Source organism: Dendrobium catenatum, unplaced genomic scaffold, assembly GCF_001605985.2.
Source record: "Dendrobium catenatum unplaced genomic scaffold, ASM160598v2 fragScaff_scaffold_1242, whole genome shotgun sequence".
In the NCBI taxonomy this organism is placed as follows: domain Eukaryota; kingdom Viridiplantae; phylum Streptophyta; class Magnoliopsida; order Asparagales; family Orchidaceae; genus Dendrobium; species Dendrobium catenatum.
The window spans coordinates 151,241-295,419 of record NW_021319704.1 but is presented as its reverse complement, the minus strand read 5'-3'; the positions used below and the strand labels follow the sequence as shown (position 1 = coordinate 295,419).

Genomic DNA, 144,179 nt, shown 5'->3' with positions numbered 1-144,179 from the left:
ATTATCAAATAATACTTAGTAATACCGAGCAAATAAGTTTTTGGCGGGATTTTGCCTCCGACCAGACGTTCCTCTACGTCCTTACACCGGACCTAATAAAAGTTCGACTAGGGGCATAAGCTCAATGTTGTCGATGGCGTTAATCATTATCATTTAATTAAACCCAACTTACAATCTCAATGAATGATCAGCAAGTGAGTTAGTACATTTAATTAATGATTTTAATTGTATGAAAAGACTATCATTTATTTAATATAATATCATTTAAATTTTATAAATTTAAATTATATAGTATTAATAATATTTAAATTTTATTTTATATTTTTCAAAAAGATTACTAAAATGAATTGATTAATCTATTTGCCTTTGGTGTATATTTAATATATAGCATAAATAGCTGCTTAAAACCCATCTATTGCTCTCAGATAACTCAGTTCCATTGGACAAATAATGCAAGCAATTGATAGTTTTTAGAGTTCAAGGGATGAGTTCGAATGGATTGCGCTGCTTGAGTTTTGCATTCAAAGATGATCTGGGAGAGTTATCAGATTAGTTTATAGATGGTCATCTCTTGATAGGAAGCAGCTTGATCCAAACAACTACTCTGAAATTGAAAGAAATTTAATCTTTCTTAGTGTTGCCATCCCCTACTAAAAAAAATTTTTTTGCCCACCCTAAAAAAAGATGCTGGATCCGCCCCTGCGAGTCAGTTCCATTGGACAAATAATGCAAGCAATTGATAGTTTTTAGAGTTCAAGGGATGAGTTCGAATGGATTGCGCTGCTTGAGTTTTGCATTCAAAGATGATCTGGGAGAGTTATCAGATTAGTTTATAGATGGTCATCTCTTGATAGGAAGCAGCTTGATCCAAACAACTACTCTGAAATTGAAAGAAATTTAATCTTTCTTAGTGTTGTTGGTCTTGGAGATCATCCTCGTGCGGAAATTTATGTAGTTGAAGATTGAAGAGGAGAAATCATAAATGTAATGGTTGGAACAGAGTTTACAAAGGAGTCTTCTGATATGCTGTTAAGCTAAGAGATGATATTGAGAAGAAAAAATTGGAGACAATTTCCCTAGGGGGATGCGCACAGCTAGAAGCGATTACCGGCTTGGTGGAATTCTTGGCTCTTTGTCCTGCTGCAAGGTACATAACTGGGCAGTGATGCTCAGTCATGATCCTTATTGTTTAAATATTTATTCATACTCATTTGAGTTTGAAACTTTTGTAATCAAAATAAGCTCCTAATTTTTGTTAATATATAGTTAATTTTTTTGACGGAACTTTTTATCAAATTAAATGTTACAATTTGAATCTTTAATAGTATATTGATCGTTTTTTTTTAAATAAATTAAAACTATATGCTTAACAATTTTCACTTAATATTTAAGGGGAAAAAAATCTGTTGCTAACTCGACGGATTTTTTGTTTTTATTTACATGCATACACCAACCTGAGATCATAGCAGTCCACGACACCACGTCCCGATGCTCCGCGGGGATAATTTCGTCGAAAACAGCTCTGGCGCCGTCGGGATCACCCGCGCGTAGGTGGGCATTGAGAAGACCGGACCAGGAGACGGCATCCGGCCTAACAGGCATTTCAGCAAGCATCTGGAGGGCGGCATCTGGGAGCGCCAGGGACGCATAAAGGTGGATAAGGGCGTTGTGGACGTGGAGATGTGTTCCCTGAGATCCCAAGCAGCCGAACTTAAAGACTTGCGCGTGGATGGAAGCGTCATCATTAGAAGAAAGGGAGGAGGCGCGGGTCTGAGCTTTCAGGAGGAAGGTGAAGGTGAAGTGGTCAGGAGGAACAGAGTGACGGCGCATGGAGATAAAGAGGGAGAGAGAAAGGGATGGGGAAGTGGTGTTGGCGTAGCCTCGCATGAGGGTATTGTAGAAGAAGGCCGTTGTGCTGCTGCAGCGGGAGAGTGAGATGTCTTGGTGGTGGTGTTGGTGGTGGGAGAAGAGGAGAGTAGCGTAGCGGAGGTTGCCGTGGGGAGAAACGGCGGCGAAGAGGAGGAGTTTGGAGAGGATGAGGGGGGCAGAGATGTGGTGGCGGAGGAGACGGGCATGAATGCGCTTGAGCTGGAGCATGGATTGGCATTCTTCGGAGAGGTTAAGGAGGAGCCTCCACAGTTCCTTCCTTTGATCGGCAGCAGCCATCCGGAAGGTTGTAGCTGATTACTAAGAGAATATTAAGGAAATCTGATAAGACAAGAGAGCGAGTTGAAGATAAACTTGAATTATGGAGGTCAATTTTAGGGGCGGTTTGGTATGCGGATTTAGGCCGGATTTGGGCGAAATCCAGCCAAACGGCCTAAAATGCAAATCCAAATCTCACCGCAAATGACAGCTGCGGTTGACGGAAAAATACCACTTTTTTGGGTAAATCTCCGATTTCGCAAATCCATCGATTTGGCGGATTTAACTTATCATTCGCGCTAGAGGAGGAAGTCCGAACGAAGTCCGAACGTTTCCAGCTGTTTTTCTTTCAACTGCCTTAAATTCTGCCTTGCATAGCCAAACAGTCCCACGGAATTTAACTTGATTTATCATGAATGTTACCAAACCTCAGGATTTAACCCTTCCAGGATTTTGCAAATCCAGATTTGAAGGATTTATGAAATCCTACTTAAATGAAATCATAGATTCTACCAAACAGCCCCTTAGAGTCTAAAGGTTTTCGCTTGAGTTGATCTAAAATTGAATATATGGAGTATAGCTTTAGTAGCAATAGACCTATTGAGCGGATTGTGACTTTGGGCGATCATGTCATTAATAAGAGTAAACGTTTTAGATATCTTGGTTCTATTGTTCAGAGTGATGGTGAAATTGATGGGGTTATTATCAGCACAATTCAAGTTGGATGGTTGAAGTGGAGGAATGCATCAGACTTATTGTGCAATAGAAAAGTCCTCAAACTTAAGGGAAAATTCTATAAGATGGTGGTGAGACCTGCAATGTTTATGATGCCGAATGTTGGCCATTAAAAGAGAAGCATAATACTATGTTAAGTGTTGCAGAGATGAGGATGCTTAGGTGGATGAGTGGCTTAACCCTTAGAGATAGGATACGAAATAAGCATATACGTGAAAAGGTTGGAGTAGCTCCACTGGAAGATAAGATTAGAGAGAGTCGCCTTAGATGGTTTGGTCATGTTAAATAGAGGTTTTTCGATTACCCGGTTAGGAAAGTTGAGGTATTAGATTTGACTTATGTTAAGAAAGATAGTGGTAGTCCTAAAAAATTTTGTTAGAAAATATTAGAAATGATTTTTCTTTATTAGATTTAAATGAGACATTGACTTTTAACCGGACACAATGGCGAAAAAGGTTTCATGTAGTCGACCCCAAGTAGTGTGACAAAGGCTTGATGATGATGTTGTTGTTGTTTTGAAAATTAGCTGATATTTGAGTTCTTTAATTGATTATTAGTATAGTTAAATACTAAATTCTATTTATGTATTGGTGGATAAATTTGTAGATGTTATTTAGTTTAGATGCGCCAATAATTTTATTGATGGACAATGATCCTTGTAATCATATATTTTTCAGAGGAATTTGCATACATATCACTTTATATCATCATATTTATATATCTACACTTAAAATTTTAATATTACATACATATCACTCTATATTATTTTATTATCAAATATGTCACTCATATTTCCTTCCCACCGCTTATATATTTCATTTCTACCACTCAAATTTAACATGAAAGTGAACTATGAGTGATATGCTTGTAATATTAATGTTTTAGATGTTGAATATGTAAATAGAATATTATAGAATGATATGTATGTAAATCCCCCAATTTTCAATTATTGAAATAAATTTTAATTTTTTTTTTCTCACACCCTCTCGTTAGATTTTTATGATTTTCTTTATGACAAAGTTGACATGTATAAATACAATTTGCATGTAACTACAATAATTTTTATAAAATGATTTTTATAATTGAAATTCTTGTCTTGCACGCTATGAATATTTAGTTTGGTATAATATTCATTTTTATTCTTGTCTATTTCTTTGCTCCTATTTATATCTTATATCTAACCTTTTATACTTGGTGGAAATCAACTACTACATTTGTTTACTGAAAACTCATCCCTATTGTTAATAATTTTTAAATTATTAGTTATACGTTATCAAGTGGAGAGTTTCTAGAGTGCTCATGTGTCCTATATATCCTTGGTATGTGATTAATGTTTGAGTTATTTAATCTCCACTTAATTGCTTGCATTATTCGTCCAATAAAATTTTAACAAAAGTGTTTAGTTATGTTTTTTTTGTCGAAGCCTACCCATAACATTGAACAAGCTGTTGTTGCAATCTTCTTTTCTCCTTTAGACTCCATCATCGATCCTTAGAGGCCTTTCTTGACAAGTTCCTTAGAACAAGGTTAGTTTTGTGATGCATTTCCAAGCGAGCTCCGCCTGTGACTCATCTTTCTCACACACTGCTAATGTCGTTGAAGCCTGGCTAATGAGATCTCGTTGTAAACTCTTCTTCTCCTTTCATGCGCCCACTACCCTAGAATGTTCAAGCCCAAGTTAAACATTAATGTTTGAAAAAATGTTATAATTCAAATCAATTAAAAACATTTTTGCTGGAGGCGGATATCAATATAGAAAATATTATTTTTAATTAAGGAACTGCTACACGGTGGTAGAGAGATAAAAAAGTTTAATGTTTTAGCTGGCTGATGACAGAGGTTGGAGGGACAATAGTTAGCGAGCCATGGGGGTCGGAGGGACCGTATATAGTCGGCTGGTGACGGAGATCGGAGGGACCATAGTTGGCGGGTATCGGAGGTCGGAGGGATAGTAGTCGGCAAGAGACGGTAGTTGGAGGGACCTAAGTCGACGTGCGACACTGGTTGGAGTGACCGTAGTTTACGAGCGACGGTGGTCGGAGGGACCGTAGTCGGCGAGTGGCGTTGGTCGGATGAACCAATGATGGTTGTCGGAGGGTCGACAGACAACAGTGGTCGGAGGGACCGTAGTCGGCAAGCGACAGTGTTCAGAGGGATAGTAGTCGACGGGCGACGGAGATCGGAGGGACCGTAGTCGGCGGACGACGGAGGTCAAAGGGATCATATTTAGCGAGCGAAGGAAGTCGGAGGGTGATGGTGGTCAGAGGGATCGTAGTCAGCAGGCAACGTAGGTGGATGGATCATCATAGGGACAATAGATTGTGGTCGGAGGGTCCATAGTCAGCAGATGATGTTGGTCAGAGAGACCGTGGTCGGTGGGAGGGACTGTGGTCGGAGGGAGATTGAGATCGGAGGGACAATAGTATGTGGGAGATAGAGATTAGAGGGACCATAGTCGACAAAAGATGGAGGTCAGAGGGACCACAGTCGGTGAGCGACAGAAGTCATAGGGACTATAGTTAGCAGATGATGGTGGTCAGATGGACTATAGTTGGTGAGCTACGGTGGTTGGAGGGGCCGTAGTCGACGAGTGAAGAAAGTCAAAGGGACCATAGTCGATGGGATACTGTGGTTGGATATACCGTAGTCGGCGGGTGACGGTGGTCGAAGGGATAGTAATTTGCTGGCGACGAAAGTCGGAGGGACCATATTCGGTGGGCGATGGTGGTCGAATGTTCCATGGTCTGTGGGTGACGATGGTCGGAGGGACTATAGTCGACAAACGAAGGTGGTCAAAATGATTATAATCGGCGGGCGATAAAGATCGGAGGTTTGTCGGCGATGATACGGGAGCTCTTGAAGCCTTAGCGTTCTCTCCAATCTCCAACCAAAGGTCCAAACCCCAAGCCCCCCTTAATGAGCGAAGAGGGGGTCAACTTATGGATTTTTGACAGTGATATGCCCTTTAAATATGGAGAGGGTTTGTGACAGATTTGGAGTGATCCATCGGATGACTCATATTGATCCCTTCGATCATAAAGTATTTTTCAAGCATTTAAGTGCCTAGATGATGTCATAATTAAGCGATCTTAAGCTCGTTGGATTTGTCTTGTCGAGCCGGTCGATTCGACTATAAGCATATCATATTTGAATGTCCTTTGGCCATACAATTTTGGTTGTGAACCTTCCAAATAAGGTTCGATCCCCGATTTGGATCCATTTGGGGTGAGATTGGACCGATTTTGGTGCAGTTGGGATTATCTCTTCGATACATTCAGTTTGACTATAAGTTTACTGAAATTGAGGTTCATATGATCACAAATTTAATTTTGAAAGTTCATGTGGTGCATCTTAGCCAAGGGGGTGCACTTTACACTTATATTAGTTATTATAGTATTTCCCTATTTTATGCTTTCTGTTACCGTTGCAAGTCCACTAGTTTAGTTTCCTTTTTAAATGTCTGTTAGCGCCTGGCTTCTTTTTAGTTGTTGGAGCCATTTTCTGCAAGAGGCAGCGTCTCTCTTGTTAGTTTTACTGTATATCTTCCCTAAAGAAGATGACTTCCACAGTTGATCAAATACACATTTTGGCTTCAAGCCTTTACCATTTCTTTGCCTCTCAGTTTGTTCTTTGTGTGAACCTGCTTCTCCCGTGTATACCACATCATCTTGGTATCAGAGCCAGAGGTTCGGGCAGATGGCAGAGTCCAGCAAGCGTGTGACGAGCGGGGATGACCGAAGTTTGGAGGCACTTTGGGCTGCACATGCTGGTGTCGAAAAACGGATCGACGAAATCGCGGCTGCAGTGGACCAACTCACGGCGGCCTTACGCCGGGAGCCACCAGTGAACCGCACAGGTGAGTTCAATCTCCGGACAGGAAGACCAGCACCATTCACCGGTACGCCTGTGGACGGAATCGGCGGAATCGGCGGATTTCGTAACAGGGGGCGTAGACGAGCTCCATTATTGCCGGAGTTATCTGATTCGGAGGACGAGCATGAAAGCTACCATCCAGAAGGGTTGTCGGATTCTGACGCTGATTTGGGTGATCGTCGCCAGCGACGTCATTGGGGCCGTGACCGACACCAGGGAGAGTTCCGAGTGAAGCTTGACATCCCTTTCTTTGATGGCAGATTACATATAGAGGATTACTTAGACTGGGAACGATCTGTAGAGAACTTCTTTGATTACATGGAAATTCAACCTGATAAGCAGGTCAAATATGTTGCTTGCCGACTTAAGGGAGGGGCGAGCGCGTGGTGGTCGCAGCTATTACAATCACGACGGAGGGAAGGACGCGGACCAGTTCGCAGTTGGATGCGGATGAAGCAATTACTTCGAGGACATTTTCTCCCCACTGATTATGAGCAAATGTTGTATTTAAAGTATCAACATTGTGTGCAAGGGAATCGTTCCGTCAGCGAGTACACGGAGGAGTTCTATCGGTTATCAGCGCGGAATGATTTGAATGAGACGAACAATCAGCTTGTAGCCCGTTACATTGGGGGTTTAAAAGACCACATTCATGATAAGTTGGAGTTAAACTCTGTCTGGTCACTATCTCAAGCAGTAAATTTCGCACTTAAAGCAGAGCTTCAATTGGCACGACATTCTCGAAGTAGCGCGTACCGTGGGCCAGCTGTTGAGGGAGGAACTGAGGTTCTCAAACAGTCTGGAACTGCTACCCAGCCTGCAACCGCTTACCGCAAGCACACTCCAATGGTTGATCATAGCGCCTTTGGCGTTCCACCCAAGCCAGGTTCGGAAGCAAAGCTGCCTGTGAAATCAAAATTCCCTGTGACTGAGAATCCTTATCCTCGGCCGCAAGGGATCAAGTGCTTCCGGTGTTTCCAACAGGGTCATAAATCCAACGAATGTCCTAATAGACAGCAGTTGCAACTGTTGGATGGAGAAGGAGAAATCAGCCCCGAGCAGTTAGAGAAAGATGAGGCCACTGATGTGGAGGACGTTGTGGGAGATGAAGGTGAACCTGTCATATGCATTTTGGAGAAACTGTTACTAGCCCCAAAGAAACAAGGCAACTCTCAACGGCATTCAATTTTCAGGACAAAATGTACCATCGGAGGAAAGGTTTGTGATTTACTTATCGACAGCGGGTGCACCGAGAATGTGGTTTCCCATGCCCTGGTGCAGGCCCTACAGTTAAAGACCACTAAAAATCCGCAACCATACAAGATAAGCTGGGTAAAGAAGGGCATGGAGATCATGGTAACTGATATGTGCCGGATTCAATTTTCAATTGGAAAACACTACAATTGCGAAGTATTATGTGATGTGGTAGAGATGGATGTGAGCCATATAATTTTAGGCCGACCATGGCAATTTGATGTTGGTGCGGTCCATGACGGGAGGGCAAACACATACTCATTAGATTGGAAAGGGCGCAAGCTACGGCTACTACCGCAGGCAACAGACCAAGGAGCTATGGGAAATCGACCTGCTCTGCATTTTGTTACAGGGAATGGCCTACTTTCCTCCTGGAAGGACAATGCCATGCTGTTTGCATTGGTCTTCAAAGAAAAAGCTCCGCTTAGAGCTCATCCTGATACAACACCTGAAGTGGCGGGGGTACTGGAACAATTTCAGGATGTCTTGGTCGAACCTGTATCGGGCTCTCTGCCACCTCTCCAGGCTTTACAACATCAGATAGACTTTGTGCCAGGATCGACTCTTCCAAACCTGCCGCACCATCGACTCAGTCCTAAAGAACACCAAATTCTGCAACAGCTAGTCGATGAGCTTCTAGAGAAGAATCTGATTCAGCCAAGCCTTAGTCCTTGTGCTGTGCTAGCACTTCTAGTCCCCAAGAAAGATGGTACGTGGCAGATGTGCATGGACAGCCGTGCAATCAACAAAATCACAATCAAATTCCAGTTCCCTGTCCCCAGAATTGAAGAGCTGCTAGAGCGACTATCGGGAGCTACGGTGTTCTCAAAGCTTGATCTCCGAAGTGGTTATCATCAAATCCGGATTCGGCCCGGCAACGAGTGGAAGACGACTTTCAAAACGCGGCAAGGGTTGTTCGAATGGAAGGTCATGTCATTTGGGTTGTGCAACGCTCCGTCGACCTTCATGCGCTTGATGACCGAGGTTCTTAAGCCATTTCTCAACAAATCTTGCGTTGCTTACTTTGATGATATACTAGTTTATAGTATGTCATTGGCTGAACACATCACTCATTTGGCGGACATTCTCCCGACTCTCAGACAAAATCAACTCTACCTAAATCCAAGTAAGTGTGAATTTGCCGCGTCATCCGTCTACTTTCTCGGTTTTGTGCTATCCGCTGCAGGTTTACAAGTAGATCAGCGGAAAGTGGACGCCATCACTAGCTGGCCAACTCCATCCTCATTTGCGGATGTACGTAGCTTCCACGGGCTCGCCAATTTTTATCGCCGATTTATCAAAGATTTTAGTACCATGATGGCGCCAATTACAAATTGTTTGAAGCTGAAGCAATTTCAGTGGGGAGGGGAGCAAGAAGCCAGCTTTCAAGCCATAAAATGTGCACTATCCACGACACCTGTACTAGCCTTGCCTAATTTTGAGAAACCGTTTCTGGTCGATACTGACACGTCCGCCATTGGCATTGGAGCAGTTCTAAGTCAAGATAACAAACCGGTTGAATTCTTCAGCGAAACGTTATGTGAATCCCGACAGAAATGGAGTGTCTATGAGCAAGAGCTGTATGCGGTTGTGCGAGCGCTCAAGATGTGGGAGCCATATCTCTTGCATCAGGAATTTGTATTATGCAGTGATCACCGGGCGTTGCAGTACATTAACAGCCAGAAACACATTAATTGGATGCATGCTAGATGGATCTTATTCCTACGACGATTCACCTTTGTCCTGAAACACAAATTAGGAGTTCAAAACAAAGTAGCCGATGCACTCAGCCGGCGGCATAATCTACTGACTGAACTGCGGACAGAAATCACCGGACTTGAATGCTTGAAGGAGCTGTATACTTCAAATGAAGATTTTGCAAAAACTTGGAAGGAATGTTTATCCAGCAACCCACCTCGGGAGTTCTCCATAAGGCATGGTTTCCTATTCCGGCATAATCAGTTATGTATACCTGACTCCTCTTGGCGACCTCAACTCATCAAGGAAATCCACTGTGGGGGATTAGCAGCCCATGTGGGTAGAAGCAATACATATGCACAACTGCAGTCCAGGTTTTATTAGCCGCATATGCATCGTGATGTGCAACGATTTGTGGAAAGGTGTCCAGTGTGTCAAAGCTATAAGACCGGTGGGCAGCTTGCTGGACTATACCTTCCGTTACCAACGCCGGAGACTATATGGGAAGATCTAAGCCTCGATTTTGTAATGGGTTTACCACGAACTCGGCGTGGTCATGATTCAATAATGGTCGTCGTAGACAGATTTTCGAAGATGGCACACTTCGTGCCTTGTAAGAAAACATTTGATGCTTTGAATGTAGCCCGCATTTTCTTTGAGGAGGTCGTGCGACTCCATGGATTGCCACGAAGTTTAACATCTGATCGTGATGTTAAGTTCATAAGTCATTTTTGGAAGGAATTATGGAGGCGATTGCAGACAGACATCAAGCTCAGTTCGGCATACCACCCACAAACGGATGGGCAAACCGAGGTTGTAAATCGAACCCTTGGCAACATGCTTCGTTGTCTAGTTCAGGAGCACCCAAAATTGTGGGATGAACTGCTCGGACAAGCAGAATTTGCCTATAATAGCATGCCAAACCGATCCACAGGAAGAAGCCCATTCAGCGTGGTATACACCAAGCACCCGAACCACACTGTAGACATTGCGGTGTTGCCCAAATGTGCTAACAAGTCCGCCTCTGATTTTGCCAATCAATTTGCTACTATGCTAGAAGAAGTCCGACAGAAGCTCCATGAGTCGAATTCCAAGTATAAAGAGAAAGCTGATATGCGTCGCCGTGAGCGTATCTTCAAACCCGGTGATTTAGTCATGGTTCGCCTGAGAAAAGAAAGATTTGCACAGGGTACATATTCAAAACTAAGCCCAAGAAGGATCGGACCATTCGCCATCCTCAAACAAATTAATGCAAATGCTTATGTTGTGGATTTGCCAAGCCACTACAACACGTCGTCCACATTCAATGTCACCGATCTTATGGCGTATCATCCCCCGGACGAGGCCCTGACAACTGTTTCATCATTAGAGACTGATTCTTCCGTTGGTGGGGGAGAATGATGCGGTGCATCTTAGCCAAGGGGGTGCACTTTACACTTATATTAGTTTTTATAGTATTTCCCTATTTTATGCTTTCTGTTACTGTTGCAAGTCCACTAGTTTAGTTTCCTTTTTAAATGTCTGTTAGCGCCTGGCTTTTTTTTAGTTGTTGGAGCCATTTTCTACAAGAGGCAGCGACTCTCTTGTTAGTTTTACTGTATATCTTCCCTAAAGAAGATGACTTCCACAGTTGATCAAATACACATTTTGGCTTCAAGCCTTTACCGTTTCTTTGCCTCTCAGTTTGTTCTTTGTGTGAACCTGCTTCTTCCGTGTATACCACATCAAAAGTTTTCAACTTGAATATGTCTCGAGATTCGTACACGATCAAGATGATTTTTCATGACATAAGAAGAGTAATTTCAGCTGAAAAAAAATTCAGCCTTATTTATTCAATAAAATAGAAAAAACAAACATATTTGATCAATTATATATATTATGAGATATTTAAAGTCAAAATTTTCATTCAATTTGACACTTGTTCAAAAATTTAAATTTTTTGTTGGTTCATTCAGTTTGACATTTTTTCAAAAGGCTCATTCAATTTGACACTTTTAATTTTTACCATTTCACTGTGCGATTTCTATCTCTTTTTACAGCAAAGTTCCAAAGTCTCTACTTTTCATCAATTGAAAGTTTGAATGGAAAAAAAATTGGGTGAGAATATTTGATCCGATTTTCTTAGAATGATCTTAAAAATTGAGATCAGTTAATTTGTTCAACTTTTTTATTATGTTAATTAAACGAAAGCATTTAATATTTTATTATTTCTCATTACATTTTAGGTAAATTTTTTTCACTATTTTGAATTTTTATATTAAGAAAATTTATATTACTTTATTAATACTAATAATACTACGTACGACATGTTAAGAAGATATTTAAACCATACATGATAAATAATAATGTTATAGAATAAAAAGAATTACACAAAAAATATAAAAAAGAAAGATTATCAACATAGGAAAGATATCGTGTATATAAATTAATATATCACCTTAGAATATTCCAAGATTTTTGAAGAAACCATGGTAAGAATCTTCACTATGGGTCTTGCTTTCCATGAAACTCCAATAAATGACCAACAAATTTAAGCAGAGTAATAAACCTCAAAGATTAATTATGAAACTCTCCAACTTGATTTCAATCAATCCACATCCTTACTATTCATACATGATACATCACCAAGGGTTCATTTAGGCTTCATTTGAGACGAAATTTTTATTGCATGTTAAAACAGAGTTTTAGTACAAAAATTTTAATTTTTTTATTAAAACTCTATTTCAAAAAGCAATGAAAAAGTCATCTCAAACGATGCCTTAATCTAGAGTCCATCCTTGTCTCCACTCTCTATTGTCACATCCATGGAAGCATCCATTTATCATATATTGAAATTTAGGCCGCCGCTATTGACCAAACAACAATGGAAAACATTTTAGATGTACTCAAATCAAAACTTTTACTCTAAAATTGGTCTCCATAATTCAACTTTTTTTATCAACTCCCTCTCTAGTCTTATCAACAAGAAAAATATCTTCAACAAAAAATATATACCAAAATACATCTTCTTGCAAATGTCTAGTAAAAACATCCACAACCAAAACAAATATATAAGGCAGCAACATGCAAAGTGGGGGAAAAAACTAAGCTCCCTAGAAACATTGCAACAACACTAGAAGAGATTAATTTATGACTAAGATAAAGTTGCAGAGTAATAAACATCTGATTCTAAATCCTTATTTTCTGCAAGTTCTTTAAGTGATCCTGGAACAGGAGGAACATTCACCTCAGCAATATTCTCCAAGATCAGAACAATCTGCCCCATTGATGGCCTATGAGACTCACTGTCCTGAATACACCACGAAGCTATTCGAGATACAATAACCAATTCTTCTATTGCAACATCACCCTTCAATCTTTCATCCAATAGAACAAGGACTTCACCTTGTGATATTTTAGAAGCAGCCCATGCTGGAAAAAATGTAAAGTCAAATTCAGGAATTCTGTTTCTTCTACCTGATATAATTTCAAAAAGCATCATTCCAAAACTGTAGACATCAGCCTTAGGCGTGATTGGCAGGCCAGAGATCCATTCTGGTGCAAGGTAGCCTATTGTTCCTCTCATGGTTGTCAAGACACGACTGAAATCCTTTCCTATGAGTTTTGCCATACCAAAATCCGCCAATTTAGGACAGTTCTTCTCATCTAGAAGTATGTTTTCTGGTTTTATATCACAATGTACAATGCATTCCCTGCAATTCTCATGGAGATAAGCTAATCCTCTTGCTATTCCTTGTATGATTTCATATCTTGTTCTCCAGCTTAAAACCTCGCAGTTTTCGTTGAAGAGACGGGAATCTAAGGAGCCATTTTGCATGAAGTCGTAGACCAATAATTTGTTGTTACCTTCTGAGCAGAAACCTCGAAGGTTAATCAGATTGATGTGCTGAATAAAACCAAGCGTGCTCACTTCTGTTCGGAATTGCTTCTCTCCTTGTTGAACACCTTCGAGTCTCTTCACTGCTATAGCATTTGAATCAGGCACTGCCCCTTTGAAAACAGAGCCAAATCCCCCAACACCCAATTTTTCTGAGAAATTCTTCGTCATATACTGTAATTCAGCATAGGTGAATCGAATCAACGGTCCTTCTCCTTCCTTCTTAATGCTAATGAACATTTTTCTTCGGCATCTCAATGCAAGACAGAGTAAAGCACACAAGACAGCTCCAACTCCAGATACTACAGCTATACATATTATGATGATAGACCTCTTGTTATCATCACTCGAACTTGGAAGATCAGAAGCTGCAAGGCGAACATATATTGTTTGAGCTCTGTCATCACCATCATAGAGCTGTTGAAGATTTCGAAGCTCTTCATTCCAAGTTAAGCAGCCACTGCCGTTATATGTATAAGCACTACACGAGCAGTTGCTTAAGCAGGCTGACCTGCAATCTTCTAAGCTATAGACACTCAAATGCACATAATTTGAAGGAAGCAACATGTTGGGCATTTTAAGAAATCCAACTTTCTCATCAGAAATGTTGCCGCTGCAATGGAGCTTCGTCTTCCTTTCGCAACCACTGCTCCAATCATTCAATTGCCAGTCTCTCAAAGACGCCGGTTGGAAACCATGAGCACAGCCACAGACAAGAGAGCTTTTTTCATCACAGACTCCGAAAGGACCGCAGAGGAAATAGATATCACATTTTAGTGATGGTCTAGAAAAGAACAGAGCCCAATCTTTGAGGTCATCCATCCATACAAATTGCTTGATTTGCCCAGCAACATCCATCACTTGCCTTGTAATCTTAGAACTAGATGGATCACGATAAAAGCATGTGGTGTATCTTCTCTCCTTGTTGTCAACATAAGTAACGGTGACAATAGTATGCGGCTTCATTTCAGGAAGTATTGGAACAGCAGCGAAGTAATGTCCAGTCCAAAGCCCACTGCGCCAATATTTTATAGTTTTGTTCCATTCAAGGAAGAACTCGCTTGTTCCACTGGGATCTATTGTTTCAGAAAAATATCCAGGTGAAGGATCTTCCGAATTTTTCCATGAAGTTAGTGTTTGATATTCTCCTGTTATTTTATTCATGCCAATCCAACTTCCAGGTACAAAAGTGTCAGTTGGGTGATCAAAGCTCTGCCAAGTTACAGTACTGTTATTTGAAAGGTCTCTTAATATCAAATTTCCATTGTCGAGGAGAACGGCAGATGTATAATTTGATGTTTGACGGGTTGAATTGGATGACCAGATGAAGTTTTTGAAGTTGTCAAGTAGGACAAGATGGCCATCATCAGATAATTTGAGTTCAGCGGAAGAAGTATTGAGCACTGGCTTTTCTCTATTTGCTACCCAAATCACAGTTTGCTTTGAGATCTTTTTGTACCAGATGCCAATATAGAAGTTAGACGACTTACCAGGAGAGAAGAAGCCAAGCTCAAAGTTTCCTTCTTTGGAGATAATGGTTTGGCTCCCAGTTAGAGATTGCCCAGGGTAAATGGTATCAGTTGGGGCTGAAAGAGGGGCATTTGCAGAAACAAAAACCATGAAGAAAACCATGCGAAGTAAAGAGAAGAGATTACAGCTAAGAGGAAGTGCAAGTAGAAAAGCCATTAAGGAGGATCTCTCAGTAACAAGTAGCAGAGGAAAGTTGGAAGTCGAAGAAGAAAAAATATTTTTTTGATTGATATCTAGTGATTTTATTCTTCCTAGCCTCCTAGGAAGAAGACCGGAGACTGACAACATATGAATCTTGTACTGTGAAAATACAAGGTCCACTTATGTTGCATTTCCTCCACGGCAGCATTAATTGTGTTCGATAAATACCTGACTTCTGTTCCTTCAAATATTGGAAAAAAGTTTGTGGTGTACCTTAATCTAGAGGCATTACCTTGTTGACGTCTTGGAGGGTCTGTTGAATAAAACTGAAGGAAAATTGTTAGAAGATTAGATAAAATTGAAAATTTTTATGTAATTAAAAGATCAATACTTCAATGTAATCGGTCATTCGGTCGTATGGATTTCACTACATAATTTCATTTATAACGATAGAATTCACGATCATTATTTTTAAAAACAATTTTTTAATATAAAAATTAAAATTTTTTAGTATAAATTTAGTTTAAAAAATAATAAAAAATCATCTAAACAAAATCTCAACCGTATGATCTTCCCATTGAATTTAGTATCATATGTTGTATCCATAATTTAATACTGGCCTCTTGATGTTGGGAGTAGATCATTGGATCGTTAGAAGAAGATGATGCTTGAAGTATTTCCAAGAACAAGATAACAAATCAAACTCAGAGGCTTCAATTCATATAATATTCATCAATGTGTTCCATTCCTCTTATACATACCATATATAATATTTAATTAGCGAAAACCTAGAGAATCCAAGAAGATTCTAGAAAACTTGTAACAAATTAAATAAAATAACCTAAGGAGCATTTTAAGCTAAAATACTTTGCATCACCTCTCATCATTGCCCTTTACGAGAAATTTTGTAGTAAAAGTGAGAAATGCTTGTTGACAGTTATGCCTACCCATAGTTATTTTATGTGTACCTGATAATGTAATTTGCTTGTTTTAATATGATTTTAATCGAACTCACATAAAATTAGGAGATTTTTTTTGGGACGTTAGGGGATTCGATGGCGGGGTGAGAGGGGAGGAAAAGCTTCCGTCGATCATCTGGCCACTTACCCGATCTCAAAATTAGGAGCATCAGTCCTTCCAAGATTATTCTTATTGTCACACAACGTCAAGCTTATATATTGTCTTAGCATAGGCATAGTTCTGATACATATTATTCTTTTTTCATACACATTGAATTTTTTTTTTGTGATTTATTAAACTTTAGGCTTGTTCTTTTGTATGTATATGCCGGCTGTTTGTTTGAGGTTAGTGGAAAAGCTTATAGGAAGAATGATCTGTGTTGAATTTGAATTTATTCGTAGAGAATCCTCGAAGGCGATCTCTAGGTGAAAGCTGAGAAGCCCAAGCTGATTTGAGTCAGTATTGATAGCAGGGTTCTCTGTATGTTATAAATAGGCAATGCAAAATCTAGAGAGAACTAGAAATGTCAATGAATTTAAAAGTATCAACAAATATCCAAAATATTCCTTTACACCTTTTATTCGTAGGATTTGAAAGGCTACATGAACTACTTTATCTTAGAAAATAAAAAAATTATTATAATAAACAACATATAGGCAAGTATTTGGATAAGTCATTTGTATTCTGGCTATATTACATTTTTGAGAAGGCGAATCCTCTGGTCATGATGGTAAATCCATTAGCAAAAAGAAAAAGGGGGTTTTACATACATACCACTTTATTTTATGCTATTTACATATCTAACACTTAAAACATTAATATTACATGACTACCACCCATAGAATAAATTTGAGTGCATGGAATGAAATATTAAAGTTTATAAGATTGTATGAATGATATAAATGAATTATATGAGTGGTATATTTGATATTAAAATTGTATATGGGTGGTAGACATGTAATATTAATGTTTTGAGTGTTAGATATGTAAATAGCATAAAATAAGATGGTATGCATGTAAATTTCCCAAAGAAAAATCATTTTACGTGATCGTGGGCTGAGAATTGCTAGAACATAGGAAATCGTAGCTATGTCCTTGAAGGTGCGTGCATGTCTTGTAGCTTGATTGAGAATATCGGCGGTGGCCAAGTGACATCGATCATGAAAAACGACCATGGATACGTGGCTCTTGCTATAATTGAGAGACATCTATGGCTCGGGTATATTTGAATGAGTCATTCTATTACCAGCTTTTCTCCTATATTTTCTTAGGGTTTTGATATTGTGAACGGTGCATGTGAGTAGAGAAGCAAGGAGAGACTGAGAGAGAATAGAGATATGTACTTATTTCTTATAATTTTCATAGTGGATTTCTTGGTATGATATGACTCAGTGATTTTTTCCCTAATTTGAATTTTTTCACGCTAAATTATGGTGGCTTTCATTTTCCGCTGCTTTTACTTTATTGTTTGTGTTTCATCGTGGTGCTTTACTCTCTCTCATAATCCGTAAATCACCCCAATAGAAAGTTTGCAAGATTTGATTTGAAATTCAAAAAAAGTTTTCCGTACACTCTGAAGAATCAGGGATGAACCGATGTCTTGTTCTTGAGCAAGAACAAGACCAGAAGGAGAAAGCCGAGAGAGACATGAAAGAATAGTGAAAGAAAAATAATCTTATTAACTCACTTCATACGGAATACATACAGGTCTATATATATATATAGACGTGTACCAAGACGTTACCAATACAGAACCAGTGATTTACAACCACGTTGCAATATAGAAATAATAACATATATAATATAATTACATATCAGTATGCTCTAATACACTCATACATGTGTTGCAGATCCAGTGGAGTGTGTAATGCTTCAATTTTAAAGTTTAAAAACTACACCTTCTATCCTCTTGTATCTATGTTGCGAATCTGATGATGCAAGCACTGAGCACTATACACTAATTAATCATATTGTTCAAACAATGAAATTCCAAAATAACTTTAGTTGGAATGCCCTTAACCATTTCAAGGAATTTAAAGTTGTCATAACCATTGAGAGTAATAGCCTCCACAATTATAATATGGTAGTTCTCAGTCTTCTTTAAAACAACTTCTACTGCATCTTCTTCTTTGCAATATGAATATACCTTGTAGTCCATGGCTTCAAGTTTTATTTTAGTATCAGCTGCAGATTCTCTATCTTGATCATATAGGAGGATCCTAATATCTTTAAGAAAATCCTTCAACAAAGCCAAATCATCAGCAGAGCAAGGAATAGTTGAATTTGCATCTTTCTCACAATCAAAATTATAAAGATATGAACTATCCATTTTAAAATTGAATTGGTTTCTTATATTCACTTGTTCTCTTCACTAATTCATTCAAGCAAAACTTAGAATTAAACCTGTTTTCACTTGTATGATTTAAGTCATGCTTCTCTTCTTCTAAGGTATTTCTTTTGTGGAATAGGAAGAAACCAAAAAATAGGTCCACATGAGGTGAGGGCATTCTTATGCAGGGGCGTAGGCCCCTTTATCAAATAACTTGCGTGAAGGATGTGATAACATGCTCAATATATAAATTTCATCTTGTTCAAATCTATCTGTATTAGCATTTTTTTTTTTTTGGAATGAGTACATGCCAAAAAAGAGCTTGGATACTTTTCTATTTGGTAAGATTCTAAATATTACTTCTGATTAGTTTTTATCCAATAATTTGCAAAAAATTGGGCCCTAAATATTGCTTCTAATTAATTTTTTCCAATTTTTTTTTTATTTGGGGTCAATTTGATTAAAAAAAAAAAGCTTGCATTAGGCCTCACAAAATACAGGTTAGACATATTTTGCAAATATTTTAATCTATTGGCAAACTTACACTTAAGTACTACTCCATGAGCAAATAAGGAAAATATGATGTTGCTAAATTGGAAAGAGCATTATAACATAATAGTTGGAATAGCTTGAGGATTCTTCTATCTTCATCAAGATTCAACAATTCGAGTTATTCATAGATATTTGAAAGCTTGTAACATTCTTCTTAACCCAGTGATGGAGCCTAAGATCTCCGGTTTTGGCTAAGCAAGAATATTTGAAGAAGATCAGGCAAAATATGAGACCGAAAAAGAGCTATTTGCTTATGATGTATATATAATAATGGATCCTTGAGATATTATTTTCATATAGCTTGGATATATATTAATTATGCAAACAAAATCATTTCATGCAGCAACTACATGTCTCCAGAGTATGTGATAGAAGACATCTTTTCTGCTAAATATGATGTATTTAGTTTTGGTGTTATAGTTCTTGAGCTTATAACCAGTCAAAGGAATAGAGGTTCTTCTACTTCTCAATCCAATAATCATCTGGTAGAAATGGTAAGTTCTATTATATTTTATTCTTTACATAAATTAATTTGAAACAACATTTATATAAAAATATATATTCTCTAACACAGGCATGGCGCTTATGGAATAAAGGAAAGGTTTTAGAATTAGTTGATGAATCAATAAGCAAATCCTTCTTTATTGCTGAAGTATTAAGATGCATAAAAGTTGGGCTTTTGTGCGTTCAGGAACACCCTAATGACATACCATTGATGCCTTCTATTATTCTAATGTTAATCAGTGATAAAGATGTATTACTAGAGCCTAAGGATTTGTTCAGAGTGATTTTTTATTGCTTCTAAAAACAGAATTTCTACTAAAACTCTATTTTAAAAAGTAATAAAAAAGTCGTCCTAACGAAACCTAAGTGTCCTGATTTTGTTGTAAGGATGCATTCATTTGAAGTGAGCCATTCAAGTTTAATTTAGCAAAACTCTGATTCTATAAATGAGGTAGCATTGGCAATGCTTGTTAGGAGATAACATAGATTTGATTAATGAATGCATGTAGCTTTTAGCCATATAAACTACAAATTAAAATTGTCGCATTTCATTGGGATATTCTTTTTTTTTTTTCTAGGAAATTTAAAATTTCATATAATATTATATTAAATTTTAGACAATCATACCCGCATGATTCCTTCACCCCATGTGGGCTCTTAATTGGGATGTTCTTTTTAGTATGTTGTAATGTTTATATATAATTTATAAAAATGCAGCTATATTCAAGCAAAAATTTCATATGCGCTTATCTAAATATCATAACTACATTTGAACATAACTTATTATTTGAGATTCATTGTGGCGTTCGCTCCATCCACACCTTCGATACTAACATCTAACATGCCGGCTTCCACCGATGTCTTAATCCCTACTACCCTCAAATTTCTTCTCTCTAATATCAATAACATTATTAATGTTCAACTCCTCCCCAACAATTACCCCACATGGCATTATGCAATTCAAAAGCTCTTCGCAACGAACAACTTCTCCGACTACCTTGATGGTAGCCAACCTTGCCCACCCAAACATCTACTTATTGCCACCGGCCAACTCACGCTTAATCCTCAATTTTCTTCTTGGACTCTTGTGGATCAAATTCTCTCAGTGGCTCTCTTATCCACAATTTAAATTTATATTAGAATATAGGGGAGAACCTATATTCTAAATCTTGACACCTCTGCGTCGATTTGGAAAACTCTCAAACACTGTTTCTTCTCTACCAATCGTTCTCATGTTATTCTATTGAATAATGAGCTCCATTCATTATCCATGCATAAACAAATCTATGACTGATTATCTTACTTACGTTAGGACCTTGGTGGACGACATAAATGTTGCCGACAGTCCCGTCGACAATGAAGACATCCTCCTTTATATCTTAAATGGATTTCCCCCCTCTTATTAGCTATTTAAAACAACAATTAGAACCTCTCTACATCCAATTAGCTTGGACGATTTATACTATCTTATGTCATAAACCTACGCCATATTCTGGCAAGGATTAAGTGTTTGTTGGCAACAAAGCTCCTCTACCTATACAACACTATAGTAACAGTTTTCTACCCACACCTACCCGTAAGCTTTCTCTTACTCCATTACTTCATGTTCCTAAGCTCTCCCACTGACTCCTTTCTATCTCTAAACTTATCAATGATAACCACTACTCCATTATATTAATTTGACAATTCTGATTTTCATGTTAGGAATCGGACGACCAATTGAACACTTCTCAAAGGTTCGTGCATGCCATAATGACCTCTATTCGGTTTCGGTCTACCCATCTACACCTACCATTCTCGTCGCTGCAGCTATAATGGACGCTCCCTCCCCAGCTCACACATGGTATCGACGTTTGGGTCATCCAAATTCAAACGTTCTTGCTATTTTATCTAAGTCATTTCCTACTTTATGTATCCCTCCTCTCATCCTTTATGTAATTCCTACGAATTAGCTGAAACTCATATGCTTTCTTTCTCTCGTTCTCAATATGTATCTCAGTCTCCATTAAAATTAATCCATGCCAATGTTTGGGTGTGTTCCCCTGTTTTATATTATGATGGTTTTTATTATTACTGACTATTAGTAGATGATTACACACACAACTCTTGGCTCTATGCTCTCAAATAAAAATCTGATTTCCCTCAAACCATTATTCAGTTTAAGAATCTTTTTGAAAAATACTTAAATTTACCCATTCAAACCATTAGAACTAACAGCGGAGGCAAATTCCTTAACAATGTCTTACACTCCTTCCTAACTTACAATGGCATAACTCATCAGTATACTTGCCCTCACACTTCCCAGAAAAATTGAACTACTGAATGAAAACATCGCCACATCTTAGATACGGCTCGAACACTGTTCATCTTTGCCCATCTCCCACCACAGTTCTGGATCGAATCCTCACATACCCCAACTTTCCTCATCAACCACCTCCTCTAAATCTCCCTACGAGCTTCTCTACAATTCCACATTTATACAACTAGCTTCGCACGTTTGGCTGCCGATGTTTCCCTTGGCTTTGACCTTATGCTCTTCACAAATTAGCATTGAGATCTACTCCTTGTATTTTCCTCGGCTACACTCTTCAACAAAAAGGTTACAAATGATATAACCCCATCTCTAGCGAAATACATGTCTCTTGTTTCGTTACCTTCGATGAATCAACCTTTTCTTCCATCTCCACTCCCACCACTGAAGAAGTCACCCCTCCAATCTCAGCTGTTGCACCACTTTTCCCTCCCATTACCAATCTCCCTATCCCCATAACACCCTCTACTACCCATTCTTCTCTACAACAAAACTCTAACAATCCCACTAAATCCTCCAATAATTCATTCGCCTCTTCTACATTCTCCATTTCTCCTAGCCTGTCTCCAACATCCTCCAACAATTTCTCTCCAATCCCTCCTCCTCCACCTATCATACAACCTCATCACCCCATGGTTACTAGACTTCACACAGGATCTCTTAAACCACACATCATTCTTGATCTTCATCACACTATTCAATCCACTCCTACCTACTTTACCACTGCCAACAAACTACCAGAATGGCGTAAAGCCATGCTTGCCGAATTCCATGCCCTTCGAGCCAAGGCACCAGGTCCCTTGTGCCTCCTCCATCCAACCAACAAATCATCAGTTCCAAATGGATTTACAAAATAAAACGCCTCGTCGATGGCTCCATTGCCCTTCTTATTGCACAAGGCTGCAAGCAGAAATATGGTGTCGACTGCCATGAAACCTTCAGCCCCGTAGTTAAATTCCATACAATTCGGCTCTTTCTCACAGTTGCTCTCCATAACAATTGGCCAATACTTTAACTCGATGTCATCAACGCCTTTCTTCATGGCAAACTTGACAAAACTATCTACATGACCCAACCTCAAGGATTTCAAGACTCTCAATGCCACATCATGTTTGACTTCCACGCAAAGCTATTTATGGTTCAAAACATGCCCCTCGCTTATGGTTTGCAACGTTATCCTCCTACCTCACTGCTTAAGCCTTATAGTGAGTTCACAATTGAGAGATCGTCAATGGAAGCTGAGTACCACTCTCTTGCCGTAGTTGTAGCTAATTTGATTTGGATTTGCTGCCTCTGCTAGGATTTTCACATTCCCCTCAATACAACTCCCATCTTCTGTGATAATGTTTCAGCTGTCCATAGCCTCCAATCCGATCTTCCATGCACGCACCAAGCGCATCGAGATTGATCATCACTTCGTTCGTGATTGCATTCAAGTTAAGCATCTTGTTGTTCATCACATATTTACATTAGATCAAGTTGCAAATATCTTTACAAAGTCACTCCCCTCAACCATACTACATATTCTTCATAGCAAGTTAATGGTCATTCTGCCCATCAACTTGAGGGACGATGACAAAAATATTTTGGCTACTTTAGCTCCACTCTCCAACTAACAATTCACACCTGGCCTTCTTCTGACTCTGCAGCCACCTTCTTTGCTCAGCAGCACATCTTCACTTTATGTAACTATTTAGTCTTTTCTCCATTCTACTCACATCTATTCATATAAATTAGTTTCTGCTCCAGTAAATATATGAGTGAAATTCTTTACATTCTCGTCTTCATGGTCACTGTTTTCTCTATTTAAGCACTTCGCTAATATGCTTGTCGGTGATCTATCCGTTGGTTTGAACACAACAAATTAGGATTGATCCTAGGGAAGCTTAGCTGGTCAAGCTAGCCAATTAAGATGCATGAATAGATTTACTAAGTTTCCTTAGCTCAAATAGATTGACTTAATCCAATTAATTGGATAAACTTGACTCCCAAGACTTGAGTGGCTAGCACTGGGTTTAACAAACTTGGAAGACCATGATAGACTATTAAATTTAGCTGCATATACCAATAAAAAATATATATTTAAAAATGATATTTATTTTCCACTCATTTCGAATTAGAATTTTAAATATTTATATGAAAACAAAATTAAGATAATTGATAAAATTAGACTAAAAATTAGCTTTTGGCGCGAAAAAAAGAAAAAAAAATCAAACATTTTTTTAAAAAACAAATATCCAAAAAATTTCGTTCAAATTAAGTCGACCTGGCTCAAGCTAATTCAAAAAGTATCAAGCAAATATCTACTTAGCCTCATACCTGCTAGCCTACTAGAGATCTCATCTTAAGAAAGCGACTATGACAAAAAAATAAACATCTTGATAGGCGAGTAAAGCCTAATGGTTGGCCCTAGCCACTCCTATTTATGGAGTCAATCCTGACGACTATTCGAGGAAGGGCTGATTCCCAAGGAAAATTATTAATCGACTATCTGGCTATCAATATATCCCAAGCCAATAACTTCATTAGAGCTTTATTAGCTATAGTATTTGATGTACAACAGGGAGTTTACTCCAAGCCAAACCAAATAAAAAGAAAAGTATTTTTCGATCTGCATGAGAAATATTTTTTGATCTACAATAGGGGGTTGACTACAAACCAAATCAAACTCAACTTTATTAAGATACCTACACATATCAAAGACCAAAGAGCAATATAAAGCAACTGTAGCACTTATGTTGCCTATAAGCCATAAAAGCAAAACTAATAACAAACACATCAAGTAGTCGCACTATTGAGTGACGAAGAAGACTTTTGAGAAGTAGCACACAATTTCCTGCCTATCATATTCTTGAAATATATAACGGCTATGCAAAAATAGCCCATACATCGACAAAATCTTTATTAATTAGTTAGGTGTCAGCCACATTATCACTATCATTTATACCACCCTGGCCATTAATAGGTTCTGGTTCAACTTCTCTATCTACCATGGATCATTGTAAGAGTGATATCATTTCTAGTACAACCGACATGATCCGGTGTTAAGAAATTTGGTACTTTAGAATCATCTTTGAGATAAAAGCCAGGCCTCTTAGGTTGAGGCAGTGTCATGGCTTCACTGCCCAACATCAAAATCACTGAAGCCATTGTAGGCCTATCTTCACTCCCTTCTTGCACACAAAGGAGGCCGACCTGCATACATCGCAGAACTTCTTGCTCATGGTAGTCATACTTCAGCGCATCTTCAATCAACTCCAGGGATTTATTTTCTAACCATAGTGTCCAGGCCTGCATAAGCATTCTTAAATTTGTAATGGTGTAAAACAAAAGTTAACATGTAAATTGATTTCCCTTCTATAATAATACTTACATGACCTACCAGGCTCACATGACTTTCATTTGGATCAAACACTCTATTCTTCTTACCAGTAAGGACTTCAAGTACAATAACTCCAAAGCTAAAGACATCAGATTTTACTGAAAATATGCCCTGCATTGCATACTCAGGCGACATGTATCCACTGTCATATAAATGTGTGAGCTATAAGATATGCTGCAGGTTCACATTATAGCTAGTGAAATAGAGAATGATAGAAAACTTACAATGTACCAACCACTTTCTGTGTGCTTTCTTGCATTTGATCTCCTCCCACAATCCTTGCCATGCCAAAATCTGAAATTTTGGGATTCAACTCCTTATCGAGAAGAATATTGCTAACCTTGAGATCTCTGTGAATAATTTTTAATCTAGAATCTTGATGAAGATAGAGAAGTCCTCGTGCGATTCCAAGAATTATATCAAATCGTTTTTGCCAACCCAACTGAGAGCTGACTGCTTTGTCTGCTTTAATATTTTATTTTAGTTTAACATTAAAAGGGAAAATAAATAGTTGATAAAACCATAAAAATTTATATGACAAAAACATAATTCTCAAATATAGAAAAGGCACACAATTTGCACAACATAAACATATAATATTTATGGCTATGATACTACATAATACCGTGATTGATTTTCTAAAAAGTTCTTCTCGTGGAAATTAGAACCTTAAAAAAAGACTAATAGAAGGTGGATGACTAAGGTCTAAGGAGTTTGAATATATAAAGTCCACGTAGTTTCAAATAGAGCTATGAATAAATAAGATTATAGTTGGAATCTAGTGATTGAATAAGACCAGTGTTATTTATGTAAGAAAAAAAAAAAAAAAAAAAACGGAACAAAAGGAAAAAAAACCCTTGCTTTATTCTAAACTTCTTAAATTAAGGTCAAGAAGCCCGAGGTAAGTTGAAAAATAAGTTCTCTCTTTTATTGTTACTTGTTGTAAATTGGTCCGGTTTTAAGTTAGGTTGATCTGCATTGACATCTTATCAATGTAAAATATAAATAGGATGTGTAGGCTGACGTAAAAATACTCCCCTTGTAAGACAAATTAATCATTCCTGTTATCCCTCTCTACCTCTCCTCCCCCTCTCTTCTTCTCTCTTGCAAGAAAGCTCAAGAAGAGCCTCTTCCTCCAGCAAGAATCTTAGTAGTATCTAGAAATGAAAAGAAGGTATATCTTCTTACTCGTTGGCCTTCTTTAAGGAATCAAGTATGTTTAAATGCTCATAAACTATTTAACCACTTTGTGATTGAAAATATGTCTACATCTACTGACAAGTACAACATTTATTAACATTTATTTATCAATTCATAGAAGAAATGCATTATTATTTCAACCTCTTAGGCCTGCTTTATAAATTGCTTGGTCACAATGAACCATCCAACACATTGAAATAAATGTTTCAGTTCATTCGTTTCTCATCTATCAGAAAATATTCAAGTAAATACTAGCCAACTTTTAGCCACTTGCTACTGGACAAAGGTCTTACAACCTTATGCACATATCTTTTCAACTAGATACTTGGGCTAGTAAATGCAAATGTGTGGGCTCCGAAAATTCAGCCCCAGCCTCCCCGCTGCACATTTGTTTGTTTTTGCGTTTTATTCGGCGAGGGAGTTTTAACGGACTAAGTTCCGGGGTAAATTTTGGAAAGCAGATGTGTTTGTAGATAAGACACTACTCAGAGATTTCGCCCTCATTTTGCGAGGACTTTATGATCTGAGTTCTGGTTTCTTATAGGCACAAGCCCCTATATTTAATTACCAATCCCGATGACGAGAGAGAACTTCCTATTAAGGCTAGTCGTCAATCAGATACGTAAAGATATGTGCATCTGGCATATAGTAGCAGCATGGGTTTTTGGAATAGTTGGAGAATTTGAAGAATTTGAAGATTTGATATTTAAAATAAAAATTTCACCATCTTGCACTTAAAGCGGATGGTGGGGGAATGGATGATGGATCCGATCAAGATCCCATGGTTCCGTCGTCCCGGGCCATCATGGTCCCTAGTCTACTTAGTTAGAGGAGGTAGTCGACCCAACCTGACAATAGGATCCTTGTCGGCAGCCATTGGTTGCTTCGTCCAAGGGGACCTTGTAGACTTAGGGTGAGTGTTAATCTAAGGGGATAAATTTGAATCGACCTTAGCTAACAGAGGGTTATGTGCCCTATCGATTATATCCTATTGATTCATATCTCAAATATTTGATGCCACTAAGGAGCATATTGACTATAGCCATAACCGGTATTTCATGGTGCCATTTGACTGCAAAATCACTCGGTTCAGAGGGCCCTGGGTCATAACCGTTTATCATGCAGTGCCATTTGGCGGCAAAATTGCCGATTAGAGGACACGTACCACGTCCTTATTGAAGAGATTGTTTGAGAATAGATCCTAGTGATATTTTCGACTAGGCATTTAGCTCTTTTGTGAGCTGAAGTAAATTTTAATTTGTCCACCCCGGCAAACTATTGCGGAGGGTGGATGCATTTTGCTTTAAGTTATTGATGGATTTATTTCGAATTTAAATATCTTGGTATTTGAGATTTTTGAATTTTTGTGGGTATTTAGGATAGCATTTAAAAATATTTTTCAAATGGACCCCTCCGGTCGAGATTTATATTCAACACGGCCATCATCGGGGTGTTTGGGGCCACTTCAATTTGTTGATTGAACCTTGTCAACTCGACCAAGCTGTTGATCGAGGATCGGGTTTCTCATAAGCTTCGTGCCATTGTTTGGTGAATTCTCCTGATTGTAGGCCTTGACGGCCTAATATGAATGTATTAAAATAAATACACCAGTCGCTACAACTGCGTATTTGTTTGAGAGTTCGAACCCTGTTAGCTTCTATTGATCCGTATAGAAGGATCGGGTTCGAACTTGAATTCACTTATTGACCCGCGCAGCATCCCTAGACGTCACATGTGTACCAATAACATGCTCGCAGGGACCATGCGGGTCGAGATTGCATTTTTCCCTTTAGTGTATCTATGTGCATACAAATTATAGTGCAAGTGCAGGGGTACTTTGAAATATTTTAGTTGTGCGGGTAATCATCATTTGAGTGCACACAACTTTTCATTTGAGATCTTATACATGCCTTCTGTCCGCTAGTACGAGTGTTGCAGATCCGATGGCGAAAGGTCTTGATGTTATGAGGCATCTCTTCATCTTGATGTTCACTCCCCCTTTTCTCATTCACCGGGGAAGTCTTTTTAGGCTTTAAAATTAATGATTTCTGCTTTGAAAAGAACTTCTTTAAAGCTCTTTAATGTCGTAGGCTTGTTACTTCCGGTGTTTGTGGATACCAAAATAATTTTCTTCTTAAGTATAGGACTAAGAAGAAACTTTAGAACACCAGAAAGTTTAGTTCTAATTTGTTCAAACTTCCCTTCCATTCTACCAAGGCTGTCCTTCTCCGTACATCGAGTTGCCCTCGTACTCGGCATATTGAATATCTTGATCACCATTGTCATGGGTGATATCCGTACTTATGTCCACAGTGGTTCGTTGTACCTATAATGTATCCACTGTTGTTATCCACAAGTGGTTTATGTTTATTTGCAGCGAACTCATTGTATCTATTACGACTTCTTAGAAGTGTTTGTAGGAGAGCCATTGTTTTCTGCATCATATCCACCTGTCACCAATCTCAGGTGGGTTTTGCTAATTGTACTTGTTTACAGGGGACGGTCCTCTTTCATACACCGGGTTGCCCTTGTACCCGACGTACTTGAAGATCTTGATCACCACTGTCGTAGGTGATATCCGTACTTGTGTCCACAGTGATTCATTGTACTTATAATATACTGTTGTTATTCACAAATATCCATTTGCAGGGGACCGCTGAATCTACTACGACCTCCTGAAAATGTTTGCAGAAGACCCATTATTTCAGCATCATATCTACCCTTTCACCAATCTTGGGTGGGTTTGTTGATTGCATTTGTTTGTGAGGACAGATCTTCTACTATCAGTTGATAGTATTTCCTTCTTCAATCAACAGGCATTTGTAGAGATTATCGTAGCTTACTTGCATTGAGGTCTTGTAGTTTGAGTTCGAGTTAGGTTTCATCTAGACTAGGGTTCATCGAGTCTACAACCCCCACTTAATGTTGTATAACACGAGTTTAAGTGCGAGTTCAAGTTCTTTGTCCGGGTTCAAAGTCTTCTGAGGTCTTTGCAAGTGCATTGCATATTCAATTTCATTTGGATTTGATCTTTTATTAATCATTTGAGTTCAGGTTCTGATCCATAACTCATTGTTCATTAAAGTCCATCTTTTGTTCTTTTTGAGTTCAAATGAGGTCCCGAGCGTAGTAATATTTTACATGAAATTTTGGCAGCCTCCCGGCGTCTCCTCTGTTTAAGGGAAAATTCGAGAGACTAGGCCATCCCACCACGCTACTCGAGCATGTATGGTAGGTATCTGGGGACACCGGGCCATACATTTTTCATCCCACCATGCTACTAGAGCGTGTATGGGGCCTTCAACAGTATCCGTAGGCGAGCACAAGTAGATCTCCCCACCAAGCTACAAGAGCGTGTATAGGGTTTACCCACTTCGTCGTATGCGTCGCACCGGGCTCCCTCCTACCGTGCTACGAGAGAGCATATAGGTGGTTCCCCGGTCAGCAACAAACACCGAAAATGAGATTTTAGGCGATTACCCTCCTCGTCTAGGCATCGCACTGGGTTTCCTCCCACCGTGCTACGAGAGCGCGTATAGGGGGTTTGCGGTCCGTTGCACACGACAAGAATGAGAATATAAATTTTAGGTGATTACCCGCCTCGTTGCAGGCATCACACTGGGTTTCCTCCCCCCGTGCTATGAGAGCGCGTATAGGGGGTTTGTCGGTCCGCCGCAAACGACGAGAATGAGAAATCTGAGTTTTAAAAATTATACCTTGCATAGCAGTCATCGGCGATGTCGATGTCGAGGTCGAGGATTGTCCCTACCACGCTATAAGAGCGTGTATAGGGCTTACCCGCCTCGTCGCACCTATCACACTGGATTCTCCCCCACCGTGCTACAAGAGCGCGTATAGGGCTTACCCGCCTCGTCGCACCTATCGCACTAGATTCTCCCCCACTATGCTACAAGAGCGCGTATAGGGGATCGACCGGCGCGTCGAGGGCGGGGTTTAATTTAGAAACTTATACCTTGAAGACCGGCGGGGAGGAGTCGTCGGCCACTATTGGCTCGTGGATCGAGGAGGGAGAAGGCGTATTTCATTCATTATAATTAATTAAATAATTATTTTTATTAATCATTTTTCATTAATTATAATTAATTAAAATTATTAAATTAATTAAGACAATAAGTTATAATTAATTTTAAATTAATTATAACTTAATTAATATTAATTAATTCTAATAAAATATAATTAATCACAATAATTAATAATAATTAACTTATAGATTATGATTAACTAAAAATAATAATTTTAATTAATTATATTTAATTAACATAATTACAATTAATAAAATAAAAATTATATAAAAACAAAGATAATCCCTCGGTTCGGCGGATTAACGGGGTTTGGCTGTGGAAGCGCACGAAAGGGTTCAACTTACCTTCACGGACGACGAGCTCTGTTGTTGCCTCCGATCGGAGAGAGGGGAGAGCCGTCGAAGGGAGCTAAACCGCACAGCTACGAAGAGCCGAAGACACGTGTGATAGGGAGAAAGTTAACTTCACACGATGAGCTCCCGTTCGTGCTAGCGACCAGAATGTCGTGACTTTCGGTCGGACAGGAAGGAATGACGTCGAAGGAGCGACGTTGACTAGCCTCGAGGGAGCCGGAGAAGAAGTGAGAGGGCTCCGGTCGTGATTCCGATCCAGATTGATGTCGTAACTTCCGGACTGACAGGAAGGGAAAGTCGTCGAGCAAACGAAGTCGATCAACGAGAGAGGGAGAGGAAGAGAGAACGGGCTCGGGAGAGGAGGAAAAGAGCTCGGGAGGGTGAAGAAGGCCGAAGGTCTCCTTTTTCGTGGCCATTTGACGACGCGAGCTTGTCGTGGGGAGAAAAGACGGGTCGTGCAAAGAAGCGACGCTCGATCTTGCGACGACGTGGGGATGACAGAGGGCAGGTAAGGGATTTGATTTTGATTTTTGATTTTTTGATTTTTTTTTTTTTTTTTGTTTCTTTGCACAGGTCAACAAAATGCACAAGCACAAATACTATAATTTGATAGTCTTTGTGCTAGCAAATAAACAAATTAAAAACCTTACTTATGTCCATTAACTAGGTTAGTAATCAAAATTTTTTATAAACACAATGAAAACAAGTACTTAGTACTATATATATGTCCTCGTAGCCCCATCAAATAAATCATAAAGTGACATATTCTAATGGTAATAAAGGTTTTGATCCAAACAACAAATTCAGAACATAAATTATGTAGATCCTACATGGAGCATAACTGGTTTGCACCTACATCATTTCACTACTATGAACATGTCCATTCAATTAAATTGTTCAGCGCTATGTATATGATTATAATTCATCAAAGAAACAAAATATGACATTTTAAGTAGTGTTTGGCACTAACCGAATATGAAAGAATCCAAACTTTTGTTGGGCATGTACTCATAAATCAATAACCTTTCCTCTCCTTGGATGCAGCAGCCAAGAAGACGAACTAGATTCCTGTGCTGAAGTTTTGCAATTAACATAACCTCATTCATGAACTCGTCCAACCCTTGAACTGAATTTCTAGATAATCTCTTGACAGCAATCTCTTGTCCATCTTCGAAATGACCCTGCTAATTTCAACATTCAAGCATCTTCAAACATTGCATATTTACATCTTCCAACTTTTGCATCTAGATGGAGGATAGAATAGAATATTAGATATTGGATGAACAATAGCTAAATGATACAAGCATTTCATATCAAACATGAAAATGGAATGGAGATGGGAGTAGAAATGAGGGAGAGAACTAAAATTGACAAAGTTTCTTTATCATAGCGAAATTTCATGTTGATTCGAAATGTTGTTAGTAGATTAAATGGTTTAATGATGAGTGGCAAAGTTACCTTATAAACAGGGCCAAATCCACCCTGTCCAAGCTTATTTTCATCAGAAAAGTTATTTGTAGCAATCTCAATTGCAGACATATCAAATACGGGAAGTTCCATCTCTTTTCTTATGCTCCCCTTGGCATATCCATGTCCTACACCCGGCCAGCAAGTTGTAAACAGTCAAAAGTAAATAAAACTTAAAACGAAATGACATTCATTGTGCTTATCGCAAACTTGATGTAAATAAAATACAAATTTTGAAGGTACATGTTGATAGATAGCTTACCCTGCTTTCTTTTCTTTCTTATTGTGTATATCCCACAGCAAGAGAATATGATAAAAGCTAGCCCCACTGGGATGACTACTGCAACTATATGCTTCCTCTTGCTTGACGCACTTTCTGCTGAAACTACATAAGAAATTCTCACATCAAAGGCGGCGTAGCAAATAGGATATTTTTTGGAAAGTGTATTTAATTAACAATGGCTAATAAGTCCGTACTATTTAAATAAAGCCTTAAAGAGCATACCCAAATCAGCGGCAGCTAGTCGGAGATAGAGATCCACACCTCCCTGAGTTCCTTGAGGAAACTTCTTGGTGTCCACTAGCTGATCCACCCACCACAAACAATTCCCACCAAGCACAACATAAGCTACGCATGAACATTTCCCCAAACACAAAGAACCACAGTCCTCCACTCCCAGGCCAGCGACCACCGTCACGTTCTCCGTGTCCGGCGGCTTCACCGCACTCACCTTAACAAAGCCATCCCTTCCAGAGCAAGCCAAAGCCGTTCCCCTCTTACACCCTCCTGAATAATCCCTCAACGTCCAGTCAATTACCGTCCTCGGCTCAAACCCCTGTAAGCACTTACAAACCCCTTCAGGGTAATACATGCTGCATATCCCGAACGCCCCGCACGTGCCGTACCCGTCACATTTGTCCTCCGGTAGCCGCCAGTACTGCCTCCACTGGCCGCCGAGCCACATCAACCGTTGCAAACCACCGCTGGGATCGAGGGTTGTTAAAGTCATTTCAGATTTATTATCCGTAACCGTATCGGTGTAGAAAATTTTGTCGGGTTGAACCACGAAGATGAAGTTGAAGTGGACATCCGAATTCATTTGGGGAATGCCGCTCCATGAAACTCCAGTCCATGGCCCGGTTCGATACTCGATGTTTGAACCGTTCTTGAGTATGAGCTCCGGTGAACCAGTTTGGCGAAGGCCAAAGGTGTACAAGCCCGGGGAGGGGTCGTTAGGAGATTTCCAGGACATGAGCTGCTTTTCAAGGTGACGTTTTAAGTCTAATCCGAGTTCCATATTGGGGAGTAAAGTGTCGGAAGGGTAGTCAAAGCTCGCCCAAATAATGGCATTTGATCCACCGTCGGTCAGCACGAGGTTGCCGGAATCGAGGAGTTTCAAAGATGGAATTTTTACGCCAGAGGTGTTCGTAGACCAAACAGTTCTGATGCCGCCGTTGTTGACGTCGCCGGCTGTGATGAGAATATTGCCGTCACTAGTTAGAGAAAAGGTGGCATTTTGGGCGGTGATCGGAGATTTGCGGTTAGCTACCCAGACCATTTTGCGAATGGGAATTTTGTGATACCATATGCCTAAGAAAGAGCTAGAAGGTGTGGTGGCGTTGAAGAATCCTAGTTCGAAAGTGCCTCCGGTGGAGATGATGGTTTGTTCTGCGGCGAGAGTTTGGGACGGAGTGATGGTGTCGGTGGGGGCGGAGTGGAGGATGAGGGTCGAGGAGAGGAGGAGGATGAGGAGGAGGATCATTGGCTTGCCTCCGAATTTGAATTGTAGGCTGATAAGGAATGATTCATGAAAGGCGTTGAATACTTGGTTATACAATTAATAGGAGAGGAATAAGTTTTTATTATTATTGTTATAATTTATTAGCCATTCTCGGTATCATTGTGACGTGGTAGTCCTGTAGATTAGGCTTTTTTTGGGACGAAAGTCGTCCCAAACGAAGCTCAGAGCAACCAGAAGCAATACACCAGAACCAAGTTTATGATCTCACTTAAATAATTGAAGGGCATAATGCTGAGAAATTGTGGCTCTGAATTGGCATAATGTGACAGCTAAGGGTTGTCACACTCAATGACTCAATGTATAATGCACCGCATCAGATTACCATTAAAGTGGAAGACTAGTAAACGCCTATTAAAGCAGTGGGGAAAAGTTCTTTTCATGGATTATGACATTAGTCCTTTTAAGTTGAAGTGGTAAAAAATTGTCCACTTGCTGGATTAATTAGCATTCGGTCTGATCATCCTATTAAAATGGCTAATACGTCTGTAGTATTTAATTACAGCTTAAAGAGCATACTCAAATCAGCAAAAGGTAGCCGGAGATAGAGATCTGCATCTCTTTGAGTCCATGAAGCAAACTCCTTAATGTCTATTAGCTAAACAATCCACCACAAACAATTCCTATCATGCACAACATAAGCCACGCACGAGCATTCCCCCAAACAAAAAGCAACACAATCCTCCATTCTCAAACCGGTGGCCACCGTCGTGTTCTCCGTGTCCGGCGGCTTCACCCTACTACCCTTAACAAAGCCATCCTCTCCTCCTAAGCAAGCCAACACCATTCTCCTATTACACCCTCCTAAATAATTTACTTATTCGGTATGTGGCATGGTTCTTTTCAATGATGATATTTGATATTGGATATTCATCTTTGTCAATGTTCGATATTTTTCTTATTCATGGATTATACTAAATGTTTGGCATTAATTATTTTTTTATGAGTCAATTATTTACTCAAGTTATTATCAAAGTTTTACTTGAATTTTGATACTCAAATTTTACTCTTGAAATTCACTATTCATTAACTTCATTAAAAAAAATAAAAATTTTAAATCATAAAAACTCATTTTGATCGAGCACAGATTTTGGAGCATATTTGAATTGTAGACTTTCAAAATTAAATTCAAAATCATCCAAACCCTGATTTCAATAAATTTATAATCGAACTACCTACTGCTTCTTCTCGTCTTCATAAACGAGGACCAAGCTCACTATCTTCTTGATGACCCCGAGGCATAAGAGTTAAGTCCTCCCCTAGCCACTGTCTTCATAAGAGATAATGTACAGGAGCAACTTTAATTATTGAAAGACGAGTTCACATTCTCCATTCTAAGAAAAGTGCTTGGCACTTCTCTTAACTTCGAAGAATGATGAGCACTTGTTGCTTGACTTTGAGATAAACTAACTTAGAACAATAACTCACTATGTCAACCTCTATAGTTCCTTTGTGTTTTTGGGTGATTTTGATTTGAGAATTTCTTTGAGTTTTTTTAATTCATTTTGATACGTTAAAGTAAGAAGAAAGACTGAAATTTCTCAATCCAGCTCTAAAGGCGCACTTCAGAGGGTTGCTTTGTGTTGTACTTTTAATAGTAAAAAAAACTATTTGAGATCTTAAATGTTTTATTCTAGAGTTTGCATTTTATGAAGAGATCATCAACACAGACGTTGACATTCAACCCCTTCTAATCTCGAAAAATATAATCTATCATCCTTTGGTATGTGGCACCTACAATTCCAAACTAATGGGCATTGCATTTTGTAATGTAGTCCATTACCTATGATTAACATCATCTTCTCGTAGTTGATTGAGTTTATTTTGATTTGATGATATCCATAGAAGACGTCTAAGAAGCTCATCATAGGGTAGCTGACAGCAGAGTCAACCAAAGCATCAACCCATGATAGTCCCTAGTGCACAAAATTTTTACTTTATTGGCCTCGCTTTCTCATCAATATTCAACCTATGATAAATGACATTAATAGCAAAACTTGGTATTTTATTGGACGACCATGTGAATACAGCTACATTATCCTTGAAAGTTATGATCAAGTCAGCTTTTGTTGCTCACCAAAGATGGTACTAATTCTAAAGGTTCAATTTGTATTTTCTTTAAAGATCGACACTTCTTCAATTAGTTTAGTAGATTCTATCGTGGGCTATCTTTTCACATCAAGTTGAAGGATTTCTTCATGGACATCTCCCATTGCTTTGAGGTAGAAAGCCCTACATTATACCAACTATCCCCTTACTATCACTACTTGACCATTTGTTAGGAACTTCATGATAAATTGACGATTGCTCAAAAAGTCTTCAGTAGTGGTTGGCCAAAGATTTCATTGTACATTATTAATGTGCCAATTATGATAAAGTTGGCTATGGCGATGAACTAGCTTTCTTCTTTTATCCATATAATCGACAAGGTGATTACCCCCTCTTTCTATTTATTCCCCCCATAAAGTCGAAGAGAGGATCTGAGATTGGCATCAGGCGATAATCTCTAAAGTTCATTCTCTTATATACATTCTTGAACATGATATTCGCTAAAAACCTGATGCATGTGGCGATATTGTTGATCGGGCAATTTGTAATAAGTATTGTAACGATTAGTGCTTTGTTATATCAATTAGCATTTGTAGGTTGATTGACTTCAATGAAGATGATTGGAGGCACCTTAGCAATAGGTTTCATCAATAAACTCATTGGAGTTTACCTCTCTTGACCTGAGTCATTTTGAGGCTTACGTAAAGCCTCCTCACTAGCTCCTCAATGGTGGATGGGAACCACCCTAATGGTGTGGATTGCCTACAGTGGGACTAGTTCATTGCGAGTCTCTTCCATTAACACATTCCCTAGTCTCTATCCTAAATTAGTAAGAAAAAACTATAATAACTCAAATTTTGACCCAATTAAATAATTTTTTTTAGAAATAATTATAAGTCTAAATTACAAACCATATTGTCAACGTATAAACAATATAGTGCTTTAATTAAATTAATTTTTACATAATTTTTGGGCATTGGTTTGAATCCTTAAGAGATTAACACTTATTGGTATAAGTGGTGGGTTTTGGGACTGTCAAGAGTTTCTTTTATAAATCGATTCAACAAAATTTTTTTAAATAAAATAAGCTATTTTGTAGATATTTTTTTCTATAATTTTTGAAACCCTAGGCCCAAAAAAAAATGTATGAATTTTATGCTAAAAATTGAATACATTATATAATTATATTATTATTTTATTATAATATATAAATCCACTATAGAATTCCTTAAATGAACATTTGATTTGACCAAGAACCAAAAATGAAATTTTGAGAGAAAGTGAGAAGAGAGAAAATGAAACCTTGGTTTTGCAAGCCGTAGAGTGATTTTCGTTAGTCTACTCTGATAGGCAATTTACTCATCTCATTGTAAAAATTATTATCCTATTTTTTATTTCAATAATTTGATGTTTTGAAAATTTTTATATGAAATTTGTATTTCCATTCTAAAAAATGAGGATACTTTTGTATTCGTAAAACTTTTAATGTGTAACTTTTTATATTTTATAGAGATTGATATTATGATGATTTTGAATATCTATTTCAGATTTTTAATTGGTGATTTTGAAAAGCAATAATTTTTATCAATTCAAATATTTATTTTGACATCTAAACATAATGATTTAATTTAATTAAAGCTTTATAATATTGTTATATACGTTCATTAATAATTTATTTTATTTTTTAAAATGAGAATTTATGCTCAGTAGGGTGTTTTGTTGCCTACCATTAAGGCATTTTGACACTTTCTGAATTAAGTCAATTACATTTTATTTACTACTATGCATTGAAAATGATTGTGGGCATATGATTGAGAAATATTTGATCATTGTTTTTGTTATAATACTATGATAATAATTTATGTGTGGAAAAAAATAAGTAAAGACTGATTATTCATTGACGTTGGCTGGAGATTGATTGATCTATACATGATGGTGGGCCGACGAACTTTCCTTCAAATACCATAGTTTGACGTTATATATTCTCTACTGATTCACATGAAATTGACTGAGAGTTATAAGGAGTCAATTACTATGCCGACGAACAAAGAGTAACAACTCAATTTACTGATTTTGATATGATACTAAAGAAATATAGATTAAGTCATGACTTTTTACTTGTTTAGTATGACAACTAAAATTTATGTTATTCAGACATTATTCTCATTACTATACATATTTATTATTATTACACAAATATATTATTACTATATTATTTATTGCTACTATCACTATTTTTACTGATATCCATACGAACATCTATACTATTATTGATTTACTGTTACTGTTATTAATTCTCTGTTTTGATTACTGAAATTAAGCACATTATATACATAGATGATTTCGATAGTTCTTACTGATGTTTTGATTTTACTATTTTATATGGCTTCTTTACTGATTAATAGTATTGATAGGAGGTCTTCGTTAGTGATGTGACATCCATATTAGTTTTTTATATTGTACCACTTTACTGGCTTCCGTTCCATATTACTTTACTGGTTATAAACTTTAATATTGTTGCAAGTATGTTTTACCATTTTCGCATTGATTCATGATCATAAGAATGTTACTACTATGATTTGACTATTAACATTCATATTGTTCATTCAGTTATAAAATTTGATTATTTGCTAGACTCTTGAGCTCATTATATATTATTAAATCATTTCAGATCAAGGTAAGGGAGCATGAATGAGATATTGACCAGGATCCTTCAAGTTCAGGTTCTTATTATTTTAACTATACATTTGTACTCATGACAGAGTATTTGTGATATGATTATATAGATCCTGAATAGTGAACATGATTTTTGGGGAAATGAATACATATATGTATATTGATGTTTTGATCGATAGTTTTATTTCCACTGGTATTTATATTAATAAAAGAAATTAATTAGTTATTGTTGTTTTATATTAAAAGATAAAAGAATAATTTTTTCAATTTAGATTTTAGGCATCACAAAAACTCCTTTTATGTCTTTTCTAATTGTTGTCATTTTTAAAACTCTAATTGTTGCCATTTTTATAATTTGAGAAAAAAATTAGTGTAGTCCAATCAGTTCTTTTAGTGAAAACCTTTTACTATAAGTCATTCCTTGTAGTAGCACTTGCAGCCATCATATTCTTCTTTTAGTTTGTAAACCAATTTTTTATACATTATACATTGTTTTCTTGTAATTTGATAGTTCAATCAACACCAAGTTTGAGTCAACATAAGTGATTACATTTTATCACTTTTTAAAATCATCAACTTGTATGGCTTCCTCATATCACTTTGATTCACTACCATCTACTAGAAATAAATAATATAATGAAGGAGAATACATTTGTGAATGTTGTGAGATTATACCGAAAATTCTGACTTTAGTTGTACCTATATGATGAACCTTGTGTGCTTTATCAACTTAAACTCATTCTTAATTTTGTCTTCGTGACACCAATATCCGTCATCTCAACATATTTTGAAAAATTTTCACGAGTTTGGTCATTTCAATTCTTGTACATTTTTTTTTTCATTAAAATTGGCATCCATTCTCATAATGAGTTTTAAATCTAGGAATAGTCCTCAAATTTATAATCAAATTCGTCTGTGTCATAACCTATAAATATATATTTGATAGACTTTGGATCAAACTTACTCCTAGATCCTGTCTCAATATGAATATAAGAGGTACAACAAAAGACTTTAAATTTAGATAAACTTATCTCCTTGTTACTCCAAGCTTCCTTAGGTAACCCTTCATTCAGAGGCATTGGTGGACCACGATTAATCAAATAAAAAAGAATATTCATTGTTCTGCTCAGAATTGTTTGGGTATACTAATATGCAATTTCATGCACGGTCAATGATAGTTTTATTCATACGCTCTGCAATACCATTATATTATTAGTGTTATTGGGAAAATGAATTCATGCTTGATCCCATTCAAAGAAAAAAAAAATTCTATTTAACTTCTTCTCACAATACTCACAACCATTATCGTATCTAAGACAATTGGTTTAGAATTTGTTGACCTCATTTTTGTATGAGATTAATTTCCCCTTATTCATTGTTAGTGCCTAGGTTTTTGAAGCTTAACATAGAGATAGCCTATAGGATCCCTCTAGATGGCAATCTAATAACTTAGTTTTTACTAACCTTTCCCTTTGGTGGTCACACTCTCAAAGGACCTCTCGTAAGCGAGTTGCACGAATGTGGTCGAGTGCATTAAGATTAAACAACAAAATGAAATATATAAATTAACTAAATAAATTTTAAAACTCTTTTAACTAATAAAATAACTAAAAAATCTTTAACTTAATAAATTAATTAAATAAACTTTAATGAAATAAATTAACTAAACAAATGGACTAAATAAAATTTAACTAAATTAATTAAATAAACTTTACAGAAATAAATTAACTAAATAATTAAATGAACTAAGTAAATTTTAAATTAACTGAACTAACTAATTAATAAAGACAGTGATGCTCTCCTTCATCCAACCCTCGAGCGAGCAGCTTTGACTCCCTTCCAACTTGACTATATTTGAAGTGAAGAGTTTTAGGCGTAACTATAGATAAGCCATTCACGCCTCTTCCAAAAGCCGTGCGTAGAATTGTCTATCGCATTTTTTGACGTATTATCTGTATGGGTTCGAAAATAACTGATGCTCTTATTCTCATTTATTTTTTTGTTTGTGCTTCGATTGGAGGAATTTAGCGGAAATAAATACTATTTACCTTCTAAATTTAACTCGATTGTTTGGTTTAGTGTTAAAATTGAAGTGTGTTAGGTGCTGTTCATTTTTTAAATTTTTTTTTGGATATTCCTTGAAGAAAACTTAATCTTATCTTACAGTCTACCTTTATCTTACCTGTTCATAGTAGGAGATTTTTTGTTCTTTTTCCTCTAAACAATGACCAGTTGACCACTAAGGATTTCAACAAGCCTAGCTCTTGCTGCATGCAATTTCAATATCTTCAGGAGATAAAAGATTAATGATATATTAGAGATCCCACAAAATAGTAATTGACTGTCACTCTATGAAGAAAAAATATACAGAAAAGGCAGCTAAAAGAACATTCAAAGATTCTTTCTTTCTTCAACTGACAATGAGGCAATTCATCATTATAATAGAAAAAAATATATCATGATCGTAGTAAATCTACGAGAGAGGAAATTATATGAATGAATCTGATTGATTTGTTGCAATAGAAAAATATAGAACACATTAGTTGTAAATATGTTGAAAGTGGTATATTCTCTTTTATGTCCACTCCAGAAACCCTAGATAATGCACAATACATCTATTATTCCCTCCCTTAACTACTATCTTCTTCAAATAATTTATTTAATTCACCACCGATCGAAATTATATGCATAGAAGTCAAAGGGATTATTCATCCTGACTGTGATGCCTCATAATCTAAAATTTTTTTTTTTTTTTAAAAATTCTTTTAATATTTTAATAAAGAACAATCAAAGCTAGCTAATTTTTTTATCAATCAAAATAGTAGCAAAATAAAACTATCAATCAAAATATCAATATGTAAATCTATATTTATTTCTCTAAAAATTATGTACACTACTTAATTAGGATCATATCATAACTATTCTGTCTTGAGTACAAAATAATAATTAAAATAAAAAAATTTGAACCTGAAGGAAACCTATTAAGTCTCACTCTCATGCTCCATTTCTCTGATCTGAAATCATTTAATCACATATAATGAGTTAAAAAGTCCAGCATGTCACCAAAATTTATAAATAAATTCAAAGCACGGTAAATGAGCAACATGCATGTCAGGAATCAAATTATAATAGTAGCATTCATATGATCATTAAATCAATGCATAAACAATAAAACACACGTGCAGTCGTAGTAAAATTTATAAATGATAAATAGTCCAGTATGAAAGCCATTAAATTAGTATAGGTGTAAAATTTATTAAGCAATCTTTGTATCTCTACTATTAATCAATAGAAAGATCATATAAAACAATAAACAAGATCATCAACGAGGACTGTCAAAATCATATCAACGTAGTAAAATTATATAGGAGTGCAACATACCATCCAATATTATTTTATATCAGTATCAAATCGGTATATTACGTCTTTAGTATATCACATGCTAATTATACGTGAATCAGTATAATACCAAATAGTATCAATGATTATATCAGTAGCAATAAAAATAACAGTCCAGTGGTATGACTAGTAAAATAAAGCAATAATAATAAATTCATGTAGTAACCAGAACAATACCTAAATAACAATTAATTAAGTAGTCACATTAAACAATAAGAAGTCATGACTATCACGGTATTTTTCAATATCATATCAATATCAGTAAATCATTAGTTCAGTAAACAGTCGTCACTCTTTGCTCGTAAGCACAATAATTATCTTCTTATAACTCTAAATCAGTGTATCACAAGAATCATTTGAGGATAAGACCAACTCACATATTTAAAGGAAAATTCATTGGCCCACCATAATGTACATGCCAATAGTCTCTAACCAACGAGTCAATCAGTATTTAATTATCTTTTACACACACATTATTATCAAAATACTATAAAAAGAATCTCAATTATATATCTATATTCATTTCAAATATATTACAACAAATAAAGTATAATTGAACTTAAATTAGAAAGTGTCAACACGTCCTAATGATAAGCAACAAAAAATCATACTAAGCAAAAATTTATCAAATTATCAAATATCATATAAAATAACATTTTGATTTTTTTTGAACAAAAACACTATTTTTAGATTTTAAAATAAATTTCAGAGTACACAGAAATTACTGCATTTTCAAAAAAAAATTGACAAAAATATCAAATAAATGCTCAAAATATTAATAATCTCAATATCTATAACATATAAAAAGTTAAAAGTTAAAAATTTTACCAATACAAAATTATTCACATTTTTTTGTAACAAAAATATAAATTTGATCGAAAAAATACCAAAAACACAAAAATATTAAAATCATGAATATGATAAATGTTTCTTACAACAAGACGAACAAATCTCCTTACTGACTTGATGACAAAAATTGCTCTACGGTCTACAAACCTAAGCTTTTTTTTCTCTCATCTTTTTTCTCTCTATTTTTTCTCACTAGGTTTGTGTTACCCGAAATTAACTAAGGTGCAAAGGATTTAATAAGATATGTTAATGGTTTAAGATATTTGTAATAAAATAATATATAATGTTAATATAATTATTTAATTTATTCAATTTTTTTGATAGAAAATTCGTATAAATCTATTTGAGACTTTAAAATTTATAAATATATATATATTTATAAAATAACACATTTTATTTAAAAGACTGATGAAATTAATTTTCAAAACGAACACTTAATGGCTCTAAAATCCTCACTTGTACCGATAAGTATCAATTTCTTAAGGATTTTCACCGGTGCTAAAAAAAAAATGAAATTTTTTGTGTAATTAAAGCACTACAATGTCAATGCTATGAAGAATATGGTTTGTGATTTGGATTAATATTGACTCTAGAAAAAAATTTGTAGGAAACTCAAAATAAGGGCTATAACACCGACGAAGTGATCGCAAAAGCTCTAGGAGAACACATGGAAGACATGGTCGTGTGGATTCATCTGAAAGTGATACTGTGTCTAATTTTGGATCAGGTGATGATCACCAAAAAAAAAGGGGAAAAAATTAAGGGAAATCATAGAGGAATCAATCCTAGATTATATCGCCAAGAAAGCACAATGAGAGGTATTTATTTTTGTTTTTGGTTATTCTATATATCTTATGTTTACGTCCTCCTTCCTTATACTTCTTTCAGCTATTCAAAACTAGACTTTTTCATTTATTTTGAAGGCTATAAAAGTGGCCAAAGAAGCTAAAGTCTAAAGAAGCTTAAGCCTCAAGTGGTCTCTTGTTGCTCAAATGATTCAAATCCATTTGAGGATTCAAATATTAATGAAAATTAAGTTGAACTTGAATTTATATGTAACCGTTTTTTTTTTTTTTTTTGGAAAATTAGGGCAAATCCGTATATTGATAAATCAAAAACCTCAAAGGCATACAAAAAGAGCCTAACATAAACAGCCAAAAAAAAAACAAAGAAAGCACCAGCCCAAAAAAAAAAAAGAAAAAAAAAACCAAAAAAAAAAAAAAAACATAAACAGGGCTATGGGACTCAGTGAAACGAAAGCCGCTCACAGACAAAAACATCAGAGCAAGAAAGCTCAGCTGTCTAGAAACGATCGATTACAGAAAACAGCCACCTTGGTTGCCAAAAGCTCAGACTCGAGCGGATGAAAAGGGTGCAAAACCATGCCAAACCAGATAATTTACCACCAACGAGCAGAGAACATTGGCCCTCCAAAGGGAGCCAAGACGGGATCCATTCATCATCGTCCCAATTGCCCAAACTGATAGCGTCCCGAAAAACCAAAACCTCAGTTGAAACATGTCGGAAAGATACTCTTGAGCATATCCACATTCTTCCACTTTGAAACTTCGGAAGAAATAGCAAAAATCATTTTGCTGCAAAGAACATTTTGGGAGGAGTTTAAACCAGCGAATCTTCTCTCATTCCGCTCCCTCCAAATGTGATAAATAGCACAACAAATCACCAAAAAAAAAAGAAATTCTTCTCAGTTTTGTTATAATCATCCAAATCCTTCAGAAATTGAAAAACTTGAAGCAAAGAAGGTCTAAACAGAAAACAGTTCAAAACCAGCAGCAGATGGCTAATAACCGCGAATGAGTAATCACAAATAAAAAACATATGAGAGCAACTCTCTTCTTCCATGTGGCAAAGAGGGCAAGCTGAGGGAATGATAATATTTCTTTTGGTAAAAACATCAGCCATTTTGAGCCCATCCCGAACCAGTAGCCAAGCATAAAATGAAAATCTAAGAGCAGCCTTTTTGTGGCAAATAAAATTAGGCCAGTCCACTTTTGGTAACCCATCAAAGTAATGAAGCCTGAAATGCTTGAAACAAGGATTGTCACACCCTTTCCATTCAACAACAGCACCAGTCGAGTCAGCTATGGGAATATTAAGAATCAATTGACGTGCCAACCCCTGAAAACTGTCAGGAAAGCACCACTTCCCTCCCACAATGTAATCTTTTAAGAATTCAGAATGCCCAGGAAAATGCAAAAGCAAATCAGACAAGGATTTCCCGCCCAGCCAAGGGTCCCAATTTAAAGATAAGTGGCAGTTCTCAGCTATAACGTTAAAGGAATTACATTCCCTTTAATGTTATTAGAAACCCCTTGAACAAACTTCCAAAACTTGGAGGGGAGGAAGATTGTTTAAACAGTGACTGAATAAACTGTTTTGCGCTACATTGTATATTTTTTTTTTGGGACATTTAGGCCATTTAAGTCAAACTCACACACACAACGCATACACATAGACTCGAACCCTGAACCTCTTAGTTGGAAGTCTAAGCTTCCAACCAATAGGCCAACAAGAGTTGTGTGCTACAGTATATTTCTTTCTGAAATCAATTCTCAAATAATCATTATCAGAATTTTTGTTCAACAATGAATTTTCTGACATTGCCTTAATGGCTTAATTAAACTCTATTTAGTTCAAAATCAAGTATTTTTTTAATGTTGGTTCTTATTATAGTTGGTTAAACTTATTTTTGAAATTTGGTGCTTTCTTTGTTCTTAGATTTCATATTAATACCTAAATTAAATGTTGCCTAGCATGTGCAATATAGGCCCTTAAGTGTTTTGTCTCTAAATAGCTTGTTGAACTTTTTTTTTTTAAAATGTGGTGCTATGCTTGTATTTGTGTGTTGCTAATATACGCGGGAATTTGACCACAATTTCTTTGGTTTCACTCGCTTCACCTTAAGAACGGTTTTGAAAGAGTCACTAAAAAAGCTTCTTCGTCTTCTTATTGATCTTTTTTTGAAGTCACGACGGCAATTAATAATTTATTCTTTGTAATTTTTCCTTTTTCTATCGTTATTTATCTTTTCTTAAATTTCTTCTCCATCTTAAAAGTACATAATACTAAATCTTTTCTTGTGAGATTTATGCTATGCAGATTGCATGATCTTAGTTATAACTTTTATAGAAGAGGGGGAAGCTTTTCTATTTAATTACTTGTGGCCTTTCTATAGATATCATGTATTTAATCTCTTCCAATTAAATTAGTTGGCAGCCAATGACTGTCTAATTTATTTTTCCGCTTTAATTAGTTATAAGTCCATATGTGATGACTATTGATCATATTCATTAATGCATTTTTGGCAGCTATTATAATAATAATCTAATTTATTTTTCTTATGCATCATTTCAGTTGGCCGAAGAATTTGTTGTCATTTTATAGACTAAGGCTTTGTTTGGTATGGCTTTCTTCTTGCCTTATAAAACAGGTTTCGAGTACAAAAAATTTCTTGAATTTGAAATTTTTGTACTAGAAAGCCGTTTTAAAAAGTAGTATGTCCCAAATGAAGCATGGAAAAGATTTGTTTGAGATGACTTTTTTAATGTTTCTTAAAGCAGCTTTTTAGTACAAAAAAAATAATTTTATTTTTTGTACTAAAAAGCTATTTTAAGAAGTAGTAAAAAGCCAGTCCCAAACAAAACCTAAATCTTCTAAACATTTTCTGATTGTATGTATATTTCAAGAAGAGTATTGCAAATAGAACTTATTGAATTGTGCAAGTTATTGTTTTTATTGTAATATAATTAATTTAAATTTTTAATGATCGTGGAGTCGGTGTTATTTATAATGCATCTTAACTCCAAATTAAAATTGTCGCATTTTATTGGGATATTCTTTTTAGTATGTTGTAATGTTTATATTTAATTTATAAAAATGCAGGTATATTCAAGCAAAAATTTCATATACGCTTATCTAAATATCATAACTAAATTTGAACATTACTTATTATTTGAATATTTACTCACTAAAACAGTGATAAAGTTGCATCATAGTTTTATCAAGCTAAGTGCTCGCCAAAATGCTCATTGGCTTATCTTATTTGAAAAAAAAAAAGGGAATTTTTTATTTTCAATTTATATTAGATTATGTATGCTTTGCATCCAACTAAAAAGACCCAAAGCTCTATATCAACAGAGAGAACTAAACTTCTTAATAGGTTCAGCTAATTAGGATTGGTCCTAGGGAAGCTTAGCTGGTCAAGCAAGCCAATTAGAATGCATGAACAGATTTACTGATTTTCCTTATCTCAAATAGATTGACTTAATCCAATTAATGGGATAAACTTGACTCCCAAGGCTTTGAGTAGATAGCATTGGTTCTAAGGAACTTGGAAGACTAGGCTAGACTACTAAATTTAGCTGCATACTAATAAAAAAAATATATTTAAAAATGATATTTATTTTCCACTCACTTTGAATTAGAATTTTAAATCTTTATATGAAAACAAAATTAAGATAATTAATAAAATTAAACTCAAAATTAGCTTCTGGCAATGTATATATATTTTCAAACATCTTTTCGAAAACGAATATCCAAAAAAATTTCATTCAAATTAAGTTGATATGGTTCAAGCTAATTCAAGTCGTTTCAAGTAATGATCTACTTAGTCTCATACTTACTAGCCTACTACAGAACTCGCCTTAAACAAACGTGATGTGGAACTTCTCTACCTATCTCATTACATGCCTTGCTTATAGTGTGCCGCACAACCACTATACCCTTAGACTGCTTTTTCTGTTATTTAGCATAATTTCCCACTACTTTTATAACTAACTAAAGGACTGTAGTACTTTTTCCTTTTTCACAGTTGCTGCACTTTTTGTAGTATGCTGAAGCTTTTCTTATACCGGGAGATGAGCTAGGCAGTCTTTTGATACCTTTGATTATCCACAGTAGTGTTACTGTTTTATTGAGAATTCCTTTGCATTGTCTTATGCGTTTTTCCTGTTCTATTGCTTCCACAGCAGCTTGGTATCAGAGCTCGGTAGTAAAACAATGGCGGAAAGCAGTTGACAGCCCGCCTTCGACGGAGATCAAGGCGTAGGTGCCCTGTGGGAGATTCAATCCAAGATCATGAAACAACTGGAGGAGCTCAAGACTGTGTTTCGTCGATTCTCTACAGAGGTACGTTTGGAGTTTCAAAACATCAAAACGGGTGGCGGTAATGCCCAACTACCGGCACCAGCAACTTCCCCAACTCGACGCCTACTGAGACAACGTGGTTGAGGAGGACGACGGTATCCCGTCGATATGGCCGCGCCGTCGGACTCAGACGTTGAAGCGGAAATCAATCTGCACGGGGATGCATCGGATTCAACAGAGGAGGAGAATCCACAGTTTGCCCCGCTACATCGACGACGACCGGATTTTGTCCTGCGGGGCTTAGGTGAGTTTAAAGTTAAAATGGATATCCCTTTTTTTGATGGTAAATTACATATCGAAGATTTTCTCGATTGGGAACGATCCGTTGAGACGTTCTTTGAGTATATGAAAATTCCACCGGAGAAGCAAGTGAAGTACGTGGCGTGCCGGTTACGGGGCGGCGCCAGCGCTTGGTGGCAGCAATTACTGCAGGCTAAGCAGAGAGAACGTAGGGGTAACGTCCGGAGTTGGGAGCGGATGAAGCAGCTTTTGAGAAGCCATTACCTGCCTACGGATTTTGAACAAATCCTGTACATGAAATTTCAGCATTGCCAACAAGGACCGCGGAGTGTGAGCAATTATACAGAAGAATTCTACCGCCTTAGCGCTCGCAACAATCTGAACGAGACTGCAAATCAGATAGTAGCCCGTTACATTGGCGGCTTGAAGGATACGATCCTGGATAAGCTTGAGCTAAATTCGGTTTGGTCGATGTCGCAAGCCGTTAATTTCGCCTTAAAGGCAGAAATGCAGTTATCTCGACCTTATAGACCCTTCAATCAACGCCGTCAGTTCACAGAAGCTACAGCTCCAGAGAATAAGGGTCAAGGCTCGAACACAACTAATGCTTAGAAGTTCACTGCGAAGCCGCAGACCGCTGCAGCTTCACCTCCAATGACAGCAGAAAAACAGGGCTCAAATAAAATGAAAGCAGCAATAAAGGAAAATCCTTATGGGCGACCGTCAACCTTAAAGTGTTTCCGATGCTTTCAGCCGGGACACAAGTCCAACGAGTGTCCGAATCGACAACAATTGCAACTCATGGAAGGGGAGGTGGAGCCGTTCAACACTGCAGCCGAAGCCGAAGCTGAGGAGGATGAGTACGAAGAAGTCCTAGGTGATGAAGGGGAGCCCGTAATTTGCGTCCTGCAGAAACTGCTGCTCGTGCCAAGTCAGCAATCCAATTCCCAGCGAAATGCAATCTTTAAATCCAAGTGCACTATTAAGGGGGAAGATTTGCGATCTTTTGATTGATAACAGGTACTGTACATAAAACATCATATTTAGAGGTGTCGTTCAGGCTCTACAACTTAAAACGACCAAAAATCCTAACCCTTACAGAATCAGCTGGGTTAAGAAGGGATTAGATATTCCAATGTCTGAAATGTGCCAGGTGAATTTTTCCATCGGACGGCATTATGCTAGGGAGATACTTTGTGACGTCCTCGATATGGACGTTTGCCATTTGATACTGGGCCGACCTTGGCAATTAGACCACGGAGCTGTTTATGATGGTCCAGCTAATTCATATTCATTTGAATGGAAGGGCCGCAAACTACGCTTACTACCTACACCTCAACGCCAGCCAGTTATCAGTGGAGAAGAGAGGAATGCTCTCTGTATAGTCTCGGGAAATTCATTATTACAAGCTGGACATGAAGCAAAGGCATTCCTTGCCTTAATAGTGACGGAGGGCAACCAAGACACTGAGTTGAAGCAAATTCCTGGTGGCCTGACTGCATTGCTGGAGCAATTCGCAGACGTTATCCCGGCTGAACTTCCTAACGAACTTCCTCCTGTACGTTCTATACAGCATCAAATTGATTTTACACCCGGTGCATCATTGCCTAATCTACCGCATTACAAAATGAGCCCCATGGAACATCAGCAACTACAGGAAATTATAGACGAATTGTTGGAGAAGCAGCTTATTCAACCCAGCCTCAGCCCGTGTGCGGTACCGACATTATTAATTCCGAAGAAAGACGGATCGTGGCGCATGTGTATTGATAGCCGAGCTATCAATAAAATCACAGTTAAATATCACTTCCCCGTGCCCAGTTTCGAAGATATGTTGGATTATCTAGCGGGAGCACAGATTTTCTCTAAGTTCGATTTGTGCAGCGGCTATCATCAAATAAGGATCCGTCCCGGCGATGAGTGGAAAACGACATTTAAAACACGCCAAGGGTTGTTCAAATGGAGGGTGATGCCTTTTGGCTTGTGTAATGCGCCGGCTACTTTACTGCGACTAATGTCTGAAATTCTAAAACCGTTGTTGGGCAAGTGTTGCGTCGTTTACTTCGACGACATTTTGGTGTTCAGTGCGTCACCGGAAGATCATTGGGAACACTTGAGAAGTGTTTTTGAGCTGCTTCAAAGTCATAAATTATACTTAAATAAGTCCAAGTGTGAATTCGCTACATCAGCCGTGCACTTCCTTGGGTTCATTGTTTCTGCAAACGGCATCAGCATGGATCCAAATAAAGTTTCAGCAATTCAACAGTGGCCACAACCCCGGACAATAACTGAAATCAGAAGCTTCCATGGTTTAGCTAATTTCTATAGGAGATTTATTCGCGGATTTAGCGTAATCATGGCCTCTATAACTGATTGTTTGCGGTCAAGCCATTTCCGTTGGGGGGATGATCAGCAGCGAAGCTTCGACACCATCAAGACGGCCCTTAGCTCCGCCCCTGTTCTTACAGCACCGGACTTCAACAAAGCATTCCACGTAGACACCGATGCCTCGGCCGTGGGGATTGGAGCTGTACTGTCCCAAGACGGCAAGCCCGTCGAGTTCTTTAGTGAAAAATTGAGCCCAACTAGACAGAAATGGTCTGTCTATGAGCAGGAGTTATACGCGGTCGTCCGGGCCTTGAAGCAGTGGGAGCATTACCTATTACACCATGATTTCGTCTTGTGCAGCGACCACCAAGCATTACAGTTTTTAAGCACACAGAAGAGTATCAACCGGATGCACGCAAGATGGGTTATTTTTCTACAAAAATTCAGTTTCATACTTAAACACAAGTCCGGTCAACAAAACCGTGTCGCTGACGCTTTGAGCCGACGGTCAGCATTATTAACCAAGTTGCAAACGGAAATCACGGGCATGGAGAGCTAGAAAGAGATTTATTGTACAGATAAAGACTTTGCTATTCCTTGGCAAAGTTGCTCGGCTGGGCAACAAACAGGTGATTACACCTTGAGGCACGGCTACTTATTTAAAGGCAATTCCCTGTGCATCCCAGATTCCTCTGTTCGGCTTCAGTTGATCACCGAAATGCATGCGGGTGGATTGGCAGCTCACTTGGGCAGAGAAAAAATTATTGAGCAAATGAAAACATGGTTTTTTTGGTCCCATTTACGCAAAGATTTTACCATATATGTGCAGCGATACCCAGTCTGTCAGTTGTACAAGGGAAGTAGTCAAAACACCGGACTCTATTGTCCGTTACCTGTACCGGTGTCTATTTGGGAGGATCTCAGCATGGATTTCATACTGGGCTTGCCGCGGACGAAGAGGGGGGTTGATTCCATCATGGTGGTGGTGGATAGGTTTTCGAAGATGGCTCACTTCATAGCCTGTAAAAAGACATCAGATGCCCTCGGCATTGCTCGTCTCTTTTTTAGGGAGATCATACGACTACACGGGCTTCCCCGAAGCATTACCTCCGACCGGGATGTGAAGTTCGTTAGCCACTTCTGGAGGGAGTTATGGAAACAAATACAAACTGAGATCAAGCTGAGCTCCGCATACCATCCACAGACTGATGGACAGACGGAGGTAGTAAATCGCACTCTTGGCAACATGCTCCGATGTTTGGTGCAGGATCATCCGAAAAAGTGGGACGACATTCTCAGCCAAGCCGAGTTTGCTTATAATTCCATTACAAATCAATCTACGGGTATGTGTCCTTTTAATATTGTATACACTAAGCCACCTAACCATGTTGTAGACATTGCTGTCATCCCAAAATGTCACAACTCGGCGGCTGCCAAGCTTACGGGGGACTTCAAAGCCATGCTAGACAACGTCCGCAGCACACTCCAAGCTTCGAACGACGCCTACAAACAGACAGCGGATGCACACCGCCGCACCAAAGTCTTTCAAACAGGAGAATTGGTGATGGCACTGTTCAGGAAAGAGCGTTGGCCCACGGGAACTTACTCCAAGCTTAATCCCAGAAAGCTTGGACCATTCGCTATCAAGCACAAGATCAGCGACAATGCCTATGTGCTGGACCTACCACCGGATATCCTCACTTCTGCCACGTTCAATGTGGCTGATCTCAGCCCTTATTATCCGGCCGACACCGCCGCCATCGAGGTCAAATCGTCAGACACGAATTCTTCCGAAGTGGAGGAGATTGATGTGGAACTTCTCTACCTATCTCATTACATGCCTTGCTTATAGTGTGCCGCACAACCACTATACCCTTAGACTGCTTTTTCTGTTATTTAGCATAATTCCCTACTACTTTTATAACTAACTAAAGGACTGTAGTACTTTTTCCTTTTTCATAGTTGCTGCACTTTTTGTAGTATGCTGAAGCTTCTCTTATACCGGGAGATGAGCTTGAGCTAGGCAGTCTTTTGATACCTTTGATTATCCACAGTAATGTTACTGTTTTATTGAGAATTCCTTTGCATTGTCTTCTGCGTTTTCCCTGTTCTATTGCTTCCACAGCAAAACGACTATGATAAAAAAACTCATCTTGATAGGCGAGTAAAACCTAATGCTTGGCCCTAGCCACTCCTATTTATGGAGTCGATCTTGACGACTATTCAAGGGCTGATTCTCAAGGCAAGCTATTGATTGACTTTCGGGCTATCAAACTATCAATATATCTCAAACCATCAACTTCATTAGAAATTTATTGGCTGCAACATTTGATATACAATGGGGAGTCGACTGCAAGCCAAAACCAAACCAAACTAAACAACAAGAAAAGTATTTTTCAATCTGCATGAGAAATATTTTTCGATTTACAATAGGGAGTTAACTGCAAGCCAAATCAAGCTCAACTTTATTGAAATACCTAAACAAATCATAAACCAAAGAGCAATATAAAGCAACTGTAGCACTTACGTTGCCTATAAGTCATAAAAGCAGAACAAATAACAAACACATCAAGCCGAAGAAAATCACTTTTGAGAAGTAGCCACAACTTCCTGCCTACCATAATCTTGAAATATACAACGGCTATGGAAAAAATAGTCCATACATCGGCAACATCTTGATTAATTAGTTGGGAGCCAGCCACATTATCACTATCATTTATACCACCCCGGCTATTAATAGATTTTGGTTTTGCTTCTCTATCTACCATAGATCATTGTAAGAGTGATATCATTTATGGTACAATCGATAGGATCAGACGTTGAGAAATCTGGTACTTCATAATCATCTTTGAGATAGAAACCAGGCCTCTTAGGTTGAGGCAATGTCATGGTTTCACTGCTCAACATCAAAACCACTGAAGCCATTGTAGGCCTATCTTCACTCCCTTCTTGCACACAAAGGAGACCGACCTGCATACATCGCAGAACTTCTTGCTCATGATAGCCATAATTCAGCGCATCATCGACCAACTCAAGGGATTTATTTTCTGACCATAACGTCCAGGCCTGCACAAGCATTCTTAAATTTTAACTGGTTTAAAATAAAAGCCAACATGTAAATTGATTTCTCTTCTCTAATAATACTTACATGTCCTATTAGGCTTACACGGCTTTCATTTGGATCAAATACACTATTCTTCTTACCAGTAAGGATTTCAAGTACAATAACTCCAAAGCTATAGACATCAGATTTTACTGAAAATATACCATGCATTGCATACTCAGGCGACATGTATCCACTGTCATATAAATATATGTGAGTTATAAGATATGCAGAAGGTTCATACCATAGCTAGTGAAATAGAGAGTGATAGATAACTTACAATGTGCCGACCACTTTTTGTGTGCTTTCTTGCATTTGGTCTCCTCCAACAATCCTTGCCAAGCCAAAATCTGAAATTTTGGGATTCAACTCCTTGTCGAGAAGAATATTGCTAACCTTGAGATCTCTGTGAATAATTTTTAATCTGGAATCTTGATGAAGATAGAGAAGTCCTCGTGCTATTCCAAGAATTATAACAAATCGTTTTTGCCAATCCAACTGAGAGCTGACAGCTTTATCTGCTTTAATATGTTATTTTAGTTTAACATTACAAGGGGAAAGAAATAGTTGATAAAAAACATAAAAATTTATTTGAAGGCAACATAATTCTCAAATATTAGAAGAGGTACATAATATGTACAACATAAACAGATAATATTATTGGCCATGATACTACATAATACCATGACTGATTTTCAAAAAATTTCTTTTCAAAGAAATTAGAAGCTTACAAAAAGACCAGCAGAAGTTGGACGACTCTCCTGGTTATAGAATGCTTTTTTCAGGAGTTTGAATATATAAAATCCATCCAGTTTTAAATAGAGCTATGAATAAATAAGACTATAGTAAGACCATTTAGTGATTGAATAAGGCTAGTGTTATTTATGTAAGCCCAAAAAAAAAGGAACAAGGAAAAAAAAAATCCTTGCTTTATTCTGAACTTCTTGAATTAAGACCAAGAAGCCTGAGGTGGGTTGAAAATGAAGTATCTCTTTTATTGGTATTTGTTGTAAATTGGTCCGTTTTAGATTAGGTTGATTCACATTGACATCTTATCAATGTAAATCTATAAATAGGATGTGTAGGTTGATGTAAAGGTACGCCCCTTGTAAGCTCAATTAGTAAAGGAATTTTATCATTCATGTTATCCCTCTATGCCTCTCCTCCCCCCCTCTCCTCTCTTGCATGAAAGCTCAAGAAGAGCTTCTTCCTCCAACAAGGGTCATAACAGTATCTAGAAATGAAAAGAAGGTATATCTTCTTACTCGTTCGCCTCTAAAGAATCGGGTATGCCTAAATGTTCATAAATTATTTAACCACTTTGAGATTGAAAATTGATATATCCTCAAAAAATCATCTTGATCCGGCATGAATCTCGAGGCAAAATCAATCTTGAAACTTCAAAAGTTAAATCCGGAATCACGTGAACTCCGATTTCAACAAACTTATAGACAAACTGAGCATCTCGGAAATACGAACCCAACGACACCAAATTCGACTCAATCCGAGCCCAAATGAGTCCAAATCAAAAACCCGATGTGTTGTTGGAAAGTACAAACAACAATTTGAGTTACCAAACGGTTTCCAAGCATGACGTGCTTATAGTCGAATCGAGCAGCTCAATGAGACGAATCCAACAAGCCCAAGATCGCCGAATTCTGACATCATTAAGACCTTCAAATGCCTGATGAACAGTCCATGATAAAAGGATTCAATATCGGCAGCCCATCCAATCACTCCCTATTTACCCCTGATCTCTCGCCTATTTACAAGCCATTCCACTCCAAAATATCTATAAATAGACCTCTCATTTCTCATAAGAGGAGGAGCCAAGCAAGAAGAAGAGAACAGAAGAGAAGAAGAAGAGAAGAGAAGGATAGGAGGGAATAACTCCTCGACCACCGTCGGAGTTCTGCCCGACTGTAATATCAAAATCTGCTCCAGGATCGTCCAGGACGATCTGGGATCGTCCTGGGACGATCAGTAGTTAAATTGCTCCAGAATTTGCCCAGATTTGCTCCAGGTGTTTTTCTGTAAGCATCGTCTAGACCGATTTAGGCATCGGCCAGGCCGATTGGCACTGTTCAAAATATCGGCCGGAAAATAGTTCTGGGAACCGTCCAGGACGATCCAATTTGGTCTGATCGGCCGGGCCGATCAGGCGATCGGCCGGGCCGATCTGTGTATTATAAAGCTGAAATCAGTCATTTTGAAGAGAGAGAAAAATTTTTATAAAACGAAAATATCAGCCGAGGAGAGAGAAAGTCGAGGTGAATTTTGGAAAAGTTGATTTTCGGGCGACGCGGAGCCGTTTTTGTCCGACGAGACTGTTCGAGATATTGCTGTACGCAAGGTAAGGCACATTCCGCCTTTCTCAATTTTCAGAACCGTCGTGTTTGGCGGTATTTTCTGTTCGGATTTTGTTTCCGTTAGTGATTTTCATCCGTATCTTTCGATTGGTTCAGTTTTTACCGTGTAATTTTCTGTATATTGTTGACGTGCTGAGTGTGCACATTTTGGTTATTTTCTGAAGATTTTTGTCCGGGTATTTTTAATTCGACGATGTTTTTAGTCGATTGGATTTTTCTGTGTAATTGAAAATTGTCTGTGCAGTAGAATAAATGTTCTGAAATGTTATTATCTATATTATGTGCAAATTTGGTAAATTGTGATTTTCAGGAAAAATTGTGTAAATTCCGTATACTGCCGTTGTGCTGCCCGATTTTTGTCTGATTTCTGATTTGTCCAGATTTCTTCTGAATTAATATGCTATCTGTATATGCTATAAAAAGGGAGTTATAAGGGGCCTGAATCCTATGAGATTCAGTTAGTGTCTGGGGAAAACTTAGATGAGCTCAAGTTGGAGAAATATCTGTTATATTCCAGATCCGATGAATTCTATTATTCTGGTGCTGAGAATTTTGATTGGAGGTTTGTCGCTTTGCTGAGCTGTTGAGCTCACTCTTGTTTTCTGGTGGTTTTCAGGTTCTGGGAAAGGGAAGGAAGTCCAGGATTAGATTTCAGAGTCTGATCAGTATAGGTATTTTTGTACCTTTTGATTTTTGTACAGTCATGGCTTTTCTGTTCTGTCTTTCTTTCTGGTTAAAAGCCATGTACTGTATTTGTAGATGATTGTTTTGAGGAAAAGGAAAATAAAATATAGATGTTTTGTTCCGCTGTGTTTGATGATTCATAGTAGCTCTGTGTTTGTGTGTCTGTTTGAGTTTTGGAAGATTCAGTTCCGAATCAAATTCCATAACCAGATCCTGGTCAGTCTGTTCGTTCTGGTCGCGACCCGGTGCGAGCGGGATCAGTCCCGGATCGGGTCGGGTCGTGACACCGACCGTCCGAGTGACGCTGGAATTTTGTCGGACGCCCGAGGGATGTCGGAACTCTTCCCAAGTGACGCCGGAGTTCTGTCAGACGTTGGAATTTTGCCAGACTTCCGAATGACACCGGAGTTATGTCCGACGCTTAAGGGATGCTAGAGTTCTGTCCGATGCCGGAATTCTACTCAACTTCGGAACGACGCAATAATTCTACCCGACCTCCGAAGGAAACCAACATTCCGCCCAATCTCCAAGTGATGCCGAAACTCTGCTCGACGTTGTAACTGATTTTCAATCCTGAAGAGATTCATTGTAATCTGATCGTCCTAAATTTTAAGGACGAGTCAGCCTCTTGTACCTCAAACAAACACTAGTGGAATTATTTCAACTGAGCGTGGCCCATGATTTTTTCCCTTTCCAAGATTTTCCACGTAAAAATCCTGGTGTTATTTCTCTCATGTTTGTGTGCTAGATATCCGTATAACGTTGAGATAGAAATTTTCTAACTCTATCGCCGCATATATTCTAGTCCGCAACAAAAATATATTTGCATCTACTGACAAATACCACTCTTTTGAACATTTATTGACATTATTTATCAATGCATAGAAGAAATGCATTATTATTTCAACCTCTTAGGCATGCTTTATAAATTGCTTGGTCACAATGAACCATCCAACACATTGAAGTAAATGTTTCAGTTCTTTTGTTTCGCATCAATCAAAAAATACTCAAGCAAAGATTAGCCAACTTTTAGCCACTTGCTAGTGGACAAAGGTCTTACAACCTTATGCACACATCTTTCAACTGCCAACTTGGGCTAGTAAATGTAAATGCACAAGCACAAATACTACAATTGGATAGTCTTTGTGCTAGCAAATTAACAAATGAAAAATCTTACTTATGTCCAATAACTAGGCAAGTAATTAGAATTTCTTATAAAAATAAAGAAAACAAATACATAGTGCTATATGTCCTCGTAGCCCCATCAAATAAATCATAAAGCCACATATTCTAATGGTAATAAAGACTTTGATCCAAACAACAAATTCGGAACATAAATTACTTAAATCCTACAAGGAGCTTAACTCACCTACATCATTTCACTACAATCAACATGTCCATTTAGTTAAATTGTTCGGCGCTATTACATAGATGATATTATAATTCATCAAAGAAAATAAGTAGGACATTTTTAGTAGTGTTTGGAACTAACCGAATATGGAAGAATCCAAACTTTTGTTGGGCATGTACTCATAAATCAATAACCTTTCCTCTCCCTGAATGCAGCAGCCAAGAAGACGAACTAGATTCCTGTGCTGAAGTTTTGCAATTAACATAACCTCATTCATGAACTCGTCCAACCCTTGAACTGAATTTCTAGATAATCTCTTGACAGCAATCTCTTGTCCATCTTCTAAATGACCCTGCAAATTTCAACATTCAAGAAGCTTCAAACATTGCATATTTACATCTTCCAACTTTTGCATCTTAATGGGGGATAAAATAGAATATTAGATATTGTATGAACAATAGCTAAATGTTACAAGCATTTCTTATCAAACATGAAAATGGAATGGAGATGGGAGTAGAGATGTTGGAGAGAACTAACTTTAGCTCAGCGAATTTTCATGTTTATTCAAAATGTTGTTAGTAGACTAAATGGTTAAATGATGAGTGGCAAAGTAACCTTATAAACAGGGCCAAATCCTCCCTGTCCAAGTTTATTTCCCTCAGAAAAGTTATTTGTAGCAATCTCAATTACAGACATATCAAATACGGGAAGTTCCGTCTCTTTTCTTATGCTCTCTGTGGCATAACCATGTGCTACACCTAGCCAACAAGTTTTAAACAGTCAATAGTAAAAGTTCTGTGATAACTAAAAATTATTTTAAGTTCAAAAATCATATTAAACCACATATAATTCTTTAGAATTTGGAGCTATTTAAACAATTTCTATCATTACAAATAAAAAAACAAATTTTGAAGGTACATCTTTATATATAACTTACTCTGCTTTCTTTTTTTTCTTATTGTGTATATCCCATAGCAAGAGAATATGATAAAAGCTAGCCCCAATGGGATGACTACTGCAACTATATGCTTCCTCTTGCTTGAGGCACTTTCTGCTGAATCTACATAAAAAATTCTTACGTCAACGGCGGCGTAGCAAATAGGATATGTTTTGTAAAGAGTATTTAATTAGCAATGGCTAATACGTCCGTACTATTTAAATAAGGCCAAAAGAGCATACCCAAATCAGCGGCAGCTAGCCGGAGATAGAGATCCACACCTCCTTGAGTTCCTTGAGCAAACTGCTTGGTGTCCATTAGCTGACCAGCCCACCACAAACAATTCCCACCAAGCACAACATAAGCCACGCACGAACATTTCCCCAAACACAAAGCACCACAGTCCTTCACTCCTAGGCCAGCAACCACCGTTACGTTCTCCGTGTCCGGCGGCTTCACCGCACTCACCGTAACAAAGCCATCCCCTCCTCCTGAGCAAGCCAACTTCGTTCTCCTCTTACACCCGCCAGAATAATCCCTCAACGTCCAATCCACCATCGTCCTCGGTTCAAACCCCTGTAAACACTTGCAAATCCCTTCAGGATAATCCACGTTGCATATCCCGAACGCCCCGCAAGTACCGTACCGGTCACAATTGTCCTGCTGCAGCGTGACGTACATCTTCCACTGGCCGCCGAGCCATACCAACCGTTGCAAACGGCCGTTCGGATCGACGAGTGTTAAAGTCATTGCAGATGTATTAACCGTATCGTATGTGTAGAAAACTTTGTCGGGTTGAACCACAAAGGCGCAAATGAAGTGGTTTTCCGAGACTTGGGGAAGGCCGCTCCAAGAAACTCCGGTCCATGGCCCAGTTCGATACTCAATGTTTGAACCGTTCTTGAGTATGAGCTCCGGTGAACCGGTTTGGCGAACACCGAAGGTGTACCAGCCTATGGAGGGGTCGTCGGGAGATTTCCAGGACATGAGCTGCATTTCAAGGTGACGTTTTAAGTCTAATCCGAGTTCCATATTGGGGAGTAAAGTGTCGGAAGGGTAGTCAAAGCTCGCCCAAATAATGGCATTTGATCCACTGTCAGTCAACACAAGGTTGCCTGAGTCGAGGAGTTTCAAAGATGGAATTTTTAAGCCGGAGGTGTTCGTCGACCAAACGGTTCTGATGCCGCCGCTTTTGACATCGCCGGCTGTGATGAGAATATTGCCGTCAGTGGTTAGAAAAAAAGAGGCATTTTGGGCGGTGATCGGAGATTTGCGGTTAGCGACCCAGACGATTTTGCGAATGGGAACTTTGTGATACCATATGCCTATGAAAGAGCTGGAAGTTGCGGTGGCGTTGAAGAATCCTAGTTCGAAAGTGCCTCTGGCGGAGATGAGGGTTTGTCCTGCGGCGAGAGGTTGGGACGGAGTGATGGTGTCGGTGGGGGCGGAGTGGTGGATGAGGTTCGAGGAGAGGAGGAGGATGAGGAGGAGGAACATTCCCATGCCTCCGAATTCTAATTGTAGGCTCATAAGGAATGTGTTATACAATTAATAGGAGATGTATAAGTTTTTTTATTTAATCAATTTTTTTTTTTTAAGATTTATTAAGTTTCTCTGGGGACGAAAGTCGTCGTTTAAGAATGCTACATAGATTATTTACTATAGGGGCTGTTTGATTGCTTGCAAAGAAATACGCTAAATACAAAGATTTTAAAAATATTGATGTTTAATTTGAATTAAAAAAATTAAATTTAAATTTTAGTTCATTTGAAATACACCATCTAAATTTTTTGGGTGTATTTTGAATTCTTTCAATTAAAGCTATTTTCAAATATATTGCAAACTCACCACCATTGCCACCATCTAGGGCAACCTCCACCGTTGCTCGCTAGCCTACCTAGCCATACCAACACCGCCGGCCACCCTGTCACCGTCGGCCACCCAGATGATAACTTCTTTGCGTTTATATCCCATTAACTTTACTTCAAATCAAATTAAAAAAAATAATATCACAAATTATTCTTACAATCATCTAAACAATTCAAAAACATTATTTTTACATGACATTTTTTTTTTTTTTTTACTTCATTCTTTTTCAGAATTGAGGCTCTGAATTGGCACGACGTGGCAGCTGACGGTGTATAATGCACCGAAGCAGATTACCATTAAGGAGGAAGACTAGTAAACGCCGAATTAAAGCAGTGGGGGAAAAGTTCTTTTCATGGATTGTGATTTCAATCCTTTTAAGTTGAAGTGGTCAAAAATTTTCCACTTGCTGGATTAATTAACATTCGATATGATGATCCTATTAGTATGCATTAGCCACGTGACGTACAGATAGAAATTTTCCACCAAATATATATATATATATATAGTATTTAATTACTGCCTAAAGATCATACTCAAATCAGCAAAAGGTAGCCGGAGATAGAGATCCACATCTCCTTGTGGCCATGAAGCAAACTCCTTGATATGTCTATTGGCCAACCAACCCACCATAAACAATTTCCACTAGGCGTGTCAATTTCGGATCACGGGTTGGGTTCGGGTCGAATTCGGAACTGACCCGGGTTCAAATGATGTACACCCTCTCTCTTATCTGATTTCATGCCGGATTTTCGTATAAAGCTAAGACGTTAAGCTTTATATTTTTCTCCCGTCGCGAATACTCCATGACACTAATTATATTTCTTTCTAAAAACAATTCGTCAATGGTTATTATCAAAAATTTTGTTCAATAATAAATTTTATGACATTGCCTTAATTAAACATTCTATATTAATATGTAATAGTTTGTTCAAAATCAAGTAATTTTTGAATGTTGGTTCTTATAAATAGTTAGTTAAACTTATTTTTGAAATGTGGTGCTTTTGTTGGTTCTTATATTTCATAACAATGCCTAAATTAAATGTTTCCTTGCATATGCAATACAAGCCCTCAAGTGTTTGGTCTATAAATAGCTGGTTGAACTTTTTTTTTTTCTAATTTTTCTAATTTTGTGCTATGCTTATATTTGTGTGTTGCTAATATCTGAGAGAATATGACCACAATCTTTTCAGTTTCACCCGCTTCACGGGAAGAAGGGTTTTGAAAGAGTCATTAAAAAAGCTTCCACTAGAAGAAAATGTTCGTTTACCGGTGGAATTTTCGGTGTATATTTGCTTGCCGGTATAAGTAGTGGTCTACTCGGTGAATATTCCGTCAAAAAATAAGCAACGGCTTTTCGGCGAGAAAATGTCAAAAATTTACCAGTGGAAAAACCGTTGGTCTAACCGCCAGAGTGTGCAAAGTCGGCGTGCGTTTAATGCTAGTGAAATTTACACTGGAAAATACCGACAGAACTTCCGATTGAATTTTCGACGGCTTACTTAAACTCAACGAAAACCTGCGGGAAAGAGCCCTATTTCCATTTCTACACCGATGCTCTTCTCATTTCATTATATTTCGCTATCGCACTCACCTTCGTCGACACCAACACCTCAATCGCTGACGTGCCTCCATTGTCGATGTGCCTCCATCGCCGACATGCCTCTTCCACCGATGTTCTCCGCCGATGCCTCCATCAATCCGCCATTGTAAGTCGCACATTAGTTTTTCTTTGTTCATGGATGTTCTCGGTAGACATTTGGAAGTCATTATGATGATATTCTTCTCCTTAATAAAACTAGAGAGGGAGTTCAAACATTAGGTTTTCTTTATTCTTGGTAGACATTGGGAGATTAAGTTAATAATAAGAGTACACATTTTAGATATCTTGGATCTATTGTTGAAAGTAATTGTGAAATAGATGGAGATATTATTAGTAGAATTCAAGTTGGATGGTTGAAGTGAAGGAATGCATTGTATCTATTGTGTGATAGAAAAGTATTAGATTTGATTTATGTTAAGAAGTGGAGAAATGCATCGTGCCTATTGTGTGGTAAAGAGATGAGAATGCTTAGATAAAACTTTAGCCTCCTCGCTCTCGATGAACTAATTAGGAAAGTAGATGTATTAGATTTTGTTTATGTTAAGAAAGCTGTAGAGGTATTATATTTGACTTATGTTGATAAACTTGTTAGAATATCTCTTTCTTAGATTGTGTTTTCAAACAGGTACCCCGTTGAAGACTTATACACATCTTTCTTGGAGTGGAAGGATTGAAGGCCACAGTCGCGGTGTCATTCGACACCGAGAGTACACTTCTTTTTTGACATGGCGGGCAGGCTAAGACTCTTTATATTTTTCCTAAACGAGGGAGATGTTGGGAGGGTGCTTGTTTTTTCATTAATAGGAGACCTGTATGAAATAACACCATTTGATTTACAAATAAAATTGAAATCCATCTATTTTTCTTCAACACATGTTACAACAATATTTAATATCTTCATATAATATGAAAGCTATAATATGAATATTAGAAATCAAAGAAGTTAGATGTAAAACCAATTTGCACAAGGATGAAAGACATTGACAGATGAGTTCATTAATTAAGTGAATTTTTTCATTTAGATAGCTTATCAATTGTCCAGCTTCATCTTAGATGGAAAGTTTCAATGTATATATTCTTAACATAAAAATAAAGTGCACCTAAGACCAGATGATGTAATTGTTGATCTATACTGCAGATGATGTAATGTTTGATGCCATGTGTAAATTTCTTGAATTTTTATTAACTTTTATAGGATGAGGATACATGACTTTGAGAGAGTCATGCAGGAGCAAGTGAGGGTTCTTTTGTTGGATCAGCAAAATAATCTAACTACCGCACTTGGTCACAAGCAATAGGATGAATACAACATGATAGGGTTTATAGTTTAGGCTTGCAAGCATATGCATACGAGAGGCAGATATCTGATGGCTCCAGCTTCTTAGCAAGTACCCATGAGTCGTTATATAGCCAACAGGTAGCTACCCTTCAAGCTGAGCTATAGAAAATCAGGAAATCACAAGAAGGCTGGCAAGTGCAGATGCAAATGCAACAAACTCATTTATTGGATGAACTACACAAAATGAGGGAGCAGTTCAGCGGAAACCAGACAAGTTCAGTAGAGGAGAAGACTTATTATTTGTAGATGTTATTTTCTTATTTATGGACATATGTAGTTATTTATTTTTGGACATTTGTGTAGTTTTAAACGAATGAACTTTAAATTTCATTTTAAACTATTTGGTGAATGATCAATAAATATGAAATATTTATGTTTATATGTTAATGTTCAATGTTCGATGATGATTCTGTATAAATGATTATGGATAAATGAATATAGTTTTGAAATTTTTAATGCAGGTTATGCTGTAGAAAATATTTCCCTAAGGACTATTTTTTTTTTTTTTTGCTATATGTTTCAGACAGATAATCTGTCAGAAGCAATGATATGACAAAAAGTATCAACATTCCGGTGGAAATTTGCTGCAGGTATTTTTGAAGAATTCTCTGCCAATTTCACCTGTCGGTATATGTCCGGCGGAATAGCCTAGCGATAATCCGTTGAAACTACCGGCGATAAAATTCCACCGGAAATTTTGGCGGATAAAATGTGGGAACTCATACCAGGGAAATGACGTTTCTGCTTTTCTTTTTCTGTCGGAATTCCACCAGTAATTTCTACCGGAATAGACTTTTTGACGTGTGATTTACCGTTGAACACTTTTCAGTCGGAAATTTGTCATAAATGTATAATTTCATGTAGATTATCGTCGTTACTAACAGATTTTGTCGGTCGGTAACAAGTGATTTTGCTATAGTATTCTTCATCTTCTTATTGATCTTTTTCTGAAGTCACGATGAAAATTAAGAATTTACTCTTTGCAATTTTCCCATTTTCCATCAGTATTTCTGTTTTGGGCTTTTCTTAAATTTCTTCTCTATCTTAAAAGTTCATGATACTAAAGGCTTCGTTTGGGACGACTTTCTTATTGCTTCTTAAAACAGCTTTCTTGTATAAAAATTTTAATTTTTATACTAGAAAGCAGCTTTAAGAAGCAATGAGAAAGCCGTCCCAAACAAAGCCTAAAGCTTTTCTTCTGAGATTTATACTACACAGATTGCATGATGTTAATTATAATTTTTATAGAAGAGGGAAAGCTTTTCTATTTATCAACTTATGGCCTTTCTATAGCTATCATGTATTTAATCTCCACCAATTAAATTTGTTGGTAGCCAATGATTGTCTAATTGGTTTTTCTGGTTTAATTAGTTATAAGTCCAGATGTGATGACTATTGATCATATTCACTAATGCATTTTGGCGGCTATTATAATAATAATCTAATTTATTTTTCTTATGCATTATTTCAGTTAGCCGGAGAATTTGTTGTAGTTTTATGGGCTAAGGTTTTATTTAGGATGACTTTTTATCTGTTTCTTAATGCAGCTTTTTAATACAAAAATTAAAGAAAACACCTGCAAACATGTTAGAGAAAGAGCAAGTGAAGAAGAAGATGAGTTAAGCCATTTTCTCATTGATGCCTTGGTTTGCTACAGTATACATATATATGCTCTGTTAATACCGAAAGACAATCATTGCTTTTGGTGGAAAACCGAAAGCCATGTGGTTAGTTAGCTGCAGCAAGTAGTGGAGGTGAGATGTACTGCTAGACTATGTTAACAAGTAGCTAGCACTGGATTTAACGAACTTGGAAGACCAGGCCAGACTATTAAATTTAGCTGCATATACCAATAAAAATAAATGTTTAAAAATGATATTTATTTTCGAATCATTTTGAATTAGAATTTTAAATCTTTATCTGAAAACAAAATTAAAATATTAATAAAATTAAACTCAAAATTAGCTTCTGCAATAAATAAATAAATTATATATATATATATTTAAACATTTTTTTAAAAAATGAATATCCAAAAAATTTCGTTCAAATTAAGTCGACCTGGTTCAAGCTAATTCAAGCCATATCAAGCAAAGATCGACTTAAGCTTTGTTTGGGACGGCTTTCTTCTTGCTTCTTAAAGCTGCTTTTTAGTACAAAATTTTTAATATTTATACTAAAAAGTCGCTTTAAGAAGTAGGAAGAAAGCCGTCCCAAACGAAATCTTAGTCTTGTACCTATTGGCCTAGTAGAGAATTCGTCTTAAGCAAACGACTATCATAAAAAAAAAACTCATCTTGATAGGCGAGAAAAGCCTGATGGTTGGCCCTAGCCACTCCTATTTATGCAGCCGATCCTGACGACTATTCGAGGAAGGGCTAATTCCCAAGGCAAGCTATTGATTGACTGTCGGGCTATCAAACTATCAATATATCTCAAACCATCAACTTTATTAGAACTTTATTGGCTACAACATTTGATATACAATAGGGAGTTCACAGCAAGCCAAACCAAACCAAACTAAACAACAAGAAAAGTATTTTTCGATCTGCATTAGAAATATTATTCGATTTACAATTGGGAGTTGACTGCAAACCAAATCAAGCTCAGCTTTATTGAAATACCTAAACAAATCAGAGACTAAAGAGCAATATAAAGCAACTGCAGCGCTTATGTTGCCTATAAGCCATAAAAGCATAACTAATAACAAACACATCAAGTAGCTGCACTGTTGAGTGATGAAGAATATCACTTTTGAGAAGTAGCACACAACTTCCTACCTATAATAATCTTGAAATATACAATGGCTATGCAAAAATAGTCCATACATCGGCAACATCTTGATTAATTAGTTGGGCGCCAGCCACATTATCACAATCATTTATACCACCCTGGCTATTAATAGGTTTTGGTTCAACTTCTCTATCTACCATGGATCATTGTAAGAGTGATATCATATCTGGAACAATCGACAGGATCCGACATTGAGAAATCTGGTACTTCATAATCATCTTTGAGATAGAAACCAGGCCTCTTAGGTTGAGGCAATGTCATGGTTTCACTGCTCAACATCAAAACCACTGAAGCCATAGTAGGCCTGTCTTCACTCCCTTCTTGCACACAAAGGAGACCGACCTGCATACATCGCAGAATTTCTTGCTCATGATAGCCATAATTCAGCGCATCATCGACCAACTTCAGGGATTTATTTTCTGACCATAGTGTCCAGGCCTGCACAAGCATTCTTAAATTTGAATTGGTTTAAAATAAAAGCCAACGTGTAAATTTATTTCTCTTCTCTAATAATACTTACATGCCCTACGAGGCTCACATGGCTCTCATTTGGATCAAATACACTATTCTTCTTACCAGTAAGGATTTCAAGTACAATAACTCCAAAGCTATAGACATCAGATTTTACTGAAAATACACCATGCATTGCATACTCAGGCGACATATATCCACTGTCATATAAATATATGTGAGTTATAAGATATTGGGAAGGTTCATACCATAGCTATTGAAATAGAGAGTGATAGAAAACTTACAATGTGCCAACCACTTTTTGTGTGCTTTCTTGCATTTGTTCTCCTCCAACAATCCTTGCCAAGCCAAAATCAGAAATTTTGGGATTCAACTCCTTGTCGAGAAGAATATTGCTAACCTTGAGATCTCTGTGAATAATTTTTAATCTAGAATCTTGATGAAGATAGAGAAGTCCTCGTGCGATTCCAAGAATTATATCAAATCGTTTTTGCCAATCCAACTGAGAGCTGACTGTTTTATCTGCTTTAATATGTTATTTTATTTTAACATTACAAGGGGAAAAAAATAGTTGATAAAAATCATAAAAAATTATTTGACGGCAATATAATTCTCAAATATTAGAAGTACATAATATGTACAACATAAATAGATAATATTAATGGCCATGATACTACATAATACTATGACTGATTTTCAGAAAATTTCTTCTCATAGAAATTAGAACCTTACAAAAAGACCAATAGAAGGTGGACGACTCTCCTAGTTATAGAATACTTTTTTCATGAGTTTGAATATATAAAATTCAACCCATTTTAAATAGAGCTATGAATAAATAAGACTATAGTAAAGCCATTTAGTGATTGAAGAAGGCTAGTGTTATTTGAGAAACTAACGGCCGTGATCCTCTCGGAACTTCATCCAGAAGAAAGACAAAAACGAAGAGAAGAACAACTGGTTTTGGCTAAAGTTTCAAGTATATCATTACTATAGCAAAGCAAGACATTAAGTACACCTGTGAACATAACATGAGAAAAAGTCTAAACTATCCTTGATAATTACATAAAACCGAAAGAAGAGTGGCTACTGTCTCAGAGGTGCGACTTGGCTGAATCAGCCGCAGGAATCCGAAGTTAGTTGGTGCTCAGTGGTAGTGGAGAATGATGGTTACTTTTCACTGTCCCTTAAGTTAATGGGCGGAACAACCATTAACTTGGTGCGAAGTATTTGGAACTTGGAGAGATGTAGAGGCTTTCTAAGCATGTCCGCTATTTGGTCTTAAGTAGCAATGTGTTGTACAACAATGTGCTTTGCTTAAATGTTGTCCCGAAGAAAGTGATGATCGATCTCAATGTGCTTAGTGTGGGCATGAAAAATTGGATTTTTGGTTATAAAAAGTGCAGAAATATTGTCGCATAAAATGGGAGTTTGCTCCAAGGGAATGTGAAAGTCAGCACATAGGCAACGAATCAAAATGAGGTCGGCAGCAGCTGCGTCAAGAGACCTGTATTCCGCCTCCGTGGAAGATCTAGCAACGGTCGTTTGTTTCTTTAGTGTCCATGCAATTAGAGCTTTTCCAAGGAAAATACAGTAGCCAACCAGAGGCGAGGAGACTGCTTTAGAACGTAGATTGACTTATTTAAGAGACAGACGTGGTTTGGAAATTGAGAGTCTTGGAAGCCTTGCGGTTGAGCCATATAAATGGTTGCGTCGAGCTTGCCATGGAGAAAGGCATTGACCACGTCGAGTTGGAAAACTTGCCAATTGTAATGCAAGCCAAAAGTTAGAAAAATACGAATGTTGGGGAATTTGATGACAGGACTGAAGGTTTCATGAAAGTCGATTCCATATTCTTGTTGATATCCTTGAGTGACTAACGTGCTTTATGTATAGTGATGGAACCGTCGGCGTGCCGTTTTATTTTATAGATCCATTTGTAGCCTAGCACTTGTTGATTTGAAGGAGGTGTGACAAGAGACCAAGTGCCTTGAGCATTAAGGGCATTGAACTCGGCAGACATAGTATTTCGCCAATGTGGGGATTTGCTGGCTGTGGTATAACAGGTGGGAGTAATTTCGGCAGTTTGGGTAAGATTTAAAATTTGGCGGGGCTTTAGGGAGCCGGTTTGAAATCTTGTGATCATTGGATGGTGAGGTAATGTGGAGGAGGATGTGGAGCTAGTGGTGTTATTTGAGGGGGTAAGGGGTGGTGACGAGGCATGGGATGTATGTGAAGTTGATATCTGATGGGAGGCATTGGGAGATTGTGAAGAGGTGGAAGGTTGATGTGAGGTTGGTTGCTCTGTGGAGGTTATGGGAGATATGGGGATGGGTGGAAAGTGTGGTATTGAGGGAATGGTTGGAAAGTTTGTTGCTTCAGATTGAAGTGAAGGTATGGAGGGAAAGGTGTTCTCGCCAAAAATAACATGGCGAGAAATATGTATCTTGTCGGTATCATGATTGTAGCACTTGTAGCCCTTATGTTGAAAAGCATAGACAAGAAAAAGACACGGCATAAAGCGTGCTGCGAGTTTATGTGGGGCGTATGGGCGAAGCCATGGGTAGCAGTGGCAGCCAAATATGCGCAAATGGCTATAATTTGGTTTTAAGTTATAAAGAAGTTCAAAAGGAGATTTAACAATATTGTGAGAGGAAGGGAGTCTATTTATTAGGTAGAGGGAGGTGCGCAAGGCTTCTATCCAGAGAGTGGAAGTAATTTTAGCGTCGATTAGCAAGGTTCGAGTTGTTTCAATGAGATGACGGTGTTTGCGTTCAGCGACGCCATTTTGTTGAGGGGTATGAGGACATGTTAGCTGATGTGTAATACAAGAGAATGAAAAGAAATTTTTTAAAGTGGTGTTAACGAATTCGCCTCCGCCATTTGATCGAACTTTGCGACGGAACGATTGAGTTGTTTTTCAATAAGACGAATGAATTGAATTAAGGTTTGTGGAACATCTGATTTGAATTAAAGGAAAAATCCAAGAAAACCTTGTGAAATCATCAACTATTAATAAATAGTACCGATTGGCATCATAAGAGAGAACCGGTGAAGGCCCCCAAACATCCATATGGAGTAGTTCCAAAAAAGAAGTAGATACATGGTTGGAGGGGGAAAAGGGGAGTTTTTGACTTTTAGCAAGTTCACAGGAATTACAAGTAGAACTAGAGAAAGAAATACATAAAGTAGGTTGTTGTTTTGATAAAGTTTGAAAAACTTTATAGTGGGGATGACCAGATGGTGATGCCAAATAGAAGCAGAGGACGAGGAGCAGACTGTAGCAGAGTGGGCGATGGTTGTAGTAGAAGTGGGAGCGATTGAGAGTGGGTAGAGGCCATTATGGCAAGGTCCATTGAGAAACGTTTTGTTGGTCATCGGATCCTTGACATGAAAGCCCAATTTTTCAAAAATAATAGAACAATGATTATCATGTATGAGCTTCGAAATGGAAAGGAGGAGATGAGTTAAATTTGGAACAAGAAGTAAAGGATTAAGGAAGAGCTTACGAGTGGGTGTGGGAAGTAAACCATTATCAAGATGACGTATGGGTAGAGATGTGTCGTTGCCAACCAACACATGATCTTTACCAAGTATAAGGCTGCTGAAGGGGTAGCGGATCCGAAGAAAGATGAGCTGTAGCGCTGCTGTCAAGATACCAAGGAGCAGAATCAATGGTGTTGTTATTGGCAATAAGAGCTACGTCATTAGCTAGAGATGGAGAGTTGTATTGAAAGTTTCCTCTGTGCCAACATGTAACAGCTGAGTGGCCAGATTTACCACAGATTTGACATTGTCCATCGAAACGAGGTGGCTTAGAGCTGCGGTTGAAATTTGAACTGCGACCACGACCTCGTGAGGTGTTGAATCGGCCTCGACCTCGCCCACGATTGGAGTATATGGCTAGTGCGGGGTCAGGGGGATTAGATGATGAGGCGAATGAGAGCTCTTTTACAACATCAGTTGTTTGGTGAACTTCTTCGCTCCGAAGCAGGGAATAGAGATTATCCAAGCTGATCGGATGAAGAGAGGATATAATAAATGTTTTAAACGACCGATAAGTAGGCAGTAAGCCATTTAGTATGTAATGCAGAACACCCTCATTGCCGATGGACCCGCCAGAAGCATTGATATTGTCCACAAGAACTTTAACTGATGCCAGATATTTGGTCATAGTTTTGTTCTGCATAGATAAGGAATGCAGCTCATTTTTCAGTTGAGACCGATTGGTAGAGTAGAATCTCTGGTCGAGAGTTTTCCAAATAGATGCAGTGGTATCTAGGTTTAACACATACGGTAAGATGGAGGCTGAAATGGTAGAGAAAAGAGCAACGAATAAGTTTTGGTCGACTAGAGTCCATGAAGAAAATTGGGGGTTTAAGGTAAGTTGGTCGGTGGCGGTCAACAAATGCTTGGGAGGTGCGGGTTGAGTGACATCGAGATAGCCAGAAAAACTGTTGGCGGCAAACAATTTTTGGATAACTGAACGCCATGTCGGGTAGTTATCCGGAAGTAATTGAATGTTGCTAACATTCTTAATGTTAGAGAGTAGAAACTTGAGGGTGGGAGGGATAAGAACTTCGGCGTTGGTATGGTTTTCGTGGGTGATTGCCGGAGGTGTAGAAGATGTCGAGGCAGCCGTTGAGTCTCCCATTCCGAACAAGATGGAGAGCCGTTAGGCAAGCTAGTTCTGATACCATGAGAAACTAAGGGCCGTGATCCTCTCGGAACTTTATCCATAAGAAAGACAAAAACGAAGAGAAGAACAACTGGTTTTGGCTAAAGTTTCAAGTATATCATTACTGTAGCAAAGCAAGGCATTTTCACAGCAGGAGAAAAAGTCTAAACTATCCTTGATAATTACATAAAACAGAAAGAAGAGTGGCTGTTGTATCAGAGGTTCGACTTAGCTGAATCAACTGCAGGAATAAGAAGTTAGTTGGTGCTCAGTGGTAGTGGAGAATGATGGTTACTTTTCATTATTTATGTAAGCCCAAAAAAATGGAACAAATGAAAAAAAAATCCTTGCTTTATTCTAAACTTCTTGAATTAAGACCAAGAAGCCTGAGGTAGGTTGAAAATGAAGTATCTCTTTTATTGGTATTTGTTGTAAATTGGTCCGTTTTAGGTTAGGTTGATCCACATTGACATCTTATCAATGTAAGTCTATAAATAGGATGTGTAGGTTGATGTAAAGAAATGCCCCTTGTAAGCTCAGTTAGTAAGGGAATTTTATCATTCATGTTATCCCTCTCTGCCTCTCCTCCCCCTCTCTCCTCTCTTGCATGAAAGCCCAAGAATAGCTTCTTTCTCCAGCAACGATCATAACAGTATCTAGAAATGAAAAGAAGGTATATCTTCTTACTCGTTGGCCTTCTCTAAAGAATCGGGTATGTCTACAACAACAACAACAACATCAAGCCTTTATCCCACTACGTGGGGTCGGCTACATGAATCCTTTTTCTCCATTGTGTCCTATTAAAAGCCAAATTCTCGTTTAAATCTAATAAAGAAAGGTCATTCCTAATATTTTCTAACCAAGTCTTTTTAGGTCTACCCCTACCTTTCTTAACACAAGTCAAATCTAATACCTCTACTCTCCTAACTGGGTCGTCGGAAGGCCGACTTTTTATGTGACCAAACCATCTAAGGCGACTCTCTCTAATCTTATCTTCTACTGGAGCTACTCCAACCTTTTCACGTATATGCTCATTTCGTATCCTATCTCTAAGGGTAAAGCCACTCATCCATCTAAGCATCCTCATCTCTGCCACACTTAACTTAGTATTATGCCACACTTAAAGAATCGGGTATGTCTAAATGTTCATAAATTATTTAACCACTTTGAGATTGAAAATATATCTACATCTATTGACAAATACCACTCTTTTGAACATTTATTGACATTTATTTATCAATGCATAGAAGAAATGCATTATTATTTCAACCTCTTTGACCTGCTTTATAAATTGCTCGGTCACAATGAACCATCCAACACATTGAAGTAAATGTTTCAGTTCTTTTGTTTTGCATCAATCAAAAAATACTCAAGCAAAGACTAGCCAACTTTTAGCCACTTGCTACTGGACAAAGGTCTTACAACCTTATGCACATATCTTTCAACTAGATACTTGGGCTAGTAAATAAACAATTGAAAAACTTACTTATGTCCAATAACTCGGTAAGTAATTAGATTTTTTTAATAAAAAACAATGAAAACAAGTACTTAGTGCTATATGTTGATGAGAAAATCAGAGCACGAATCATATATTAGAGGCGTGGCAGTCGATCTATGGCTACGATCGCGTCGATGTATTTTGAGTTATTTCATGTATTTGCTTTATTATATTATTTGTTATTTATGTTGTATTTATTTTTTCCCGTTTTACCCCTTGCTTAAGGGAAGTTGTAGGTAAGCCCTAAGGGTATTGTCGTCTTTCTTATTTTGAGTTTTATGTACGAGCCTATTTATAGCCCCTATGTTTCTCTTTGAAAGTTAATGATTGAATGCACTGGCGGAACAACCTCTTGCTTAGGGGGGGCAATTGCCCCCCCTCAAAAAAAGTTGTAAGAGTAAAAAAAAATAAAAAATGTATAGGAGTGTAAAAAAATTTTTTTTCCCCCCTAAAAAACTCTTTTGTCCTATTTGCCCTAAAATATCTATATATTTCTTCACATTTAATTTTAATATTCTCTTTATGTTTTTCATGACAGTTTAATTACACATTTTTTTCATTATTTTTCTTTCTTAATTTTTTTTAAAGAACTTTTTTAATATATAGATATATAATATTATTTTTTTAATATTTAATTATTTTTGTGTTGTATTTTGCCCCCCCTCAAAATTGAAGCCGGTTCCGCCCCTGATTGAATGATAAAAAAATTTATGCTATTGCTTGAGTTTTGGGAGTGCTTGAGTTTTGGGAGATCTTGAGGGTGCTTGTAGAGAGAGCGAGATCTCTAGGAGGGAGAATTTGGATCACCCACCAACCTTGGAGACGGCCGGATTTGTGGTTTATTACTCTTTCTTTTTCCCTTTCCTTTAATCATCTCATCTCCACGTTCTAAACCCCTCATCACCACCGGCCACCTAACCCCACGCCAACTAGCCGACGACCTAGGCATTATTCCCATCTCCTTAAGCCGCCGGCCACCTTACATCCATCTTCACCCGAACCCCATTCCACCCGCCGTCCACTCCCCTTTGCCTTCCCTTCCCTCACTAATTGCTATCACCTATTTCCTAAATTAACTCTTCATATTTTAGGAAACTCAAATAATTTCAAAATTCAAATTTATTTGAATTTTAAATTATTTCCTAAAATATACATCCTATTTTAGGAAAGTTTTAAATCCCTTCATGTTTGAATTTTGAATTAAGCTTGGATGAAATCTTTCTTCCCAAATTTGATTCCTTAAATCAAGAAGGCATTAAAAGCCCCCTTAAGTCCTCCCTCTATTCCCCTATGCCGCCGGCCCCAATAAATTCCTTTTGAAATTATTTCCAAAACTCAAGCTACCATTTTGGAAATAATTCAAGTCTTCTTTATTCCCTCTTGGCCGAAATCTCCATGCCCCCAATCTATTCAAAATCTTTCTAAAAGAGGATCTCCCCCATTTGGAATTAAATTAAATTCCTCCCTCTCTCTTGCCCGCCGTCCCTCTCTCTCTTCCCCTTTGTTAATTCTTTTCAATCAAGGGGAATAACTAATGAATGATTTGAAAATCCCTTCACAAAATCTGAACCCAAATTCCCTAATATCTTTCCCCCATGGCCAGCCACTTATTCCCCTTTCTTCCTTGGGGGTTTTGAGCTAAGCTCCTCTCTTTCAATAGGAGCCTTCAAGGGAAGTACCAACTAGCATGTTCAACACTTCAACGCCAGAGAAACTTCTTTCTCTCTAGGAGACTACGATGAACTTCTTCAACAACTCGACTACTTGTTTCGGAATTGGACTAAGGTGAACTTTTTCCCCTTTTCAATTACCTTTCTAATCCCCTAATCTTGCAGGTGATTACGATTCACAAGGAGCCGTGCTTCACCTTTGCCTAAGCTTAGTAAACGTAGGATTTTGTTTCGCCTTGCCCGAAACTTAGTAAGCGTAGGATTGAGTGCACTTTCTATACTCCTAATCTAACTATTAGATTAGGGATTTTGTTGAAAACTATTTATGTAGCATGTTGTTGAATTTCTAGCTTATTTTGATTTTTCAAATGTTTGGCAAGTGACTTAGCCTAAACGTAGGCACCCCTCTTTTGTTTTCTATTGTCGTTTTGATTGCTAATAGTGGTAATCTTACGAGCTTAATTCAAGAAATCGTGCAAATTCTTATTTCATTCATTTAAAGCATTTAGTCGTACATCATATGTCCTCGTAGCCCAATCAAATAAATCATAAAGCGGCATATTCTAATGGTAATAAAAGCTTCGATCCAAACAACAAATTCGGAACATAAATTACTTAAATCCTATAAGGACCATAACTCACCTACATCATTTCACTACTATCAACATGCCCATTTAGTTAAATTGTTCGGCGCTAATACATAGATGATTTAAATTGTTCGGCGCTAATACATAGATGAGATTGTAATTCATCAAAGAAAATAAATATGACATTTTAAGTAGTGTTTGGCACTAACCGAATATGGAAGAATCCAAACTTTTGTTGGGCATGTACTCATAAATCAATAACCTTTCCTCTCCCTGGATGCAGCAGCCAAGAAGACGAACTAGATTCCTGTGTTGAAGTTTTGCAATTAGCATAACCTCATTCATGAACTCGTCCAACCCTTGAACTGAATATTTGAATAATCTCTTGACAGCAATCTCTTGTCCATCTTCTAAATGACCCTGCTAATTTCCAACATTTTGTTAGTAGATTAAAAATGTTAAATGATGAGTGGTAAAGTTACCTTATAAACAGGGCCAAATCCTCCCTGTCCAAGCTTATTTCCCTCAGAAAAGTTATTTGTAGCCATCTCAATTACAGACATATCAAATACGGGAAGTTCCATCTCTTTTCTTATGCTCTCCGTGGCATAACCATGTGCTACACCTAGCCAACAAGTTTTAAACAGTCAAAAGTAAATAATATGCGTCATGCTTTTCTCTAGTAGTTGAGTAAAAGTTCTGTGATCACTAAAAATTATTTAAGTTCCAAAATCAGACTAAACCACATATAATTCTTTAGAATTTGGAGCTATTTAAACAGTTTCTATCATTACAAATAAAAAAAAAAAACAAATTTTGAAGGTACATCTTGATAGATAACTTACCCTGCTTTATTTTCTTCCTTAATGTATATATCCCAAAGCAGGAGAATATGATAAAAGCTAGCCCCAATGGGATGACTACTGCAACTATATACTTCTTCTTGCTTGAGGCACTTTTTGCTGAATCTTCATGTATAAGAAATTCTTAGGTCAATGGAGGCGTAGCAAATAGGATATTTTTATGAAAGAGTAATTAATTAACAAGGCTAATTCGTACGTCCGTATTATTTAAATAAGGCCTAAAGAGCATACCCAAATCAGCCGCAGCTAGCCGGAGATAGAGATCCACACCTCCTTGAGTTCCTTGAGCAAACTGCTTGATGTCCATTAGGTGACCAACCCACCACAAACAATTCCCACCAAGCAAAACATAAGCCACACACGAACATTTCCCCAAACACAAAGCACCACACTCCTCCACTCCTAGGCCAGCGACCACCGTCACGTTCTCCGTGTCCGGCGGCTTCACACCACTCACCTTAACAAAGCCATCCCTTCCTCCAGAGCAAGCCAACGCCGTTCTCCTCTTACACCCGCCCGAATAATCCTTCAACGTCCAATCCACCATCGTGCTCGGTTCAAACCCGTGTAAACACCTGCAAATCCCTTCAGGGTAACCCACGTTGCATATCCCGAACTCCCCGCAAGTGCCGTACCGGTCGCAATCGTCCTGCAGCAGCGTGAAGTACAGCTTCCACTGGCCGCCGAGCCACACCAACCGTTGCAACTTGCCGCTAGGATCGACGCTTGATATAGACATTGCAGATGTATTAACCTTTTCGTATGTGTAGACAACTTTGTCGGGTTGAACCACAAAGGAGCAAATGAAGTGGTCATCCGAGACGTGGGGGCTGCCGCTCCATGAAACTCCGGTCCATGGCCCGGTTCGAAACTTGATGTTTAAACCGTTCCAGAGTACGAGCTCCGATGAACCGGTGTGGTGAAGGCCGAAGGTGTACAAGCCCGGCGATGGGTCGTCGGGGGATTTCCAAGACTTGAGGTGCTTGTCAAGGTGACGTCTTAAGTCTAAACCGAGTTCCATATTGGGGAGTAAAGTGTCGGAAGGGTAGTCAAAGCTCTCCCAAATAATGGCATTTGAGCGACCGTCGGTCAGCACAAGGTTGCCTGAGTCGAGGAGTTTCAAAGATGGAATTTTTACGCCGGAGGTGTTCGTCGACCAAACGGTTTTGATGCCCCCGCTGTTGACGTCGCCGGCGGTGATGAGAATATTGCCGTCGGTGGTTAGAAAAAGGGTGGCTTTTTGGGCGGTGATCGGAGATTTACGGTTAGCGACCCATACGATTTTGCGAATGGGAATTTTGTGATACCATATGCCTAAGAAAGAGCTGGAAGTTGTGGTGGCGTTGAAGAATCCTAGTTCGAAAGTGCCTCCGGCGGAGATGATGGTTTGTCCTGCGGCGAGAGGTTGGGACGGAGTGATGGTGTCGGTGGGGGCGGAGTGGAGGATGAGGGTGGAGGAGAGGAGGAGGATGAGGAGGATCCTTGCCATGCCTCCGAATTTTAATTGTAAGCTGGTTAGGAATGATTCATGGAAGGTGTTGAATACTTAGTTATATAATTAATAGGAGAGGAATAAGTTTTTTTTTTTTTTAAATTATAGTTTATTAGCCATTCTCGGTATCATTGTGACGTGATAGTTCTGTAGCTTAGGCTTCTTTCGGGACGAAAGTCGTCCCAAACGAAGCAATAAACCAGAACCAAGTTTCTTTATCTTTTTTTCTCTTCCGTTCTCCAGCCTGCTACAGATACTATTTACTATAGAGGCTGTTTGATTGCTTGCAAGGAAATACTCGCAATATAAAGATTTTAAAAATATTAATATTTTATTTTAAGTGAAAAAAATTAAAATTAAATTTTAGTGCATTTGGAATACCACATCTAATTTTTTGGGTGTATTTTGAATTCTTTCAGTTAAAGCTATTTTCAAATATATCGTAAACTCACCACCATTGCCACCATCTATGGCCACGCTGCTGCTGCTGCTCGCTAGCCGCCACCCCAACCACCGCCGGCCACCCCGATCATAACCTCTTTGTATTTTTACAATCATCTAAACAATTCTAAAACATTATTTTTACATGACATTTTTTTTATACTTCATTCTTTTTTTAGAACCAAACTGCCTCTAAATATTTAATGAAAGTAGCTAGTATATTAAATACTGCAAAATAATTGAAGGGCATAATGCTGAGATAAATTGTGACTCTGAATTGGCACAATGTCGAAGCTGAGGGTTGTCACAATCAGTGTATAATGCACCACATTAGATTACCATTAAGATGGAAGACTAGTAAACACCCTATTAAAGCAGTGGGGAAAAGTTCTTTTCATGGATTGTTGCATCAGTCCTTTTAAGTTGAAGTGGTCAAGAATTGTCTATTAGCATTCGATCTGATGATCCTATTAGTATGCATTAGCACCAAATCTATATATACGTGGTGTTGAGCCACGTGGCGTTTAAATAGAAATTTTTGCGGAAGAAATAATTAAATAAAACGGCTATTACATTTGTAGTATTTAATTACAACCTAAAGAGCATACTCACATTAGCGAAAGGTAGTCGGAGATAGAGATTCACATCTCCTTGAGTCCATGAAGCAAACTCCTTGGTTAGCTAACCAACTCACCACAAACAATTTCCACCGAGAACAACATAAACCACGCACGAGCATTTCCCCAAAAAAAATTAAAAGGCACCATAATCCTCCACTCCCAGGCCGGTGGCCACTGTCGCATTCTCCGTGTACAACGGCTTCACCCTATTGACCTTTACAAAGCCATCCCCTCCTTAGTAAGCCAACACCATTCTCCTATTCCACCCTCCTGAAAAAATTTACCTATTTAGTATGTGGTATAGGTATCTTTTCAAAGATGATATTTAGTATTGGATATTCATCTTTATCAATGATCGATATTTTTCTTATTCATGCATTATACTCAATGTTTGGCATTAATTCTTTTTTATGAGTAAACTATTTACTCAAGTTATTATCAAAGTTTTACTTGAATTTTGACACTCAAATTTTACTCTTGAAATTCACTATTCATTAACTTCATTAAAAAAAATTATTGATGTCATCAAAACTTATATTTAAATTATAAACTTTCAAAATTAAATTCAAGATCATCCAAACTCTGATTTCAATAAATTTATAACCGAACTATCTGTTGCGTCTTCCCTTCTTCATGAATGTGGACCAAGCTTACTATCTTCTTGATGACCCCGAGGCATAAGAGTTAAGTCATCCCCTGGCTATGACCTTCGTAATAGATGGGATGTAGAGGAGAAACTTTAATTATTGATAGATGAGTTCAAATTCTTCGTTCTATGAAAAGTGCTTAGCGCTTCTCAAAACTTTGAAGAATGATGAGCACTTGTTGCTTGACTTTGACATGAACCAACTGAGAACAATAACTCACCCAGTCAGCCTGTATAGCTCCATCATCAACGTGCCTCCATCACCGACGTGCCTTTTCCACCGACATTCTCTGTCGATGCCTCCATCAATCTGTTGTTGTAAGTCGCATATTAATTTTTCTTTGTTTATGGATGTTCTCGGTAGACATTTGCAAATCATTATGATGATATTCTTCTACTTGATAAAACTAGAGAGGGAGTTCAAACATTAGGTTTTCTATGTTCTTGGTAGACATTGGGAGATCAAGTTAATAATAAGAGTACACATTTTGATATCTTGGATCAATTGTTGAAAGTAATTGTGAAATAGATAGAAATGTTATCAGTAGAATTCAAGTTCGATAGTTGAAGTGGAGGAATGCATTGCACCTATTATGTCATAGAAAAGTATTAGATTTGGTTTATGTTAAGAAGTGGAGGAATGCATCGTGCCTATTCTAGGATAAAGATATGAGAATGCTCAGACAAAACGTCAGCCTCCTAGCTCTCGATGACCTAATTAGGAAATTAGATGTATTAGATTTTGCTTATGTTAAGAAAGGTGTAGAGGAATTATATTTTGCTTATGTCGATAAATTCGTTCGAATATCTCCAGCGCAATATGCGTTTTCACACAGGTACCCCATTGAAGAATTATACACACCTTTCTTGTTGTGGTAGGATTGAAGGCCACAGTTGCGGTGTCACCTAACACCAATAGTGCACGTCTTTTTTTTGCATGGCGGGCATGCTATGACTCTTTATATTTCTCCTAAATGAGGGAGACGTTGGGAGGCTGCTTGTTTTTTTATTGATAGATGACCTGTATGAAATAAGATCGTGTGATTTACAAATAAAATCGAAATCCATATATTTTTTTTCAACAGTGTTACAACAACATTTAATATCTTCATATAATATGTAAGCTATATTATGAATATTAGAAATCAAAGAACTTGTATGTAAAACCGATTGGCACAAGGATGAAAGACATTAACAAATGAGATCATTAATTAGGTGAATTTTTCACTACAGGAAAACTGTCTATTACCGGCGGAGTTCCGGCGGAATTGTTTCCGGCGGTTTTTCCGGCGCATTTCCGACGGATTAAGGTCAAATTTTTCCGACTATTTTTTTTCGACAGAATTTCCGACGGATTTGTCGTCGGATTTTTTCCGGCAGAGTTTCCGACGACATTTCCGACGGATTTCTGACGGAAATTAAAAAATTCTAAAATTATTAATAATAAAATTTAGATTTTTTTATTTAGTTAAATAATTTAATAATGTATTGTTAAATTAATTTATTGAAAATAAATATTTTCCGACGACATTTTAACTAATTCATTATTTTATTATTAAATTAAATTAATTAATTTTAATCCATGCCAATGTTTGGGTGTGTTCCCCTGTTTTATATTATGATGGTTTTTATTATTACTGACTATTAGTAGATGATTACACACACAACTCTTGGCTCTATGCTCTCAAATAAAAATCTGATTTCCCTCAAACCATTATTCAGTTTAAGAATCTTTTTGAAAAATACTTAAATTTACCCATTCAAACCATTAGAACTAACAGCGGAGGCAAATTCCTTAACAATGTCTTACACTCCTTCCTAACTTACAATGGCATAACTCATCAGTATACTTGCCCTCACACTTCCCAGAAAAATTGAACTACTGAATGAAAACATCGCCACATCTTAGATACGGCTCGAACACTGTTCATCTTTGCCCATCTCCCACCACAGTTCTGGATCGAATCCTCACATACCCCAACTTTCCTCATCAACCACCTCCTCTAAATCTCCCTACGAGCTTCTCTACAATTCCACATTTATACAACTAGCTTCGCACGTTTGGCTGCCGATGTTTCCCTTGGCTTTGACCTTATGCTCTTCACAAATTAGCATTGAGATCTACTCCTTGTATTTTCCTCGGCTACACTCTTCAACAAAAAGGTTACAAATGATATAACCCCATCTCTAGCGAAATACATGTCTCTTGTTTCGTTACCTTCGATGAATCAACCTTTTCTTCCATCTCCACTCCCACCACTGAAGAAGTCACCCCTCCAATCTCAGCTGTTGCACCACTTTTCCCTCCCATTACCAATCTCCCTATCCCCATAACACCCTCTACTACCCATTCTTCTCTACAACAAAACTCTAACAATCCCACTAAATCCTCCAATAATTCATTCGCCTCTTCTACATTCTCCATTTCTCCTAGCCTGTCTCCAACATCCTCCAACAATTTCTCTCCAATCCCTCCTCCTCCACCTATCATACAACCTCATCACCCCATGGTTACTAGACTTCACACAGGATCTCTTAAACCACACATCATTCTTGATCTTCATCACACTATTCAATCCACTCCTACCTACTTTACCACTGCCAACAAACTACCAGAATGGCGTAAAGCCATGCTTGCCGAATTCCATGCCCTTCGAGCCAAGGCACCAGGTCCCTTGTGCCTCCTCCATCCAACCAACAAATCATCAGTTCCAAATGGATTTACAAAATAAAACGCCTCGTCGATGGCTCCATTGCCCTTCTTATTGCACAAGGCTGCAAGCAGAAATATGGTGTCGACTGCCATGAAACCTTCAGCCCCGTAGTTAAATTCCATACAATTCGGCTCTTTCTCACAGTTGCTCTCCATAACAATTGGCCAATACTTTAACTCGATGTCATCAACGCCTTTCTTCATGGCAAACTTGACAAAACTATCTACATGACCCAACCTCAAGGATTTCAAGACTCTCAATGCCACATCATGTTTGACTTCCACGCAAAGCTATTTATGGTTCAAAACATGCCCCTCGCTTATGGTTTGCAACGTTATCCTCCTACCTCACTGCTTAAGCCTTATAGTGAGTTCACAATTGAGAGATCGTCAATGGAAGCTGAGTACCACTCTCTTGCCGTAGTTGTAGCTAATTTGATTTGGATTTGCTGCCTCTGCTAGGATTTTCACATTCCCCTCAATACAACTCCCATCTTCTGTGATAATGTTTCAGCTGTCCATAGCCTCCAATCCGATCTTCCATGCACGCACCAAGCGCATCGAGATTGATCATCACTTCGTTCGTGATTGCATTCAAGTTAAGCATCTTGTTGTTCATCACATATTTACATTAGATCAAGTTGCAAATATCTTTACAAAGTCACTCCCCTCAACCATACTACATATTCTTCATAGCAAGTTAATGGTCATTCTGCCCATCAACTTGAGGGACGATGACAAAAATATTTTGGCTACTTTAGCTCCACTCTCCAACTAACAATTCACACCTGGCCTTCTTCTGACTCTGCAGCCACCTTCTTTGCTCAGCAGCACATCTTCACTTTATGTAACTATTTAGTCTTTTCTCCATTCTACTCACATCTATTCATATAAATTAGTTTCTGCTCCAGTAAATATATGAGTGAAATTCTTTACATTCTCGTCTTCATGGTCACTGTTTTCTCTATTTAAGCACTTCGCTAATATGCTTGTCGGTGATCTATCCGTTGGTTTGAACACAACAAATTAGGATTGATCCTAGGGAAGCTTAGCTGGTCAAGCTAGCCAATTAAGATGCATGAATAGATTTACTAAGTTTCCTTAGCTCAAATAGATTGACTTAATCCAATTAATTGGATAAACTTGACTCCCAAGACTTGAGTGGCTAGCACTGGGTTTAACAAACTTGGAAGACCATGATAGACTATTAAATTTAGCTGCATATACCAATAAAAAATATATATTTAAAAATGATATTTATTTTCCACTCATTTCGAATTAGAATTTTAAATATTTATATGAAAACAAAATTAAGATAATTGATAAAATTAGACTAAAAATTAGCTTTTGGCGCGAAAAAAAGAAAAAAAAATCAAACATTTTTTTAAAAAACAAATATCCAAAAAATTTCGTTCAAATTAAGTCGACCTGGCTCAAGCTAATTCAAAAAGTATCAAGCAAATATCTACTTAGCCTCATACCTGCTAGCCTACTAGAGATCTCATCTTAAGAAAGCGACTATGACAAAAAAATAAACATCTTGATAGGCGAGTAAAGCCTAATGGTTGGCCCTAGCCACTCCTATTTATGGAGTCAATCCTGACGACTATTCGAGGAAGGGCTGATTCCCAAGGAAAATTATTAATCGACTATCTGGCTATCAATATATCCCAAGCCAATAACTTCATTAGAGCTTTATTAGCTATAGTATTTGATGTACAACAGGGAGTTTACTCCAAGCCAAACCAAATAAAAAGAAAAGTATTTTTCGATCTGCATGAGAAATATTTTTTGATCTACAATAGGGAGTTGACTGCAAACCAAATCAAACTCAACTTTATTAAAATAGCTAAACATATCAAAGACCAAAGGCAATATAGAGAACCTGTAGCGCTTATGCTGCCTATAAGACATTCATGCAGAACTAATAACAAACATATCTAGTAGCTGCACTGCTGAGTGAGGAAGAAGATTACTTTTGATGATGAAGTAGCACACAACTTCCTGTCATTCTTAATCTTGAAATATACAATGACTATGTAAAAATAGTCCATACATCAAGAAAATTTTGTCAATCCCAACAAACCCGCAGCATCTTGATTAATTTGTTGGATGTCAGCCACATTTTCACTATCATTAATACCACCCTGGCTATCAATAGGTTTGGGTTCAACTTCTCTATCTACCATGGATCATTGTAAGAGTGATTTCATTTCTTGAACAATCGACATGATCCGACATTGACAAATCTGGTACTTCAGAATCATCATTGAGATAGAAGCCAGGTCTCTTAGGTTGAGGCAATGTCATGGTTTCACTGCCCAACATCAAAACCACTGAAGCCATTGTAGGCCTATCTTCGCTCCCTTCTTGCACACAAAGGAGACCAACCTGCATACATCGCAGAACTTCTTGCTCATGATAGCTATTCTTCAGCTCTTCATCGACCAACTCCAGAGATTTATTTTCCGACCATAATGTCCAGGCCTGCACAAGCATTCTTAAATTTGAACTGGTGTAAAACAAAACCCAACATGTAATTTCATTTCCCTTCTCTAATAATACTTACATGCCCTGCTAGGCTCACATGGCTTTCATTTAGATCAACCACTCTATTCTTCTTACCAGTAAGGATTTCAAGTATAATGACTCCAAAGCTATAGACATCAGATTTTACTGAAAATATACCATGCATTGCATACTCAGGCGACATGTATCCACTGCCATATAAATATGTGTGAGTGGTATGATATGCTGAAGGTTCATACTATAGCTAATGAAATAGAGAGTGATAGAAAACTTACAATGTGCCAACCACTTTTTGTGTGCTTTCTTGCATTTGGTCTCCTCCCACAATTCTTGCCAAGCCAAAATCTGAAATTTTGGGATTCAACTCCTTGTCGAGAAGAATATTGCTAACCTTGAGATCTCTATGAATAATTTTTAATCTAGAATCTTGATGAAGATAGAGTAGTCCTCTCGCGATTCCAAGAATTATATCAAATCGTTTTTGCCAACCCAACTGAGAACTGATTGCTTTATCTGCTTAAATATTTTATTTTAGCTTAACATTAAGCGGGGAAAGAAATAGTTGATAAAAAAATAAAAACTGTTAGACAGCAACATAATTCTCAAATATCAGAAAAAACACACAATTTGTACAACATATACAGATAATATTAATGGCCATGATACTACATAATACCATGATTGATTTTCTAAAAATTTCTTTTCGTAGAAATTAGAACCTTACAAAAAGACCAACAGAAGGTGGACAACTCTCCTGATTATAGAATGCCTTTTTTAAGAGTTTGAATAATATATAAAATCCAGCAAGTTGCAAATAAAGCTATGAATAAATAAGACTATAGTAGAACCATCTAGTGATTGAATAAGACTAGCGTTATTTATGTAAGCCCAAAAAAGGAACAAAAGGAAAAAAAAACCTTGCTTTATTCTAAACATAGATGAGATTATAATTCATCAAAGAAACTAAATATGACACTTTAAGTAGTGTTTGGCACTAACCGAAAATGAAAGAATCCAAACTTTTGTTGGGCATGTACTCATAAATCAATAACCTTTCCTCTCCCTGGATGCAGCAGCCAAGAAGACGAACAAGATTCCTGTGTTGAAGTTTCGCAATTAACATAACTTCATTCATGAACTCGTCCAACCCTTGAACAGAATATTTGAATAATCTCTTGACAGCAATCTCTTGCCCATCTTCCAAATGACCCTGCAAATTTCAACATTAATTCAAGCAGCCTCAAACATTGCATATTTACATCTTCCAATTTTTGCATCTAGATGGAGGATAAAAGAGAATATTAGATATTGTATGAACAATATAATCAGTTTAAGCTCATAGTTAAATATTCATATAATTTGCAGAGCTAAAAAATCAGATGGGGGCTCACAAGCTGCTAGCTAAATGATACAAGCATTTCATATCAAACGTGAAAATGGAATGGAGATGGAGTAGAGATGAGGGAGAGAAGTAAAATTGACAAAGTTTCTTTAGCACAGCGAAATTTAATGTTGATTCAAAATGTTGTTATAAGATTAATGGTTAAATGATGAGTGGCAAAGTTACCTTATAAACAGGGCCAAATCCACCCTGTCCAAGCTTATTTCCCTCAGAAAAGTTATTTGTAGCAAGCTCAATTACAGACATATCAAATACGGGAAGCTCCATCTCTTTTCTTATGCTCTCCGTGGCATAACCATATGCTACACCTGGCCAGCAAGTTTTAAACAGTCAAAAGTAAATAACATGCGCCATGCTTTTCTCTAATAGTTGAGTAAAAGTTCTGTGATAACTAAAAATTATTTTAAGTTCCAAAATAAAATTAAACCACATATAATTCTTTAGAATTTGGAGCTATTTAAACAATTTCTATCATCACAAATAAAAAAACAAATTTTGAAGGTACATCTTTATAGATAACTTACTCTGCTTTCTTTTTTTTCTTATTGTGTATATCCCACAGCAAGAGAATATGATAAAAGCTAGCCCCAATGGGATGACTACTGCAACTATATACTTCTTTTTGCTTGAGGCACTTTTTGTTGAATCTACATGTATAAGAAATTCTTAGGTCAATGGCGGCGTAGCAAATAGGATATTTTTTTGAAAGTGTAATTAATTAACAATGGCTAATACGTCCGTATTATTTAAATAAGGCCTAAAGAGCATACCCAAATCAGCGGCAGCTAGCCGAAGATAGAGATCCACACCTCCTTGAGTTCCTTGAGCAAACTGCTTGATGTCTATTAACTGACCAACCCACCACAAACAATTTCCACCAAGAACAGCATAAGCCACACACGAACATTTCCCCAAACACAAAGCACCACACTCCTCCACTCCCAGACCAGCGACCACCGTCACATTCTCTGTGTACGGCGGCTTCACCACACTCATCTTAACAAAGCCATCCCCTCCTCCTGAGCAATTCAACTCCGTTCTCCTCTTACACCCGCCTGAATAATCCCTCAACGTCCAATCCGCCATCTTGCTCGGTTCAAACCCCTGTAAACACTTGCAAAACCCTTCAGGGTAATACACGTTGCATATCCCGAATGCCCCGCACGTGCCGTAGCGATCGCAATTGTCCTCCTGCAGCTTGCAGTACTGCCTCCACTGGCCGCCGAGCCACATCAAAAGTTGCAAACCACCGCTGGGATCGAGGGTTGTTAAAATCATTTTAGATTTATTATCCGTAACCGTATTGGTGTAGAAAATTTTGTCGGGTTGAACCACAAAGATGTAGTTGAAGTGGACATCCGTGTTCATTTGGGGAATGCCACTCCATGAAACTCCAGTCCATGGCCCTGTTCGATACTCGATTTTTGTACCGTTCTTGAGTATGAGCTCCGGTGAACCAGTTTGGCCAAGGCCAAAGGTGTACAAGCCCGGGGAGGGGTCGTCAGGAGATTTCCAGGACATTAGCTGCATTTCAAGGTGACGTTTTAAGTCTAATCCGAGTTTCATATTGGGGAGTAAAGTGTCGGAAGGGTAGTCAAAGCTCTCCCAAATAATGGCATTTGATCCACTGTCAGTCAGCACGAGGTTGCCTGAGTCGAGGAGTTTCAAAGATGGAATTTTTACGCCGGAGGTGTTCGTAGACCAAACAGTTCTGATGCCGCCGTTGTTGACGTCGCCGGCTGTGATGAGAATATTGCCGTCAGTGGTTAGAAAAAAGGTGGCATTTTGGGCGGTGATCGGAGATTTGCGGTTAGCAACCCAGACTATTTTGCGAATGGGGATTTTGTGATACCATATGCCTAAGAAAGAGCTAGAAGGTGTGGTGGCGTTGAAGAATCCTAGTTCGAAAGTGCCTCCAGCGGAGATGATGGTTTGTCCTGAGGCGAGAGTTTGGGACGGAGTGATGGTGTCGGTGGGGGCAGAGTGGAGGATGAGGGTGGAGGAGAGGAGGATGAGGAGGAGGATCCTTCCCATGCCTCCGAATTTTAACTGTAGGCTGATAAGGAATGAGTTGTTATATAATTAATAGGAGAGGAATAAGTTTTTTTTATAATTTATTAGCCATTTTCGGTATCATTGTGACGTGGTAGTCCTGTAGCCTAGGCTTCTTTGGGACGAAAGTCGTCCCAAACGAAGCTCAGAGCAACCAAAAGCAATAAATCAGAACCAAGTTTTTTATCTTTTTTTTTCTTCCGTTCTCCAGCATGCTACATGTACTATTTACTATAGAGGCTTTGATTGCTGGCAAGGAAATACTCGAAATATAAAGATTTTAAAAATATATATGTTGGATTTGAAGTAAGAAAAAATTAAAATTAAATTTTAGTGTATTTGAAATACATCATCTAATTAAATTTTAGTTCATTTAAAGCTATTTTCAAATATATCGCAAACCCACTGCCATTGCCACCATCTATGACAATCTCCACCGCTGCTCGCTAGTCGTACCAATATTGCAGGCTACCCCTGCCACTGTCAGCCACCCAGATGATAACTTCTTTGCATTTTACATTGCATTAACTTAACTTCAAATTAAATAAAAATAATAATATCACAAATTATTTTTACAATCATCTAAACAATTCTAAGGGCATCTCCAACCGAACGACAAACACTTATTTGCCGTTCTTGTTTTGCTCCAACCGATCGGCATTTTTTACGCCATTTGATCGAGGATGAACAGTGCGACGCCAATATTGGCGTCGCACTGTTCACTCACGCCATTTTTTGCTCTCAACCGGAAAAATTCGCGAAAGGGAGGGCGATCGTTACCTTCTCAAAAACACCTAAAATGACGTTCGATTGGAGCATCACCGCGCCATTTTGGAGTTTTGCGTTACTTTGCCGTGAAAAATGAAGTTTTCGGTTGGAGATGCCCTAAAACATTCTTTTTACATGACATTTTTTTTACACTCCGTTCTTTTTTTTAGCAACCAAACTGCCACTAAATATTTTAATGAAAGTAGCTAGTATATTAAATGCTGCAAAATAATTGAAGGGCATAATGCTGAGATAAATTGTGGCTTTGAATTGGCAAAATGTGGCAGCTAAGGGTTGTCACACTCAGTGTATAAATGCACCGCATCAGATTATCATTAAGGTGGAAGACTAGTAAACGCCGAATTAAAGCAGGGGGGAAAAGTTCTTTTCATGGATTGTGATATCAATCCTTATAAATTCAAGTGGTAAAAAATTGTCCACTTGCTGGATTAATTAACATTCGATATGATGATCCTATTAGTATGCATTAGCACCAAATCTATATATACGCAGTGTTGAGCCACGTGGAGTACAAATAGAAAATTTTGCGGAAAAAAATAATTAATTAAAATGGCTAATAAGTTTGTAGTATTTAATTACAGCCTAAAAATCATACTTAAATCAGCGAAAGGTAGCCGAAGATAGGAACAATTATTAGGTCCTCCGACCGGATGTAGAGCTACGTCCGGTCGGAGCTAAAATCACGCCAAAAACGAGCAATACCGAGCAATATCAAACAATAACGAGGAATACCATCATGTGAAACCCAATACCGAGTTATACCGAGCTATACCGAGCAATACCGAGTTTTTCCTAGAAAAAACTCGGTATTTTTTGTATAACTCAGTATTGCTTGGTATATCACGGTATTGGTCTTCACAAAGCGATATTCCTCGTTATTACCAAATAATACCTAGCAATACCGAGCAAATACAGACTTTTTTGACTGGATTTTAGTGCCGACCGGACGTTCCTCCACATCCGGTCGGAGGACCTAATAATTGTTCTGAAGATAGAGATCCACATCTCCTTGAGTCCTTGAAGCAAACACCTTGATGTCTATTGGCTAACCAACCTACCTCAAACAATTTCCACCAAGCACAATATAAGCCACGCACGAGCAATTTTCCAAACACAAACCACGACAATCCACCACTCCCAGGCCGGTGGCCACCATCAGATTCTCCGTGTACGGCGGCTTCACCCCACTAATCACCTTTACAAAGCCATCCCCTCTTCTTGAGCAAACCAACTCCATTCTCCTATTACACTACAACAACAACAACAACAACATCAAGCCTTTATCCCACTACGTGGGGTCGGCTAAATGAATCCTTTTTCTCCATTGTGTCCTATTAAAAGCCAAATTCTCGTTTAAATCTAATAAAGAAAGGTCATTCCTAATATTTTCTAACCAAGTCTTTTTAGGTCTACCCCTACCTTTCTTAACACAAGTCAAATCTAATACCTCTACTCTCTTAATTGGGTCGTCGGAAGGCCGCCTTTTTATGTGACCAAACCATCTAAGGCGACTCTCTCTAATCTTATCTTCTACTGAAGCTACTCCAACCTTTTCACGTATATGTTCATTTCGTATCCTATCTCTAAGGGTAAAGCCACTCATCCATCTAAGCATCCTCATCTCTGCCACACTTAACTTAGTATTATGCTTCTCTTTTAATGGCCAACATTCGGCACCATAAAGCATTGCAGGCCTCACTACCATCTTATAGAATTTTCCCTTAAGTTTGAGGGGTACATTTCTATCACTACCATTCTCCTATTACACTCTCTTGAATAATTTACCTATTCAGTATGTGGTATAGGTGTCTTTTCAACCATGAGTCCTTGAAGCAAACTCCTTGATGTCTATTTGCTATTTGATATTCATCTTTGTCAATGTTCAATATTTTCTTATTAATGGATTATACTAAATGTTTGGCATTAATTATTTTTTATGAGTCAACTATTTACTTAAGTAATTATCCAAGTTTTACTTGAATTTTGATAGTCAAATTTTACTCTTGAAATTCAGTATTCATTAACTTCTTTAAAAAATTAAAATTATTGATGTCACCAAAACTAATTTTGATCAAGCATGGATCTTGAGGCATATTTAAATTGTAGACTTACAAAATTAAATTCAAGATCATCCAAATTTTGATTTCATAAATTTATGTTCAAACTATCTACTGCTTCTTCCCTTCTTCATGAATGAGGACCAAGCTCATCGTCCTCTTGATGACTCCGAGGCATTAGAGCAAGTCCTCCCATAGTTGCGGTCTAGAGGCAATGTAGAAGAGCAACTTTAATTACCGAAAGACAAGTACTTCACATTCTTCCTTCTAAGAAAAATGCTTAGCATTTGAAGAATGACGAACACTTGTTGCTTGACTTTGAGATGAACCGACTAAGAACAATAACTCGCCTGATCAACCTCTATAGCTCATTCATGTTTTGAGGCTACGTAATTTTGAGAATTTCTTCAAGTTTTTTTATTAAATTCATTTTGATACATTCTAATGTAAAAAAGAAAGGCTGAAAAATTCCTCAATTCAACTCTAAAGGTGCGCTTCATAGGGTTGCTTTGTGCTGTATTTTTTTAATAATAAAAAAGTTTATTTGAGATCTTCAATATGGAATTTTAGAGTTAGCCTTTATATGGAGATCTTCACGATAAACTTTGGCATTCAGCCCCTTATAGTCACTCTTAAATATGATATTCTTTAGAATCCCTAAGCATGTAGGGATACTGTTGATTAGGCAATTTGAAATAGGTGTCGAAATGATTGTTACATTGTTGTATGAATTTACCATTTGCATGTTGATTGACTTCAGTAAAGTTGATTGACGCACCTTAGCAATAGGTCTCGTCAATGAACTCGTTGAGTTTACCTCTCTTGACCTAAGTCATTTTGAGTCTTTCCTTGTGAAAAGCTTCCTCGGTAGCTCCTCTATGGAGGATGGGAGGCACCCCAATGATATGAATTGCATGCAATGGGACAAGTTCATTGCAAGTCTCGTCCATTGACGCTTTTCCAGGCCTTCACCCTAAATTAGTAAGAAGAAAACTCCTGTAAGTTTTTTTTTTATTGTTGATTCAAAAATCTAATTGTTATCATTTTCATAATTGGAAAAATAATTTTAGTATAGTTCAATCAGTTCTTTTGATGAAAATCCCTTACTATAACTCATTCCTTGTAGCGCTTGTTATCATCATATTCTTCTTTTAGTCTACAAACCAAGTTTTATGGAATGCTTTCTTGTAATTTGACAGTTCAGTCAACACCAACTTTGATTCAACATAAGCGATCACATTTCATCACTTTTTTGAATCATCAATTTATATGACTTCATCATATCACTTTGGTTCTCCACCATGTATTAGAAATAAACATTTAATTAAGGGAGTACCTTTGTAAATGTCGTGAGATTCTATTGGATCTTTTGAATTCAGTAGAAACTATCTGATGAACCCTCCGTGCTTTATCAGCTTGAGCTCAATTCTTGCCTTTGTCTTCTTGACACTAACATCCTCCATCTCAATATATTTTTAAAAATCTTCGGGAGTTATCTTATTGCTATCCTTGTATATTTTATTTCCATTAAAATGAACATCCCTTCTCATAATGAATTTTAAATCTGATGGTCCTTAAATTCATAACCAAATTCATTTAAGACATATCCAATAAATATACATTTCATGAACATTGGATCAAGTTTACTCGTAGATCCTGTATTAATATAAACATAAGAGGCACAACCAAAGATTTAAAATTTAGATGTGCTTATTTTCTTGTCACTCCAAGTTTGTTTAGGTAACCTTTCATTTAGAGGAATTGATGGACCATGATTAATCAGATAAATAACAATATTTACTGCATCTGCTCATAACTATTTAGGTATACTAACATGCAATTTCATGCTCTTGACACGCTCAATGTAAGTTTTATTCATGTGCTCTGCAATATCATTATATTATGGTGATCTTGAGAAAATGAATTCATGTTAGATCTCATTCAAAGAAAAAAAATATATCAACTTCTTCTCACTATACTCATCACTATTATTTTATCTAAGACAATTCAACTTTAGATTTGTCTCATTCTTAACAATGATTTTCTATTTCTTAAAAACAACAAACACTGATGTGTTTTAAGAAATACACCAACACCTTTCTACTGTGGTTATCAATAATAATGACAAAATATGAAGATCCTTCAATAGATGAAATAGGAGTGGGAACCCATTTGTTTGAACTAATGCTAGTTTCATTGAGTTCAATTTTAAAGTAGTTTTTAAGAAACTAATTTTCTTTTTCTTGTCATAAATACAAACTTCACAAAAATATAAATTTATAGATTTTAACCTTGTAAGCTTTCTTTTACAAAGAAGATATTTCATACTTTGTTACTCACATGAACAAAATGCAATGCTAAGGACCTCCATCAACATCAAACTTTGCTGCTCCAATAGATTCATACATTTTATTGATTACATAATGTGTATCTTTAAGGTTGCCACAAGTTGTAACTATAGCATCATCTGATGTTCTTAATAGTGATTACTGATTAGTGAAGGCCATTCCATTGACTTTCATTACTTAAGCTTTGCTTTCCGGTGGTTTTCTGATATTCTTTTATGATATCAAGGAAAACACTTTTTTTCTTGATAATAGGGCATGCATTAGTAGGAGTTGCCTGTGGACTTAGGCAAAGGAGTCATCGAGTACAGTGAAGAAAGGCATGTTATAGATTTTTTGATGGTGATCATGGAGCCATTTCACACATAAATAATTACATTATCTGCTAGAATACACATGCCTATAAATGCTTAATTCTTCCCACAATTTTTCTAGTTTTGTGAAATATAGGCTAATTGTGTTATGTTATTGTTTATGGTTGATTAATTCATGACACAATTGAAATTTTATTATAACATCACTTATAACATCACTTTGTTGGAAACAAACCTTGAGATTTGTCCAAATTTTGATGTAGGAACATCATAGATATTATTAGCTTAAGGACTAGCATACCTTTAATATTCTAGATAGTTCTATTTTACTCTATAAATAGCTAGCTAATGTAAGGGAGTGAGACAATTATTGATGAAATATTATACTCTTTGAAGCCTTAGAGCTTGTGTTCCTCTTGTTCCCTGGATTGGGATTAAAATCCTTCTTGCAGCTCGATTCTTCTGACGATCCACTACATCAAATTTCATTTGTTATTTAAGCATAAATTGATAGTAAAGATTTCTTTGGATACGTAATTCAGTTTACAAACAATCAATCCATTATTTCTTATCCATGACTTTATATGAGATTCATATTTGCACCTTCTAGTTTGATAAGGTAGCCATGGATGAACCCCAAATTTTTGTTCTTCACAGATAGAGTGCTCGCAATTGCTCTACTTTTGATAGCGTAGTAGTCACAATAATGACTTGTGACACAGAGGGTATTCTTTGACTATAAGAGTGGTGCAAATAATAGTGGCTGAGGGGATTGCCAATGTTCAAAGTTTGCATTCCCATTCGAGCAAGATGAAAGATGATTGATGTGCATCAATTTATTTTTCCAGACACATGTTTCTCTTCCATAGTCATACTACATCCATCAAATTATCATCATTGTTGGACCATCGCTATTGTTTGTCCTCTATCGTTAGGCCACCACCATTGTTGTGCCAAGGCTGTTATACTATTACATCTCGATCCTCTATTGTTGTAGCACCGCTATTATTTGACAACCGTCGTTGGATTGCTGATTCCCGACCTCTGCTGTCAGACTGCTATTGCACGATCTCCATCATCGAACTGCCATCACTCTACCACAATCACCTAAATGCTTCTCACCCCCGGCCCCACCTACCGTGTGATATTTTCCACTAGCAACTTATATTATTATTGGAATATCGCACATTCTCCAATTTAGGGATAATGATTCTTTATAATCAAAGCTCATCTAGTGGAATTATTTTAGCTGAATTAACCCCCATGATTTTTTACAACTCGTTGGATTTTTTATTTGTTCTCTCCTATATATATATATATATATATATTAAAATGATTGAGGTTGGCACACTTATTTTTTTTAAATATAAAGAACCTTTATTATAGCATTAATTTTTTTATAATGTGCTAAAAATATATTAAGTTTATGAATATTGGAATTGTTAATCTTATGATTTATATGACATACGTTGATTTATCGAATAAAAAACATAATCTTAACTTGTAGCAAATAAGATGTATTTTCCCTTATTAATTTATATCTAATTGAATTGAAATAAAAATATAAAACTAAGAATGCTTTGAAAATTTCAAGTGATAAGAGACTGGAGTCACTGGTGGAGATTTGGACTTGTAATTAATAACCTTGTTGAAATGTTCCTTTCTATTCAAATTCTTTTTAAAGAAGAAACCTCTAATTTCCACGGTGCAGCGCCAGAAATCACATATCGCTTGACTAGGTAAGCGTTCTACTAACACCTGACTCCTTATCTCCTACCGCCTACGGTCCTTCAGGCCTTCATCGCCTACTACGGTCCGTCCGACCTCCATCACCAGACAACGGTCTTTCAGACCCCAGTCTCCTACCGCCTACGGTCCTTCAGGCCTTCATCGCCTACTACGGTCCGTCCGACCTCCATCACCAGACAACGGTCTTTCAGACTCCAGTCTCCTACTGCCTACGGTCCTTCAGGCCTTTGTCGCCTACTATGGTCCTTCCGACCTCCATCAACAGACAACGGTCTTTCTGACCCCGGTCTCCTGCCGACCCCGGTCTCCTGCCGACCACGGTCTCCTGCCGACTACGGTCCTTCAGGCCAAACAAACCTGTATATGTAACTCCTACCATGTAATGCAATCTATATGATGTACATTTGCTACATCAATCCAAGGCCTTCTCCTAAGGAAGGGCCTCATTTGTAATCGACTACAAATACTAGTGGATTCATTCAAACTGGGCCAGGCCCCGTGGTTTTTCCCTCTTTTTAGGGGTTTTCCACGTAAAAACTCTGGTGTCTTTTATGAATGCTACACCCTCTCACTTATCTGCTTGTGTGCTGGATCTTCGTACAATGCTAAGATGTTAAACTAAATATTTCTCTACCGCCGCGAATATTCCAGGACGCAACAAAGTTAACTATGTTTCATTTTCTCAGTTCAATAGTTTCACTAAAAAAAAATCAAAGATCTTTTAAATTTGTATCATCAAATCTATCAACATAAGTTGCGTCTCCAGGTCTCGCTTCACTAAAATTTTTAAATCCAAATGCATCTGATTGACCGAACTCGATTATATCGCATACAACTCATTCATTCTATAAGTCACCTTCACCAACAAAGAAGAAATATAAATAAGACATTATTTTTGCTTTCATTTAAATGATATTCTCATATTTCATTATCAACTAACTATGTCCCGGTTGATTGGACTGTATATTTTGTTCTTCAACAACTAATATTGCATTCTCTTTACATATCTCATTTTTAAGTCCTTTAAAGTCAAATTCTAAAGTTGTTTTATCTTCAATTATCCATAAATCAATCATTTTAACACAAGTGTAATCCAAGGGATAATAATGTCTTTTTTTAAGTTGAAACCTAAAAAATGAATAAATAACTTTATGTTAAGATTATAAGTACTATTTAAATTGATACTTGTACATAAACATTAATATATTATAAGATTATATATATTCTTTAAATTTAGATTATATCAAATATATACAAGATCGTTGAGTCGTCAATACTTAAAATAATTTCGTCTATTTGAGTGAATCTGTTAAAAAATACTCTAATTTCTTCCGCATCCTAATGAAAATGATGTTTGGCTTAGAGTTCTTATATATACTTTCTACAAGTTTGAAGCTCTTGATCCAAATATCTTCCATCAGTCATCTACATATTATCAAGTTAAAGAGCTTAGTGATCAGCACACATATTTATAAATACTAATACAAATATAAGTATATAAACATACTGACATTAAAAAGAGAATTATCATGTTGTATTTTTTTCGTCATCGTTAGTGCAATTGGTTTTTCAAAGCTTTCTAAGTCATCACGGAATAATTTTACTTCATTTATTACAATTGTGGGCTTAGAATAAATGTCTTTATTTCTAATTAATTTAACTAGATCTTATAAAATTTCTAACTTTTGACAATAGTTCTCTCTATCATACTGAAAATGAGGATTGATAAAATATGCTACAACATAGATGTTTTTTCTCAATTGAGTATATCATCTTCTTTTTATTATAATAATGAAAGGCTTATATGATCTTTTTATATTTCTAAAAATAGCTTTAATTACCTTCCTTATTTTGTACATGTCATCATAGAGATATTCAAGCGATGGTCACTCATCCGAGTTAACAATACACAACAACGAAATCAAATGGCCCGATATCTTTGAAATGATAAGACAATTATCCCAAAATTTCAAGTTCATAATAATTAAAGCTACTTCCTTTCCCTAGGAAGTTTTATATATCTTCAAATATGTATTGACTTGCTTATGATTAGTAATTGTAGGTCATGATGATACTCATGGACACTTTTTAAAATTATAAAGGATATTACAAAATGGGTTGTTTTAGGATGTACAATCTCCTTCCAACTTTGCCTTTTTATAAGCCATACTAGTATGAAGATGTGATTATAATAAAAAAATTATCACATTTGATGCTTTTTTGGCTAGGCCCTTTATCTAGGGGTGTCAATTTCGGGTCACGGGTCGGGTTCGGGTCAAATCCGAAACTGACCCAGGTTCAAACGGGTCGACCCTAATCCGACCCGGGTAGATAAACGGGTCGGAAATCCGAACCCGGACCCGATCCGGCGGGTTGTCGGGTTGACCCAACTCAACACGGGACCCAAAACATCGGCGAGCGGCGAGCGCGGGTGGCGCTGGTGCGCGAAGGGAGAGCGGCGAGCCCGGGCAAGCGCGGCTGCGTGAGCGGACTAGCGCGCACGGGCAGGCTCGGCAGTGTGCCCTGGCAAGCTTTGTCGAATCCGGGAACCCGAACCCGACCCGTTTTGAAATCTGGTCGGATCCAACCCGGATTTTTTAGGTCGGGTCCGAATCGAGTTTTCGTGTCGTGTCAAATATTGACACCCCTACCTTTATCAGAGATATGCTACCAATACCTTTCAAAATTAAGTTCATACAATATGCAACACAAGATAAACAATATATGTTGAATATTTAGTGAAACATCTGACATGCTTTCTTATAATTAATAGCATTATCAATAACTAGTTGAACTACACTATCTAGACCAACCCACTCAACACCCACAGTAAATAAAGAACACAAATTTATATCATCCTTTGTGATGTATGAAACTGAAGTTTGATTACTGAATGCTTTCATCCTTTCTTATAATTAATAGCATTTCCAATTTCTCACACACATTATAACTAAAATTGAAGTCCGATTACTGAGTGCTTTCATTCTAATTTGATTAACTAAAAGGTATGAATAATATTAAAGAGATTGAAGTTTCAAAAGCAAAAATAGAGAGAAAAAAAAAAAAGCGATCGGAATGGAACTATACTAATGGATAAAACTTAATACCAAACAATAATTTGATGATTGTCCTAGTTAGAGAACTTCCAGTAGAAATTGAAAGCTCTAGAACTGATGAGTTTATATGTGTGAATAATCTAATTAAAACACTCCAAATTCGACGTTGGCATAACAACTAAATATAGAGATTTCTACAAAATATAAATTAAAACTACTAATGCAAAACAATCATACAGATACAATTAATCTACCAAAACAAATAAAGGATTTGAAAATTTTATCCATTCATTGCAGCTTATATTTTTAGGAAACATTCAAAAGAATAAGAACAAATTTCTTGTAAGGAATTTGTTGTAACAATTTATATAAAGAAAATATAACATAATGAGACATTTGAATACATAAATGGTAAATCATGGTGTTCAATGAAATAGGGGAAATAAGAATTCTGTCATTGACAAAATAGTTGCATTTCATTTTCAAGAAGACAATTGCAATCTAATTAGGCATTTCATTTTCAAGTAGACAACTTCAATCTACCTCAACATTTCTCTTATAAGGCATAACTTATTAACTTCAATGTAGCTCGACACCTCACTAAAGTAAGTCAGCATCAATACAACTACAAGATATTGTAAACAATATAAACTAATTCATGAAAAATCATATAATGCCTAGTTTGGACTTACTTAAGCCTATGAATAGACTATCTTAAGACCTGAAAAATCACCTTTTTTTTCCCCGATGTATCTTTTATAAGCTTTAATCCTAAAATTCTTTTTCTAGGACCTCTTGTACTTTTTATAAGATCTTCCCAAGAAATTCTAAGAGCAGTGCTAGAGGAGTCTTCTCAAGATAGATTATGTTAAGTTCATCCTAATGGGTTTAATCAAATCGTTCCCTTGATCCTCAAGTAGTGCTAATATAGTATGACAAGTATGATGCAACATTAGGGAAAGAGAAATAGAAGTTTTGCAGGAATCAGAGTCCAAAGAGAATATGCTTGGATTGAGCACGTGAGCGCGAGTACCGGCGAAGTGAAGAGGTGAAGAATTGAAATTGGGTTGGAGAGGAGGAGTTGAGCATGAGAGGGAGACCTTCGGTTTGGTGTTGGCTTCACGAATGAGCAGCAAGCAGCGACAGAAAGAAGATATGCTGAACAAGAACAGGGAGGAAGATAAGTGATACCGATACGTCCGAATGAATTGTAGAGTTTTTGTTTTTTATGTTTCATACAAGCTTCGCCTTCTTTGGTCCTAGCTGTCCGATCTTCACTAAACGGCTCAAAATGGGTTTTAGCTAAACCAGCTGGTTATCAGAAACTAGGACCGATTTTACGGTTCAGATATCAAACCGCCGGTTCGAACGGCTCAAATCCGATTATCTGCAAAACTGGTTGTGAAGCAAACCGCAACCGGGAAGATCGGTCTAGTCTGGTTTTTAAAGCATTGGTGCTAAATTTTTTTGGAATTACATAATATTCTGTAAATCAGGAATTTGTTAATGAGATAATTAGTTTCTAATGTTTGTTAGTTCAGGCGTTAATACTGGAATTTTATTTTATTTTATCTGCTAGCATTTTGTTTGGAATAACCAAGCTTAGGAAGCATTATTATTGTAACCGTTAAATGCACAACTTTACCGAGTTTTTAAAATTTTTATTGCATTGCTTAATTAACAAATTACATTTTTAATCATAGTTGCTTTAACAATTCTGCACTTTCCGGTTCGACGTATATTCCGATTTTGACAACCATGCGCCAAAGCTATATATTGTATCTTATTGAAGTCACGAGTCAATAGGCAATAGTAGGGGTGTCAATTTCGGGTCACGGGTCGGGTTCGGGTAGAATCCGAAACTGACCCGGTACTATTCGGGTCAACCAGAACCCGACCCGTTTTTTGTATACGGTCGGTTTTGTGGACCCGAACCCGACCCGCTTCAGGTTCGGGTCAACCCGACCCGACCCGCTTTGGATTCGAAGTGGCACACCGGGTCACGCTTCGACGTTCGGCAGCAGCAGTGGGAGCGGCGGACTCGACCACGAGACACGCGGCAGACTCGGCGGACCGCACGCGCGGTAGACTCGGTGAACTCGACCGCGGGACGCGTGGCGGACTCGACCGCGGGACGCGCGGCGGACTCGACCGCTTGACGCGGGTCAACGGGACCGCTCCTGCGGCTTGATCGTGTCACGCGACTGGGCAGAACCGCAGAATGACGCGGACAACCGGGTTATCCGGGTCATTTCCGGGTTCCCGGGTCAACCCGACCCGTTTTTTGAAACGGGTCGAAAACCTGAACCCGAAAATTTTTGGGTCGAGTTCGGGTTCGGGTTGGGTCCAATATTGACATCCCTAGGCGATGGTGATGAAATTATTCATGCTTAGTCAAACGGAAGATCACTCAACGATCCAGCAGACAAAGACTATCTAGCTATCTTCTTATAGTTTTGCAAGTTTGGAGGACCTCATTGACTCTTGACTTCTACAAAATTCTATCCACAGGGAAAACATAATAATTGTTATGCTATAATACATTTTAATATCTAATGAAATTATAATTTTCTTTTTGAAAAAAATAATTATTCATAAATTATGCTGATTGTCTTGAAAAAAAATATTAGCAAAATTTTATATGCTAATTTTTTATTGAAGAAATATGTGCTATTTTGCGTACGTAGAAACTGAAAAAATTAAAAATAGAACAAGCAGTAACAATGATTTATATATTCTTCAAGGATGCATATGTGGCCGCCAATTAGGAAAGTATGAAATTATTTCAATTCATATCCAATATAATTACACATCAATGCTCCATTCATATTCAACAAACATTTAAATCTTCGCATTCTAAATATTGGAGTTGCCTCGACCATTTATTTGTTCATATCCTTGACTACCGTACACTTCGCAGCTATGTCGAGCGTCCAAAGGGGCAACGCACCTTGCACCCCCCACGAAGTAAAATTTGGTTGCAAGGATAGTTTTGCAGTTTTTCGATACCCAAATTTTGTCTATAAATATTTTGTAAAAGGCTTTGGATTTGTATGTCATTTGTAGTTCACATTTCTCAATAGTAAAGCCATTCTACCTCCTCTCCTACGATTTTTTTCAAATTTGAGTTTTTCATGTAAATCACGTGCGTTCATTTATGTTTTGCAAATCGCATTTTATTTTTCACTTCTTGTTTGATTCATGGTACCATAACATTAACTATATACTTCCTTTATTGCTCAAACTTTTCACCTATTTTAATAGAGATTCTAGCGCCTAAAATTCACAATTTTCTAATTAATATTTATTTATTTTATTATTTTATTTAAATTTAAACTTCACCGAACAATTTAAATGTCACCAATGAATCATGCTAATTTTTATTAAAATATATCAATTGACTTCTATCTAGAAATTTGGCTTCATTAAAGCTTTTTTTGGCTTGAATTCAAGCTCTTCTTGATGTGTTAGTTGGGAGCTTTGACTATCAACTAAAAGGTGGATTCAAGTTTTGCATAAGTATTATGAGTATGAATTTGCTATTTGCTTGAATTGGTCTAAATGTTCCAAATAAATAAATGAATAAGTTATTAAATTTAGCTGCATACCAATAAAAAAATATTTTTAAAAAACATATTTATTTCCACTCATTTTGAATTAGAAATTTAAATCCTTACATGAAAACAAAATTAGACTCAAAATTAGCTTCTCAAGCAAAAAATATATATATAAAATAAAATATAACCTTTTTTTTTTTAACTCAACCAATCAAATGAGCTCTTAACCTAAACAACCAACCTTTGGAATGATGCGGGCAGAAGTGATGTACATCCTAATGAAAATTGGTTCAAATTAAGATGAACTGGTACGGTTCAAGCTAGTTCAAATTGTTTCATGCACTACTTAGAGTTTGTGTGTAATAGCTTTAGCTATCGGTAAAATATGTTGTGAAGTTGTTATACATAAAGCAACTTCTAGAAGTTGTATAGAAATAAGTATATTATGTTTGGGGAGTATAATTATCGAGTTGTTGTGCTACAACTAAATGAGAACGTATTATTTTGATGCCCTTATATATTTTGTGATCAAAGATTGTTGCATCCTAGAGAATTTGCGGCAGTAGAGAGTGATATAGTTTAATGTCTTAGCTTTGTATGAAGATCCAGCACACAAACATATATGAGAGTATGTTTATAGTGTTTATAAGAGAAATCATAATTTTTATGTGAAAACCTCTTAAAATGAGAAAAACCACAGGGCATCGCCCAGCTTGAATGAATCCACTAGTGTTAGCAATTAATTACAAATGAGGCTCTTCCTCATGAGGAATGCCTAGGCTTGATATAGCAAATATACTTCATATAGAGTGCATGATATAGTGGGAATTCGAAGAATCAGCGTTGATATGTTCGTTTGGTCGGCAGAACCATGTTCGAAGAGCAATGTAGGTCGGAAGGACGATAGTCGGATGACGGTGATCGGAAGGTCTGTAGTAGGGTGACAGAGGTGGAAAAGCTCATAGTTAGGCGATGGTGGTCGGAAGGACCATAGTCGGGTGACTACGGTTGGAAGGACCATAGTAGGTGTGAGACAGAGGTCGAGAGGACCATAGTTGGTAGATGATAAAGGTCAGAAAGACCATATTCAAATGATGGTGGTCGAAATTAAAGGATTGTAGTAAGACAACTGAGGTTGGGAAGACCTTAGTTGGTGATAGAGGTCAGAAGAACCTTAGTATGGTGACGGAGGTCAGAAGGATCATATTCGGTGACGGAGGTCAGAAGGACCGTCGCTTAACCTAAACAACCAACCTTTGGAATGATGCGAGCAGAAGTGATGTACATCCTAATGAAAATTGGTTCAAATTAAGATGAACAGGTTCAAATTGTTTCAAGCACAACTTAGAGTTTGTGTGTAATAGTTTTAGCTATTAGTAAAATATGTTGTGAAGTTGTTATACAGAAAGCGACTTCTAGAAGTTGTTGTATATAAATAAGTATATTATGTTTGGGGAGTATAATTATCGAGTTGTTGTGCTACAACTGTATGAGAACGTATTATTTTGATGCCCTTATATATTTTGAGATCAAAGATTGTTGCATCCTAGAAAATTTGCGGCAGTAGAGAGTGATATAGTTTAATGTCTTAGCTTTGTATGAAGATCCAGCACACAAACATATAAGAGAGTATGTTTATAGTGTTTTTAAGAGAAATCATAATTTTTATGTGGAAACCTCTTAAAATGAGAAAAACCACGGGGCATCGCCCAGCTTGAATGAATCCACTAGTGTTAGCAATTAAATACAAATGAGGCTCTTCCTCATGAGGAATGCCTTGGCTTGATATAGCAGATATACTTCATATAGAGTGCATGATATAGTGGGAATTCGAAGAATCAGCGTTGATATGTTCGTTTGGTCGGCAGAACCATGTTCGAAGAGCAATGTAGGTCGGAAGGACGGTAGTCGGATGACGGTGATCGGAAGGACTGTAGTAGGGTGACGGAGGTGGAAAAGCTCGTAGTTAGGCGATGGTGGTCGGAAGGACCGTAGTCGGGTGACTGCGGTTGGAAGGACCGTAGTAGGTGGGAGACAAAGGTCGAGAGGACCATAGTTGGTAGATAATAAAGGTCAGAAAGACCATATTCAAATGATGGTTGTCGAAATTAAAGGATTGTAGTAAGACAACGGAGGTTGGGAAGACCGTAGTTGGTTAGTTGGTGATAGAGGTCAGAAGAATCTTAGTATGGTGACGGAGGTCAGAAGGATCATATTCGGTGACGGAGGTCAGAAGGACCGTCGACATTCGGTGGCCGGGTGTAAATTTGGCATCAGTTGTTGAATCGATGTAAGTTCTACGACAGCTAGTGGTCGAGCAGAAATTCGTTGTCAGTCGGCGAAGGAGGTCGAAATGACCGTCAATGATTAGTGGTCAAGTGTAAATTCGGTGTCAGTTGGTGACCCGGCATATGTCCGACGATAGATGGTGGTCAGGCAGAAATCGGGTGTCAATCGGAGGTCCAACGGTGGTCAAGAAGAATTCCAGCGGTGGTCGACAAATGAGAAAAAGTGTGGTTGTGGTCAAGAAAAATCTTGGTGTTGTTTGGCAAATAGGTGAAAGTCCGACGGTGCTCGACAAGCGGGCAGAAGTCCGATGATGATTTACAAATGAGCAGAGGTTCATGAAGAACTCCGATGGTGATTAAGGAGAACTCCGACGGTGGTTGGGAAGAATTATGGCGGTGGTCGGCGACAAGTAAGGTCCGAAATTCTTTCATTATCTTCCCTCTCTCTCTCTCTCTCTCTCTCTCTCTCTCTCTCTCTCTCTCTCTTTCATGTGACTCCCCTCTCATGTGAAGAATGGGGGCCTATTTACAATTTTTTTAGAGTGACATGGCTTGTAAATATGGAGAGTATCATGGTCAAGATGGGAGTCGTTTGAATGAACGGCCAATATTGATCCATTTGATTATGATTGTTCATTAGGCATTTTAATATCTTAATGATATTAAAATTCCTTGATCTTGGGTTCGTTGGATTCCTCTGGTTGAGCCGCTCGATTCGACTATAAGCATGTCACATTTCGAATTCGTTTAATAATCCAAATTATGAATTGAACTTTCCAAAAATGCTTTTTGAGTCTTCGATTTGGATCCATTTGGGTTCAGATTGAGATGAATTTGGTGTTGTTTGGTTTATCTTTTCAAGACATTCAGTTTGATTATAATTTAGCTGATATTGAAGTTTTGATGGTCCCAAATTTAATTTTTGAAGCTTTCAACTCAATTTTGCATCTAGATTCGTGTCTGATCAAGATAAATTTTTTATGATATGTCAAAGATAATATTTATCTGTCATTTTTTTAAAATAAATATAATAACAAACTAACAATTTTAAATTAAATTCGTATCCAATTTTAGTAGATATTTTAAATATCAAAGTACTATAATTTTTTTTTTCTAACAATGTACCATCATAGTTTAAAATAATCTGAAAAAATTAGAATATATAGTATTACTTCATAATAAAATATTTTTGTAGTAAGAATAACAATACAATTTTGATAAATATTTATGAGTAAGTTATATAAAAAAAAGGATGTGACTAGATATCATAAAATAAATTATTTCTATATCTTAGCATTACGATTTTAGTGCGAGGAATTAAACAATTAAAATTATTTAAAATCTGGAATCACTTGTTATTGGATAAGTTTAGCTCAAAGAATATTAAATATTGAGGTAAAAGAATATTAAATATATAAAAAAATTAAAATAAAAATATTACTACAACACCAATTTTAAATCAAAATTGGATACGTATAGCAAAGATTTTATAACTTAAAAATATATGAGCATCATATTTTCTTATTACAAATGTAAGATCATACTTATAAATAAGTTTGCATAATTCATTTTTTTTTAAAAGTTTGCATAATTCATATTTAAATTATTAATGATATTATTTGTTGTGAATATAACAATGTAATACAAAATTTTTTGCATCCAGAATAATTTTAAAATAATACAACAGTAATACATGAATTATTTTTCTTTATTGTGTCATGTTAAGAATTAAATTTTCATTTAAATATAATAAGAAAATGTCATTTCTATTATTTTTTTTCTTTTTTCCTTTTTCTATGAAAAAATCATTTCTAATATTTTCTAATCAAGTCTTTTTTAGGTCCGCATATACCTTCCTTAACATAAGTCAAATATAATACATCTACTTTTCATACCAGGTCATCGGAAGGCCACCATTTTATGTGACCATATCATCTAAGGCAACTCGCTCTAACCTTATCTTCCACTAGAGCTACTCCAACCTTTTCATGTATATGCTCATTTCCTATTCTGTCTCTAAAAGTAAAGCAACTCATCCACCTGTGCATCCTCATCTTCGCAACACTTAACTTTATATTATGCTTCTCTTTTAATGGCAACATTCTAAAGTATAAAACATTAGGGGTCTCACCTCCATCTATAGAATTCTCATTTAATTTAGAGAGGGACTTTTCTATCACACAACAAGCCCGATGCATTCCTCTACTTCAACCATCCAATTTCAATTCTACTAATAATATCCCCATCGATCTATTTCACTATCACTCTGAACAAAATACCCAATATATCTAAAAAGTATACTCTTATTAATGGCTTGATCATCCAAAGTCTTAATCCCCCTACTAGATCTATTACTACTAAAATTACACTCCATATATTTAGTTTCAGATCTACTCAAATGAAAATCTTTGGACTCCTAATGTTGACTTCCATAATTCAAGTTTACCTTCAACCCCCTCTCCATTCTTATCAATAAGAAAAATATCATCATTAAAAAGCATAGACCAGGGTACAACCTCTTGCAAATGTCTAGTGAGGATATCAATGACAATGCTTTACAGGCTTACAGCTTCGCCAAGGAAAATGTGGTTTCCAACAATTTGGTAACAGTCAGAATTCACATGTTTCCAAAGAATAAATAAAAATATTACTTCCAACATCAGAAAAGGGTGCAACTATCAGAAAGTTTTTAGGGTTTAGGTCGCAAAAAGCAAGCTGCGAACCTAAAAAGTTTTAAACCTCCATTATAAAGTTGCGCCCCCCCAAACGTACTCTTGGTTGTTCCAAACCTATCCTTAGTCTCAGTACTGGTGGCCTACTAGAGACTCGCCTTAAGCAAACAACCATGATCAAAGAACTCATCTCAATGGACGAGTAAAGCTTAACGGTTGGCCCTAGCAACTCCTATTTATGGAGTCGATCCTGAAGACTCTTCGGGGAGGGGCAGATTCTTACGGCAAGCTATTGATTGCCTACTGGCAACTATTAATGTGTCCCAAGCCAACAACTTCATTGGAGCTTGATATGCTACACTAGTAGTAAATTTGTCTCTTATTTTTTGTATAATCATATATGTAGCCAATTCTCTAACGCTCGAATCTCAACCCAAAATTATAAATAAAGGTTGAGGAATGAGCTGAATTTACACAATTTTACTCATTTTGTTCATAAGACTCAAATTTTTGCACTCTAGCTTATTTTGTTAAAAACTCGTTACTTCTTAGTCTAGAATTATTCTATCTTTGTATTATCATGTTTTCTATTTCACTCAACATTTTCAATATAATTCACAGACATTTCTGAATTCACAGTTTATATGTTCAAGAAAAATAGCATCCTCACTTTTTAAATTTTATTTTTTTATCTACAAGCAAGCTAACAAGTAATTAAATGACTAACAGGGAGTTTGACTGCAAACCATACCTAACTCAACTTTTATTAAAATAGCTAAACATATCAGATACCAAAGAGAAAAATAGAGCAATTGTAACACTTATGCTGCCTATAAGCCATAGAAACAGAACCAATAACAAAAATATCAAGTAGCCGCACTGTTGAGTGAGGAGGAAGATCACTTTTGATGATGAAGCAGTGCATATCTTTCTGTCTATCATAATCTTGAAATTTACAATGACTATGTAAAAATAGCCCATGCATTGGAAAAATTTTATCAGTCCCAACAAAGCCGCAACATCTTGATTAATTTGTTGGACATCAGTCATATTTTACTGTCATTTATACCACCCCGGCTATTAATAAGTTCGGTTCAACTTCTCTATCGACCATGGATCATTGTAAGAGTGATATCATTTCTAGTATAATCGACATGGTCCGACGTTGACAAATCTGCTACTTCAGAACCTTCTTTGAGATATAAGCCAGGCCTCTTAGGTTGAGGTAGTGTCATGGCTTCACTGCCCAACATCAAAACCACTGAAGCCATTGTAGGCCTATCTTCGCTCTCTTCTTGCACACAAAGGAGACCAACTTGCATGCATCGCAGAACTTCTTGCTCGGGATAGCCATACTTCAGTGCATCATCGACCAACTCCAGGGATTTATTTTCTGACCATAGTCTCCAGGCCTGCACTAGCATTCCTAAATTTTAACTGGAGCAAAACAAAAGCTAACATATAAATTAATTTCTCTTCTCTAATCATACTTACATGCACTACTAGGCTCATATGGCTTTCATTTAGATCAAACACTTTATTCTTCTTACCAGTAAGAACTTCAAGTACAATAACTCCAAAGCTAAAGACATCAGATTTTACTGAAAATATACCATGCATTGCATACTCAGGTGACATGTATCCACTGTCATATAAATATGTGTGAGTTGTAAGATATGTTGAAGGTTCAAACTATATCTGGTGAGATAGAGAGTTATAGAAAACTTACTATGTTCCAACCACTTTCTCCGTGTTTTCTTCCATTTCGTCTCCTACTACTATCCTCGCCATGCCAAAATCAGATATTTTAGGATTCAACTCCTTGTCAAGAAGAACATTGCTAACCTTGAGATCTCTATGAATAATTTTTAATCTAGAATCTTGATGAAGATAGACAAGACCTCGAGCGATTCCAAGAATTATATCAAATCTTTTTTGCCAACTCAACTGACACCTGCCTGCTTTATCTGTGTCAATATTTTAGGTTAGTTTAGCATTACAAGGGGAAAGAAATAATAAATGCACAAGCACAGATACTACAAGCACAGATACTACAATTTAATTGTCTTGCTGCTGGCGGAACAAGAAAATGAAAAGCCACACTTCTGCACATTAATTGGGTAAGTAATAAGGATTTTCAATAAACACAATGAAAACAAGTACTTAGTGCTATATATCCTAGTAGCTCCATCAAATAAATGTAAAAGCTGCTTATCCTAATGGTAATACAGGCTTTGATTCAAACAATAAAAATCAGAACATAAATTACTTAAATCCCACAAGAAGAAGTAACTGTTTTGCACCTACATCATTTCACTACTATCAACATGTGCATTGAGTTAGATTGTTCAGCACTATTACAAAGATGATTATAAAATTCTTTCAACAAAGAAACTAAATATGACATTTGAAGAAGTATATGACACTAACCAAATATGAAAGAATCCAAACTTTTGTTGGGCATGTACTCATAAATCAATAACCTTTCCTCTCCATGGATGCAACAGCCAAGAAGACGAACTAGATTCCTGTGTTGAAGTTTGGAAATTAACCTAACCTCATTCATGAACTCATCCAACCCTTGACCAGAATTTCTAGATAATCTCTTGACAGCAATCTCTTGTCCATCTTCTAAATGACCCTACAAATTTCAACATTCAAGCAGCTTCAAAATAGTGCATATTTACATCTTCCAACTTTTGCAGTTCTGTTTAGATACTGCATGAACAAGATAACATGTTTATACTCATAATTGAAAATCCATATAATTTGCCCAATGAAAAAATAGATGGGGGATTAAAAGCGTCTAGCTAAATGATTCAAGCATTTCATATCAAACATGAGGGAGAGAACTAAAATTGATGAGGTTTCTTACCATAAGGAAATTTCATGTTGATTCAACAAACTGTTGTCAGTAGATTAAATGGTTAAACGATGAGTGGCAAAGTTACCTTATAAACAGGGCCAAATCCGCCCTGTCCAAGCTTATTTTCATCAGAAAAGTTATTTGTAGCAATCTCAATTGCTGACATATCAAATACGGGAAGTTCCATCTCTTTTCCTCTGCTCTCCTTCACATAACCATGCCCTACACCTAGCAAGCAAGGTTTAAACAATCAAAAGTAATTAACATAATACTTAGTTTTTTTTTTCTTTTTTACTTACATGTTGTCATTATTTATTTATTTCACATTAAGGAATTAATTTCTTCAAGTTTATGTTTCAGGGGAATGCCACAGAACTTGGAGCTGATAAGTTGATCATTAAAAGCAACAGCTATTTAAATAATTTCTATCATTACAAATAAAAAAACAAATTTTGAAGGTACATCTTGATAGATAACTTACCCTGCTTTCTTTTCTTCCTTAATGTATATATCCCAAAGCAGGAGAATATGATAAAAGCTAGCCCCAATGGGATGACTACTGCAACTATATGCTTCCTCTTGCTTGAGGCACTTTCTTCTGAATCTACATAAGAACTTCTTACGTCAACGGGTGGCAAAGCAAATAGGATATTTTTTTGGAAAGAGTAGTTAATTAACAATGGCTAATACGTCCGTTTTATTTAAATAAGGCCTAAAGATCATACCCAAATCAGCGGCAGCTAGCCGGAGGTAGAGATCCACACCTCCTTGAGTCCCTTGAGCAAACTCCTTGATGTCCATTAGCTTACCAGTCCACCACAAACAATTCTCACCAACCATAACATAAGCCACACATGAGCAATTCCGCAAACACAACGCACGACAGCCCTCCAGTCCCAGGCCGGCAGCCACCGTCACGTTCTCCGTGTCCGGTGACTTCACGCCACTCACCTTAACGAAACCATCCCCTCCTCCTGAGCAAGCCAATGCCGTCCTCCTCTTACACCCGCCCGAATAATCCATCAACGTCCAATCCACCATAGTCCTTGGTTCAAATCCCTGTAAACACTTACAAACCCCTTCAGAGTAATACACGTTGCATATCCCGAACACCCCGCACGTGCCGTACCGGTCGCAATTGTTCAGCTGCAGTGTACAGTACTGCCTCCACTGGCCGTCGAGCCATACCAGCCGTTGTATATGGCCGCTGGGATCGACGGTTATAAAACTCATTACAGACTTATTTATCGATTCGTATTTGTAGAAAATTTGGTCAGGTTGAACCACGAAGGTGTAGATGAAGTGGGCGTCCGAAATCATTTGGGGAATGCCGCTCCATGAAACTCCGGTCCATAGCCCGGTTCGAAACTCGATGTTTGAACCATTCTTGAGTACGAGCTCGGATGAACCGGTGCGGCGAACACCGTAGGTGTACCCACCCGGCGAGGGGTCGTCGGGGGATTTCCAGGACGTGAGTTTCCTTTCAAGGTGACGTCTTAGGTCTAATCCGAGTTCCATTCCGGGGAGGAAAGTGTCGGAAGGGTCGGAAAAGCTCTCCCAAATAATAGCATTTGATCCACCGTCGGTCAGCACGAGGTTGCCCGAGTCGACGAGTTTCAAAGATGGAATTTTTGTGCTGGAGGTATTCGTCGACCAAAAGGTTCTGATGCCGCCGCCGAGGACGTCGCCGGCGGTGATGAGAATATTGCCGTTGGTGGTTAGAGAAAGGGTGGCGTTTTGGGCGGTGATTGGAGATTTGCGGTTAGCAACCCAGACGATTTTTCGAATGGGAATTTTGTGATACCATATGCCTAAGTAAGAGCTGGAAGGTGCAGCGACGTTGAAGAATCCTAGCTCGAAAGTGCCTTGGGCGGAGATGAGGGTTTCTCCGGCGGCGAGAGAATGGGACGGAGTGATGGTGTCAGTGGGGGCAGAGGGGAGGATGAGGGTGGAGGAGAGGAGGAGGACAGAGAGGAAGAAGATTCCCATGCCTCCGAATTTTAATTTTAGGCCATAAGGAATGATTCATCAATCATCATTCATGAATGTTATAGAATGGTTCTCCATTTTTCTGTAGAGGAAGAAGTTTTTTTTTCTTTAAAAAAATCTATTAGTCATCTGTATCATTGATTACGATTAGGTGGTAGACGTAAACGCCGTGTTGAAGTAGTGGAAAAAAGAGGGCGAATTTATAAAAAAGATAATAGTTAAAATTACGTATAAATATATAATGAGATGAAAATTTTTTAAAAAAAATTTGAAATAACATTTTACGCAATTTAAGAAATCTAAAAATTAATTTTCAATTTAAACATTATTAAGTATATATTATGATTTATGATATATAAACCGGAAAATTATTTTCCTATTTCTAAAAGAATTTGAAAATAATTTTTCGGTTTCTTATTGTTATATGATCAAAAAATTATCTTGATCGGGCACGAATCTCAAGACAAAAAAATAAAGTTAGAAATTTCAAAAAATAAATCTATGATCATCTGATCTCTGATTTCAGCAAACTTATATTCGAGCTGAGCATCTCAGAAATACGAACCTAACAACACCAAATTCAACTCGATCCGAACCCAAATGGGTACAAATCGAAGACCCGAAGCAAATTCGGAAGGTTCAATCCATAATTTGGATTACCAAACATTTTCCAAATATGACATGCTTATAGTCGAATCGAGTGGCTAGACGAGACAAATCCAACGAGCCAAAGATCGCTGAATTTCGATATCATTAAGACCTTCAAATGTCTGAAGAACGATTCACGATCAAGGGATTCAATATCGGTCGTCCATCCAATCAACTCCACCTTTGCCCTTGATCCTCCTCCTATTTACAGGTCATGTCATTCTCAAAAAACTATAAATAGCTCATCATTTCTCTTAAGAGGGGATCCCACCAAGAAGAAGAGAAGAAGGAAAAGAAAAGTGAAGAAGGGAATAAGGGAATAAAACTCCTCCTCGATCACCGTGAGAGTTTAGCCCAACGTTCAAGTGACACTGAAGTTCCGTTCGACTTCCAAGTGACGCCGAAATTCAGTCCAATCTTCAAATGACTCTGGAATTCATTTTGAATACACAACTTGTTTGTAATTAGATTTTAATCCGGAAGTGAATCATTGTAATATGATCGTCCTAAATTTTAAGTACGAGTCAACTTCTTGTACCTCAAGCAAACACTAGTGAAATTTATTCAACTGGGCATGGCTCAGTGGTTTTTTGAAAAGGATTCTCCACGTAAAAACCCTAGTGTTATTTTATCTTCTGTTTGTGTGTTGGATATCCGTACAACGTTGATACAAAAACTTTCTAACTCTATTGCCGGGTATATTTTAGCCCGTCATATATATATATATAGAATAATAACATTTTTTTAGATTTCGCGAAGATAGAGAAATATGTAGTTTAACGTCTTAGCATTGTACGAAGATCCAACACACAATTAGATAAGTGAGAGGGTGCAGCATTCATAAAAGACACCAGAATTTTTACGTGAAAAACCCCTTAAAAGAGGGAAAAACCACGTGGTCTGGCCCAATATGAATGAATCTACTAGTATTTGCAATCGATTACAAATGAGGCCCTTCTAAGAGAGAAGGCCTTGGCTTAATGGTATAAATGTACATCACATAGAACGCATTACATGGTGGGAGTTACAATATTGACATGTTTGTTTGGTCGGCACGACCATAATCGATAGGATAGAGGCCGGAAAGACCGTTGTCTAGTGATGGAGATCGGGAGGACCATTGTAGCTGATGGAGGTCAGAAGGATCGTAATCGGCAGGAGAGTAGGGTCAGAAAGACCATTGTCTAGTGATGGAGGTCGGATGGACCATAGTCGGTAGGAGACCAGGGTTAGAAAGACCATTGTCTGTTGATGGAGGTCAGAAAGACCATAATAGGTAATGGAGGTCGGAAGAACTGTAGTCGGCAGGAGATCAGGGTCTGAAAGGCCGTAGTAGGAGGGTGGTACTTCAGGAGAACTCTCGACGTCAAGTGGTGGCCCGGAAGAAGTTCGGGCCTCAAGTGGTTGTCCAATGAAGCAACGGCGTCAGGCGGCGGTCCAATGAAGGTGATGGGCCTCAAGTGGCGGTTTGGCGGAAGTCTAAGCCTTAGGTGGTGTCCTGGTGAAGCAGAGGGCCTCAAGCGGTGGTCCGCTGAAAGTCCAAGCCTCAGGTGGTGGTCTGGTGGAAGTCTGGGCCTCAAGTGGTGGTCCGGTGGATGTTCGGGCTTCAGGTGGTGGCCTGGTGGAGCACAATGCCTTAAGTGGTGGTCCGGAAGAAGTCCGGGCCTGAGGTGGTGGTCCGGCGAATCAACGGTGTTAGGTGGTGGTCTGGTGGAGGTGAGGGCCACAAGTGGTGGTCCGGCGGTGCAACGACATCAGGCGGTGGTCCGGCGGAGGTGAGAGCCTCAAGTGGTGGTTCGGTGAAGGTCTGGCGGTGGTCCGGTGAAACTCCAGCATTGGTCGAGAAAGAGCTTCTTCCTTATCTTCTCTTCTTGCTTCGGTCCCCCTCTCAAGAGAAATAAGGGGTCTATTTATATATTTTGTGGAGTGGCATGGCCCGTAAATAGGCAAGAGATCAGGGGTAAATGTGGAGTGGTTGGATGGACGGCCGATATTGAATCCCTTGATCATGTACCATTCGTCATATTTTTGAAGGCTTTCATGATGTTGGAATTTAGCAATCTTGGGCTTGTTGGATTCGTCTCGTCGAGCCGCTCGATTCGACTATAATCTCGTTAAGTCTGGAAACCGTTTGGTAACACAAATTGTGGTTCAAATCTTCCAACAACGCTTCAGGTCCTTGATTTGTACTCATTTGGGCTTGGATCGAGCCGAATTTGGTTTCATTGGGTTCGTATTTCCGAGACGCTCAGTTTGACTATAAGTTTGCTGAAATCGGAGTTTGGATGGTCCCATTTTTAATTTTGGAAGTTTCCAACTTGATTTTGCCTTGAGATTGGTGCCCAATCAAGATAATTTTTTGATGATGTATCAAGGTTAATTTAAACAAAGGTGGATTTTTGGTGACTTGGCTAAAAATAAATTAATTTAAACAAATATTAATATACTTTAAATTATATTTACTAAAAATAATAGAATTAATCATAAATTTACCTAACTAATATAAGAAAAGGTTAAATTTATTTATTTTATTATATATTTTTATTTGATAATTATAATGAATAATTACTATTTTTTGAACTAATATTTATTTGATAATTAAAAAAATAGTAATTATTCTTTATGATTATTAAATAAATTTTGACCAGGCAGTCCAAACTTTTAACTATCGAGATATTGTTCGATTTGACCTAATGGATTTACAATTTTGTTCAGTTGGTGTAACTTTTCAAGAGGTCATCTATTCCATAAATTTTTTAGGATGAACAAGCTTAATTGTGGAGTTTCTTATTGAACTTTCAACCGTTACATCAAAACACTACTTGATGTTTAAAATTTAGTTTTTTTTTACTGAAGGAATTTCGCATTCTTTGTGCTGATGGCTTCACCCCACTCATTTAAGAAAGCCATTCCCTCCTCCTGAGTAAGCCAACGCCATACTCTCTTTTTTGAGCAATTATTAGGTCCTTTCACTGGATGTAGAGGAAGGTTCGGTTTTAGGCAAAAATAGGTCAAAAAGTGCAAATACCGAGTTTTTCAAAAAACTCGGTATTTTTTCAAAAAACTCGGTATTTGCACTTTTTTAGGCAAAACCGAACCTTCCTCTAGGTCCTTGCACCGGACCAAATAAAAATCCCTCTTTTTTTGGTTCGGCTATTGTTCGCTCTTTTTTATTATCTGTTTTCCCTCTCTTACATGCAATTATCTTTTAGATTAATACATAGGCTTTACCCGTAATTTTTTTTTTTAAAAAAAAAATCTCTAATTAATTTCCATGGTGACATCACCTGAAAAATGACAGGTTGCTTGACGGGTGAGTGTTCTTTGTGGTTCGAAGTTAGTAGCTGGAGCCATGTGTTCCAAATATTAACCACTCACAAAAAAAAAAATTGTGTTTGAAATGTGTGACACGTGTTTTCACCTGTGGAATGTGTGACACGTATTTACACCTGTGGGGACAAATATTAAATTTCTGATGTGCCATCTTTTTTATTGATGAACTGTTCTTTAATTCTAATCTTATCTTCACTTTAATCAAAAAATTAAGAGGGATTTACATACATACCATTTTATTTTATGTTATTTACATATCTATCATCTATCACCCACATAGAATAAAAATGGGTGCACATAATTAAATATTAAAGTTTATAGGGTGGTATGAGCGGTGATAATGAAACATGGAGTGAAATATTTGATATTAAAATCTTATATGAGTGATAGGAATGTAATATTAAAATTTTAGATATTAGATATATAAATAGCATGAAATAAAGTGACATGTTTGTAACTTTTCCAAAACATCTTATTTTAAGTGAAGGTAATTTGGTTCAGAATAAATCAAGCAGATTCAAATCAAGTAAGTTCAATGGACTCAATGTCATACCCATCTATTTAATAGAGAACTCTTATTGCATAGGCAACTATGATTCAAGAACTCATCCTAAGTGAAAATAAAGCTTAATAGTTAGCCCTAGTAACTACTATATATGAAGACAGCTCTAGCGACAACTTCAGGAAGGATGATTTCTCAAGATTAACTATTGATCGACTACTCGTCTATTCGACTATCGAGTCAATGACATCTTCTTCCAAGCTCAACAAATGACTTGTTAAAATCGGTGTTGAGAAATTTCTAGATGTGTGCCCATATATATATATAACTTTTATATCATACATTAATTGTTATCTAAAGTAAAGGCAATTATACTTCTAATTTACTTAAGAATTATTATTATTTTTGTGCTTATGTGACATCTTATTTAGTTTTGTATGAAATTAAATAATGTGTAAAAACCAACTATTATATTTGTTGCGTCCTGGAATATTCACGGCGGTAGAGAAATATATGGTTTAACGTCTTAACCTTGTACGAAGATCCAGCACACAAGCAGATAAGAGAGGGGGGGTGAAACATTCATAAGAGACACCAGAGTTTTTGATAACATATCAATATTTTATTTTAATGATGAACTGAAACAAAATATATACAAGTAAGTTAAATAGGATCATGGTCCCTAATTTAAGTAGTTAATTGGTTTTCATTTTTTGCATTTCTCATTTTAAGTGAAAGAATGGTCTCTCTTTAAAACGCCGCTTCAAACGTGAAAGATCAAAAATATCAATTTTGTATTTCAATGAATTCAAGTGCGCTTCATGTTACATCCTAGAATATTTGTAGCAGCAAAGAGATATATAATTTAACATCCTAACTTTGTATAAAAATCCAACACACAAATAAAAGAAGCAGGGAGGGGTGTAACATTCATAAGAGACATTGAAATTTTTACATTAAAATTTTTAAAAGGGAAAAAACCGTGAGGCCTTGCCCTACTGAAATAATTTCAGTAGTGTTGGATTGTTGATTATAAATGATGTCCTTACTCATATGAAGATGTTGACTCAATATAGCAAATATACATTCTAAATAGCTCATTATATAGTTGGAGTTGGAAGAATTCAATGATATAAGAGCTGTTCTCAAGAGAGTTTTAGCCTGTTCTTTTGGTCAGTAGGACTGTATTTGAGAGACGGAAGTTGGAGAGATTGTATTCAGAGGGTTAGAGTAGTCGGAAGGACCGTTGTTGGCTATGAAGGTCGAAAGGGCCGTAGTCAGACGACAATGATGAGGGGCCGTGATTGATGGAGGTCGGAGGGCTTTCAGCAGGTGTAACGATAACAAGTTACCATTGTGTGATTGCCTTAGAGGGTTTAGGAAGAGATTGTCAAGAGGATTGGAATTTGAATGATCCGAGTAGTAGTTGCGTGAGGAACATCCTGTAGTGTGAAGGCAATAGCTTGGAAGCAACAGGGATGGATAAGTTTTATCAAATGGGTTCTGTCAGGTTGTCAGCATATCCTCAATGTAGAGCCTGGGAGTGCTTTTAAGTGTGAATATGCTTGCTTAAGGAATTGTTCTTGCGCTGCTTATTCTTATACTGGTGAAGGCTCTTTGTGGTTTGGTGATCTGTTTAATATCCAAGAACAGCACCGGGGAATTGATCAAGTGAAATCATCATACTCTTTTCGTGGATGTAGGCATCTTCGTCAAATCATATAAATTGTTGTTTTGTTTGTTGTGTGATTTATTATTTCAGATGTGTTTATTGCTCAACATCAACTTTACTCGTTGTCAAGAAGCTTGAAGACTATAGTCAAAAGGAGAGAAGCAGACTCGGAATGAGGTGAGCACAATAGGGACTATCCAACACATTAACCTTATTATCCTCCTTGGCTTCCGTATTGAAGGCAACAATAGGTGACTGGTCTATGAATTCACTCCAAATAGCTCCTATCTGTTTCATGGTAGAAAAAAAAATTGTTTTGGAAAAATCAGTATCAGATTGTGCTTGGAACTGCTCATGGCTTAACTTATCTTCACGAGAAGTGTGGGGACAACATCGTTCATTGTGATATCAAACCAGAACATATCCTTGGATGCTTCGTTTGTGCCAAAATTTTTAGATTTTGGCCTCTCAATGCTTATAAACCGGGATTTAAGTCGGGTCTTGACTTCAATTAATGAGAGGAACAAGAGACTATCTTAATCCAGAATGGATCTATGGAGTTGCTATTACCAGTTTACCACTAAAGCTGATGTTTATAACTATGGAATGATGCTTTTTGAGATTATGTTTTTGTTTGGGACGACTTTCTTTTTGCTTTTAAAGTAGATTTTCAGTACAAAAATTTCTTAAACTAAATATTTTTATACTATAAAGCTATTTTATAAAGCAGTAAGAAAGCCGTCCCAAATAAAGCCTATATCAGGGAAAAAAATGCGGATTTTTAGGAGGATAATAAACTTGGGTTTTTCCCTGCTTTTGTTGTGAAAAAGCTTATGATAGGATATTTTATTAGTTCGTTGGATATTGCATTAATAAAAGAAAGCAAAAGAAAACAAAGGGTTACAAAAGCATAAAACTAAGTATGGGCTATGGATTCACTGTTATTCCTCAACGTAGACAAAAAAGAAGTAGGAATTTTACAATTACCTTTTCTCTATATAAAGAAGAAGAGGGAATTTTACCCGATTTAGTTAGGAGATCAATCATGTTTATGATCCAAATACCAATTGTTTTCCCCTCCATATAAACATACTCAAAAGTTCACGATGTGATTCAAACTTAAGAAATCTAAACCAAGATCTCAATCACAAAATCAAGAGGATGCTTCATTATAAAATAGTCCAATCAACTACAAGGTTTTTGGCAAGAGATGAATTATTATCAATTCATCTAAATAGAATACACTAAAGATCCTACCATTTTTTAAAGGTTGTTGAAAATGGCTGAATTTATGAATTTTTAGTTGGATTAAATATTATTTTTAATGTTGTAAGGGAACAAATGATCAAAAAGTAGAATTGTTTACTTTCCTTACATGAAATCATTGCTTTCACTTGAATGAAAGAAGGGAGAAGGGCAGTTATGATTACCAAATAAAAGATTAACTCTAATTACAGTTGCTGCTTACATTAAAAAAAACTTGATTCAAAACTCTATTTTTTTCAAGGAGCACAACTGCATAAGCAATCACACCTAATAAGGATGGTTAATAGATATTTCCTATGATTCACATATTCCAATAAAACTTAATGCACAAAAGAAATATGTTGGAGGATTCATAGTAAGCCATTAAATAAAAGCTAGAGAATATTAAGGGGTCAAGCAAAAGAATAGAGACATGCATAAGTGATATATGTGAAAGAAAATAACACTTAAAAATTACCTATTGTGTCATAGAAAGAATGAATAGAAGAGTTGAAAATTTTTATAAAAAAACTTGAAAAGATTGGTATAACATGTAGTTGTTCTCTTGCATATTTAGATATTTTACTGTCTTTTAATGCATTTAAAGTCTAAGAGAGACTTAATCCTAGCTCTTGGGTTATTGATTTAGGAGCAACAAATTATTAATAAACAATTCATACAAATTTATTTCATAAACCACCTATTCCAGCAACAAGAAAAAATAACCATCGATGATGAATCATTGATTGCTAAGTAGATAATCTTATAAATAAATCCCTTATAATTTGAAATATCTTTTATGTTCTTAAATTATTAATCAATTTATTATCTATCCAAAGTTAAATATATACTTAAATATATTTATCTTCATATTATATTGTATATTTTAGGAGCAAGAAACAAGATTATTAGACTTGCTAAAAAAAGAGATGCTCTCTACCATCTTATGGAATGAGATGACTAGTGAAGCTTCAAACTACCAGTTATATAATCTATCCTTTTTTTGAAACTTTAAATCCAAAAAAGAAAAGATATGGCTCCAACAAGTATGCCTTGGCTATCATTCTTTTGTTATTATACAAAAATATGCTTCCTTTATTTTTCACAAATATTAATAATGAAGAATATCATAGTAATACTTGAGTTAACAAAACCAAGCGACCACTTTTCAATAAGTAATACAAAAATTCAGTCCCTTTTCCCTCATTCAAAGTTATATATCGGGACCATTCTTAACACTTACATATTTGGGCCTCAATGATTTGTATCATTTATTGATAATTGAAGGTCTGTGTTATGGATCTTCTATTAAAATTCAAAAGTGGTCTGAAAATGAATGGGTTGTGGTTTGGTAGTTGCGTCGTAAGATGATTCAATGGTTGTGCTCGAGGGGTCTATGATGGAACCCAAGGATCGGCAGCAGCTAAGGACTCCGGCGGAGACCTAAAACCAGAGAAAGAAAAAAAAAACGAAAAGAAACAAGGAAAGTTCTTCCCAGAACAGAGAACCGTATATTTCTTGTAATATGATAAAAGCTACCTTTCTACTTACACGTTGTGTATAAGTATACCTTTTTCCACATGTAAAACTAACTTTCTAATAATAAGCTAACCATCAAAAAGTGAAATAACACTCTACTAACAGAAATAGTACTAGGGTAGTGGAGATGGAATGCCTAACCGAATTCAGCATAAACGAATAAGTGGCGGGACGTAATAAGCGCCTGCATTAGTCTATATATAGATTTTGAGAGTGACAGGTCATATAAATATAAAGAAATGCTTAGACAATCCATTGGATGCCGCACATTAGTTCCCTTGATGATAGACTAGTCTTTAAGCATTTAAACGCCTCAAAAATGCAAAATTAAGTTATCTCAGGCTTGTTGGATTCTTCTCATCGAAACATTCAATTTGAATATAAACATGCCAAATTTGAAGGTCATTTGGCCATCTAGTTAATGTTTATAAGTTTTTAATTAAACTTCCAGTATTTGATCTAGGCTCATTTGGACTCGGATTGTATCTCCTTTGCTGTTGTTGGGTTCATCTCATCTCTATATTCAGTTTAAGTATAAGCTTGCTAAAATCAAAATTCAAATGATTTTGAATTTAATTTCATAAGTTTTCAATCCATATATGCATGGAGATTCATGTCCGAACAAGATGATTTTAGTTGACTTATGAATACTATCTATTGATCCATAGGTTTAATGTTGCCACCTCATTAATTCATGGATTATTATACTTATTTTATAATTATTATTCTGCCTACTTATCTGTCACGACCCAACCCAATCGGAATGAATCCCATCGCGTCGAGTCGCGACGGACGAATCCAGGATCTAGCTTTGGAATTTGGTTTCAGACTTTCTTTCGAATAATCTTACAGAAAACACAGAGCTACTATTAAACTTCCAATATACAGAAATTCATCTAACATTTCTTTCTTCTCATTCTTTAAAATAATCATGTACAATACAGCGTATGGCTATAAACAGAAAGAACAGAACAGAAGAACAGCATAGCCATGACCATACAAAAATCAAAAGTACCTAATCTCATATCAGATACAGAACGGCTAGTCCAACACCTCCTTCCCTTTCATAGAACCTGAAAACCACGCAGATAACAAGGATGAGCTAACAGCTCAGCAAGACTACACTAGCCAATCAAAATCTCCAGAAATTCTCATATCAAAATACGCATAAAGGCGTTAAAAATATTTGCCGTACATAATTCAGATAATCGTACAAAAATCAGAATATAAGACAGAGGTCAGAGATTCATACAAAATAGAAAATCAAATAGAATACCTATATTCGTTCTGAACAAATGATGTAACAGAGATAGAAGAACTAAATCAAATTTACGTCACAGAATTATTCAAATCAGAATTCAACCAAAGTTCAGAATATATTTTAGAAAACATTCAAATCACATTTCATCACAGATTTCTCTGACCCAGATAGAATCTCAAAGGATTCTGGCCCCTTATGCCTTCCTTTCCTGACATAGATAGAATCTCAACGGATTCTGGCCCCTTATGTCTCCCTTTGTGCTTACAGCACCATAATATATCAGATATACATAATTATCAGATCAGAATTCATTTTCATATTCCCGGACCTAGACAGAATCTCAACAGATTCTGGCCCCTTATGCCTCCCTTCCCTAACACAGACAGAATCTCAAAGGATTCCGGCCCCTTATAACTCGCTTCTGATATCATTCAAATCACATCAAACATCAAATCACATCAGATTCAGAGAAATCAGATTCGTATCAGAATATTGTCAGAGAGTATAATGGCAGACAACAGAAATTTCAACAGATCAAATCACAGTTTCAGAAAATTATCAAATTATCACAGATAGTGTAAAACATCATTTTAAGACTTTTATTGTACTGAAGAATAATTTTCTAACATCCAGATAATTTTTTATTTGATAAAAACTTCGCATAATTCAAACTACCCGGTGAAAACTTTTCAGAAAATACTCAAAACATGCAAAAACATCATCTCTACAACATACTTAAAAGTTATGTGGTAAAAGTTTCGTCGATACAAAGATGGATCACTTTTAGGCTAACGAAAACGAAAATCGAAACAAGAAATATGTCAAAAACCACATTTCTGAAAATTGAGAAAGGCATAATGTGTCTTACCTCAAGTCGATCAACTTTCCTAATTGCGACGACGGACGAAAACGGATCGAAGACGCCCAAAATGCAAATTTCCTTCTTCTTCCTTCGTTCTCTCTCTCTCTCTCTCTCTCTCTCTCTCTCTCTCTCTCTCTCTCTCTCTCTCCTGTTTTCTCTCTCTTCAAAAATATCTCAAAATATCTATTTAATGAACTCGATCGTTCAGACGTTACTCTTCGTTCGTCCCGGGACGATCTCCTCTGGACAAAAATCGTATAGACGAAAATTAATTCCAATTTGTTTCGTCCCTGGACGATGCTCTCGGGAAAAATTTCGTCCAGACGAACTCAGGTTCGTACAGACGAGCCTGCACTTTACTCGGTTCGTACAGGCAATTCGTACGTACTAACCATACAGATTTTCAACATTTTCTTCAGTTCGTACTGACGGTTCGTTCGTACTAACAGCACAATTTTTTTTTTTAAAGAACTTGAAATTTGAGGGTTTCATATTATCTATCTATGACCTGTAATTATTCTTTGAGAATTTATATGTTTTTTAAGATTGTATAAATATCACTCGATTGTTTGAATGGAACACCCAACTAATTATCTCCTATTCTTATTAGTTGTCCCTCTCACTCAACCTCTCTAGGTTTTACACGCAACTTTTATTAGTATTTTTGTAATCTATCTTTGATAGAGATTGTGTTGTATTAAGATTAGAAGATGATTATTTATGTATCATTTTGATGCAAATTTGTTTTTCAACTATCTAATATGTGACTAAGCATATAACGATCCCAAATATCTTCATCTTGTTAAGCACGATTTTTGATTCAAAGTGTGAATCTTAACGCACTCAATGGAAGCCAAATTGATACTAAATTTTGGCTTCAAAATTTAATCTAAATGCTGAATAAAATCCACGTTGCACAAGACATTCTGGGACAAATTGTGATGCAGAGTATTTTAACTATAGGAATAAAAAATCTAGTTTTATACGTATTTCTATAAAGTTCTCTTGCTAGCTTATATATAGAATATTTGATGCGGTGCATGATAGTACAGCTAGTAGTATACTTATTATTATTAGTTTGCTTATTATTTGTCTCTTTTATTTTACTGTGAGAAATGGTCTTCCCACTATCCTAATTTGCTTCTTTAGGTAAGAGAGTACAAGTTAGCGTTTGGTTATGCTTAACCATTTTCAGCGTGAGGAAGAACTCACGATAGTTTGGTTTTATACTTACTGGAGAAGGTCTTTCCTTCCTCAGACTAAAATATTATACTTTTTGAGCTTTGCCCTAGTACTATCCTCTGTTCCTCTTCTTGTTCTTCTTGTTTTCTCAGGTTACCCTGCTTCTATCGAAGTATACCACATCAGTTTTTGGTATCAGTGCCAGTGGCTTGGTGAGATGGCAGAGAGTAGCAAACGTGTATCGGGCAATGAGTACCGCAGCTTGGAAGCTCTTTGGGAGTCACACGCTGACGTTGTGAAACGGTTGGATGATCTAAATCTGAGCTTCAATAGCCTGGCGACGGAGCTGAGGCGAGACCGTGGGTTAGGTGGAAATCCGGCCAGAGAAAATGCTCCCAGACCTTTGCGGTTCGTTACGCCTCCACCGCCAAGGCAAGGCGGGCGTGGGTTTCGTGGACGGCGGTCATTTCACCATGTTCAGGTATTGTCATATTCGGACGAGGAGGTTGAAGATGGATTTCTGGATGGATTTCAAGATTCGGACGCAGACAATGTGGCGCCGCAATACCAGCATCGGAGGCCGATGCCTTTCGATAGGCAACGTGGCGAGTTTCGGGCTAAGCTCGATATTCCCTTCTTTAAGGGGCGGTTGAATATCGAGGACTATCTTGATTGGGAGAGGGCTGTGGAAAATTTTTTTGATTATATGGAGGTTGAGCTTGAAAAACAAGTTAAGTATGTGGCTTGTAGGTTGAAGGGAGGGGCAAGTGCATGGTGGTCTCATCTATCGCAGTTCCGATGGAGAGAGGCCCGGGGCAGTGTGCGAAGTTGGGCGCGTATGAAGCAACTACTACGATCACAGTTCCTCCCCACCGATTACGAGCAATTGCTCTACCTGAAGTATCAGCAATGTACCCAAGGAAACCGCTCTATAAGTGAATACACTGAGGAGTTCTATAGTCTTTGTGCTCGAAATGACCTGCATGAGTCTACTAATCAATTAGTAGCCCGGTACGTTGGGGGGTTGAAAGACACAATCCGGGACAAGTTAGAGTTGAATGCGGTGTGGTCGTTGGCGGAAGCAGTCAATTTCGCTCTCAAGGCGGAAATGCAAATGGATCGGCAGTCCCTCAGCAATTCATCTAGGCGGAAGTATACTGAACAGGGTACCGACTTGGGCAAGCCGTCTAGCACACCAGCAAGGAAGTTCCCCGGGCAGCTGGAAAGCAATCCTCAAGGAATCATTGGAAAATCCCCAACGGAACCGAGGGTTCATCCGAAACGTGCAATTGTAATCAGAGAGAATCCTTATGCAAAGCCCCAAGTGATCAAGTGATTTCGGTGTTTTCAAGTCGGACACAAATCTAATGTGTGTCCTAATCGGCCCCAATTACAGCTGTTGGATGCGGATGGTGAAGACGAGGATGGGAGTCCGGAAGAACAACAACAGATAGAGGTGGAGGACGTCGAAGGTGATAAGGGTGATCCGCTTATATGTGTCCTAGAAAAGCTGCTGCTGGCACCTCGGCGACCAAACAACTCTCTTCGTCACACCATTTTTCGGACGTGGTGCACAATCAATGGGAAGGTCAATGACCTGATCGTAGATAGTGGAAGCACAGAAAACATTGTGTCCCGAGCTGTGGTCCAAGCGCTCCACCTCAAAACGACAAAACATCCGCAGCCGTACAAGATTAGTTGGGTGAAGAAAGGAATGGACGTTAGTATGTCCGAAATGTGCCGAGTTGCGTTCTCCATAGGCAAACATTACTCTTGCGAGGTTCTTTGTGATGTCCTCGACATGGACATATGTCACCTAATCTTGGGGCGCCCTTGGCAATTCGACGTCGGAGCTGTGTACGATGGTAGAGCCAACACCTACTCTTTTGAGTGTAAGGGAAAACGGCTGAGGTTGATCTCGCACATCACTGACATTCAAACCAAGGATGTCGACGCGAAGGCCGCCACGTACATTGTATCAAGTAATTTACTTTTCTCTTCCTGGAAGCAACAACTGCCTATGTTTGCACTTGTGGTTCAGGAGCAGGCGGCATCTTATGGAGAGATGAAGCCAAATTCTTGCATCCAAGAAATGCTGGAGCATTTTCGGGATGTCCTGTCCGAGACTCTTCCATCCGCCTTACCTCCACTAAGGGAACTGCAACATCAGATCGACTTCCATCCAGGTGCGGCCCTTCCAAATTTGCCGCATTACCGACTGAGTTTGAGGGAACAACAAATCCTATAGCAGATTGTGGAAGAGTTATTGGAGAAGAAACTTATTCAGCCCAACCTCAGCCCTTGCGCTGTTCCTGTATTATTAGTACCCAAGAAGGATGGGAGTTGGCGTATGTGTGTGGACAGTCGAGCTATTAACATGATTATGGTGAAATTCTGTTTTCCTGTCCCCCGTGTGGATGAGCTGCTTGAAAAGCTCACGAATGCCACCATATTCTCTAAATTGGATCTCCGAAGCGGTTATCACCAGATCCGGATTCGACCTGGCGATGAGTGGAAAACCGCCTTCAAAACGTGTCACAGCTTGTACGAATGGAAGGTGATGCCATTCGGTATTTTGCAACGCGCCCTCGACCTTCATGAGGTTGATGACGGAGATCCTCAAACCGTTCCTCAACAAGTTCTACGTTGCTTATTTCGACGATATTCTTGTATACAGTCGTTCATTACCGGAACACCTGGATCACTTGCATCAAATCCTAACAGCTCTACGGCAAAATAAGCTTCATCTCAATCCTGCCAAGTGTGAGTTTGCGGTGTCCAGTACCTATTTCCTTGGCTTCATGATATCCGCAAGTGGCGTGAAGTTGATCAAAAGAAGATAGCAACAATCACGCAATGGCCGGTTCCGCAATCCTTCTTTGATGTTCCCAGCTTTCACGGCCTCGCAAACTTCTACCGCCGATTCATCCAAAGGTTCAACATTCTTATGGCGCATATTACTAATTGTTTGAAGCTTAAACAATTTCAGTGGGCGGAGGAACAACAACGCAGCTTTGAGGCTATTAAAGCCGCATTAATCTCGGCTCCAGTGCTTGCTCTCCCAAATTTTGGCAAACATTTTCACGTGGACACCGATGCCTCCGCCACCGGCATTGGTGCTATCTTGAGTCAAGACAACAAGCCGGTCGAGTTCTTTAGTGAAAAATTAAGCCCTCCAAGGTAGAAGTGGACGGTCTACGAGCAGGAGTTATATGCTGTCGTCAGAGCACTAAAGCAGTGGGAACATTATCTGTTGATTGCGGACTTTGTCTTGTGCAGTGATAATAAGGCCTTGCAATATGTTAATAGCCAAAAACACATCAACCGGATGCATGCCCGCTGGTTGTTGTACTTACAACGATTCTCATTTGTGTTGAAACACAAAACTGGCTCTCAAAACATCGTAGCCGACTCTCTAAGTCGAAGTTGCTCACAGTCGAAACTTGCCCTTCTTACACAGTTACAAACTGAAATGACTGGGCTGGATTGTCTCAAAGATCTGTACGCCAGTGATGAAGATTTTGGCACCATTTGGAAAGCTTGTCAAGACAAATGTCCTGTAGCAGACTATACAATAAGGCATGGGTACTTATTTAAAAACAACCAACTATGTATTCCAGACTCTTCTTGGAGGCCACAGTTGATTAAGGAGCTCCACTGTGGTGGGTTGGCTGCTCATGTGGGCCGCAGCAACACCCTGACTCAGTTACAATCACGATTTTTCTGGCCTCATCTCTGGCGAGACGTGATGAGGTTTGTGGAGCGTTGTCCAGTTTGCCAAAGTTATAAGGAAGGCGGACAAAATCAAGGCCTTTATTTACCTTTACCTGTACCGGAGAGTATTTGGGAAGATTTAAGTCTTGACTTCGTCCTTGGATTGCCTCGCACCCGACGAGGAAATGACTCCATCATGGTCGTGGTGGATAGGTTTTCAAAAATGACGCACTTTGTCGCATGTCGGAAGACTTTTGACGCTTTAAATGTGGCCAAATTGTTCTTTAGCGAGGTAGTACGCCTCCATGGTATCCCACGCAGCCTCACTTCGGATAAGGATGTTAAATTTGTGAGCCACTTTTGGAAGGAATTATGGAAGCGATTGAAAACCGAGATCAAGCTCAGCTCAGCCTACCATCTGCAAACTGATGGCCAAACCGAGGTGGTGAATCGCACCCTCGGTAATATGCTCAGATGTTTAGTCCAGGAGCATCCAAAACAGTGGGACAAATTATTGGGCCAAGCCGAATTTGCCTACAACAGTATGCCAAATCGATCTACCGGGGCGTGTCCGTTCAAGTTGGTTTACACCAAACAGCCGAATCACACAATTGATATAGCCGTATTGCCCAAATGCCACAGTAAATCGGCTGGAACACTTGCAGAACAATTCGCCACAATGCTCCAAGACATGCGCCAATGACTTCTTGAGGCTAACAATCAGTATAAGATGGCAGCGAACAAGCATAGGTGTGCCAAGATCTTCCAACCAGGAGACCTAGTGATGGTCCGATTGAGGCGAGAGCGATTTGCAGCCGGCACTTATTCCAAATTGAGTTGTCGAAAGATCGGTCCTGTACCGATTACTCGTCGGATTAATGACAACGCCTACATCGTCGATCTACCACCGGAATATAACATGCCTTCTACATTCAACGTGGCAGACCTTTCGGCGTACCATCCTCCCGATCAGGCGACAACCACCCTTTCTTCCACTGAGTCGGACTCCTCAGACCATGGGGGGGAATGATGCGGTGCATGATAGTACATCTAGTAGTATACTTATTATTATTAGTTTGCTTATTATTTGTCTCTTTTATTTTACTATGAGAAATGGTCTTCCCACTATCCTAGTTTGCTTATTTAGGTAAGAGAGTACAAGTTAGCTTTTGGTTATGCTTAACCTTTTTCAGCGTGAGGAAGAACTCACGATAGTTTGCTTTTATACTTACTGGAGAAGGTCTTTCCTTCCTCAGACTGAAATATTATACTTTTTGAGCTTTGCTCTAGTACTATCCTCTGTTCCTCTTCTTGTTCTTCTTGTTTTCTCAGGTTACCCTGCTTCTACCGAAGTATACCACATCAATATTGTAAGAAGAATGGAGGCATTGGTGAATATTAATCCTTCTTGAAACTCTTAAGCTTGTGTTTGTTCCCTGAATTGGGGATTCCTTCTAGCATATTCAATCCTTATGTTGATCCCCTGCATCAGTTAGTATCATAGCATAGAGCTTGCGAATAATAAGGAAATGTCTAAGAAGATGGGTAATCGACGATGATCGAAGATGAAGAAAATGGACGGTCGACAAAGATCGATATAGAATAAGATGGGCGGTAGACGACGCTCGACGCCGATGAGATTGGCAGTCGACGATGACCGACGCTGTGAAGCTCTTCGGGCAGCTCAAGTAAATGCATCACTTGATCGAATGATTGATTCATGTTTTAATTTCATTCATTCCCTGGTTAGAATATGATTGTCGGCAATCATACCGACACCTCCTTCTATCCTCTCCTCCGCTTCATGTAAATGATCCCAGATCCACATGCCTCCAGCAAGCTCGACTCTGCTTCTGCCTCCAGATTCTCCCATGTCTTCATTGTTGCTCCTCTACTCTTCTAGCACACCAGCACAACCAACCTTGTGTTCGAGCGAAACACCACCTCCAACTTCCTCTCTCCTACGAACTTTTATTTGCCGCCCCGAGAAGATTTGCCAGCTTGTTCCGATTCGGCCTCTGATTCCTCTCACCACAAGAACAACGATCCTGATCGACTACCACTTGACTCTAGTAATGACTAGACCCTGTTTCGCCTTCCCTACCACCACATTTGTCCATCTTTTCTCTTGAAGAAGACCCTCCACTTTCCGACAATGACAATGAGTCATCCTTTGGTAACTTTGAGCTATCAATAGAACAACTACCACAACAACCACTACAACTGATGATTCCCTGTGATGATTCTAAAGTTGGAATAGGAAATTCAAAAAATCATCAATTCAAAGATGCTCTGGATACCAAGTGCATTGCTGGTTTGAAGCCAGCCACATCATTTGATTCAAATCAGGACAAATCTATGAACAAAAACAAGTGTACATATAGTGAAAAAATCAAAAGAAACTTTGATGAAGATGATTGCAGCTCTAATATGTCTATTCCTAAGAATGAAAATAGATGTCATCCCAAAATAATTGTGGTTCTAAAGCCTAATTCTAATGATATTCATAAAATAAATGCTAATTTAGCCTCTAACGTCGCCATATTTATGCCATAAAGTAGACACATAAGTGGAAATTTGAGAATTGATAATGATGTAAGATCAAGAGAAGTAGATCACATAAAGCATTTAAATTTCTTGGATACAACCATCAATGGCACCTTTGAAGCATCTAAATACACTTCGGATGACTATATGAATGCCCATTTGGCTACAGATGCAGCAAATCAACAAACAATGAATCAGTTGGTCACCATCCCTGGATCACTTCTAGCTTACGTTAAAGACGCTAAAGAAATGGCAAGAGATGATACCCTACTTTACATTACAATGGATGCAATCCTTCTTCCTGATAAGGTATGCTCACATAAATTATTATCAGAAATGATATTTTTGTGAGAACAAATCATGTTGCAATGATATTTTTAGTGGGAATGCTTCTTTTCCTTCACTTCATGGGGATGAGTTCAGTTTTGATAAGGGAGTCCTTGTTGATGAAAGCCCAATAATATCCTCTAAATTCTGTATATGGAGGAAGAATGGTGATTTCACAAATCAGCATATAGGGATGTGTGAGAATGAAGTAGATGACTTGTTTGATGATTTGGTAGCTAACAAAGGAAAGCTTGGATGGCAATATGAAGTTATAGAAGTAGAAAAGAAATTGTTTTAAGGACATTAAATCATCTCATGTTCAACAAAGGAACTATAAGTTAGCTGTCCGGACAACCCTAATTAAAAATACATGTCATTGATGCTCTAAGAAGATTTATTTATGTGTTGCTATTTAGTGATATACTTCATGGTGGCATTATAGCAAATGATGCTATACAACTAATGATAAAAATAATATGTATTGCAAAGGAGGAAATTCAAGCTAAATCACCAACTATTGTCGGACTTCCGCCCGACCACTTCCTAATGCCAGACTGCTGCCTGGCCACCAATTGATGCCAAAATTATGCCCGGCTGCTAACTAAAACCGGATTTCCACCCTACTGCCAATTATTATTGGACTTCCACCCAGTTCCCAGTTATTAATGGACTTCCACCCAGTTCCCAATTATTATTGGACTTTCAACCGACAACGATCCTTTTGACTTTCGTCACTAGACAATGGTCTTTTTCACTTCTGTTGCCCGCTGACTATGATCCTTTTGACCTCTTTCACCCATCGACAATTGTCCTTCTGACCATCATCACATGACTACTATCCTTCTGACCTTCATTGCCAGCCGACTATGGTTCTTCCAACCTCCGTCATCAAACAACGATCTTTCCGACCTTCATCACCCACCGATTACAGTTCTGCTGACCTCCGTCCCCTGATAGTGGTAATTCCGACCTCGGTCACATGCCGATAATAATTATTTTCACCACTATCACCAAACTACGGTATTCTCAACCTTCGTCGCCCGCAGACTACAGTCCATTCGACATCCGTCGTTAGACAACAGCCTTTACGACCTTTGACGCCCGCTTAGTACGATTCTTCTGACCTCCATCGCCTGCCTACTACGGTCCTAGTAATGGTGCCAACCACCGTCACCCGAATATGGTCTTTTGAACTTCCGTCGCCAGCCGACTATGGTCCTACCGACCAAACGAATATATCAATACTGATTCTTCCAATTTCCACCATTTAATGCACTATGTACGATGTATATTTGTTACATCAACCCAAGGTCTTTCCCCAAGAAATGGCCCATTTGTATTTGATTGCAAACACTAGTGGATTCATTCAAATTGGGCTAGGTCATGTATGCTACACCCTCTTTTTTATCTGATTGTATGCAGGGATCTTCATACAAAATTAAGACGTTAAACTTTATATTTCTCTACCACCATTAATATTTCAGGATATAACAAATATGATTGAAACTTTAGAGAGATTCTGAGATTAAAGTTCAATAATTAGTGGAAAGTTTGAATCACATGATTGAAATAGTATAGGGTTTTGTCACAATCTGCAAGAATTATATTGCAATTTGAAAGAAGTGTGTTACAACACTCAAAATTTTTCTTTAATGCTAATTATTTTAGTTGCATCTTATTTTCTTAGATTACGTGTGCAGTAATTAATATGGGGGCATGACTGGAAATTGGAAAGGATCCAGTCAACAAAGCAGTGAAGCACGCCATATTTGAACTATTGGCTCTAAAAAATAGTTGAAGGCATGGCTTTTTAAAAAGAAAAAAAAAATAGTTTTCAAATTTTTATTTAAACTTTATTTCGTTGGTTTTGTGTTACTGTTATTTTGTGCTGAATAAAACTATTGATATTTTTCTTAAAATAAGCGTATTATTTCGCAATGATATTTTTAATGATTATCAAGATTTTATTTGAGATAATTTTTTTCTGCTACTCAAAATAATATTTTTGTGCAAAAATTTTTTAAATTAAAAATTTTTGTCTAAAAATTTATTTTAAAAAAATATGAAAACTGTCTCAGATTAGAAATGATTCCGTTTCAATAAATTTTGATATTGAAATATTGTGATTAAAAAATTAACACGTGGGTCTTTAAATTTTAAAAGTGGTTAACATATTATAAATCTTTGAATTATTATAGTACTTATCTTTTAAATAATATATTATTGTTGCATTGAGTTTATAAAGCCTATCAAATTGAATCAATCTTGCCCAACTGGACGGCTACAACGACTTTAAGGGACTGTTTGGTATCAGATTTACAGCGGTATTTTAAGTCGGATTTACGCTAAATCCAGCCAAACAGTTTTTGTGCGCGAGTTAAATCCCGGGATTCGGTAAATCTTGGATTTATGGATTTACGGCTTAAATCCGGAATTTAGTAAATCCGAGGCATAGCAGGATTTAGTAAATCCGACGGGATTTATCAGTAGAAGCTCGTGAAAGGTAGAAAGTTACCTTCACAACCAGCGAGCTCCCGTTCTTGCTTCCGATCAAAATGTCTTAACTTCCGCTCCGGGTAACGAGAAAGTCGTCGCAGGAGCGAAGTCGAATAGCCACAAAGGAGCCGCAGAAGCGAAGCGTACAATCTATACACCTGCAAAGCAACGAAGTCGAACAGCAACGACGAAAAGAGAAGATGAAAGGCAAAACATAGATGTCTCTAAAAAGTTATTATTGATTATCTTAATTAATATAATTTAAATTATTAATAATTAAGTAAATTAATTAAATAATTAATTGTATAATTAGTACATAAATTAATTATCTAATTGTACCGTTCGGTACCACTCGGTACCGCTGGGTACCGCTCGGTACTCTGTGTCTGTGCAGACGGTTCTCACCCTGTCTGCACTCCGCACCTAATAATTTTTCGCCCCTAAGGGTATCAATTTGACAAAAATGCTTTACCAGCTGATATCACAAGCCATAGAAAGAACTCTATCCAATTTTCCTATTGCTTTCAAACCGCGTTTAATATAAAAAAGGCTTCCTCTTCAGAAAAATTGACCATTCCATACCTTTCAAGAATTAAGGAATGGCAAATTTCTTGCTCCCCATCGTCTTCCTCCTCTCCTCCACACAAATCATCCCCTCTGCAGCAACCGACACCATCACTCCGTCTCAACCTCTCGTCGCCGGCCAAACCCTCATCTCCGCTGGAGGCACTTTCGAGCTCGGCTTCTTCAACGCCTCCTCACCTTCCAACTCTTTCTTAGGCATATGGTATCACAAAATCCCCATTCGCGAAATCGTCTGGGTCGCTAACCGCCGATCTCCGATCACCACCCGAAACGCCACTCTTTCTCTAACCACTGACGGCAATGTTCTCATCACTGTCGGCATCGTCAACGGCGGCGGCGGTATCGGAGCTATATGGTCGACGAACACCTACGACATAAAAATCCCATCTTTGAAGCTCCTCGACTCAGGCAACCTCGTGCTGACTGACGGCGCATCAGATGCCATTATTTGGCAGAGCTTTTACGACCCTTCCAACGCTTTCCTCCCAGAAATGAAAATTGGATTACACATAACAGCAACACGTCACGTTGAAAATCGACTATTGTCTTGGAAATCTCTCGATGACCCCTCGCCGGGCGGGTACACCTTCGGCATACGCCACACCAATTCATCGGAACTCGTAGTCTGGAACGGTTCAAACATCCTGTACCGAACAGGGCCATGGACTGGAGATTTTTGGAACGGCTTTCCTCAAATGAGCTGGGATTATCACTTGAACTTATCCTTTGGCTACGAGGATGTACGCAACGAGATTTACTTCACATACGAATCGGCCAGTCAGTCTGCAATGACTTTAATAAACCTCGATCCCAGCGGAGTTTTGCAACGGCTGGTGTGGCTCGGCGGCCAGTGGAGACAGTCCTGGCATATGCCGAGGGACTGGTGCGACAGGTACGGCACGTGCGGGCCGTTCGGGGTATGCAATGAGGATGATTTTGAAGGGGTTTGTAGGTGTTTAGAGGGGTTTGAGCCGAGGACGCTGGTCGATTGGACTTTGAGGGATTATTCAGGCGGTTGTGAGAGGAAAATAGCGTTGAATTGCTCAGAACGAGTGGATGGCTTTGTTAAGGTGAGTGCGGTGAAGCTGCCGGACACGGAGAACGTGACAGTGGCCGGCGACCTGGAATTGAGGGACTGTAATGCATTGTGTTTGGGGCAATGCTCGTGCGTGGCTTATGCTATGCTTGAAGAGGGTTGTTTGTGGTGGGTTGGTCAGCTAATAGACATCAAAGAATTTGCTCAAGGTACTACAGGAGTTGTGGATCTCTATCTCCGGCTTGCTGCCACTGATTTGGGTATGCTCTTAAGGCCTTATTTAAATAGTACGGTCGTATTAGCCATTGTTAATTAAATACTCTTTCCAAAAAAATATCCTATTTGCTACGCCGCTCATTGACGTAAGAAATTCTTATGTAGATTCAGCAGAAAGTGCCTCAAGCAAGAGGAAGCATATAGTTGCAGTAGTCATCCCATTGGGGCTAGCTTTTATCATATTTTGTTGCTGTGGGATATACACAATAAGAAAGAAAAGAAAGAAGGGTAAGTTAACTATCAAGAAACATAAACTCGAAGAAATTAATATCTTGGTGTGAAATAAAGAAATAATGGCATGCGAATAAAAAAGAAAAACAAGTCGTATATTAGTTAATTTTGACTATTTAAGCCTTGCTTGTCAGGTGGAGGATATGGATACGTCAAGGAGAGCAGAGGAGAAGAAATGGAACTTTCCGTATTTGATATGTCTGCAATTGAGATTTCCACAAATCACTTCTCAGACGAAAATAAGCTTGGACAGGGAGGATTTGGCCCTGTTTACAAGGTGACTTTTTAACCATTTAATCTACTAACAACATTTGAATCGACATGGAATTTCCCTATGATAAGAAGCTTTGCCAATTTTAGTATCCTCCCTCATCTCGACTTCCATTTTTCCATGTTTCATATCAAATGCTTGTATCATTTAGCTAGCTCCTTGTAAGCCCCCATCTTTATTTTTTTCACCAAGTAATGTTTAACCATGAGCATAAATTGATTATATTGTTCATGCAATTTCTAATGTTTTATTTTATCCTCCTTCTAGAATTACGGAAGTTAGAAGGTGTAAATATGCAATGTTTGAAGCTGCTTGAATGTTGAAATTTGCAGGGTCATTTAGGAGATGGACAAGAGATTGCTGTCAAGAGATTATCCAGATATTCTGTTCAAGGGTCAGACGAGTTCATGAATGAGGTTATGTTAATTGCAAAACTTCAACATAGGAATCTAGTTCGTCTTCTTGGGTGCTGCATCCACGGAGAGGAAAGGTTGTTGATTTATGAGTACATGCCCAATAAAAGCTTGGATTCTTTCATATTTGGTTAGTTCCGAACACTTATTAAAATGCCATATTTAATTTCTTTGTCAAGAAAAAATTGTGTAATCATCTATGTGATGATGCTGAACAATCAAACTGAACGCTAAAGTTATGCTCCTTGTGGGATTTATGATCCAAATTTTGCTGCTTGGATCAAAGACTCTATTAACATGAGAACATGCAGCTTATTCATTTATTTGATGGAGGTACTAGGGCATGTGGGCTCCGAAATTTCCATGCCTTGGCCTCCGCATAGCGATCATTCTTTGTTGACGAGGGTGATGTACGGTGAGAAGAGTTTTAATGAATAAGTTTCTAGGCAAATTTTCAGATGACAAATTGGATTTTAAATAAGACAATACCTAGAGATTCACTCACATTTTGCGAGGACTTAATTATCCGAGTTTATGTTTCCTATATGTGGAAACCCCTATAAGTAGTTACCCCTCGTGATAACGTGAGAGAACCTTCAATTAAGGCTAGTCGTGGGATTGGTACTAAATACCAAGCATATAATAGCAACAACTTCAGAGATTTGATTTTGATATTAGAATTTAGAGTTTATGATTTATCACCATATACTTAAAATTGGTGATGGGGGAATGAAGACGAGCCCGGTCAAGATCCCATGATTCTGTCATCCCGGGCTGTCATGATCCCTGGTCTACTTAGTCAGATGAGTTAGTCGGCCCAACCTAACAAAAGACACCTTATCGACACCCATGGGTTACTTCGTCCAAGGTTAGCTTGCACACTTTGGGTGGCGTTTGTCTAAGGGGATATATCTGAATCCAACTTAGCTAACAGAGGACTTTATGTCTATTGAGTATACCTTATGAAAATTTATCTCTGAACTTTATCAATTAATACTCCCCCCGAAAGCAAAAAAAAAGTGAAAAGCGTCAGTGGGGAGACCGGGGCGCAATGGCGAAGTCCGTCTTGCGATCGAACGTCGTTTGGGCAACGTCGTGCGTTAATTTCCTCCATTTGCTCGTCGTCTCCTTGGGATTTATGCCACCACCTTGGATGACCCCGATTGAACAAGTTAATAGTGTTTTTTGAGTGTCGACGATATTCTGGTTGCACGGCTAAATCCATTCTACTATCAGACATCATTTAGGTGATGTCGCACGTCAATTTTGGGTGTCAGTCATCCCTTTGGACCGATCTCATCCGATTTTACTGTGATGGGTCCCCACTAAGGCGAGCTCGACATCCTAAATGCAAAGGCGCAGTCCGTTTGACAATCGGAAGTTGTTTGACTCTGCAAGTGATGTGTTGCGTCGACGAGAGTTGCTTGAATCGCCTATTTTGCTCTTTTTTTGCACATGGTTTGGTGCATAGGATTCAACAAGATATAAGGTTTTTCATTTTCTTATTCAGCTAGCAAGACTATGAAATTGTAGTATCGGTGCTTGTACATTTACTAGCCCAAGTAGGCAGTTGATAGATATGCGGTTTACATTGTTAGACCTTTGTCGAATATCAAGTGGCCAAAAGTTGGCTAGTCTTTGCTTGAGTATTTTCTGATAGATGAGAAACAAGTGAATTGAAACCTTCTTTTCATTGTGTTGGATGGTTCATTTATTTTTTGTGATCAAGCAATTTATAAAGCAGGCCTACGAGCTTGAAGTAAAAAATGCATTTGTCGATAAATGTCAATAAATTTTCAATAGAGTGGTAATTGTCAGCAGTTGTAGATATATTTTCATTCACAAAATGGTGAAGTAATTTCTGACCCTTTAAGCATTCCAGATTCTTCGGGGAAGGTCAAAGAGTATGTAAATATACCTTATTTTCATTACTAGATACCAATAGTAGTGACACTTCATTTTCCACCTGCCTCAAGCTTCTTGGCCAGAGTTCAAGGAGTCTAGAAAAAACTTTGGGTTTATATTTTCCTTTTGGTGGCTTGCATAAATAGCACTAGTGTTATTCATAGGGCTGCAAGCGAACCAAACGTTCGACGAGCTACTCGTTGCTCGGTTCGATTAAAGCTCGTTTGTGATCATTTAACTAACCAAACAAACAAACTTGAATAACATTTTTAATACTAGATCCTTAAATAAATAAGCTTGAACACTAATGTGTTTGGTTCATTTATGTTCATGAACAACATCATTTGAAGCTCGTGAACAAGCTCGACATTAAGCTCAATAAGAAGCTTGATAAAAGTTCGATTCATGTTCGATTAAGAACTCGTGAATAAGCTCGATAAATATATTCATATAGATTAATCATATTTTCATTTTAAATAGATAATTGCTTTTATTATAAATTTAATTTCATTTTATTTTATACATTCAATCGAATAAATTTGTTCATGAGCAAGAGACATTTCACATTTGTCAATGTTTGTTAGATTGTTTGTATAAGATGCTCAGGAACAAATATAAGATAAATCATAGATCGTTTGTTCGTGAACGAGCTCATTTGGTGGCTCGAAAATACTAGTTATGTATATATTGATGATCTTACTCATTTGATAACTCAAGAATACTCATTAGATTTGTTCATGAACGTGCTTGTTTGATAGTGTAAAAAGATTCGATAAATTTGTTCACAAACATAGCTCGTTAAGACTTATTTGTTTAAGGCTCGATAAACACTAAATGAACCGAACATTAACCAATCATGAACACCATTAATTTAAATGAACCAAACATGAATACAAACAATAAATCTCGTATCAAACACGAACAAACTTGAACAAACAATAATAAATGAACTCAAACATGAACATTAACATACTCGGCTCGGTTCGGTTTATTTGCAGATCTAGTTATTCAATCAATGGTGACCCTACTATACTCTTGCCATAACTCTATTTGAAACTGGCTGGATTTCATATGTTCAAACTCCTACAAAAAATATTCTATATTCAGGACAATCAGCCACCTTCTGCTGGTCTTTCTATAAGGTTCATGGGATTATTCATGGCCATGAATATTATCTGTTTTATGCTGTTTAAATTGTGTGCCTTTTCTAACATTTGAGACTTATTGCTTCTTTCAAATAAATTTTTATCTTTTTCTCAGCTATTTCTTTCCCCTTGTAAAGTTAACTAACATAAAATATTGACGCAGATAAAGCAATCAGCTCTCAGCTGGGTTGGGAAAAACGATTTGATATAATTCTTGGAATCGCACGAGGACTTCTCTATCTTCATCAAGATTCTAGATTAAAAATTATTCACAGAGATCTCAAGGTTAGCAATGTTCTTCTTGACAAAGAGTTGAATCCCAAAATTTCAGATTTTGGCATGGCTAGGATTGTGAGAGGAGACCAAATGCTAGAAAGCACAGAGAAAGTGGTTGGCACATTGTAAGTTTCTGCTGCTCTCTATTTCACTAGTGTTCAACATATCTTACAATTCCACATTTTTATATGACAGCGGATACATGTCGCCCGAGTATGTAATGCATGGTATATTTTCAGTAAAATCAGATGTCTTTAGCTTTGGAGTTATTGTACTTGAAATCCTTACTGGTAAAAAGAATAGAGTGTTTGATCCAAATGGAAGCTATGTGAGCCTTGTAGGACATGTAAGTATCATTAGAGAGGAGAAATCAATTTACATATTGGCTTTTGTTTATTCTAGTTCTAATTTAACAATGATTGTGCAGGCCTGGAGACTTTGGTCAGAAAATAAATCCCTGGAGTTAGTCGATGATGCGCTAAAGCATGGCTATAATGAGAAGGATGTTCTGCGATGTATGCAGGTTGGTCTCCTTTGTGTGCAAGAAGGGATCGAAGATAGGCCTACAATGGCTTCAGTGGTTTTGATGCTGAGCAGTGAAAGCATGACACTGCCCCAACCTAAGTGGCCTGGATTCTACCCCAGAGATGGTTCTAAAGTAGCAGATTTTTCAACTGTAAATGGTGTCACTCTTACAATGATCCATGGTAGGTAGAGAAGTTGAACCAGAACCTATTAATGGCTTGAGTGGTATGAATGACACTGGCAATGTGGCTGACGTCCAACCAACTAATCAAGATGCTACAGGTTTGTTGGGACTAACAAAATTTTCCTATTGTGAGTAAGAAAAGAGCATAAACACAGCTCATATTGGTCTATTGGTTGAGAGCTTAGGCTACCAACTAAGAGGTCTTAGGTTCGATTTTTGTGTATACAATGTGTGTGTGAGTCTGCCTTAATTGACCTAAGTGTCCCCCCAAAAAAATAAAAAGCAGAAAAAGTATGGGCTATTTTTTAAATATCCATGGTATGTTTCAAGATTATGATAATAACAGACGATGTGCGCTACTCCATAAAAAGTGACATTCTTCCTTGCTCAATAGTGCGGTACTTGAAGAGTTTGTTTATCATTGGTTCTGCTTATATGTCTTATAGGCAGGCAGCAAAATTAAGTACTGCATTGCTCTAATTATTATATTGTTATTTGATCTCTTACATGTTGATCTATTTTAATAAAGTTGAGTGTACTTTGGTTTGCAGTTAGTTCCCTGTTAGTCATTTAATTACCTTCTTGCTTGCTTGTAGCTAGAAAAATAAATCCTATTTAGTAACTGCGCTACTTCTGTTGAACACATTAACTGTTGAATTCTGAATTGACTGTAAATCACAACCAACTAGATTTATAATACTAATTGAAAATGAAAATATGAAAGTAGAGAGAGAGAGAGAGAGAGAGAGAGAGAGAGAGAGAGAGAGAGAGAGAGAGGTCGGCGAGTGCAGAAGTCGGCTAAGTCTTTTTTTTTTTCTTTTTTGGTTGGGAGCAGTTACAGTCAACAAGAGAGAGGAATTATAGAGTAATAAGATATGAGATTTTAGTAAAATAAATTAGATTATAAAAAGTTGGAAGAGTTCTGCCAAGCTCTGATGAAGTTGTTGACTTGAGATATATTGATAGTTGGTCAGTCCAATTAGTCTATCAATAACTTGCCTTATTGCCCTTTCTCAAGTAGTCATTCAGATCGGCTTTATAGATAGTGGTCGCTATGGCCGACTATTAGGCTTTACTCTTCTATCGAGATGGGTTCTTTGATCAGTCTGCTGCTTAAGAAAAGTTCTCTAGTAGGCCAACATATATGAGACTAAGTATATCATTGCTTGAAATTGCTTGATTTTGTTTGAACTAGGTTGACTTATTATGAAATGAATTTTCTTTCTTATGCTCTCCTTGGTCTGTTGGTTTGGAGATTTGACTTTCAACTAAAAGGTCTTGAATTCAAATTTTATGTATATGATGTGTGTGTAAGTTTATTATATTTGGCTTAAATTGCCCCACCAAAAAAATTCTCTTTTGCTCACATCATTTCAAAGGTCGTTTTTTAAAGGTTAAGAGCTTATTAGCTTGGATGAGTTAAATACAAAATGTTTGAAAATGGTTTTTTTTGTCAAAAGCAATGTTTTTAAAACAAGACCAAGCCGAACTGGTCGATTCAATTGGTTCGACCATGAATTTGTCCATTTACTGGTTCAGTCAAGTTGAAAAAACTGGATTTTAGCTGAACTAGTGCGAATTGATTTGAATCGGCAATTCAAGCAGTAAACTGTCGAATTGGTTTCGGTTTGATTGAACCAACTGGTTAAATACATTTAAATAAAAATTTTATATTATATTTTTTAAAATTTTAATTATATAAATGTGCAAATAAATTTAACTAGCTACCATCTTGCCACATCATACAATTTTATTTGTTGATTGTGACTTATACTTTATCCTATATAATTTAAACAATTTTAAATTCTCTGACGTGAGATTAAAAATCTATGAGAATTCTGCCTGAGAGTTAAATTTTAAACAATGAAATTCTTTGGGTTTTAAATTTAGGTCTGGTTTGGGACGACTTTCTTCTTGCTTTTTAGTACAAAAAAAAATTTTATGAAAAAAATATATTTTTGAAAGTAGTAAAAGAGCTAACTTTTAAAAGGAAATTTTGAGTCTAATTTTATATATATTATTATTATTATTATTCAAATATAAAGATTTAAAATTCTTATTGAAAATTAGCTACAAATAAATATCATTTTAAAAAATATTTTTATTACCTTGCAACTAAAATTTGTATTCTAGTTTTTAGTGTACTAGGTCTCAAACCCAATCGTAGCTACTCAAGCCTTGGGACTGATTTGAGCCAAAGAAACTTAGTAAATCTAATTATGCATCCTAATTGGTTAGGTTGATCAGCTAAGCTTCTGTACAATTTTTTTTAGTTTGAAAATTAAAATTTTTATACTAGAAAGTTACTTTAAGAAGCAATAAAAAAACCATTCCAAATAAAACCTTAATGTCATGTTGATAGAGCTTCGGGTGCATATATAATCTAATATAAATTGAGCATTATGCTGAAATAACAGATTGACAAAACCAACTTTGTCATTGTTTGAGTGAGTAATTGAGTAAATGTTGCAATACCAGGTAATGTTCAAATTTCTTATGATTTCAATATAAACTTATATGAAACTTTTTGCATTTTTACAAATTAAATATGAACATTCAACATACTGAAAAGAACTTCACAATAAAATATGACATTTAATTAGGAGTTTAGATGACTAAAAGCTTAATATATTTATTATCTAAACCTTCGTTATCTCCCAATCGGCATTGTTATTGATATCTCATTTATAGAATCATATTCTTCCTTAATTGAACTTGAATGGTCCACTTCAAAAAAGTGCCTCCTTGCAACAAAACCAGGACACTTAGGCTCTGGTAATACCTCGTTGTCACTGGTCAACATAAGAATAACAGAAGACATCAATGGTCTATCATTAGGGTGTTCTTGAACGCACAAAAGCCCAACTTTTATGCATCTTAATACTTCAGCAATAGAGAACGAATTGCTTATTGATTCATCAACTAATTCTAAAGCCTTTCCTTTATTCCATAAGCGCCATGCCTGCGTCAAAGAATATATATTTTTATATAATTGTTGTTTCACATTAATTTCCATAAAAGTATTAAAAATAATAGAACTTACCATTTCTACCAGATGATTATTGGATTGAGAAGTAGAAGAACCTCTATTCCTTTGACTGGTTATAATCTCAAGAACTATAACACCAAAACTAAATACATCAGATTTAGCAGAAAAAATGCCTTCTATCACGTACTCTGGAGACATGTAGCCGCTGCATGAAAAGATTTAATTTGTATAATTAATATATATCAAGTTATATGAAAATAAGATCTTATAGATGCATTAGTATATGTAAACATGGTGTGCAAATAGCTCTTACTATGTTCCTACTACTCTTTCGGTCTCAGATTTTCCCTCATCTTCTCCAAATATTCTTGCCAAGCCAAAGTCTGAGATCTTAGGTATCATCTTTTGGCTGAGAAGAATGTTACTAGCTTTTAGATCTCTATGAATGACTCTCACTGCTGAATCTTGATGAAGATACAGAAGTCCTCGAGCTATACCAACTATTATGCTAAAACGCATTTTCCAATTCAGCAACGTCTTCTTTTCCTTATCTGTTCATAGATTCAGTACTTAAGTATATGAGCTTGTGTTTATAGGGCCTCATGCAAATTTTTTGTCAATTTAGTAAGTTGACTGCTAAATAATTGGAAAAAAAAATTCATTGGAAGTAATATTTAGGCCCCAATTTTTTGCAATTAACCCTCAAATAATTAGATAAAAATTAATTACAGGTAGTATTTAGGACCTTACCAAATAGAAAGGTATCCAAGCT

The 144,179-nt window shown here is 37.4% G+C and overlaps 9 protein-coding genes and 1 long non-coding RNA gene across 19 annotated transcripts in view; 3 read left to right on the top strand and 7 right to left on the bottom strand.

Annotated features, from left to right (window-relative positions):
• Positions 1–1,003: 1,003 nt before the first annotated feature.
• Positions 1,004–2,166, bottom strand: LOC110105339 (pentatricopeptide repeat-containing protein At4g18840-like). The gene is made up of 2 exons (XM_028699309.1): positions 1,455–2,166; positions 1,004–1,140 (listed from the first exon to the last, which is right to left on the bottom strand). The coding sequence occupies exons 1-2, from the start codon at positions 2,164–2,166 to the stop codon at positions 1,004–1,006; spliced, it is 849 nt and encodes a 282-aa protein (XP_028555142.1).
• A 4,410-nt stretch (positions 2,167–6,576) lies between these two features.
• Positions 6,577–10,089, top strand: LOC110105326. The gene has a single exon (XM_020834775.1). It carries the CDS (start codon positions 6,577–6,579, stop codon positions 10,087–10,089), a length of 3,513 nt encoding a protein of 1,170 aa, XP_020690434.1.
• A 2,605-nt stretch (positions 10,090–12,694) lies between these two features.
• On the bottom strand, positions 12,695–15,448 carry LOC110105330 (G-type lectin S-receptor-like serine/threonine-protein kinase At2g19130). The gene has a single exon (XM_020834780.2). The coding sequence runs from the start codon at positions 15,398–15,400 to the stop codon at positions 12,839–12,841; it is 2,562 nt and encodes an 853-aa protein (XP_020690439.1). The 5' UTR covers positions 15,401–15,448; the 3' UTR covers positions 12,695–12,838.
• Positions 15,449–24,556: 9,108 nt separating this feature from the next.
• LOC110105333 (receptor-like serine/threonine-protein kinase SD1-8) lies at positions 24,557–34,473 on the bottom strand. Of its 10 annotated transcripts, none has more exons than XM_028699314.1 (7): positions 32,860–34,473; positions 32,617–32,739; positions 32,346–32,482; positions 31,858–32,071; positions 25,516–25,756; positions 25,292–25,433; positions 24,557–25,200 (listed from the first exon to the last, which is right to left on the bottom strand). In XM_028699314.1, the coding sequence occupies exons 1-7, from the start codon at positions 34,115–34,117 to the stop codon at positions 24,892–24,894; spliced, it is 2,424 nt and encodes an 807-aa protein (XP_028555147.1). In that variant the 5' UTR covers positions 34,118–34,473; the 3' UTR covers positions 24,557–24,891. The 10 variants fall into 10 exon arrangements, 7 of the variants coding, with proteins under 7 accessions (XP_028555147.1, XP_028555145.1, XP_028555148.1 ...); XM_028699312.1 differs by having other exon boundaries at positions 25,283–25,433; positions 32,860–34,224; XM_028699315.1 differs by having other exon boundaries at positions 25,516–25,753; positions 32,860–34,215.
• On the top strand, positions 30,837–39,056 carry LOC114580760. The gene is made up of 2 exons (XR_003702322.1): positions 30,837–31,395; positions 38,874–39,056. It is a non-coding gene; the product is annotated as an uncharacterized LOC114580760 (long non-coding RNA).
• A 14,174-nt stretch (positions 39,057–53,230) lies between these two features.
• Positions 53,231–60,821, bottom strand: LOC110105332 (receptor-like serine/threonine-protein kinase SD1-8). The gene is made up of 7 exons (XM_020834786.2): positions 59,547–60,821; positions 59,305–59,427; positions 58,983–59,125; positions 58,509–58,719; positions 54,244–54,481; positions 54,009–54,159; positions 53,231–53,926 (listed from the first exon to the last, which is right to left on the bottom strand). The coding sequence occupies exons 1-7, from the start codon at positions 60,805–60,807 to the stop codon at positions 53,618–53,620; spliced, it is 2,436 nt and encodes an 811-aa protein (XP_020690445.1). The 5' UTR covers positions 60,808–60,821; the 3' UTR covers positions 53,231–53,617.
• Positions 60,822–66,630: 5,809 nt separating this feature from the next.
• LOC110105331 lies at positions 66,631–88,578 on the bottom strand. Its single transcript, XM_020834783.2, has 18 exons — positions 87,280–88,578; positions 87,034–87,156; positions 86,675–86,817; positions 86,107–86,317; positions 85,383–85,620; positions 85,148–85,298; positions 84,762–85,065; positions 82,479–82,802; positions 82,084–82,349; positions 81,115–81,273; positions 78,611–78,716; positions 76,898–78,211; positions 76,649–76,771; positions 76,286–76,428; positions 76,013–76,223; positions 67,658–67,895; positions 67,423–67,573; positions 66,631–67,340 (listed from the first exon to the last, which is right to left on the bottom strand). Exons 1-18 carry the CDS (start codon positions 88,541–88,543, stop codon positions 67,032–67,034), a joined length of 5,778 nt encoding a protein of 1,925 aa, XP_020690442.2. The 5' UTR covers positions 88,544–88,578; the 3' UTR covers positions 66,631–67,031.
• Positions 88,579–108,121: 19,543 nt separating this feature from the next.
• On the bottom strand, positions 108,122–112,377 carry LOC110105327 (receptor-like serine/threonine-protein kinase SD1-8). Its single transcript, XM_028699308.1, has 7 exons — positions 110,933–112,377; positions 110,736–110,832; positions 110,340–110,482; positions 109,819–110,029; positions 109,118–109,355; positions 108,883–109,033; positions 108,122–108,800 (listed from the first exon to the last, which is right to left on the bottom strand). The coding sequence occupies exons 1-7, from the start codon at positions 112,241–112,243 to the stop codon at positions 108,492–108,494; spliced, it is 2,460 nt and encodes an 819-aa protein (XP_028555141.1). The 5' UTR covers positions 112,244–112,377; the 3' UTR covers positions 108,122–108,491.
• A 21,753-nt stretch (positions 112,378–134,130) lies between these two features.
• On the top strand, positions 134,131–140,972 carry LOC110105335 (G-type lectin S-receptor-like serine/threonine-protein kinase At4g27290). Its single transcript, XM_020834793.2, has 7 exons — positions 134,131–135,452; positions 135,574–135,696; positions 135,834–135,976; positions 136,303–136,513; positions 139,597–139,834; positions 139,905–140,055; positions 140,137–140,972. The coding sequence occupies exons 1-7, from the start codon at positions 134,171–134,173 to the stop codon at positions 140,422–140,424; spliced, it is 2,436 nt and encodes an 811-aa protein (XP_020690452.1). The 5' UTR covers positions 134,131–134,170; the 3' UTR covers positions 140,425–140,972.
• A 1,962-nt stretch (positions 140,973–142,934) lies between these two features.
• The window catches only part of LOC110105336, a 39,348-nt gene continuing 38,103 nt past the window's right edge, over positions 142,935–144,179 (bottom strand). The window contains 4 exon segments of the mRNA XM_028699307.1: positions 142,935–143,380; positions 143,462–143,612; positions 143,721–143,958; positions 144,158–144,179. The exon segment at positions 144,158–144,179 is cut by the window's right edge and continues 189 nt beyond it. Of these exon segments, the coding sequence (XP_028555140.1) occupies positions 143,069–143,380; positions 143,462–143,612; positions 143,721–143,958; positions 144,158–144,179 (723 nt within the window). The 3' untranslated portion in view covers positions 142,935–143,068.

Bases quoted from the DNA above. Each gene is read 5' to 3' on its own strand.
- LOC110105339 (XM_028699309.1), bottom strand. From the start codon at position 2,166: ATGGCTGCTGCCGATCAAAGGAAGGAACTGTGGAGGCTCCTCCTTAAC. The intron at 1,141-1,454 runs GTTGGTGTATGC...TGTACCTTGCAG, and splicing joins GTGGACTGCTATGATCTCAG to CAGGACAAAGAGCCAAGAAT.
- LOC110105326 (XM_020834775.1), top strand. From the start codon at position 6,577: ATGGCAGAGTCCAGCAAGCGTGTGACGAGCGGGGATGACCGAAGTTTG.
- LOC110105330 (XM_020834780.2), bottom strand. From the start codon at position 15,400: ATGTTGTCAGTCTCCGGTCTTCTTCCTAGGAGGCTAGGAAGAATAAAA.
- LOC110105333 (XM_028699312.1), bottom strand. From the start codon at position 34,117: ATGATCCTCCTCCTCATCCTCCTCCTCTCCTCGACCCTCATCCTCCAC. The intron at 32,483-32,616 runs GTAAGCTATCTA...GGCCGGGTGTAG, and splicing joins AAGAAAGAAAAGAAAGCAGG to GACATGGATATGCCAAGGGG. The intron at 25,434-25,515 runs GTAAGTTTTCTA...TTTATATGACAG, and splicing joins CAGAAAGTGGTTGGTACATT to TGGATACATGTCGCCTGAGT.
- LOC110105332 (XM_020834786.2), bottom strand. From the start codon at position 60,807: ATGGGAATGTTCCTCCTCCTCATCCTCCTCCTCTCCTCGAACCTCATC. The intron at 59,126-59,304 runs GTAAGTTATATA...CTTGTTGGCTAG, and splicing joins AAGAAAAAAAAGAAAGCAGA to GTGTAGCACATGGTTATGCC. The intron at 54,160-54,243 runs GTAAGTTATCTA...TTTATATGACAG, and splicing joins CAAAAAGTGGTCGGCACATT to TGGATACATGTCGCCTGAGT.
- LOC110105331 (XM_020834783.2), bottom strand. From the start codon at position 88,543: ATGGGAAGGATCCTCCTCCTCATCCTCCTCTCCTCCACCCTCATCCTC. The intron at 81,274-82,083 runs GTAACGAAACAA...AATTTCCGTCAG, and splicing joins AAAAGGTTGATTCATCGAAG to AAATCCGTCGGAAATGTCGT. The intron at 78,717-81,114 runs GTAATAGACAGT...AGAATTGTTTAG, and splicing joins ATTCCGCCGGAACTCCGCCG to ATGATTGTAAAAATACAAAG.
- LOC110105327 (XM_028699308.1), bottom strand. From the start codon at position 112,243: ATGGGAATCTTCTTCCTCTCTGTCCTCCTCCTCTCCTCCACCCTCATC. The intron at 110,030-110,339 runs GTAACTTTGCCA...TGAAATTTGTAG, and splicing joins GATTTGGCCCTGTTTATAAG to GGTCATTTAGAAGATGGACA. The intron at 108,801-108,882 runs GTAAGTATGATT...ATGCTAGTGCAG, and splicing joins ATATGAGCCTAGTAGTGCAT to GCCTGGAGACTATGGTCAGA.
- LOC110105335 (XM_020834793.2), top strand. From the start codon at position 134,171: ATGGCAAATTTCTTGCTCCCCATCGTCTTCCTCCTCTCCTCCACACAA. The intron at 135,697-135,833 runs GTAAGTTAACTA...CTTGCTTGTCAG, and splicing joins AAGAAAGAAAAGAAAGAAGG to GTGGAGGATATGGATACGTC. The intron at 135,977-136,302 runs GTGACTTTTTAA...TGAAATTTGCAG, and splicing joins GATTTGGCCCTGTTTACAAG to GGTCATTTAGGAGATGGACA.